Here is a 142322-nt window from a genome sequence, read left to right on the forward strand (position 1 = left end):
TGTTACACATGAGGCCACATTTTGTATTATCCTATTTATAAGAACCCAGGGGGCTCAGTGATAAAGAATTTGCCGGCCAATGCAGGGAACACAGATTTGATCCCTGGATCAGGAAGATCCCCAGAAGAAGGAAATGGCAACCCACTCCAGTATTCTTCCTGGGAAATCCCATGGACGGAATGAGCCTGGTGGGCTACAGTTCATGGGGTCACAAAAAGTCAGACACAACATAGAGACTGAACGTGCCTGCATAGGAAATGTCCAGAACAGGCAAATCCACAGACCCAGAAAATAGATAAGTGGTTGCCCAGGGCTGGGCGGGGGCGGGAGAGGCTGGGAGGATTGGGGAGGTGATCACTAGAGGGTGTCTTCCTGAGATGATGAAAGTATTCTAAAGAGGACTGTGGTGACAGTTGTACAATTCTGTGCTTATACTAAAAATGATTGAATTTTGCATTCTAAATGGGTGAATTGTATGGCATATGAATTGTATCCCACATAAAGCTGTTGTGACAAAAAGAGAAAAGAAACTGAAGTGGGCCAGCAGCTATGGACTGTCCAGCTGTCACCAAGGCTGACCTGGAGCCCTCCTACTTCTTGGATCTGCCGCCGTGTTCTTATTCTATGCGGACACCTGGACCCTACCAGTTAAATTCTCCTTCTATCGCTCCAGAGAGTCAATCATGATGCCCAACTGCAAGGGCGCTTCCTCGTGGTGGTAAGGGAGGCCCGAGCCACCAGAAGCAGATCAAAGTCTGAGCAGAGTTGCTGCCAGGGACTCAGGTGTTGCACAACTGTATAAATGAGTGATGGGAGTTTTCAGCATTCAGCTTGGCTAGGAACACAGATTTACATGTCAGCATGTCTCATCTTGAATTGACATGAAGTTTTGTCAGTTGCTGCCATTCTTGGCATGGGTCTCATTCATTCCATTTGGAGCCATGTGGTCTGGATCTCAGAGAACTGAAATGGCTGTGATGGCTTTCCAAGATTGTTGTTTTTGTTCAGACACTAAGCCGTTTCTGAGTCATTGTGACCCCATGGACTGGAGTACACCAGGCTCTTCTGTCCTCTACCAAACCTGGAGTTTGCTCAAACTCGTGTCTATTAAGTCAGTGATGCCATCCAACCATCTGTCCTCTCTCGCCCCCTTCTCCTGCCGTCAATCTTTCCCAGCATCAAAGTCCTTTCCAATGAGGCAGCTCTTTGAATCAGGTGGCCAAAATATTGGAGCTTCAGTTTTGGCATCCATCCTTCCAACGAATGGATGATTGAAATCAATCCCTTAAGAACTGATTTCCTTAAGGATTGACTGGTTTGAGAAGTCCAAGGGACTCTCAAGAGTCTTCTCCAGCAGCACAGTTCAAAAGCATCATTTCTTTGCACTCAGCCTTCTTTATGGTCCAACTCTCACATCCATACATGACTACTGGAAAAACCATAGCTTTGACTAACCAGATCTTTTTCAGCAAAGTAATGTCTCTGCTTTTTAATAAACTGTCTAGTGTTGTCATAGCTTTTCTTTCAAGGAGCAAGCGTCTTTGAATTTCACAGCTGCAGGCATTGTCCACAGTGATTTTGGAGCCCAAGAAAATAAAATCTGTCACTGCTTCCACTTTTCCTCCATCTATTTGCCATGAAGTGATGGGACCAGATGCCATGATCTTCATTTTTTGAATGTTGGACTTTAAGCCAGCTTTTTCACTCTCTTCTTTCGCTTTCAACAAGAGGCTCTTTAGTTCTTCTTAGCTTTCTGCCATTAGAGTGCCTTTCAGAAGATAGTTCCCAGGATCACCACCCAAACCAACTATTTGCACGCTGATCCTCACCTTGGAGTTTGTTATGAGGAAAGTGAAATTCAGGCTTTGATGCAAATTCTCCTTACATCAGTCAGGCAGTTCAGTCAGTTCAGTCGCTCAGTCGTGTCTGATTCTCTGCAACCCCACAAACCACAGCACGCCAGGCCTCCCTGTCCATCACCAACTCCCAGAGTCCACCCAAAGCCATGTTCATCGAGTCGATGATGCTATCCAACCATCTCATCCTCTGTTGTCCCCTTCTCCTCCTGCCCTCAATCCTTCCCAGCATTAGGGTCTTTTCCAACGAGTCAGCTCTTCACATCAGGTGGAATACTATGGTCAATTACATTCATTTATTTGGAAACTGAATAAGGGTGTGTTATATATTGACTATGCCAAAGCTTTTGACTGTGTGGATCTCAATAAACTGTAGAAAATTCTGAAAGAGATGGGAATACCAGACCACCTGACCTGCCTCTTGAGAAACTTATATGCAGGTCAGGAAGCAACAGTTAGAACTGGATATGGAACAACAGACTGGTTCCAAATAAGAAAGGGAGTACATCAAGGCTGTATATTGTCACCCTGCTTATTTAACTTTTATGCAGAGTACATCATGAGAAATGCTGGGCTGGATGAAGCACAAGCTGGAATCAAGATTACTGGGAGAAATATCAATAACCTCATATATGCAGATGACACCACCCTTATGGCAGAAAGTGAAGAGGAACTAAAGGGCCCCTTGATGAAAGTGAAAGAGGAGAGTGAAAAAGTTGGCTTAAAGCTCAACATCCAGAAAACGAAGATCATGGCATCTGGTCCCATCACTTCATGGCAAATAGATGGGGAAACAGTGGAAACAGTGTCACACTTTATTTTTGGGGGGGGCTCCAAAATCACTGCAGATGGTGATTGCAGCCATGAAATGAAAAGACGCTTACTCCTTGGAAGGAAAGTTATGACCAACCTAGATAGCATATTGAAAAGCAGAGACATTACTTTGCCAACAAAGTCTGTCTAGTCAAGGCTATGGTTTTTCCAGTGGTCATGTATGGATGTGAGAGTTGGACTGTGAAGAAAGCTGAGCACCGAAGAATTGATGCTTTTGAACTGTGGTGTTGGAGAAGACTCTTGAGATTCCCTGGGACTGCAAGGAGATCCAACCAGTCCATCCTAAAGGAGATCAGTCCTGGGTGTTCTTTGGAAGGACTGATGCTAAAGCTGAAACTCCAGTACTTTGGCCACCTCATGAGAAGAGTTGACTCATTGGAAAAGACTCTGATGCTGGGAGGGATTGGGGACAGGAGGAGAAGGGGACGACCCAGGATGAGATGGCTGGATGGCATTATGGAGTCGATGGACATGAGTTTGAGTGAACTCCAGGAGTTGGTGATGGACAGGGAGGCCTGGTGTGCTGCGATTCATGGGGTTGCAAATGGTTGGACATGACTGAGCAATAGAACTGAACTGAACTGAACTGATGTCCGTTTAATTGAAAATGGATAAGGGCGCATCATGTTTTAGAATGAGAAAATATTATTCTAGGAGTAATGCTCTGTGATCCATTTCATTCCATCACAACGAGTCCAAATTATCCATCATGATCTTTAGGTAACAACAAAACATCTGGAGCTAGGATTTTCTGACATTTAGAAACTTGCTTCTAAATTAATTTGTCCTACAAAATCGATGCTTAGCTGCCAACTGCCATCCTACTCTGATTAAGCGTGAAGGGGAGGAGGGAATTCAGCCCAGTGGTGTGTATCTGGGGCGAGGTGACTGTCCTAATGAGCCTGGAATCGCACTGCGGAGGAACCATCTGGTCAGCTGGGCCTGAAGGGGACGTCAGTCCTGATCTTCCTGCCATGAATTACACCCAGCTGGTGTCTTCCCTCAATTTCACCCAGCTGGTATCTCCTGCAGGGTGAGATCTGAAACAGATGAAAACACGGTGGGAGCTTTGGGTGTTGGGGAACAGGTGGCTGCCAGCATGTTGAATCCATATGTGATAGGCCTCAGAGACTTTTAATTGACAGCAGTGGTGAATCACAAAGGTAGATGCTTTGCTATGACTGGAACCAGAGTCAAGGATGGGCAGAGACTGCAGTCCTCGTCGACCTTCCTTCTGGCACTGCTGGCTGTGGGGTAGTTGCAGCCAAAGGCAGAAGGAAGCTCAGCTTCTGGGGGTGCCCTCATTCATTATGCGTCTGCTGCTGCAGTAGTTCAGGGGTGCAGGCTTGCCTGGCTAGCCCTGGTGGTGGCAGGTGGGTCCTGCTGGCCCCTTGAAGCTGCCTATGATGCCTGAGGCTGAGGAGGGGATCCCTCCATGAGGGGTCCTAGGTGGGCTGCGTGAGGCGGTGGTGGGGCTGGGGACACAGGTTCTAAAAGGTGATATCCTATTTCAGAGCGTCTGTTTAACCCTTTGTTAGGGCTCTTGTGCCCTGTCCCCCTCTAGGACAGAGTCCCTCCTTCAGGGGCTCCTTACCTCTCCATCTAAGGAGTCAGGAGACCAGGGCAAAGACTGACACATGCTTGAGACCTCAAACCTCGCGGTCTCTTGGGCGGAATGAGAGAGCCATCGGACACCTGTCGTGCTGAGCACAGGGTACACAGGGCCAAGTGTTGTCACCTTGGTGGCTAGTTTAATACCATCACCCGTATTTGTGAGAGCACTAACATGACAACTTAAACCACTTTACAGTTTTACAAAGCCTTCTGCCTCCATGGTTTCATTTGATGCTGACAAGGACTTGAGGGCCAGGTACGAACCTCCTCCTCATTTTACCCACGAGGAAGCAGAGACTCAGGGAAGCAAGCTGCAGCCAAGTAGGTGGTAACTGATGAAGCTGGACCCTGTGGGAACTTGGAGCCTCAAGACCTGGCTCTGGTTCTGTTTGGGGACAATGGCTCTTCTCGGGACAACTGGGCACTTGCAGGAGGGTAGGTGCCCTGGCCAGGCCCACAGTTCCCTCCGTGAGCTCTTGTCCTGCCCCTAAGAACCAAGAACATCATTTGTCAGATGGCCAGCAAGGGCCATGTGTTGCCTTGGAATCCATTTGGCTAAGGCTCAAACATATTAAGTCCCATATAATTAATTCCTTTTGTCAAGGACTCCCAGTCCACCTTTTGTATCCTGTTCCATTCCCCACCCTACCCAGTCTGCCTCAGCCTGGGGTTTTTTCTGGGCATCTGGTTCCAGTCTCGGCTTGCCCCACATGCCCCTGGGTTGTGGTTTTGATTCCTGGAATAGACTTCTTCAAGATCTTGCAGGCCCCTGCATGGGAGGTATCCATGAAGAAATGGACAAAATTCCATCATCACACAGATTCTGTGTACCTGCTGTGGCTTGAACGTTTGAGTCCCCCACCCCTCAAGTTCACATGTTGAAATCTTAATGCCTGATGTAATGATGGTCTTGGAAGGTGGGGACTTGGATAATTGATTAGGTCATGAGGGTAAAGTCCTCATAAGCAGGATCAGGGCCCTTATAAAAGAGACCCCAGAGAGCTCCCGGCCCCTTCTTCCATGAGAGGACCCAGCAAGAAGGCACCGTCTGTGAACCAGGAAGAGACTCTCAGCAGATACCGAACCTCCCACAGCCTTGATCTTGGACTTCCAGCCTCCAGAAGCATGAGAAATGAATGAATGCTGTATCTTAGCTGCCTGGTCTCAGGCATTTTCAGTTGCCTGAACTAAGAAGTTATCTATTTATATTGTATATATTTTCAGCCTGGGCCACTTCTTGGTGGGAGGGAGAAGACATTAATTTCACAGGTTGACAGTCTATTGCATGAAGCAGTGCTATTTTCTTATTTCCCTCTTTCTGATGGTGCGGAGTTCCTCTTGGGTACGGGGCTTGACATTTGTATAAACACATCTGAGCCCAGCCATTCTCTGGCTCAGCCACCAGCTTTCACTGCCATCAAGAGCTGTCGTCCCCAGCATTGGCCCCACCCAGCACCTCTGGTTCCGTTCAGTTCTGGTCTCGTCTTGTCAGCCAGGTGACCACGGGGCAGGAGGGAGCAGACCCCTCTTCTGTCCACTTTGGGTAGTCACCAGGCTTCCCCGGGGCTTCTGAGGTTTGGCCTTGCTTGATTCAGCATTTGTGAGTGCACAGGCCCCCTGTGGGCAGGGGCAGTGAGAGGGGACTGTGGACAGAGTGAAGAAAATGCCCTGGAAGCAGATGCCTTGACCTTGACTCCTCAGTCCTCCAGGTCCTGGGACTGGCCAGTCAGTCACTTGCCAACTGCACTTAGACTCTTAGCTAAATCTCATGCGGGAGATTCCATCTAAATGGTGTAGGTATGTGTTTGTGTCTCTGTGTGCAGTATTACTATGCATTTTCCACCTTAAGACTTTCAAAGGGCTTTCCTGGTGGTCCAGAGGTTAAGAATCTACCTGCCAATGTAGGGGATTCAGGTTCGACCCCTGGTGGGAGAACTAAGAGCCCATGGTCCCCAGGGTGACTAAGGTCTCACACTGCAACTGCTGAGCCCTCACAGCAAAATTAAAAAAAAAAAAAAAAGATTTTCAAGACCCAGGGATCTGAAAGTGAAAGTGAAAGTGAAGTCGCTCAGTCGTGTCTGACTCTTTGTGACCCCGTGGACTATAGCCCACCAGGCGTCTCCGTCCATGGGATTCTCCAGACAAGAATACTGGAGTGGGGTGCCATCTGAAGCACCCTTGTTTTCACTATCCTTTGCCTCCCCAAGCCTCACCCTCCTGCCCCCCACCTCCCCACCCCTCACCCCACCCCCTCCACCTTCCTTGGTCAATTCCCCTTCCCTTCCTGCTTGTTTCAGGGCAACTAGGTCCCTGTGGTCCCTGGAATCTGCCAATGAGGGCTGGCATCTGTCAGGGTGCAGGATGTACCTTATAGGAGCACAGACCCGAACAGGTAGAAGAATGGAGAATTCAAATCTGCTCTTTCGGTGCTGAACATGGAATTCAAAGGCAGGCAGGTCTTCTCATCACTGGAATCCATGGCAGAGAGGGGCGCACAATAAAATAATGATTTGTTGGAAGGCAGTCTTTTTTCCAGTGGTTCTGCATTTCTGTGTGTGACCTGGGCTGAGGTTAGCTCCTATCTATCCTCAAACATCCCTGAAAGGAGGCATGAAAGTGTAGGGAGGCAAAGGTGGGGCAGGATGTGGCCTTGGAGATGCAGGGCAGAGCGAGCTGATGGGGGAGAGTCCTTCCCCTAGATGTGAGTGAGTGAGTGTAGGAACCGCTGGTTTTCATGCAAATCAGAGTGGCCCTGTTGACAAGGCAGGCAGGGAAGTTAAAGGGTAAATAAGTTAGAAGACAACAAATAGAATCAGAAGTATGTGCCTTCTATGTACAACTTAACTGCATTTAGGGAATGTTGCCCTCCTTTGCCCTAGCTTCCAAAGGGCTTCCCAGGTGGCTCCATTATTACAGTCACCTGTTAGGTGACTTTAGGGTGTGGGGACCTTTCATTCCTCCGTGACTGCAGTCTCCACCACCACCTTTGCCTAAACAGCTGAAAGGCCAGCCGCCCAGCATGTCTGGAAGCCTTAGCAGGTTCCTGCTGGCTCCCCTGGACCGAGCCTGACTCCTGCCCAGCATCCACCCCACCCTCCTAGCAGGTATAGGAAGGGGGGGCTCCAGGAGAAGACGCTGCCTCCTCGATTCAGCATGATTTTAGGACAAGGGTCATCATCCATGACTCATCCTCTCCCCGTGTCCCAAAATGCAGAAGAAAAAGTCGGGCCATTTCAGTAGACTCTAGCACAAGGAAGGGTCAGGGCATCGTGGCTTTTACATTTTGTTTTTAAAACAATAAGGCAGGATTTAGACATTGGCAACTGACTATTCTATGTTTGGTTGAAACAGGATGGAATCTTTGACAGCACCATTTACTCAAAACCTGGCTCAGTGGGAAAAAAAGATTTTGGCTCCTTGGAGGCTGTGCTGGGGGAGGGGAGGGGGGAATTCCAGGAAACCAAAATTGGGTTTCAGCATCTCTAGTCCAAACATTTGGGGAGCCGTTGGTTTCCATGTCTGTTGGGGAACAGGGTGACCTCATCCTGATGCATGTGGCCTGACCTTGCTGCTGCAAAAGGGGCTGTGTGTTGGGGAGAAGTGATTGCCGTTTCTTATCTATAGGGAAAGGTACCCACTGTGCATATCAGAAGTTAGAAGTTGTAAGTAAAGCAATAGCAAGCTGTCACTCCAGGCCTTCAGAACTTCAGTGTGGCCAAAAGGAATTTATTTTAAGATTCTGATGTCATAACCTCGGCAGTTTATTTTCTGAGCAATGCGCCTTGTCTTGGAGACACGGACACCTCACTACAGCGTTAGGTCATTACCACAGCCCCCAGATGAAAGCCAGGTATGAGGTCACTGGCTGGCTGCTACTGAGTCCACATTTACAACCGAGGTGTGGACCACTTAGTGGGGCAGCCGCCATCTCCGATGCTTTATTGCTTTTACTGATTCTAGCTGATACTTTTTGGCACACGAGGTGCTGGGCTGTGAGGAGGTGAGGTCCAGGGGAACAGAGCTGTACAAACACAGGGAGGTAGTAGATGCTTCTGTCCTGTGGGAGTGCAGGAAAATATCCGATTATTTCCTTTCCTCCACAGTAACAAGGTCTTTCTACTTAGAAATGTCTCTTAATATTAGTCTTCCCTGTTGGCTCAGATGGCAAGGAATCTGCCTGCAATGGAGGAGACCTGTGTTCCATCCTTGGGTTGGGAAGAACCCCTGGAGAAGGAAATGGCAACCCACTCTAGTATTCTTGCCTGGAGAATCCCATGGACAGAGGAGCCTGGGAGGCTACACAGTCCATGGGGTCGCAAAGAATGGACATGACTGAGCGACTATCGCTCAACAAGGCAGGGGAGGATCAGGTTCTCTGGAGACTTGCTTGCATCCAACTGACCTCTTTTGTAACTGTCTGCTAGTTGCTTGTCTGATGCCAGGGACAGGTCAGCCGGAAGTGGTGGGAATTTCTGCTGCAACTTTGGCATTTACACCTGTAGCTGAATTCATTGCTCGTGAGTGGACGTCCTTGATTAAAACTCCATCACCTTTCTTTTTTCTTTTTTCCCAATAGCAAGCATCCTCTAAATGAGCTGCTACTCAAAAACTGATGTGCCCATGAGTGATCTGGAGGGTTTATGAAATGGCAGCTTCTGATGTAGTGGGTGTGAGGCCAGCCTGGGTCAGTGTAGACTAACTGTGATGCTGCTGCCAATGGTCTGGGGACCACACTTTGAGTAGCCGAACCCAAAACTGCCTTGGGCCCCAGGAGACTTCTAGACTGCTTCTAATGTGGTTTCCTCCATAGCACCTGAGGTCCACAGTCCTGACAGGTAAGTGAACAGACTGAGTCTCCGTGGCCCAGCTGATGGCACAAATGTGGACGGACAGTGAGTTCCTGTTGGCGAGAAGCAAGGGAAAAACAGACTTACCTGTCAGTTGGGAAGGCGTGGATGGGAGACCTGAGGTCGGGAGGAGAGAAAGCCATGGGGCCTGAGACTCAGAAGGCAGAGGGGCTGTTGCATAGAGGGCGGAGGTCAGCAGGGCCCATCCTGGAAAGGAGGAGAGAGGACAGATGGTGTAGGGGAACTGAGCAGGACCTGGACACCCTCAAAGAGACCTCAGGGGACCCCGGAAGTGGGCAGCCAGGGGCTCACCTGTCAGAACACCACGTGCAGCCAGTGATGGCTTCAGCCCAGAACCCAAGTGGGAACTTGCACTGGCCTCACTGTCCCGGGACCCTCTGCTCCCAAGGTGCGTGGTCTGCATGTCCCCACTCATCATGGTTACAAAGCCCAGCAGACAGCAGCCCATGAGACCTTATTGCAGGCTTTTGACTCTATTGTTGCTGTTGTTCACTTGCTAACTTGTGTCTGACTCTTTGCGACCCCATGGACTGCAGCACACCAGGCCTTCCTTTACCATTTCCCAGAGTTTGCTCAAACTCATGCTCATCGAGTTGGTGATGTCATCCAACTCTCTCATCCTCTTTTACTCCCTTCTCCTCCTGCCTTCAATTTTTCCCAGCATCAGGGTCTTTTCCAATGAGTTGGCTCTTCATATCAGATGACAAGAGTATAGGAGCTTCAGATTCAGCATAACTGCCCTTGAAAGCCTTCATGCCTATAGACGCCAAGCAGGTGTCTCGACTTGTAGGAGTCTTCAGGGTAGATGGCCTGGACAAGTACTGCCCAATGAGAGACTACCTTTCTATGTTCCCAGATAGGGGCTCACCCAAGGGCTCAAGGGGTCAAGGTAGTGTGCTGCCATTTTGATGATTTAAAAATTTCTCATTGTGATATATAATTTCAGCCTTAGAAAAAAGTTGCAAGAATAGGACAAAAAATTCCTGTATTTTCAACTGATTTACGAGCTGGTGGAATTTTGCTCCACTCTCTCTCTCTCTAGTTTAATTTCTATGTGTATATCTTTCTAAAATATTTATATAGCATAATCTCTCCCATAACTTCATGGGAAATGGATGGGGAAACAGTGGAAACAGTGTCAGACTATTTTTTGGGGGCTCCAAAATCACTGCAGATGGTGATTGCAGCCATGAAATTAAAAGACGCTTCCTCCTTGAAAGGAAAGTTATGTCCAACCTAGATAGCATATTCAAAACCAGAGACATTACTTTGCCAACAAAGGTCCATCTAGTCAAGGCTATGGTTTTTCCAGTGGTCATGTATGGGTGTGAGAGTTGGACTGTGAAGAAAGCTGAGTGCTGAAGAATTGATGCTTTTGAACTGTGGTGTTGGAGAAGATTCTTGAGAGTCCCTGGGACTGCAAGGAGATCCAACCAGTCCATTTTAAAGGAGATCAGTCCTGGGTGTTCATTGGAAGGAATGATGCTGAAGCTGAAACTCCAATACTTTGGCCACCTCATGCGAAGAGTTGACTCATTGGAAAAGACCCTGATGCTGGGAGGGATTGAGGGCAGGAGGAGAAGGGGACAACAGAGGATGAGATGGCTGGATGGCATCATGGACTCGATGGATGTGAGTCTGAGTGAACTCCGGGAGTTGGTGATGGACAGGGAGGCCTGGTGTGCTGCGATTCATGGGGTCGCAAAGAGTCAGACACGACTGAGCAACTGAACTGAACTGAGCATAATCTGTCTATGTCTGTATCTTTTCATGTATATAGTATAATCTCCATCTGCACATGGATATCTTTTCTTAGATATTTATAGTATAATCTGTCTCTCTATATATTTCCTTTTATATATACATATAGAATAGTCTGTTTATGTATATACTTTTCATATATATATAGTATAATCTGTTACATATATATATATATGGCAGAAAGTGAAAAAGAACTAAAGAGCCTCTTGAGGATGGTGAAAGAAAAGAGTGAAAAAGTGCAAAAGCTGGCTTAAAATTCAACATTCAAGAAAATGAAGATCATGGCATCTGGTCACATCACTTCATGGCAAATAGATGGGGAAACAATGGAGACAGTGATGGATTTTCTTTTCTTGGGCTCCAAAATCACTGTGGACAGTGACCACAGCCATGAAATTAGAAGATGCTTGCCTCTTGGAAGGAAAGCTGTGACAAACCTAGACACCATACTAAAAAGTAAAGAATAACTTTGCTGACAAAGGTCTGTGTAGTCAAAGCTATGGTTTTTCCAGTAGGCATGTACTGACGTGAGAGTTGGACCATAAAGAAGGCAGAGAGGTGAAGAACTGATGCCTTTGAACTGTAGTGGAGAAGACTCTTGAGAGTCCCTTGAACTGCAAGGAGGTCAAACCAGTCAATCCTAAAGGAAATCAGTCCTGAATATTCATTGGAAGGATGGATGATGAAGCTGAAGCTCCAATACTTTGGCCACCCCATGTGAAGAGCTGACTCATTGGAAAAGACCCTGATGCTGGGAAAAAATAAAGGCAAAAGGGGAAGAGGTGGCAGAGGATGAGATGGTTGGATGGCATCGCCGACTCAATGGACATGAGTTTGAGCAAACTTTGGAAGACAGAGAAGCTTGGTGTGCTGCAGTCTATGGGATCACTAAGAGTCAGACACGACTTAGCAACTGAAGAAGCAAAAAATATAGAATATAACCTTTATGCTATGCTATATACATATACGTATATGAGTATATATAGCATAAACTCTATGCTATGGTCTGAATGTTTTTTTGTCCTCCCGAAATTCTTATGTTGAAATTTAATTGCCAATGTGATGGTCTTAGGAGGTGGGGCCTTTGGGAGGTAATGAGGTCATGAGGCTGGAGCCCTCATGAATGGGATCAGCGCTTTATAGGAAGAGGTCCCACAGAGGTTCCTCACTCTCTACCATGTGAGAATACAATGAAAAAATGTCCCCTACAAACCAGAAAGTTGGTCCTCATCAGACACTGAATCTGCTGGAGTCTTAATCTGGACTTTCCAAGCCTCCAGAACTGTGAGATATAAATGTCTATGGTTTATAAGTCACCCACCTAGTTTCTGGTGGCTCAGACACCTGCCTGGGATGAAGAAGACTCAGGCTTGCATCAGGAAGATCCCCTGGAGAAGGAAATGGCAACCCACTCCAGTATGCTTGCCTGGAGAATCCCATGGACAGAGGAGCCTGACAAGCTACAGTCCATGGGGTCTCAAAAGAACTAGACACCACTGAGCAACTAACACTTTCACTTTTTCAACTAAGTCTAGGTATTCTGTTTTAGTAGCCTGGATGGACTAAGAAATTTTGTCTAAACATGTATCTTTTCATATATATATTGTAATCTTTATGTATATGTCTTTTCATATGTACATAGAACATCTGTTTCATCTGTGTTTTCATCTGTGTGTTTGTACCAAAGACATCCTTTTATATCACCGTAGTACATTTGTTAAAATCAGGAGACAACATTGTTACATTCTAGTCTCTCATCTGTCATCCATATTCAAAGGTAATGTCTTTTTTTATGTTAAAACATGTAAATCTGGTTAATAGCATGATTATCTGATACCGATCAGTTACCACTTCCACCATCAATGCAATAGAGCAAATTAAAATGATGGTGGCTTGTTCCTGTGAACAGGATGACTTTAAGTGAAACAACTTTGCTGTGACCTCTTCCTGGTGGGTCAAAGCTGCTGGTTGGCTGGTCCCTTATTATCCTCACAAGTTCCCTCACCAGGACGAGTATGGGAGGTACTTTTGCCTGATTCTATTCCTTTGAAAAGGTTTAGAGAGTTTGACAAACATTCAGATAATTGAGTGTTCCTGAGATTACTTCTTTTGGAAAATAGAGGGATCCTTTCTGCAGGAAAGATATTGTCACTGGTGATGAGTGGAAGTAAAGAAGTGTTACAAATGAGCCAAACATTTTTGTAGCATAGAAAATACAAAATTACAGAACAGAATAGAGTCACAGATGTAGAAAGCAGACTTATGGTTTCTAAGGGGGAAGGTGGAGAGGAATAAATTGGGAGATTGGGATGAACATATACACACTATTACATATGAAATCGATAACTTATAAGGACCTATTGGGGCTTCCCTGGTAGCTCAGGTAGTTAAGAATCTTCCTGCAATGCAGGAGACCAAGGTTCAGTCTCTGGGTTGGGAAGATGCCTGGGAGAAGGGAATGACAACCCACTCTAGTATTCTTGCCTGGGAAATCCCATTGGCAGAGGAGCCTGGCAGGCTATAGTCCATGGGGGTCACAGAGAGTCGAACTTGACTTAGTGACTAAACCTCCACCGAGGACCTGCTGTGTAGCACAGGTAAATCTACTCAGTCCTCTGGAATCACCTATATGGGATAAGAATCTGAAAAAGAGTGGATATATGTAAATATATGGCTGATTCACCTTGCTGTACACCTGAAACTAATACAACATTTTAAATTGACTACACTTCGGTAGAAATTAATAAACATATTGCTGTTGTTTAGTCACTAAGTAGAGTCTGACTCTTTTGTGACCTCATAGATTGTAGTCCACCAGGCTCCTCTGTCCATGAATACTGGAATGGGTTGCCATATTCTTCTTCAGGGGATCTTTCCAACCCAGGGATTGAATCCACATCTCTGCACTGGCAGGCAGAATCTTTAACACTGAGCCACTGGGGAAGCCCAGTTAAAAAATAAATATGCCCTTTACAACTACTTTTTTGGGGTCCAGAATCCTTTTCAGAATCACGTGTTACTTTTAGTTTTATGATCATAATGGTATAGAGGAAAAATATCTTCACTTTCTTTGGTAAAGGAAAATGCAAAATTAGAGTCAATGGTATAAATATTGCTTTATTTAAAGGCTTGGAATCCACAAATTCTTTCTTTAGATCAGCAAAAATCTAAAACAATCAACCTGGGCAAACCTCCAGTGACTGACACTGGGGAGCAGGGGTATAAGGCCCTATTTCAGGTGTGCTTATGGTGCATGCCGTCCTGACCCCGGCCTGGCCTGGGTCTGGGAGGTAGTGCCTAGTTCTCTGCCCTTGAACCTGGTTTGAGACTCTGCTCTTGTGTAAAAAGGCAGATTTCTGACCCCATTCTTCCATCATGAGGTTGATTACAAAGTTCTCCCTAGCCATGAAGGAATGAAAGCTCCCCAGCTAAGTTTAAGCCACAAGTCAGCCATCTTCCCAAAAAGTGAAAGTGAAAAAGTCACTCAGTCGTATCTGATTCTTTGCGACCCCATCAACTATATCGTCCATGGAATTCTCCAGGCCAGACTATTGGAGTGGGTAGCCTATCCCTTCTCCAGTGGATATCCCCGACCCAGGAATTGAACCGGGGTCTCCTTCACTGCAGGTGGACTCTTTACTAGCTGAGCCATCAGGAAAGCCCATAAATGAATAATAATTCTTTGTCCAGAGTGATGTCGGTCACGCCAACCTCAAAGTCCTGTCCCTCTGTGGGGTGACTTTATCACCGAGGTCCTGAGTGGCTTAAGGGACAAGAGAGGTGACAGTGAGATGGTTCTTGGCCACACTCTTCCAGCCCTAAGCCAGGGCAGGACAGAGATCGGAGTCTCTGAGAGGCTGGGACCTCTTGCATTCCAGCCTCCAGCAGGAGAGACTGTGAAGTACCACCTGCAAAATTAAGGTGTGTTTTTAGCCTGTCTTTTATCTTAAAAAAAAAAAAGCAACCAAACATTTGTAATGTTTATTAAATGTTTTACCTAACAGCAAAATGTCCAGGATGCTTCATGGGTGAACAGAGGATACCTACAAGGTAACTAAACCTGGCTCAAATCATACACTGGATTTCTCCATGTGGGGTTTTGAGGTGGTCTCACCTTCCTAACTGTGCTTTGATAGTGGTAGCAAAAAAAATTCCCATGACACCTGTCCTCTATTGCAGGTGAGGAAGCAGGGCCTCACAGCGTGCAGGAAGTTTGTCCAAGGTGACCCAGTTAGTGTAGGGCAGAGCCAGGCTGTTTCAGAGGCTAACATTTTCAGAGGTCACCAGTACCTCAGAGGTCATCACCTGCAGTATCATCATTTTTGAGGCCACCAGTTCAGAGGTCATCATCCCAGATGTGGCCAGGGTACGGCCTGGTGCCAGAGGTTGTGGAGATGCTGTGTGAGCCAGAAGCAGTCATCTGGCAGGTGCGCTTGGGCACGGCCTCTGCACCTGGCCGGCCGCGCCTCAGCCCTGATCTGCCAGGCGTGTCCTGCTGTGCTCCCTTTGATGATCAACAGCCAAGAGATCCCCAAAGGCCGCTCCCATGCATCTGCTCTTCTGCCCAAAGCGCCCAGTTCCCTGTTGAGGCAGGATGGGGGTGGAATCAGACGGTCTGAGTCTGAACCCTTGTTTTCTGTCTGGAAAGGATCACACTAGCATGTCTCCTGTCCACTCTCTCAGCTGTTTTAAGGAATCCACGCACACGAAAGGGACAAGCCTGTGGGCTGCATCTTAACAGCATGATCAGATACACAGAAGGAACCTGGCCAGGCTTTTGCAATTGCTGTCTATACACCTTTTGAGGGATTAGGGCTTTTGGGAACCAGTATTTTTTTTTTCCCAAATTTGTAAAAAATTTATTTTTAATTGGGAGAAAATTGCTTTACAATATTGTATTGGCTTCTGCCATACAACAACACGAATCAGCTATAAGTATACATATATCCTTTCCCCGGAAGCCAGCTTTTTAATCCTAAGCATTTTATTATGAAAATGTTCAGACATACAGAAAGGTTGGCACACATTGTGACAGTGAGCACTGTAGATTCTACAATTAACACGCGCTCCACTCACCTTCTCACATCTCTAGTATCTATTTCCCTCCATCCTTCAGACTGTGCTGTCTTGTTTTTGATACAAAGTGACTTGCAGATATGAAAGCGCTGCACCCTGAATACTTCACTGTGGGTAACATTAGAGTCCAACATTTGTTTAGAGCTTTTCATTTTTAAAAAATAAAATTTAGGTACATTGATATGCACACGTTACATGTACAGTCACTGAATCTTGATGAATTGTCAGCATTAGCGGCTCCCGAGGATGTCTCTGGCCTCTGAATGTCCTTGCATGATCCAAGTTCACACTGTTGTTCTGCTGCTGTGCTCTCTTCCCAAAGCTCCCTCCCACTCACTGGACAAACCCACTTTCCCCTTTAGGGACTTTCCTGTGAATCAGTGTCTAAGACTGTTGCCCCGGGCAAGGGCTCAGCCTGTCCCGGCAGCATGAGGCCAGCCTGCAATCCTCCAGCTCTTAGGACCATACATGGTCTTCAGTCTTCTTGAATACTCCCAGTGTCGGGGAGCTCATTACCACCCTTGGCAGCCATCTACCCTGATCTAAACACGAGAAGGAGAATTCCATGGACAGATGAGCCTGCTGGGCTATAGTCCATGGGGTTACAAAGAGTTGGACACAACTGATCGACTAACACTTTCACTTTGGGTCTCCCTAGGTGGCACTATTGGTAAAGAGCCCGCCTGCTAAGGCAGTATACATGAGAAATGTGGGTTCAATCCCTGGGTTGGGAAGATCCCCTAAAAGGAGGGCATGGCAACCCACTCCAGTATTCTTGCCTGGGAAATCCCATGGACAGAGAAGCCTGGAGGGCTACAGTCCATGGGGTTGCAGAGAGTTGGACAAGACTGAAGCGATTTAGCACACACACAAGCATGAGAAACCTCTTCCTGAGCTAAGCCGAAACCCACCTGGGGATAACCTCCAGCCATCATTTCTTGTCTTATTTTTTGGCTTTCGACCAAATAAATATGTGCTGCTTCTCCATGACAGATGTCCAAATATTTGACATCGGCCACTAGGCCTGCTTTTGATCTTTTCTGAGAGAGCTATTTGCATATGTAGGCACCATACCTATTCTGCCCTCTCCTGACCCTCTTCTAGCGAGCCCAGATTCCATCAATCTTTTCTCCTCTGGCATAGGCATCAATTAACTAGAAGTTGACCCTGTGCTTCCAGGAAGATCTGGATTCCAGCTGGTGTTGGCAGAGGGGGGTACAGACCAGGACTGGGTGTCCAGAGTGAAGTGGGGTCAGTGTGGCAGGCTGCGGAAGGTGGGCCTAGCCTGGCTGTGCCCTTGCCCCACACCATGTGACTGGAGTGGAATGAGTTGGGGGGGCAGGTGTTGTGAGCCTGGGCCAGCAGGAAGGTGCTGAGACTCAGGAATGGGTGGAAGACCCCCAAGAAAGGGTAGAGTGAGACTTAGAACCTGCCTCCCAGCCCTGCCCTGGGCATTGTGGAGCCAGCCTGACACAGATGAATGACTTGAAACTCAGCTGGGTAGGACATCTCCTTACTTGGGACCTTCTGTGCGGGGAACACAGGGCACAGGGCACAGGGCACAGGGGCTGACACCACAGGGAAGGGGCCTCTCCTGGTGTCCCCCCACCCTTCGCCTCTGGGGTGTTGGGTCTCATCCTCCCCACAGAGATGAGGCCCGAAGGCAAAGTCACAGGTGGACCTCTGCTGGAAATCCAAGCACATGATGCCAAATCCAAGGCCAGGCCTGGACTCAGTAGCCCAGGGCAGTGGGGGCGGCACCGGGGGCACAGAGTAACCATGCGGGAAGGTGGTCCTGACCCCCAGGGAACAGCCGTCTCTCTGGGAGCTTCTCCCTCTACCTGCCTCCTTCCCTCGCATCCAGTCTTCCTTCTTTCCTTCCATTCTTCTAAGAAAGTATCTCCAGGAGAATAAATTGGATGATCACAAGGCCTTTCTATTTCTATTTTATAAAAATTGAGAAAAGAATTCAAAATTATTGTGCATCCCTGGGTTTCAGCTCTGCAGGGCCCAAGGCAAGGTGTGGTTGACAGGTGGCCATGTCTCCGGTTTAAGCCCCTTTGGCCATGCAAGGCCGGACCTAGCCCAGTTGGTCCTGCCTCTGCCGCACCACCCCCCACTCCACGCCCCCACCCCTTGGCCCTTGGGCGCTTAGTGACTACAACGTTTTTCCCTTGGCTCATTGGCTGGGGGAGAGGAGATTCCTCAGCCTAGAAGCAGAGTCCGAGCTCAGTTTCAGAATTCCTCGCTCTATCCTTTCTTCCACCCCTGCCTGCTCGACAGTTTCCTTGTCTAATTTTCTCAAAATAGTTTGGGAAATCCTGAGGGCAAACCGCTTAAAAACTTTGCACTAGTTCTGTGTCCAGAGGCCTTAGTAACTGTGTGCAAACATATCTCAGCAGGAGAGCCAGCCCCTTCCTGTGGTTTTCCTCGGAGCGAGCATTAACACATGCTTCTACCTAAAGACGTCTGTGGATGCCCCGGCAAAGACTCAGGGGTGGGACCCGCCTGAGACCTGTGGGTTGCTCTAATCCCTTTCCATTGTAATAATGTCCTGGGGCTGTTGCAACATATTACCACAATGTCTGTGGCTTAAAACAACGGAAATTTATCATCCGGAATTGTGGAGGCTGTCCACAGGGCCGTGCTCCCTCAGCCAGCTCCTGGGATGAATGAACCACTGCCTCTTCTGACTCTTGCTGTGTCCCCGACCGTGGTGTCTGTCCTTCTGTCCTGGGCCTGGAGATGGATCACTGCAGTCTCTGCTCCCCTGGATGTCCTCTTAGAAGGACAGGCTCATTCCATTCAGGGCCCACCCAGATCCAGGGTGATCTCACTCTCTGTCTTTACCTTAATTACATCTGCAAAGGCCCTACTTCTAAGAGTCACATTCTGAGGTTCTGAGTGGACACCATTTTTTGGGGGGTGAGAAGGGCTGGATAGCATCACCGACTCAATGGACATGAATTTGAGCAAACCCTGCGAGACTGTAGAGGACAGAGGAGCCTGGCATGCTGCAGTCCTAGGGTCACAAAGAGTCGGCGTGACTTAGTGACTGAACAATAGCAATGGGCAGTTCAGCCCACCACATTTAACACCCTAGTCATCTTTTCCTTCTCAGATGCACTTTCTTTCTTCTTTCTTCTTCTAATCAAAATTCTTTTTGTTTTTCAAATTTAATTTTTTTGGAGTATAGCTGCTTTACAGTGTTGTGTTAGTTTCTGTACTGCAAAGTGAATCAGTCGCATATACACACACATCCCCTCTTTTTTTTGGATTTCCTTCCTGTTTGGGTCACCCCAGGGCGCTGAGTAGGGTCAGGTGCCCTTTCTTTTTCCTTCCAGTGCTGCTGAGATCTGCAAGACGGTTGCCCCCAAACAGTGCATGTATCATTTCTCCAAAACTCTTCAGCAAATTCCCTGGGTGTTGTTCTGGAAATGCTGCATGCCCTGTTTCCTTCTGGGATGGAAAACTGCTCTCCACGGCCCCGCCAGTCAGTGAGACATTCCAGTCCAGTCTTTCCATTTGGGCTTTCTCATCTGTCTGCCTTTTATTTACATAAGCCCCGAACCACCGAACGCTGCGTGGTAAACACTCACTCATTTACTCTGCAAATGCTGGGCTTGGAATCCCAGGCCCTCCCTCCCCTGGGGAAGCCTCAGCAAAGCACTGGGACGCCAGGGGACTTTCTTCACATACTTTGAGGTTTTCTGAAAGGGTATGTTTTTCCTAACATCACTTCCAATGTATTTCTTAACCAAAAAAAAAAATCTCCTAAGCTTCAGAAAATGGAAAAGCGTTTACTCATCTCATCTGGAAGGAAGCTCACAGTTTTAAGAACCCATTACCAAACCCTCAGGTGATTGTGATGGCCTGGCTGTGCAGCCCCTCAGAAGGCACTGTTCAGCAGAGATTTCTGTGTTATACCGGGCATCTCTTCCAGGTTCAAATACTGGCCAAGATTTCCCAGAGGGTCTTCCTTGTCCTGTGGTGTGATACTCTTTTTGAGTCTTTTCTTGGTTAATGATTTGTAATGTGGTCCTGTTTAGAAGTACCTAGATTGTCACCCTGGTTATTTAACTTCTATGCAGAGAACATCACGCAAAATGCCGGGGTGGATGAATCCCAAGCTAAGATCAAGATTGCCGGGAGAAATAGCAACAACCTCAGATGTGCAGATGGTACCACTCTGGTGGTAGAAAGCAAAGAGGAACTAAAGAGCCTCTTGGTGAGGGTGAGAGTGAAAAAGCTGGTTTGAAATTCAACATTCAAAAAATTAAGATGGTGGCATCCAGTTCCATCACTTCATGGGAAATAGAAGAGTGGAAGCAGTGACAGATTTTGTTTTCTTGGGCTCCAAAATCACTACAGATTGTGATTACAACCATGAAATTAAAAGATGCTTGCTCCTTGGAAGAAAAGCTATGACAAATCTAGATAGGATATTAAAAAGCAGAGACATTACTTTGCCGACAATGGTCCATAAAGTCAAAGCTATGGTTTTTCCAGTAGTCATGTATGGATGTGAGAGTTGGACCATAAAGAAGGTTGAGAATCAAAGAATTGATGCCTTGGAATTGTGGTACTGGAGAAGACTCCTGAGAGTCCCTTGGACTACAAAGAGATCAAACCAGTCAACCCTAAAGGAAATCAACCCTGAATGTTCATTGGAGGGACTGATGCTGAAGCTAAAGCTCCAATAGTTTGGCCACCTGGTGCAAAGAGCCTACTCAATGGAAAAGACCCTGATGCTGGGAAAGACTGAAGGCAAAAGTAGAAGAGGATAATAGAGGATGAGTTAGTTAGATAGCATCACTGACTCAATGGACGTGAGTTTGAGCAAACTCCGAGAGATAGTGGAGGACCAAGAAACCTCACATACTACTGTCCATAGGGGTCACAAGGAGTTGGGCATAAGTTAGTGACTGCATATTAAATTTCAATTAATATAAAATTTAGATGTATTTCCAAGACCACATGCACTATTGGGCATCAGTTTCTCTCCTGGGAATGTCTTCATTTCACTCTTAGATACCTTCTTCAGGAAGATGAAGAAAGCTGCCGAAAATTACGTTTCCCCATTTTCAGTCTCCAAGGGGAAAGGAGGCGCAACGGGTCTGAGCCCTGATCACAAGAAGGAAGCATTTTCCCGAAGGTCTGAACACCAGTGTGGTCTTGGTTACTTGGGGATGCAAGTCTGTGGTTCTGTTAGGGTATGTTTACCCCAAAACAAGGTGCCCCCAGGGCAGAGTGTGGGGGAAGCCAGCCACGGGACCTCTCTTCCATGTGCTTGTCTTGGTGATCCTCTAATGTGCATGTGGGCCGACCCAAAGCCATTCATGTAATAAGCACTTACTGAGCACCTCCTGTATGCCAGGCACTGGGCTAGGTACCAGGCGGCAGTGGCCTTAGCCATGATTCCTCCTGTTGGGTTGCCCATCATCCATCAGGGGAAGACACATTTATTGCCATGGCTACAGGTGGCCAAGGGGTCAAAAACATCAGAAGGAAAATAGATGGGAGAGGGAAAGGACAGGAGGTCGAAAGGAGGAATTAGCATTTGAGCAGGTGCTGATCAGACCCATATTTGTTTCCTTGTTGGGCCAACCCTGATCTGATGGGCCTGGGGTCCTTCCTGAGCATCGGCCCCTTAGGCTGAGCTCTAACTGTGATGCCTGACCTTGGCTTCCGATCCCAGGCTGACTTGGACCTTCGACCATTTCCTCCTGCGCAGGTTTGCCTCTGTCTGTGCCCTGGTCCTGTGGTCTGTTCAGGGGCCCTCCTGGTCTTGAGATGACCCTGAGCACTGTCCTTCTGGGGTCAGGAGTTTCTGGCTCTGCCACCCCAGTGGATCTCCCTGAAGCTGGCTGGCTCACCCCTGCCCTGGTTCACTGTCTGTGGTACCTATGCGTCCGTGATCCATGCTGTGGGTCGGCCCACAACTGACATGGCCCCGGCTGAGTGCCCCTCAACCCCACCCCACGAGTGAGAGCAGCTCCCCCAGCACCGCCAGCTTCCGTGGGGTCCCTTGCTGCCTGTCTATCTGCCCCTGACCACCAGCGGTGAGGAGTCTACATGTCCAGTGGGTCCCACACATGGACATGACATTGCACAGCCTTTTCCTGCACAAGGTCATCTCATGGTCACTCTTGTTCTCTGTCTTCACGAGGGGGGAGCCAGGATGCCAGCCTTGATGAAGCAATGGTCACATGTAAGGGTCTCCAGCTCATTGGACCACCCGTGAGGAGGTGCACTGTCCCTGTCTGCAGACAAGGCTGTGCCCAGGTGCCTTCCAAGGCTTCTCAGAAAGCCATGAGGACCGGGCGATGGAGCCGGATCCTTGAGGCCAAAGGCCCAGGACAGGCTCCTCATCCTCTTCTGCCCAGTGGCCCGTGGGCCCTTCTCGCTCTGTATCCTGCTCCCTGGAGCTGAGCTCCTATTCACCCCCAGCTGAAGTCACCCCCTTGGGAAGTGAGCCTTGCCCTGCTCTGTAATCTCAGACGTGGAGGCTGGAGGCATGGAGGTGGGGCTCCTGGATGTGACCTGTGGGGGTGGATGCGGTGGGGTGGGGGAGCCCCAGCGGCCTCGGCAGGTTCAATAGCACCAGGTTTTCCTTGTCACAGCGGTCTGGACACTGCATTCCAGGGCTTAACAGCCCTCATTATCTGACCCACATACCTCCTGCTGAAACTAACCTCGACCTCCTGTGACTCGGCCCTGAGTGACCTGGAGGCCGCGTCACACACCTTGTGGAGGCTGGCACCTTGCTCCCGGGTGGAGGTGACCCAGCGATGCGTTCCCTGGCTCTCTGCCTCGGTGCCCACTTCAAGAGAGGCTCGGCTCTCAGATGCCGTGTTGTTCTCAGCTGTTGCTGGAAGGATACCATTTTGTGAGGGCTGGGGCCGTGTCTGGCCCCTCTGAGCCTCGGGGCCGTCTCCTTCATCAGTTCCTTGGAGGAGCTGAGCTCCTGGCCCCAGGCCTTTGCAGCCAGTGCCTCCCCATCCAAGTCCAGCTTTCACCCTAGGTCAGAAATAGTTGTGAAATATTCACTTCAGTTTTAGGCTTCTCCAGCTTCTTGAAGAGTCTTCTCTGTGCTTCTTGGCGCAGCGGTAAAGAACCCACCTGCCAATGCAGGAGACATGAGATTTGGGTTTGATCCCTGTGTTGGGAAGATACCTTGGAGAAGGAAATGGCAACCCACTCCAGTGTTCTTGCCTGGAGAATCCCATGGACAGAGGAGCCTGGTGGGCTACAGTCCATGGGGTTGCAAAGAGTCGGACACGACTTGGGGGCTAAGCAACAACAAAGTCCACTCTGTAATAGATTTCTAGGGCCACCATAACAAGCACCACAAACTGGGGGTCTTAAAACTATAGAAATGTGTTCTTTCATAGCCCAGAGCTGGAAATCCAAACCTGAGGTGCTGGCAGGGCTGTGTCCCCTTGGCGGTGGTGGGCAGTCCCCAGCACCCTTTGGCTGGCAGCTGACCCCACCTCTGGCTCTGTCATCTCCCGGCTTCTGTAAGTCTGTATCTAAACTTCCTTCTTGGGAGGAAAAGAAGCTCATTGGATTTAGGGTCCACCCTAAGCCAAGACAACCTCACTGTAACTAAATTACAGCTGCAGAGACCTTATTTCCCATATACTGGGGGTATGGCTTGAATATATCTTTTCAGGAGGGGGATATGATTTAACCCACAGCAGCCCAGACTGTTGAGTCCCCAGGTGGCCCCAGAATGCATTCAGCGATGTCTATGGGATGAATAGACAGACAGGGAGCTGACTGCAAACATGTTAGGGATGAGAAGGTTGGACATCTCGGAGGAGTCTGATGCATGCTAGTGAGCTCTCTGTCTTCTCCTTTCTTATACCTTTGATTCTTTCTGACTTGAATCCTCTGTGTCAAGGTTTCCCTTCTCCCTCGTTTCTCACTTCCCATTTCCTGCCCCTCCTCAGAGCTGTTTCAGAATGAAGCTATCAGAGCTGGGTGTGCCCATGGTGGAGGAACAGAGAAGGCGCTTTCTCCTGGGCTCTGGCCCACATCCGTCCATCCCCAGCAGCTTCTCCTGTCACCTTGGAAAAGAGAGCGCCCTAGGCTGTGATGTGGACCCCCTTGCTCCCTCGGAGGCCAGGCAGCACCTTCCATGCCTCCTGTTTCCACTTGTCTGCCGGCAAAATCCCACCCAGGGTGCCTCAAGAGCCCAGCTCAGGCTGTGATCTTGGGAACTTGCTCTGCCACCAGGAGGCACGGGCCTTATCTCTGACCCAATCTCAGAAAACCTGCAAGATCCACAGTGCTGAGTGGTCACTGTCATTAACACTGCTGCTAGCACTTAGACGGCGGGGGCCACAGACTGTATGACTCCAACAATACACACTAATTTTCTCACATTTCCGGAGGCTGGACGTCCACCATCAGGGGCCAGCAGGGTAGGTGGGCCTTGCTGGTGAGGACTCCTCTTAGCTTGCAGACAGGTGCCTTCTTGCTGGGTCCTCACGCGGCTGAGAGAGAAAGAGAGAGAGAGAGGGTTCTGGAGTTTCCTCTGATAAGGGCACGAATCCTATCAGATCAGGCCCCACTCTTTGGACCTCATTTGTGGAAGAAAAGCTATGACAAACCTCAGTTCTGTTCAGTTCAGTTCAGTCACTCAGTTGTGTCCGACTCTTTGCGACCCCATGAACCGCAGCACACCAGGCCTCCCTGTCCATCACCAACTCCCAGAGTCTACCCAAACCCATGTCCATCGAGCTGGCAATGTCATCCAACCATTTCATCCTCTGTTATCCCCTTCTCTTCCTGCCCTCAGTCTCTCCCAGCATCAAGGTCTTTTCCAATGAGTCAGCTCTTCACGTGAGGTGACCAAAGTACTGGAGTTTAAGCTTCAACATCAGTCCTTCCGATGAACACCCAGGACTGATCTCCTTTAGGATGGACTGTTTGGACTTCCTTGCAGTCCAAGGGACTCTCAAGAGTCTTCTCCAACACCACAGTTCAAAAGCATCAATTCTTCAGTCCTCAGCTTTCTTTATAGTCCAACTTTCACATCCACACATGACTACTGGAAAAACCATAGCCTTGACTAGATGGACCTTTGTTGGCAAAGTAATGTCTCTGCTCTTTAATATGCTGTCTAATTTGGTCATAACTTTTCTTCCGAGGAGTAAGCGTCTTTTTATTTCATGGCTGAAGTCTCAATCTTCAGTGATTTTGGAGTCCCCCACCCACCCACCCCCCGCCGCCAAATAAAGTCTGCCACTGTTTCTCCATCTATTTACCATGAAGTGATGGGACCAGATGCCATGATCTTTGCTTTCTGAATGTTGAGCTTTAAGCCAACTTTTTCACTCTCCTCTTTCACTTTCATCAAGGGGCTCTTTAGTTCCTCTTCACTTTCTGCCATAAGGGTGGTGTCATCTGCATATCTGAGATTATTGATGTTTCTCCCAGCAATCTTGATTCCAGCTTGAGCTTCATGCAGCCCAGTGTTTCTCATGATGTACTCTGCATATAAGTTAAATAAGCAGGGTGACAATATACAGCCTTGACGTACTCCTTTTCCTATATGGAACCAGTCTGTTGTTCCATATCCAGTTCTAACTGTTGCTTCCTGACCTGCATACAGATTTCTTAAGAGACAGGTCAGGTGGCTTGGTATTCCCATCTCTTTCAGAATTTTCCGTGGTTAATTGTGATCCACACAGTCGAAGTCTTTGGCATAGTCAATAAAGCAGAAATAGATGTTTTTCTGGAACTCTCTTGCTTTTTTGATGATCCAGCAGCTGTTGGCAATTTGATCTCTGGTTCCTCTGCCTTTTCTAAAACCAGCTTGAACATCTGGAAGTTCACGGTTTACGTATTGTTGATGCCTGGCTTGGAGAATTTTGAGCATTACTTTACTAGCGTGTCAGATGAGTGCAGTTGTGTGGAGTTTGAGCATTCTTTGGCATTGCCTTTCTTAGGGGTTGGAATGAAAATTGATGTTTTCCAGTCCTGTGGCCACTGCTGACTTTTCACAGCATATTAAAAAGCAGAGACATCCCTCTGCTGACAAAGGTCATTATAGTCAAAGCTATGGATCATATAGTTAGAGTAATGTACAGATGTGAGTGTTGGACCATAAAGAAGGCTGAGTGCTGAGGAACTGGTGCTGTTGATCTGCAATCCTGGAGAAGACTCTTGAGAGTCCCTTGTACTGCAAAGAGATCAAACCAGTCAATCTTAAAGGAAATCAACCCTGAATATTCACTGGAAGGACTGATGCTGAAGTTGAAGCTCTAATACTTTGGCCACCTGATGCAAAGAGCTGACTCATTGGAAAAGACCCTGATGCTGGGAAAGATTGAGGGCAGGAGGAGAAGGGGACGACAGAGGATGAGATGGTTGGATGGTATCACGGACTCAATGGAGATGAGTTTGAGTAACCTCTGAGAGATAATGAAGGACAGGGAAGCCTGGCATGCTGCAGTCCATGGGGTTGCAAAGAATTGGACACGACTTAGTGACTGAACAAGCACAAACCTTAATTAATCCCTTACTCTGAATATAGCCACAATGGAATGCAAGATTCCATCTATGAATTTTGAGGAGACGAACATTCAGTCTACAACGTACTTGCCAACTTTTTCAACACAAATCTATTTTCTTGTGAAGCACACAAGGAATGCTGCCCGGTACTACTGGCTGAAGCCATGACTGGCACAGAGACAGAGCTGGGCTCTGGGCTGGGGCCCTGGCACCCAGTGCTGGGTGCTGGGTGTTCTGGCACCACCGCTGGCTCTGCTAAGGCCCCAGTGTTGACCCCCAGGACTATACAGAGGGATAAAGGCTCAGGACAAAACAGCACTCACTGTAAACCACCTACTGTGGGCAGTATGAGAAACAATGTGAGAATCTCTAAGTGAGAGTGAGTGAAGGTTTGCAGAGAAGCCAGGCAGGGCTAATGCCAAGCGTGAGCAGCTGAGGGTGGGCCACTGGTAAGTCGCCTCTGCAGGGGAATCACCCAGACGTGGTTGAGACAACACAGCCAAACCTCAAGCACACCTCCCCCCGCCAGAGGATGGAAAAGGTGCTTTCCTAGTGGGACGAAGCTGTTATAGACCCATTCAGTCAAAGGGAGGGACCTTCCTGGGCATGGCTAACAGTGCAGGGCCGTGGGCTGGGCGGTGAATGGGAAATGCCCCGGGCGGTGACTTCTCAGTCATCTCTGGAGACACCTCCTGAAGGCCTTCTCCCGGCTCTGCAGGCTGCAGAAAGCCCCCCACACCTGGAAGCCATGGAAACCGGCTGGGTTATTTTAGGTTGATGCCTACGCTGCCTGAAAGGATGAATGTACAAGTTGCCTCCAGACCCCATGATCTTCAAATGTTTCTCACTGTTCAATACAATAAACTCTGCTGGAAGTGGGGCCGATCTGTGGAGTGAAGAGGGGAGGTGGGCAGAGGGCAGGGGTGATGGGAAGGGTACCACCACCGTCGGGGGCCCAACGAAACATGGCTGAGACTACACGTCTGGCCATTGCGGTGCATGAGTGTCCTGCGGGTGACAGTAATGCAGCCTGGCAGGCAGGGCCCCCTGAAATAACGGAGCTTCAATCTCTGACCATCCTGGAGGCCGGAAGGCTGAAACCAAGGTGTCAGCGGTATGGGTCCTTCTCAAGGCTCCTTCCTCACCTCTTCCAGTTTCTGGTGTCCCTCAGCTGCGGACGCATCACTCCTGTCTCTGTCTTGGTTACATATGCAAGACTCTATTTCCAGATAAAGGCATGTTCACAGAGACCAGGAGTTGGGACCTGGACATATCTTTTGGGAGGGCTGATGTTCAGCGGGGACACGGGGGCACCTTGTCCCAGGGCATCTCACTTCTGTCTCTTCGTTGGCAAACTGCCCTGGGTCTGGATTGGACAAGGGGTTGTCCACCTTGCTGTCTCCCTGAAACCACCCCCCTCAAAATGCCTTAAAGGGAGAGGATCCTTAATCAATGAGGTCCCACTGCACAGCACAGGGAACTCTGCTCAGTGTTATGTGGGAGCCAGGATGGGAGGGGAGTCTGGGGGAGAATGGACACATGTATACGTATGGCTGAGTCCCCTCACTGTCTACATCATTAACTGGCTACACTCCAGTATGAAATAAAATGTTTTAAAAAAGGGAAAGAAGTAACTGCTCCTCTCCGAGAGGTTCTAAGCCATTTCCTGGGCTGGGGATGGGGAGAGGGAACTGATGTTTCTTAACAAGATTCCCAGTAGTTGACAAATTCATCCTGGTTTTCATGGGACTTTCCTGGGGTTTGTAGTGAAAGTCCCACACCCTGAGAAATGCCTCAGCCTTGGCAAACCAGGAAGGCTTGTCACCCCATCCTTAGGGCAGGCAGCAGTGAAAACCTCCAGCTTGACATCCTGGGGTGGGCCTCTGGCCGGGAGAAGGGGCAGTGAGGCAGCCACCAGGAGTGTCACCCCACCTACCACTGGCTTGCCCCAGAGATGGCTTTGCCCAGAGCAGGTGGTGTAGCCTCCAGGCACCACAGGTAGAGTTGGATGTCCATCCAGAGGCAGCGCAGCCAGAGCAGAGCTTGCCTTGGGTATGGGCCCCTGTTCCCAGGCCACCCTTCTGCACCTCACTTCCTTGTATCTTGGCCCCTTCTGTGCGTCTGTCTCTGTGTGTGTGTCTCTCTGTGTCTGAGTGTTTGTGTGTCTGTGTGTGTGTCTCTCTGTGTGTGCCTGTGTGTTTCTCTGCGTGTGTCTCTTTGTGTGTCTGTGTGTCTCTGTGTGTCTTTCTGTATATCTGTATGTCTCTGTGTGTGTGCCTGTATGTTTATGTGTGTCTCTGTGTGTGTGTGCGTCTCTGTGTGTGTGTCTGTATGTTTGTGTGTCTGTGTGTGTGTCTGTATGTTTGTGTGTGTGTCTCTGTGTCTGTGTGTGTCTCTGTGTGTCTGTGTGTGTGATTGTGTGTTTGTGTTTCTGCATGTGTGCCTGTATGTTTGTGTGTGTCTCTGTGTCTGTGTGTCTCTGTGTATCTGTGTGACTGTGTGTTTGTTTGTCTGTGTGTGTGTCTCTGTGTGTGTGTCTCTGTGTCTGTGTGTGTCTCTGTGTGTCTGTGTGTGTGACTGTGTGTTTGTGTTTCTGCGTGTGTGCCTGTATGTGTGTGTGTGTCTCTGTGTCTGTGTGTGTCTCTGTGTATCTGTGTGACTGTGTGTCTGTTTGTCTGTGTGTGTGTCTCTGTGTGTGTGACTGTGTGTTTGTGTTTCTGTGTGTGTGCCTGTATGTTTGTGTGTGTCTGTGTGTGTGTCTGTATGTTTGTGTGTGTGTCTCTGTGTCTGTGTGTGTCTCTGTGTGTCTGTGTGTGTGACTGTGTGTTTGTGTTTCTGCGTGTGTGCCTGTATGTGTGTGTGTGTCTCTGTGTCTGTGTGTGTCTCTGTGTGTCTGTGTGTGTGACTGTGTGTTTGTGTTTCTGCGTGTGTGCCTGTATGTGTGTGTGTGTCTCTGTGTCTGTGTGTGTCTCTGTGTGTCTGTGTGTGTGACTGTGTGTTTGTGTTTCTGCGTGTGTGCCTGTATGTTTGTGTGTCTGTGTGTGTGTCTGTATGTTTGTGTGTCTCTGTGTCTGTGTGTGTCTCTGTGTGTCTGTGTGTGTGACTATGTGTTTGTGTTTCTGCGTGTGTGCCTGTATGTTTGTGTGTCTGTGTGTGTGTCTGTATGTTTGTGTGTCTCTGTGTCTGTGTGTGTCTCTGTGTGTCTGTGTGTGTGACTGTGTGTTTGTGTTTCTGCGTGTGTGCCTGTATGTTTGTGTGTCTGTGTGTGTGTCTGTATGTTTGTGTGTCTCTGTGTCTGTGTGTGTCTCTGTGTGTCTGTGTGTGTGACTATGTGTTTGTGTTTCTGCGTGTGTGCCTGTATGTTTGTGTGTCTGTGTGTGTGTCTGTATGTTTGTGTGTGTGTCTCTGTGTCTGTGTGTGTCTCTGTGTGTCTGTGTGTGTGACTGTGTGTTTGTGTTTCTGCGTGTGTGCCTGTATGTGTGTGTGTGTCTCTGTGTCTGTGTGTGTCTCTGTGTGTCTGTGTGTGTGACTGTGTGTTTGTGTTTCTGCGTGTGTGCCTGTATGTTTGTGTGTCTGTGTGTGTGTCTGTATGTTTGTGTGTCTCTGTGTCTGTGTGTGTCTCTGTGTGTCTGTGTGTGTGACTGTGTGTTTGTGTTTCTGCGTGTGTGCCTGTATGTTTGTGTGTCTGTGTGTGTGTCTGTATGTTTGTGTGTCTCTGTGTCTGTGTGTGTCTCTGTGTGTCTGTGTGTGTGACTATGTGTTTGTGTTTCTGCGTGTGTGCCTGTATGTTTGTGTGTCTGTGTGTGTGTCTGTATGTTTGTGTGTCTCTGTGTCTGTGTGTGTCTCTGTGTGTCTGTGTGTGTGACTGTGTGTTTGTGTTTCTGCGTGTGTGCCTGTATGTTTGTGTGTCTGTGTGTGTGTCTGTATGTTTGTGTGTCTCTGTGTCTGTGTGTGTCTCTGTGTGTCTGTGTGTGTGACTATGTGTTTGTGTTTCTGCGTGTGTGCCTGTATGTTTGTGTGTCTGTGTGTGTGTCTGTATGTTTGTGTGTGTGTCTCTGTGTCTGTGTGTGTCTCTGTGTGTCTGTGTGTGTGACTGTGTGTTTGTGTTTCTGCGTGTGTGCCTGTATGTGTGTGTGTGTCTCTGTGTCTGTGTGTGTCTCTGTGTATCTGTGTGACTGTGTGTCTGTTTGTCTGTGTGTGTGTCTCTGTGTGTGTGCCTGTATGTTTGTGTGTGTGTCTCTGTGTTTGTGTGTCTGTCTGTGTGTCTATGTGTTTGTGGTGGAGGAGAGATGAGTGTGTGGGGAGGGACCATCAGAGCAACCACACTGAAAATGAGGATGCTCTGAGAACCCTCCAGAAGAGATGTCAGCCGCCATGGGGCAGGCTGATGTGGTTTTGCCATCTGGTTGCAGGGAGGACCAGAACCCCCGTGAGTGATGGCTCCAGAGTGGAGGTCAACTTTGATGCGCGTCGAGAGGAATTTTCTGGCAGAACCACTCTCCATGGGAGGGGCTGCTCCACACAGGGCTGTGTCCTCAGGGTTGGTGGGTGTGCTCAAGCTTCTGTGTGCTCCTGTGGGACTTCAGCCCCTGGGGCCCCTGTAGAGCCTGAGAAGTTTGGGGTGAGGCTGGGGGCTCCTGCGCTTCCAGCAAGCTCATCCACATGATTCTGATGTGGAGGTCCTCACTGTGCCCTGGGAACCATGGCTCTAAGTGATCAGGGTGGCAGAGAGTGGCCTGGACTGGGGCAGGTGCTGAGCCAGGATCCCAGGAGGTCTTTGAAATCTGACGTTTTCCCATCTTAATGAAGCTTCTCTTCAGCTCTCCGTCCATCAGGGCTGGTGTCCAATGGACTTTGTCCATTCAGGACTGCGTCCGTCATGGCTAGTGTCCCTGGAAATGACCCTTTAGAGATGGGGACGCCTCCCCATCTCCAGCACCAACCTCACCAATGGACAACAAGCAGAGCTGTCTCCAGACCCCACCCTATCCCCAGGTCCCACGTGCAGCTCTCACCCTCAGTCCCCACCTCTGCCACCCAGGCCTCTTCTGTGCATCCTGCCCCTACCAGGGTCAGATGGTGCAGGAGGGCACCTGGTACCCCATGGCCTGACCTGCCCGCCCTTCCTGGTGGACAGCTGTCACTTGGGCTGCGTGTGGAGCAGGATTCTAGGAAGGAGGCTGTGAGTAAAGCCGCCCGTGCGCTCCCCGCCCCAGATGACTTCTGGAGCCCATAATGGCCCTGCACACGCACGCGCACATGATGCCCCATCCCGGGTCGACACGTATGCACTCTGGCCTGCAGGGTAACGGCAGGTGTGATTCTGTAGTGGAGTCAGCGGCACCTCGCATTAGGGCCGCAGAACTTGGAAGCAGGGACGAGAAAGGCCTCTGGAGGTCTCCTAACTCAACCCCTCCTCCTCCAGAAGGCTCAGCCCAGGCGCTTTCACCGGTGGCAGCGGGCACCGCTCCGTCCTTGAAGATGAGTGTTGCAAGGTCAGGGAACTCACCCTCATCCTGTGTGTTTGTATGTGTGTGAGAGAGTGCAAGGGTGTGTGTCTGCACATACAGGCACACATATGAGCTTGTGAGTGTGCAAGCATGCTTGTGCAGTGTACCTGTGAGCATTGTGAGACTGCACACATACCCGTGTGTGTGCCAGCATGCGTGTGTGCTCACAGACACACACACATGTGGGTGTGAATGTGGACATGTGTGGGTGAGCCTGCTTGTGTGACACTGAGTATGTGTGAGTGTGTCATAGGTGACTGTGTGAACGTGCCTACATGTGTGGATACCTGTGGTGTGAGTGTGAACGAGCGTGTGTGCAGGTCCTTGGATCCAGCCTGCACCCTGCTGGCTTCCCCTAGTCCCCTAGTTCTTGGACACGGCATCGGCAGGATGCTGGACTTTAAACACTAGGAGGGGCACCTGGGGGCCCTTTGCTGGTTACGTTGGTGGCCAGATGCACCCAGATGTGACATGCTGGAGGGCCATCCCTCGCGCTGCTGGTTACAGGGCATGGTTCTTTTTCCTCAACGTGTTTACAGGGGAAAGTCAAATGTGGGAAATCCCTGTGGTATCAGGCAGAAAAGCACACAGGAGGGAAACATCTTGCTGTAGATGAACCAGAAACCCACAGCCTACACGCTTACCCTGCCTGTGCCTGGAGGATGCAAATGCAGGGTGAGAGAGGACAGAGCTGGACCAGGCTGCTGAGATTGAGGGATTTTTTAATCCCATGGTTTTGATATGAAGAGAAAGCATACTGTGACAATATTTCATGGACAATTTCTAGTTAGCAGGAAGTGCTCAGCAGACAAAATGTCTTGATTTTGCTGCCCTCTCTTGAGTCTGAGGCTGGGTTCTCTCCTGGTTGAACTGTGTCCAGACAGGGGTGGAGTGTGAAGAACGTGGGCTTCAGAACTGAATCCCATTTGCCGAGGGCCTCTTGGACCCTCAGTCTCTTTATTTGTACAGGAAGATAAGGGACCTACTTCATAGCGTGGTTCTGAAGATGAGAAAAAGTGGTGCCCGAGGCCAATTTCCAGTTTCAAAATACAAGATTATCTTTGATTCCACCTCATCTTTTGGAGAAGTGCTCATATCTTATAGCATCTAAAGTTCTAAGGGGTGATAGAATACTGGAATACAGATTCAACTCATATTTTAAATGTTCGTATTTAGCTTCATTATAATACTTTTCCTATCGGTAGCTCAGCTGGTAAAGAATCTGCATGCAGCTCTGAAGATCCAGGTTCAATCCCTGGGTCAGGAAGATCCCCTGGAGAAGGGAATGGCAACCCACTCCAGTACTTTTGCCTGGAGAATCCCATGGAGAGAGGACCCTGGCAGTCCATGGGATTGCAAAGAGTCGGGCATGCCTGAGCTACTAACACACATACACATATTTATTCTGTCAGTGCTAATTGAACTTTATTCTCTTAAATGTTCTATTACAACTTTAGCGTGCATCCTTTTATTGACACTTTTTTTTTTAATCCTCTGTTAGAGCAGCAGGATTTGTGAGTTAGTCCTGGAGTACTGTTTTTCTATAAAGGGTACTGGCTCCCAGGAGACTCGCTCTGAGCCCCTTAACTGCACAATTATTTCCAGTTTTTTTTCTCTCGTCCTGGCATCTGTGATCTAGTCATTAACCATGCAAACAAGCAGTTAATCATCTCAGGGGTTAATCTCTGGAGAATTAAAGATGTAGTCATGTTCTTTGGGAATTAGGCCAGAAGGGTCCTCCTGGCACAACTGTTTTGTATGCTGAGCACAAGGGAATTCTACATCTGAACCATGGATCTGAGCTGGATCTTTATTACCCTATTTGAAAGTTTTCTCAGTAGAACCAATGTATAGAATCTTTGTATAATGTTCACAGTTGTGCCTAGTTTAATATTAAAAATTTTACCATGCAACGAAAGATGACCCAATAGAGGAATAAGAAGATGGCATAATGGCACCCCACTCCAGTACTCTTGCCTGGAAAATCCCATGGACGGAGGAGCCTGGTAGGCTGCAGTCCATGGGGTCGCTGAGCGACTTCACTTTGACTTTTCACATTTATGCATTGGAGAAGGAAATGGCAACCCACTCCAGTGTTCTTGCCTGGAGAATCCCAGGAACAGGGAAGCCTGGTGGGCTGCCGTCTATGGGGTCGCACAGAGTCAGACACGATTGAAGCGACTTAGCAGCAGCAGGAAGTATTCAATATGACATTTACAAATTCAGTTCACACAGCACATGATGGCTTCTGAAATAAAACAGAAATCAGCCATCATCCTCTCATCGTTCGTTGTTGTTCCGTCTCTCAGCCATGTCTGACTCTTTGTGACCCCACGAACGGCAGCACACCAGACTTCTCTGTCCCTCACTATCTCCCAGTTTGCTCAAACTCATGTCCATTAAGTCGATGATGCCATCCAACCTTCTCATTCTCTCTTGCCCCCTTCTCCTCCCACCCTCATTCTTTCCCAGCACCAGGGTATTTTCCAGTGAGTTGTCTCTTTGCATCGGGTGGCCAAAGTATTGGAGCTTCAGCTTCAGCATCAGTCCTTCCAATGGATATTCAGGGTTGATTTCTTTTAGGATTGACTAGTTTGATCTCCTTACAGTCCAAAGGACTCTCAAGAGTCTTCTCCAGCACCACAGTTTGAAAGCATCAGTTCATCCTTACCATGTTTTATTCCTCTGGCCCTTCCTGGGCCGGGGCCACTTTTATAGAATCATGGAGTTGTTATTTTTTTTGGAGACAGAACTATTTGAGGTTCTGCTTTGATGTCACAAGATGAGAAGCTGTTTCCACGCTGCCAAGTGTCCTCCTGGGGTGCATGTCTGGGCAATGTTACATTCAAATGCTCTCTACTAACTTACTAACCCCCTTCATCCCCAAGGCTCACTTCCACACCCTGCAGCTTTAAATTCTGGCAAGTGATGAACAGCTCTGAGAACGCAGCTTCATGGCCCTCAGACCCAGCTTCAGGCAGGGATCACTGGGTCACAGGGGTAGGTTTATGGCTTTTGATCTATTCGTCCAATTGTGCGAAGGATGCTCTCTGAATCTGATGTACCACTTTGATTTGCTGCTGTTTTCTCCTGCCAGTTCGCTACGATAAGGTAAGAGAATACTTTGGACTTGACGGAGGGAGTCAGATTCGGGTCTGAAATGTGTTTTCTGCGTAACAACGAGATGGGACCCTGAGATGTAGTCTGGCAGGTGGGTACTTACCTTTCCTGAGAGATGCCATCTGCCTGGATGGAGAATGGGCCATGACACAAAGGTGCCCCGGGGGACACGGCCACAGCGGTGGCTGGTGTTTACGAGCAGGCATAAGGGACTGCTCCCAGCAAGCACACGGTCTGAAGCCACTGCCACAGTCGGTGGTGCAGGGGAGAGACGGGCCCTCTCTCTGGGTCCAGGCAGCCCAGGCCCCTTCGTGCTGCCACTCAGGAGAGACCCAGAGTCACCACCACGGCCCAGCCATGCTCAGAACCCTTGGGCTGGGCCTGCTGGCCCTGGTCATCATCATGAACCCGAGCCAGGCCAGCAGCTTCACAGGTGAGGGGTCTGGGCTCCGTGTGGGTGATGCTGGAGGGGCAAGGGCTCCCAGGAGAGGGTCTCCTGAGGACAACAGCCCTGCCAAGAGTGGGGCAGCAAAGATGCACCTGCTGGGAGAGTCAGGGACGGCTCCTTTTCGGGCATACTTTCTGTAACCACAAAAGAGGTAACAGGAATGCTTCAGAATCAGCTAGGGCTCAGGGGGTTCAAGGGCCGGTTCTAAGTCATCAGGTCTGGGGTGGGACCCAGAACTCTGCATTTCTGCCAGTGGTACAGATGCTATAGGCCTGCCGAGAGTAGCACATGCCTGGAGACAGAGCATCGAAGTCTCAGGAGCCTTGGCCCATTAGTCTTCAATTTATAGATAAGGGGAGGGAGACCCAGAGTGGCCAGGGACTCACACAGGACCACACAGCTGGCCAAGGGCAAGATTTCCACCTGGACGACCCTGCCCTAGATCCTGACTCTGACCTCCTTTCCCCCACCAGGGAGGGGGGTTCAGGATGTGGGTCTTCCCACTCACCTGGGGCTTTGCCAACCCCATTTCCTCGACATTAGACGAGGGTGCTTGTGGCTCAGGGGGATGAGAAGGGCCAGGAGCACATCCAGGGTCTTTGAGAGGCACGTGTCAGCAGCCAAACACACTGGGATTCTCAAGCCCCAGATTTCAGAGCGCTGAGATTGCAAAGCTTTTCAGTCATTTTCTCCTGCACATCCATCTTATTCTGTTGGGAATTCAAACAGAGCCCTTCTGTTCCTGTTCTCAGTTTCGGTTTTGAACTGGTTTAAAATTTCTTCACAAATAGGCAGAATTTTGTTATTTCTTTTTTTATGAACTGTGATTTTGTAAGAAAACATGGTATTTCCTCCGGAATGAGTAATGTGCACATCATTCAGGTCAGTGGCAGGACGATGCGAATGTCGGGAAGCCAGAGGAGATCTCAGAGGGTGTTTCATGCACGTGAGGACTTGGGTGGTGGCAGCTCAATGGTCCATCAGGGCTGCAGGTCTGTCTGCTCCCAGGTTCCACATACTGAGGCAACGGCCGTGATGTCATTCAATCCTCCTACAATCCCAGGCGCAGCTATGATTTTACAAGAGGCAAGACCAGGGCGCCGAGAGGACATGAAATGAGGTCAGAATCACACGGCTGGTATTTGTGGAGCTGGGGTGAGTGCTGACCTCAGCACCCACCAGAGCACTTAGATTTTCTCCCCCTGGGATTAGAACCCAGGAACCCCGCTTTTTGTGCTGCTGAAAGGATTCGTTGAACAGCAGAATATGCCCGGCGGTTTCTGCGGTGGGCTCTGGCAAGAAGCCAGGCCTGGGAGGACTTGGTGGCCTCCAGCACAATGTAGAAGACAAAACAAGGAGAGGCAAGTGAGGTTTGGAAGGTTTCTGTGTGTGTGTCTGTGTTTGCTTGTGTCTGTTTGTGTGCCTGTGTGTGTGTGTGTCTGCTGTGTGTGTTTGTGTCTGTGTGCATGTGTGTCTCTGTGTTGTGTCTGTGTGTCTCTGTGTTTGTGTGTCTGTTTGTATCTGTGTCTGTGTGTTTGTGTGTGTCTCTGTGTGTGTGTATGTGTGTGTGTGCGTGTGTGTGTGCACATGCCTGTGTGCAGGAGGGCTCTGCTGAGGATCAGCTGGGACCTTGTCATGATCAGGCCCGGAGGCTTTCTGGAGGCAGAGGAGTAATCTTCATCAGTGGTTGCATCTTGCCTTCAGTTCAGATGAAAAACAAGGTCTAGGTCGGCCTCACCGACTTCTCCACGCAGGAAGCTTTGTCCTGTTCACCCCATTGCTCCATGGAGACCCTGCTCACTGCACATCTTCTCCAGCCCCCTCAGTCACCTCTAAGCTCTGGCCTTGGAAGCCGCCTGCTCCTGCCTCACCCTACCCAGCCAGGGGCCTCCTGGTCCCTCCCAAGGCTTCCTGGGACCCGGTCTCTGTGGGTGCAGGTTGTGTCCACCCCCAGAGGCCTGGCCATTCCCAGGGAGGCCACCATGTGGCTTGGGAGTAGACTCGCTCTGGGGTGGTGGGATTCAGCACCTGACTCTGTCCGGAAGAAGGCTGCAGGCTCTCCCACCAGCCTGAGCATGAGGGCTGGCTTGGCCTCATTTCTTTTGGGGTCACCAACCCCCAAGCCTCGCTTTCTGCATGTTTGTGGGCACCCATGGGCTTCCCAGGTGGCACTAGTGGTAATGAGTCTGCCTGCCAATGCAGGAGATGTAAGACATGTGGGCTCAGTTCCTGGATCAGGAAGATCCTCTCGAGGAAGGCATAGCAACCCACTCCAGTATTCTTGCCTGGAGAATCCCATGGACAGAGGAGCTGGCGGGCTACAGTCCATGGGGTCGCAAAGAGTCAGACACGACTGAAGCGACTTAGCACGTGCGCACTTGAGCACATAGAGGACAAAGGTGGGAGTCTCCAGGGGTGTTGTCCTGGCGTGGGGATGAAGGTGATTTCTGATGTCCCCCTGTGAGCTCTGCCCCAGAAATCCAACTTCTCCCTGAAGGTTTACACTATAACATAGAGCCCCTATCCAGTGGATATACAGTCTCATAGAGATTAGAGCTCTATATGAGGTTGAGTATATGAAGACCTAAGATATATTCAAGTCATTCATTCGTCCTTCACTGACAGCCCATGAGTGCAGCGAGTCTCACACTAGCCTCAAATGTGGAGGGCACCCCATGGTCCCCGTGTCAGCCCTGGGGTCTGTCTTGGCAAAGCACCACAGACTGGGGGCCTTGGTGGTGGTAGTTTGGTCACTGAGTTGTGTCTGACTCTTTGTGACCCCAAGGGCTGCAGCCTGCCAAGCTCCTCCGTCCATGGGATTTTCCAGTCAAGAATACTAGAATGGGTTGCCATTTCCTTCTCCAGGGAATCTTCCTGACCCAGGGATCGAACCCGGGTCTCCTGCATTACAGGCTGATTCTTTACCACTGAGCCTCCAGGGATTCCTGGGGGACTTAACAGTTGAGATTTATTTCCCCTCAATCTGGAGGCCAGAAGTTCAAGATCAAGGTGTGGGCATGGTGGATTCCTCCTGAGTCTGGGAGGGAGGGTCTGTCCCAGACACACGTCTCCCCAGCTTCCAGGGGCTTGGGTCTGCTTGGGATTTGAGTGACCTTGGCCTGTAGGAGCAACAATCTGATCTCTGCCTCACCTTACATCTTATCTCCCTGGGTGCATTCCTGTCTCTGTGTCTATTTCCCCTCTCATAAGGACACTGGTCATGTTGCATTAGAGGCCACTTTGCTCCAGTATAAACTCATCTCAACCAGTTGTGTCTGCAGAAGCCCTACTTCCAAGTAAGGCCACATTTTGAGGTCCTGGGCCTTAGAACTGCAGTGTGTGAATTTGGGGTGGGACACACTTTAGCCTGGATGCAAAGAGCTGACTCATTGGAAAAGGCCCTGATGCTGGGAAAGGTTGAGGGCAGGAGACGGGGACGACAAAGGACAAGATGGTTAAATAGCTTCACTGAATCAACGGACATGAATCTGAGCAAACTCTGGGAGATAGTGAAGGGCAGGGAAGTCTGCGTGCTGCAGTCCATGGGATCGCAAAGAGTTGGCTATGACTGAGCGACTGAACAACAGCTGCCATCCTTCAGCCCATAATAACGGTCCTTGCCCCATGAGGCAGGAGAGGCTCTCTGGGCAGATAGAACACCCCAGGACCCCAGGTGAGCTGGTCCATGACATTGAGACACAGGGCTGGTGAGAGCAGGTACCACAGGGTCTCGAGAACCAAGTAATGATGCTGACTAAGGCCATGGGCATCTGTGCCCAGGAGCCAAGCTCCAGGTGAAAGACATTCAGGGCCAGATAAGGCAACCTGGATGTTTCATGGCAGGCGCCGTGCCCTCATCTCCTGCTGATGATAGCAATAGTCAGATTGCACTTGACCATCCATGCACGTCTCACATGAGCTTGACATGTGTGTTTATATTTCATCTTATTCTGGTGTCACTGCCAGTGTGCCCAGCACATGTGGGGCTGGTGTATTCATCGAGGGAACTGCTGCGTATTCATGTTGCATGTGACAACAACCCTTACTGTGGAGATGAGAGGTGTGCGCAGTCTCTCTGGCCGGGAGAGTCTGAGGACACGCAGCAGAGCCCAGGACGTGAGCCCCAGATGCTTGGTTCCTCTGTATCCCTCCTTTCAATGTAGAGTCAGCACTGCTGGGAGGAGGAGCAAGGGTCAGGCTGGGAGGCGTCTTCATCTTGCAGAGGAGGATTGCGCAGCACAGGGGTCATGCTTTATCCCTTGAGTCTCCATGTCTGCGTTGCCTTCTCAGATACAGGCCAGTGGGCAGATGCCCTGGGGTCTGCCCTGTGCAGGGGTTTTGTTTCACCTGCTCTTGCAGAAGCGGGGGGCTTGCAGAAGGACCCTTTATATAGTTTGATCCTAGCATTTGCTTCTCTTGTTTCTCCATCCTCTTCCCTCCCTTCTAGAAAAAGGCCTCTCTCTGCTGGGCTTCCGGCTGTGCAACTACAGCGTGACCCAGAGCATGCAGAGTGTGAAGGCTATGCAGATGTCCCGCCTGACCCAAGTTCCCTGCGGCGGCTGGATCCCCTGGCGGCGCTGCCCGAAGACCGTCTACCAGACCCGGTACCTGGCGGTGGAGGTTCCGGAGCCCAGGAATGTGACCGACTGCTGTGAGGGCTACGAGCAGCTGGGCCTCTACTGTGTCCTGCGTGAGTCCTGTCCAGTCTTGGGATAGCCACTGTTCACACCCTTAGCCCCGAACTGACTAGATCCTTCCAGAACGCTGCTTCTCGGCCTCCCATGTGCAGCTGGGTCATTCAGAGGGCTGGCCCAAGTGCAGGGCACTGGCCTCAGCCCAAGGTTTCACATCCAGTGGGTCAGGCGTGGAGTACGCGTTCTCACGGGTGCTGATGCTGCTGGCATGAGGCCCCACTTTGAGAACCTGTCGTGGGTGTTGGCTCTCAGACATGGCTGCACATTAAAGTCCTCAGAGTTTTAAAAATGCCGATGGCTGGCTCTCTTCTCAGAGGCTGCAATGGATTCCATCTAGGCAGAGCTTGGGTGCTGAGATCTTTTTTTTAAGGCTCCAATTCTTGTGCTTTCCGGGTGGCACTAATGGTAAACAACCCACCTGCCAATGCAGGAGACACAATAGACCCGGGTTCGATCCCTGGGTCGGGAAGATCCCCTGGAGGAGGAAACGGTAACCCACTCCAGTATTCTTGCCTGGAGAGTCCCAAGGACAGAGGAACCTGGTAGGCTACAGTCGGTGGGATCACAGAGTCAGACGTGACTTAGCGCTTAACAGGCACAAACATGCACCAGGAATTCTAACCGGCGGCTAAGTTTGAGAACCAGCATTTGTATCTCCTCTATGTTGGCAGCCAGGTTTTTCATTCAACAGACTGAAATCCGTATCTGAACTCCAATCTGTAAGAGATGGAAAGGGGCCCCTAACTGTCCAGAAGCCTCCAGGTCCTCTTATCCTTTCTGTGTGATTTAAAGATGCTTGGGGTGGTGACCAGCACTGGTGTGGCTGGTCCAGGCCATGTCTGAGATTGAGGGGACCATGCTGTGTGGGGGTTTGGGGCTCAGCCTCTCGGCCCAGAGGGAACTTCCCAGAAGACTTCTTCCAGGGCGAGGGTGCAGGCGGGTGCATGTGTGAATGTGGGGGAGGTGTGATCGTTACTTTGAGTCAGTTCCAGAGCTAAGATGGGTTTCTGAGCAGTCAGGAGGTCGCCCTGTCCTCACACCCGTGATGGAGGGGAAGCGAGAAGGGTGGGGCTCCGTGGGTGGCCATGGGGCACCCTGAGACATGAGGGCCACCACCTCCAAAAGCAGAAAGTGCCAGCTTGGGAGGGTGCAAGGAGGGTTCCACATGCGCCATCGCCAGGGCCGGAGGCCAGGACAGGCAGCAGGCTAGGTGTGGACTCCATACCCCCAACCCCGGGGGCTATAAGATGTAGAGTCAGGAATCAGCCAGACCCTGCAGATGGTTGCGTGGGTGGAACACAGGGTCCTTCTGAGGTTGCCCTCCCTCAGGCCCCCAGAGCCCGCGGAGGTCGGGAGAGCTGACGTCTGCACCAACCCTGCTCAGAGGCCAGACTCAGAGACGACCGGACAGCTCAGAGTGAGCAGGTCCGAGGAGCGAACCTCCCCCTGGAATTTTCAAATGACACCACTGCCACCACCAGCAAAGCCAGGAAGGGTCGGGGGCGTCAGGTCTGGAGCTGTGCGGCTGCTGTGCGTTCATGCTGGTTCCGTAAAGGGAAATTTGTGGGCGTTGATGGGGGGCGCTGTCCCTTGGTGCTGGGTTCGAGGAGTCTCTTCCTGCACTGACTGTGGGACCCCTCTCCACTCTCCCTGTCTCTAAGGGCCGCATGTACAAAGGGTGGTGCCCCTGCCTTGGGAGCACCCTGTTCCTGGGGAGGTGTGCCAGGTTAGGGAGGCCTTGGATGGGGCTCACGGCACTTGGCTTGGAGCATCAGATTCTGGTTGATGGAGGGGCTACCCTGCCCTGCCCACCTTCACCTATGGAGGCCACACTTCCCACCTGCTGGCGGTCGTGGGGCTGATGAGGTCACAAGCCCAGAAGGCCAGAGGCATCCTCGGCCCCACCCAGCCCCAGCGGTCACCTTTCTCTGCACTCTGCTGCCCTGCAGCGCCGACAAGCGAATTCTCCCAGATAGAAGGCAGGGAGGCACCTGCCGCACATGTTTCTTCTCAGCAGACCAGCCTCTTGGGGACTCAGCCACACTTTTAAAGTGTGAGCGCCTTTAAATAGAAACTCACCAGGCAGGAGAGGCCCAGAACATTCTAACTAGAGTCCTGTGGGCAGATCTGCTCTGGGAACTACAGACGGTGGGGTGACTGATGTTTGAGGTGGGGACCAGGTGGAGGCGCTGGGAGTGACGGAAGGAGCATTCACCCAGAAGGCCCCCCAAGCCCCACAAAGGGGGCTGAAATGGGGTGGGGGGGTCCACAATCCTCCCGGACCTTAGAAGGGTCACTCTAGAAGCAATATGGAGAGAACCCAGTCAGCAGCCCCAAAGGATGGAGAAGAGAGAGGAAAAGGGGGCTCGACTGAGGGCATCCTATAACGTTCAGTGGAGATTTCTGGTCATTACTGGACAGGAGCTGATGGGGAGGCAGACCGGGGAAGGCGAGTGCCTTAACCAAGACGGGTCAGACTCGGGCCTGAGTCTCCCTGACCCCCGTCGGGCTCAGTGTGTGGTGTTGGGCCCAGAGCCCATTGGGAAAGTCCTGGTTTGGTGTCTAGACCCTGCTGGGCACCGCAGCTGCTGAGGGGGCTGGTGTGTGAGTGCAGAGCTGGGGTGGGGGCCTGCAGCGCTCATTCGCTATGGCTTGTGAGGCCCCCGGTGAGCATTTGATTCCCCCCACCTCCAAGCTCAGGGGCACCACGTGGGCAGCTGGAAAGTACCCGGTCAGAAGAGTTTACACCATGGGTACCAGCAGCTCAATTCTCTCCATGCCTGCCTGGCTTCTCTGATCAAAGCCTGAATGTTGGACCAAAGTTGGCTCTGTGATGCCTCCTGACAGCCTGGCTGTTTGGAACCGGAAGTGAGAAGTCTCTGGAAGTGATGCACTGAGGCCTGTGCTGGGGCTGACCGTCAGGGAACCAGGCAGAGGCCAGCCCCCGAACGTGGTGGCCACAGGAGGAGCCAGGGTGTCTGGGAAAGGAGGAGGGCAGAAAGCAGCTCACCTGCGTGTGGGGCTTCTCACATCTCAGCAACCTCAGCTCAGAGGTCTCATCCTCAGCAGCACCAAAACCTCAGCCTTGCTCTCTTCTTTCTCCTCCCACTCAATAACAGCCAAGGACCTAAAAAAGGGAAGGGCATTATGAGAACACGGGGTATGTTTTTCAGTCTAGATGACCTTTTCAATTTTTTAAGTCCCACATTTTGAAAGCAATGATAAGCCATACATGGTTTTATTTAAATGTCTTCTTAAAATACAAAAAAGAATACACAAGCCATGGAGAAAATTTGGAAACAAAGAAGAGAGAGAGAGAAAAAAGGGAAATTTCCCATAATCACCCCCCTCCTTGCCCCACAAGAATAACTACTGTTAACATTTTCTTCTAGTTTCCTTCAGGGCAGACATTTTACAAAAGCATGGTCACCCTGTTGAAGACATGGTGTAGCACGCTTCACCCCTTGGCAATTTATCTGGAACATCTTCTGTGTCAATGGATCGCATTCTCCAGCATGATTTAATGCCCACAAGGCATTACCTCATAGGGATGGATCAGCACTAAGCAATCTCCTACCGCTTAACATCTCGTGGTTTCCAATTGTTTTTCGTTATAAATAATGCTGCAATGAGTAATGTATGGTGCAAACACGGCTGCACACAAGTTGGAATATTGACCCAGGATGGATTCCTCAGAGGAGCACCAAGCATCACAGTGGACGCTAAATACCTGCAATTCATGGCTTGCCTCCTTCACACGACACACCTAGGACCCTGCAGGACTGGGAGCCTACCCCAAACTTCCCATCTCCTGGGCTGATGGCCAGGGTCCCTTTGAGGAAAGAGGATTCTGAGGCGGATTATAATCTGATTATTCCAGAGTGGATCAGATTTCCCAGCCCTGGAGAGTCCTCAGGGCTCAGATAGAAAGCTCTGCCTTATCTCATTGAAACGTGACTAACGTGGGATGGCCAGGTGCCAGGCAGTCCGGAGGCACTGCTTGTGTTGAGTTAGGGAAGGAGAAGCAGATTTTTAACTTTCTACCAAGTTGGAACTGTTGACCATTCTCTTGGGCTCTCCGTAGGCTGGCCAGCCCTAAGGGACAGAGAGAGACTACCAGCAGCCTTCAAATTAAGACAAACTGTAACTTGAAAGCACTTCTATTGTGAGCAAGCAACCATTCTGGGAAGTCAGTTTTTCTCCGTGTCCTATATTTTCCTTTCATTCAGATAAGCCTCTTGTTGCTCAGTCCCTCAGTCATGTCCAGCTCTTTGTGACCCCACGGACTGCAGCACACCAGGCCTCCATGTCCATCACCAACTCCCGGACTTTGCTCAAACTCACATCCATTGAGTCGACGATGCCATTCAACCATCTCATCCTTTGTCGTCCCCTTCTCTTCCTGCCCTCAATCTTTCCCAGCATCAGGGTCTTTTCCAATGAGTCTGCTCTTCGCCTCAGGTGGCCAAAGTATAGGAGTTTCAGCTTCAGCATCAGACCTTCCAATGAATATTCAGGGTTGATTTCCTTTAGGATTGACTGGTTTGATTGCCTGCTGTCCAAGGGACTGTCAAGAGTCTTCTTCAGCACCACAGGTCAAAAGCTTCCATTCTTTGGTGCTCATCCTTCTTGGTTTAGAATAGTTTTAGATTTCCAGACAAAGATTTGTAAAGACAGTAAAGAAAGTCCCTCGCCTCCTCTCCCAGAGTCCCTAATGTTAGCTCTGACATTTCCAGGGTGCATGTACCAGCAAGTACCAACCCTGGAACAGGGTGACTTACTGTTAGCTCTACTCCATGCTTTATTTGGATTTCCGTTCCCCCCGTAACATCACTTTTCTGTCCCAGGAGCTCAGGTTATTAATACATTTAGATTCATGTATCAAATATCTTCAGTGCTGAGGTGGTCGGTTTTTATGATGGGCGAGAAAGCACAGAGCTCTGGATCCCTGGTTGGTGGCCCTCCAGGGATTCCTGCATTTCCATCCCAGCCCTGCCTCTCAGGCTGCCCTGCACGTCTGTTCTTCACGCCCCCAAAACCCTCCCTGTGCAGCCGCTTCTCCAGGACTTCAGACATCGGACTAGCCACCAAGACAACTAGGAAGTGAGGAAGGAGCCAAGGGCAGCGTGGTGAGAATACTCCTGAGAGTGACCGCCAAGCCCAGACTCAGCTTCCACAAGGAGAGAGCTGATGGGGACCCTCTCTGCATGTGTTTCAGCAGCTAAATCTTCTTCTCCTTGGCCGATGCAGCCGCCCTGGTGATGTGTTCCCAGCAGGAGGGGCCATCCCCTTTTTTCTGTCTGTGGAGCATCCTGCAGAGAGCCCAGGGGACCCCAGAGGACCACCGTCAGTACTCAGCACTTCCCTTCCACCAGGCGAGCCCACAAGTCCCCCCAGGGGCGGGTCCTCCCCAGCTCTGTAGGTGTCCTTCCAGAGCGTGGGTGTCACGCCTCCTCTGACTTTCCAGGGGTTTGAGGGGCCTGGAGCTGTGCTTCTGAATGTCATGTGGGACACAGAGCCTTATGTAGATCTGGGCGGGAGCCGGATGGGTTTGAGTGACATTCATGCTGGCATGGAGCACTTATCCCAGGGTGGGTAGCCGGACCTCATGCAGGCCCTTTCTCAGATGCTGGTGCTGGAGTCTCACCTTCCTTGTACTTTTCTCCCTGCTGCTCTTAGCCTCCTGGAGCTCAGGGCTGTGAAGCCTTTGGTGTCCTGTGCTGCCCTCAGCTCCATCCACTGCTGGGCTTGCACAGACCCACAGATTCTCCCGGGGGTCAGTCCTGCTGCCCCAGTGCCTAGATACTGAGTGTCTTGTAGCATTGGCTCATACCTGGCCACCTGCCTCCAGCCAGCTTCCCCCAGGTTCCCGCTCTATCCATCCTCTGTGCTTTTCTATCCCGGAATATGGGCACCCTGGCTCCTGGCTAGATCCCCTAGGAGACTGCAGATTCTTAGATAGTTCCTGCCTTTCTTAGATCTCTAAAAGCCCTTTTCTTTAAAAGCCCACTCATGACTCCCCCAGACCCCTGGCTAAGGGTCAGGGCACCGGTTCCCCCGAGTCTCACATGGTGGCTCCAGTCACATCTGGCCGCACGCCCCACCTCACCCCCCCATCATTTTCACTTCCTGTGGGCTCTTGCCTGCACATCTGCATCGTCTGCCTGGAGCTGTATCACTCCAGGCAGAGCACATTGTGAGTGGTGGCCCTGCCCTTGCCTGCATGTCTGCATCATCTGTCCAGAGCTGTATCACTCCAGGCAGAGCACATTGTGAGCGGTGGCCCTGGGGACGTGCAGCCCACAGCCCTGCCGCCTGACCTTGGTGGACCTCCCGGGAATTGACCAGGGGAGGGCACAGCCCACGCTGCCCACATTTCCATGTGCAGGTTCTGAAGGCATGCCAAGCTTCCCATCTGCACACCCAAACCCTGGCTGTGCCTGAGCCTGTTCTTCCTGCAGCTTCTCCCAGGAATGGGGCCAAGTGGATGACCAGGCCTGAAGCCTTCCCGAAGCTTCTCCTTCTTTCACATCCTGTCCTGTCTGTCAGTACGTCCTGCAGACAGTAGCAGCTGCATATTCCCAGGATCGGAGGCTTCCCTCTGTCTCCACCCATCACCCTGGTCCAGCCTGCACCATTTCTCACCTGGACCATCACAATGGTCTCTCAGACAGGCCCTTGCCTCCCCGGCAGCCGGGACACAGCTCAGACTGCCCTTGTGGAGGTCAGCGAAGCAGGCTAGGGGAGGGAAGGAGCAGAGGATGGGATGATTTCACGGCGTTGGCTGAGGGGTGGAAAGGTGGTTTGTCGAACAGCAGGTACTGGAGGCTCTACATATGGTGTGCGGCAGCTCCAGTCCCCGAGAGCCACCTGAGGTCCTGGAAGATGGGGACACAGAATAACGTGAGATGGGGTCAGAATAACATGAGAATCTGGGCAGGGCAGCCACAGTGTCCCCTTCATTGCAGGACTGCCCTGACCCTCCAGGCCCCCTGTCACAACACCAGAGGGTTTTCCGTGACCCAGCCCACCTGCTCACCCACTATGCCATCAGCAGGCCCGCTCCTCATGCTTGCCCTTACCCCTCACTCTGCACACTGCTGCCCCTGCCCAGGCATAAAGGCTGATGGTTCGCAGGCTCCCCTACCTCCCTGGCCCTACAGACGCTCATCTTCAGTGCCGTCTTCTCGGCCCACCTGCTCCTGGGCCCTGCCTTCCTCTCTGCAGTGCTCATCTGCTCGAACTCCCATAGTTCTGTTTGTACACTGGCCCCCATCCACTGGACTCTAAGTATCCTGAAGGCAGAGAGAGACTTTGCCTCTGGCCTTCTGCTGAGTCCTGGGCACCTTGTGCTGAGCCTGGCACAGAGTAAGTGCTCAGTAAATACTGGATGAGTGAGTGAGCTGTTAAGATGCAAAGTAGCAAAGGGGACTCTCAGGGGGTGGTGGAGGCCCCCTGTACATGGACTCCTAAGGCCAAGAGAAAGGACACCCAGGCCTCCAGCCAAAGTTGCCCTCCTCCTAGAAAAGTCGGTTGGGCTACATTACAGTCAGAGCAAATGGTCTTAATGGCTGCTCTGCAGGGCATGGCGAGGCCCTTGGCAGGTTGCTCTGCATGGCTCGGAGCCGCAGACGGATCCCTCTGCCCAGAGGCATCCAGATGCAGCACCAAATGGCCCACTGGGATTCTACAGCCAACACCACTCATCACTCATCACCTCATCACCTGTCCCCCCAGCCCTGAACCGGTCTCAGGAGTTTGCATCCAGACCTGGGAGCTGCCCGGTGGTGGGGCTGGAAGCGTCCGCCTTGCCGTGCACCCTGGACGCTGACTGTCCTGGTCTTCAGAAGTGCTGCCCCTCATCAGGGGGCCACCGCTGCTCAGCCCCCACAGCCCCAGGTAGGGCAGGGGCCTGATCTGGGAGGAGCGGGGAGTGGGTTTCCAGAAGCAGCAGCCTGGGTTTTACGGGGAGCCTACAGCCTGTGTCTGGCCTGTTTCACTCATCAATATCCGGCCACTGACCTCTGGGGGGAACGTGTGCTCACAGATGCCCAAAGTGGGGAGGACGTTCCCGGAAGAGCAGGGGCCCCAGTTTCCCCACATTGCCAGGGGAAGCCGTTGGGGCCCCGTGAGTTTGCTGGGAGCTGAGCTGTGTCAGAGCTGGGCTGTGTCAGGCTGTCAGCTGGTGCAGCCCCATGGGGGCCCCCCTGTCTGGCAGGTCCGTGGCCTGGTTCTCAGTGCAGGCCCCTAGGAGAAGGCGTTCGTCAAGGTTCAGAGCTAGGGAAACATATGATTGTATACGTTTTATGTAGGCTTCCCAAGTGGCACTAGGAGGTAAAGAATCTGCCAGCCAATGAAGGAGCCACAGGAGACTCGGGTTCAATCCCTGGTTTGGGAAGATCCACTGGAAGGAAATGGGAAGCCACTCTAGTATTCTTGTTTGGGAAACCCCATGAACAGAGGAGCCTGGTGGGCTATGGTCCATGGAAACAGTCGGAATAACTGAGCATGCACGCATCATAGTATATATGGTGCAATATATGTTGTAATTCATTATTTATTGGTATGGCACATAACCTAGCATCAGTTCAGTTCAGTCGCTCAGTCGTGTCCGATTCTTTGCAACCCTATGAATCACAGCACGCCAGGCCTCCCTGTCCATCAACAACTCCTGGAGTTCACTCAGACTCACATCCATCGAGTCAGTGATGCCATCCAGCCATCTCATCCTCTGTCGTCCCCTTCTCCTCCTGCCCCCAGTCCCTCCCAGCATCAGAGTCTTTCCCAATGAGTCAACTCTTCTCATGAGGTGGCCAAAGTACTGGAGTTTCAGCTTTAGCATCATTCCTTCCAAAGAAATCCCAGGGTTGATCACCTTCAGAATGGACTGATTGGATCTCCTTGCAGTCCAAGGGACTCTCAAGAGTCTTCTCCAGTACCGCAGTTCAAAAGCATCAATTCTTTGGCGCTCAGCTTTCTTCACAGTCCAACTCTCGCATCCATACATGACCATAGGGAAAACCATAGCCTTGACTAGACGGACCTTTGTTGGCAAAGTAATGTCTCTGCTTTTCAATATGTTATAGTATAAAGTAATAGTATATATAATTAACTGTATTATACTACAGGGCTTCCCTGGTAGTTCAGCTGGTAAAAAAATCTGGCTGCAATGCAAGAGACCCCAGTTTGATTCCTGGGTTGGGAAGATTCTCTGGAGAAGGGATAGACTACCCACTCCAGTATTCTTGGGCTTCCCTGTGGCCCAGCTGGTAAAAAATCTGCCTGCAGTGTGAGAGACCTGGGTCCAATCCCTGGGTTGGGAAGATCCCCTGGAGATGGGAAAGGCTACCCACATCAGTATTTTGACCTGGAGAATTCCATGGACCGTATAGTCCATGGGGTATTACATTACATATATATATATACTATAAATAATATATACAGTATTTTCTAGTATCAAAGTGAAGTTAAAGTGTTAGTCTCTCAGTTGTGTCTGACTCTTTGTGATCCCATGGACTGTTATCTGCTGGGCTACCTTGTCAATGGGATTGTCCAGGCAAGAATACAAGAGGGGTTGCCATTCCCTGCTCCGAGGATCTTCCTGACCCAGGATTGAACTCAGGTCTCCTGCATTGCAGGCAGATACTTTGCCACCTGAGCTACCAGGGAAGCCCAGCTAGTATCCATTGTATATAATAATATATTATACAGTACACATAGGATTATCTGTAATATGAGAGGAGCGGGGACTGGAGGTGTGGGACTGTGCCATACCGCCCCAGTGACCTCTGGTGGCCCCACCCTGTCCTGGGCCTGTAGCTCACCCATGTTCCCTCCTGCAGCTCCAGAGAGCAACCGGGAGGGTTGCTGGTACAACGTGACCGTTGTGGTGAAGATGGACTTCAAGGAGCTCCAGCAGGTGGACCCACGGCTTCTGGATCACATGAGGCTTTTGCACTCCATGGTAGGTGCTGGGGAGGAAGGGGCTCCACGAGGGACCCTAAGTGACAGCCTTTGAACCAAACGTGAGATCTTCCTTAAAAATGGTTTGAAAGAGGTATGATTTTCATGCAACAAAATGTACTCTTGCAAGCATGCAGTTTGGCATGTTTTGAGGTACTCAGTATACAAGCCCTGCACCCTCATGGCGTGGAGCAGGGAACCCTGCCTCTCTCCAGGGTCTGTTGCTTAAACACAAGGGTGCTGGGTGCAGTCAACCCAGGCCCTGGAGCTGTGCCCTCGAGTACCTGCCTTAGGGATCCCAAGTTCTTGCTCCCAGTTGAGGGAGTATCTCAGAAGTTTGGAAGGTGCTGGATGGGGCCTCTAGGTAGGGCTCCACCCCCTCAGCACCATCCATGATTGGGACTGGACGGGTCTTTGCTGTGGGGCTGCCTGTCCCATAGGATTTTGCAGCAGTCCTGGCTCTAAGCACAAAACATGCACAGCTGTGACAACAAAAACTGTCTCCAGGCGTAGCCACAGGTCCCCTGAGGGGTAACACTGGCCCCCTGGGGGGCCCCAGCCTAGATACAGCTCCAACTTTCTGGCGCCTCAGCAACGCCTCCAACCAGCAGGATATCTTCACCTGCTGGATGTCCCCCACGCCCCCCACCCAGGTCCTAGGAACCCAGCTGGCAGGGGCAGGCACTGCTTGTCACCCACTGTGAGGAGCCTGCCCTATATGGTGGTCTGACCTCAGGCGAATGACCCACACAATCCCCCACATGCTCTGAAGGGCCCTGTGCCTGGTGAAATGCTCGGCCATTGCCTCTTGAAATGCTTGATGATTCGTGAACAAGGGGCTGCACGTTTTCCTTGTGCACTGGGCTCCACACGGTGTGGCTGGTCCCGCCTGAGCATCAGGCCCCACAGATGTGTCTCATGTGCCGTGACATCAGACCCAGAGTTGGCTGGGGTGAGCCCAGTTTACAGAGGGCACACTCCCTCCCCTTGCTCTGGGCTGTGCAGTAGCTGGTTTGAGAGGTATTCTCAGTCATCACCTTGATCCAGAAGTGTCCTTAACTGGAAGTGCCCCCACTGGAAGAGATTTCTGTCTCTCCTTAGCTTGTTACGGAGTTTGGGATCCACAGTAGGCCAGTAGGAACATGGCCAGTCTGCAGCCAGATTGCCTGGATTCAAATCCCAGCACTGTCACTCATCAGCTGTGTGACCCTGGGCAAGTTACTTAACCTCTCTGTGCCTTAGAGTCTGTTAAACAGAAATAATCATAATCCTACCTGAGACAATGGCTGTGAGGCTGAGACAGTCCATGTAAAGAGCTTACGATGATGCTGATCTGGGTAGGTTCTGAGCTGCTGCGGTTGCTGGGTTTTGTATGTCACTCTCTCCTGTCACCCTTTATCTCTTCGTATGTGCAGGCTTTGTTCCTCCCTGCTGGAGGAGCCTGTCCACACGGGCTCCTGACTGTAGCAAATGTTAGGCACTTTGACTAAGGGGTTTGCAAGAGGCCAGTGTTGGCTTTCTGCTCTGCCGACCAATGTGAAGGGTTTCAAACCTGCTGAGGAGGGTACAGGCTTTGGTGCCCCTGCCCCAAACACCTTCTGGTTCCCTAGGGAGACTCGGGAGCTTCTTGGCAAAGCCTACTTCAGTGAGGCTCTCCTGGTGGTCATGCTGCTTTGCCTGGCTTCCCAAGGCAAGTAGTACCTTGAGATGTCAAGATACTAGACTGGAGCAAAAGGAAGTCAAGTGGAATAAGAAAAGGGATCATTAAACGTTAGAAAATATCAGACGTGACTTGACACCTAATTCCAGACCTGATTCTCTGCTGTCAGCTGCAAGGGGTCGGGGGTCCCGCACTAACCCGTGTCTCTTTTCTGGGCTGCAGTGGCAGAGCACACAGGCAGGGGTACGTGTCAGACCTCTCTTTGGCTTCTCCCTGTGTCTTCACACCATTCCCTCCTGCCAGTGTCTGTTTGTGTCCAAATTCCTTGGTAGAAGGACGCTAGTCACATTGGAGCAAGGCCCATCCTAATGAGCTCATCTTAATAATTACATCTGCATCAGCCTTGTCTCCAAATGAGGTCACCTTCTGAGGTGCTAGGACTCCAATGTGGGGATTGTTTTTTGGTAGGGGGAACACGATTCAGCCCCAAAGTATTTATAATCTGGTTTGCAGGACTTTTATTGGAATGAAGGCAGAAGTAAAAATATTGTAGAGAATTCTCTTTTTTGCACAGTAGAATAGTGCGTGTGTGTGTGTACCGTGTACGTGTATAGCTTGTAACCTCTCTGGACCTCCATCCTCTCCCAGTCTACCTGAGGGGGTGCCCTTCTACCACCTGATGCTCTGACCCTGGTTTCACAGGTCACCAGTGCTCTGCAGCCACTGGACACCACTGTCCACCACCTGCACTCGTCCGGGGGGGACACCTCGACCACAGTGTCCTGGCTGCTGCTGGGCCTGCCAAGGCCAATGCCTATGGCCCGCGTCTCTGCAGTGCTGGACGGCATGGTGAAGCGCATCTATGAAGTGATCGATGTCCAAGTGCAAGGTGAGGCTCCCCTCGGTGGTCCCCTTGGCTCAGGGGCCACAGGACTGCTGGGAGAATCATCCAGTTGTCGGTGGGGGGTGTAGGGCGGACTCATCTCTGGCTCACCCCAGCTCAAGGTTTAAACTCTAGATGCCGAAGCCAAGACTTTGAGAACTGATTCTGTACCAGCATCGCCTTCCTCTCCCCTCGCCCGACCTTGTCCACCTCTCATGACGGGTTTCTCCTTCCATCCAGATAGAACTGGACGCTGAGTCTCAGAATACCCCTCAAGTAATCCATGTCATCTGTTCTTGGGGTCCCAAATTGCCCTCTAGTCTCTTTCCCACCCTTGCCAAGAACATCCTTGTATCTAGAAGGCTCTTTTTTAAGATTTCCTTTGGACATGCTACATGGTGTGTGGGATCTTACTTCCCTGACCAGGAATTGAACCTGAGTCCTCTGCATTGGAAAGCAGATTCGTAACCACTGGCAAGTCCACCATCAGGCAAGTCCCCAAAGAGTCTTGAGCCAGAATTTACACAGAGCTGAATTTGGTGAAGTACACCAATGTGTTTCTGGAAGAAATTATCTGGTATTTGTGTGTGTGTATGTGTGTGTGTGTGTGTGTGTGTCTATGTCAGGGGTCAGCAAACTTTCTGAAAAAGGTCAGATAGTAAATTTTTTTTTGGCTGTGGGTCTCATGGGCTATTTCAGCTGCTTAGCTTTGCCATGTGGCATGAAAGAAGCTGTGGCCAGTCCATGAGCAGATGGGTGGACTTCAGTAGAAGGTTCTTTTGAGCTACAGGAGGCAGCTGAAGATTGCTGTGCCCCTGGGAGGGTGACCGCTCTTGTGAGACAGCTCATTCCAGGACGCTGAAGGTCACACACCAAGAGGCCAGAGTCTGCAGCCTGGGGAAAGCTCTTTTGCTCCTGTTGTTGTTTAGTCACTAAGTCGTGTCTGACTCTTTGAGGGCCCATGGACTGTAGCCCACCAGACTCCTCCGTCCATGGGATTTCCCAGGCAAGAATCCTGGACTGGTTTGCCATTTCCGTCTCCAGGGGGTCTTTCCGACCCAGGGATGGACCCCACATCTCCTGCACTGGCAGACGAATTCCTTACCACTGAGCCACCTGGGAAGCCTGGGGGAAAGCTCTAATGATGGCATTTAATTATCTTCAAATTCCACAAATGTTCTTGAAAACCAGAGTGAGCAGTGCCTATAAGCCAAGCACTTGTCTTGTCTGTTCTGCCAGGTTTGCATGGGGGGACCCTGAGAACTCCCCTGTAGGTGAACAAGGAGGGATTGTGTTTCGATCACTTGCATCTCATGGGGGAGGGCATAGGAGAGCATCCATTATGGGTACAGCTTGAATTGGGTGGTTTGGGAGAAGAAGGGGTAAGGATGTGGGGCTTGTTCTAGCTTGGATGCTGTCCCAAAGCAGAGGCAATTCTGTGATTGGGATCTCAACAAATCTTACCCACAGGAAGGGGCAGCCAGCATGAAGATGTGCGAGGCTTGGTGAAGAATGAATAGCCTATCACTGTGGCCAAGAAAGGGGGTTGGTATTTAGTGGACGATGCTGGTCTTTTTCCGTATGGCTTAGATAAATGGTCTTGCCTTGTGTCACTCTGTCCTGGTCATGGAGAAGCCTGGTTGCCTGTTCTGAGCTGTGCTCCCACCAGATAGGGGAGGACCAGGCCCCTTCTGCACAGCAGGGGCTGCTCTGCCCTCTTTCCCCATCCACACACTGCTGTCCACAGGGCTGATGCTTGGGGAGGATGCCCGACCCCATGAAATCAGACTCAACACAGCCCCAGGGTGATTCGCTCAGGCCACAACCATGCACTGAGCTGTGGGCTGGCTGCTCCGGTGGAGGAGACTATGGCCAATGAGGCCTCTGGGGCAGGGCGTCAAGAGGGCCCCCAAGACCGCAGCCTCACCCACTTCCTCAGCTCGTGTGACACACGTCTCGAGGTTGACGGGGATGGCTCCGATGAGCGTCCTCACCTGTTCTCCTTCTCCGTAGATGTGAATGAATGTTCCTATGGTGAACTCAACACCTGCTCAGGGAGGGAACTGTGCCTGAACGTGGAGGGCTCACACCAGTGTGTGGGTTACCTGAAGTCCCCCGGCTCGTCTCCCCCGGGGCTGGACGGCATGTGTGCAGGTGAGCGACTGGGCTTTCCAGGTGGGGAAGAAGGGCTTTAAGAAATCTTAAAGACCGCAAGACCCTCTCTTCTGCAAAGAGGGAAAGACTGGCTTACAGAAGAGAAGGCTCACTTAGTTCTTTTGAGCGTTCTCGACCTCATAGCTGGATATTCTTTTCTTTTTATTAATTGTAGTGATTTACCACATTGTGTTAGTTTCAGGTGTATAGCAAAGTGATTCAGTTATATATGTGTGTGTGTGTTTATATGATTTTTCAGATTGCCTTATAAGTATTACAAAATATTGAGTAGAGTTCCCTGTGAAAAGAGTGGCCTATTCTTATCCTCTCTGAGTTAACAAATGTTTGTTTATGTGCCATTCACCATGCTGCTGCTGCTGCTAAGTCAATTCAGTCATGTCTGACTCTGTGCGACCCCATAGACGGCAGCCCACCAGGCTCCATGTCCCTGGGATTCTCCAGGCAAGAACGCTGGAGTGGGTTGCCATTTCCTTCTCCATTGCGTGCAAGTGAAAAGTGAAAGTGAAGTCGCTCAGTTGTGTCTGACTCTTTGCGACCCCATGGACTGCAGCCCACCAGGCTTCTCTGTCCATGGGGTTTTCCAGGCAAGAGTACTGGAGTGAGGTGCCATTGCCTTCTTCAATTCACCATGCTAGATGCTGGTAAACATTTATGAATATGGTGGGACAGAGACATGAACAGGTCATAATCTTTGCTCTCGGGGAACTCAGTAGAGAACATGCCAGATACTCGACTGGCTGGTATGTAAACAGGATGCCAGTATAATTTATTGTTTAAACTGGGACTCTTTAAGAGTGAAGGCGGTATGATTACTACTGACACTGGGTCCCCAGGAGTAACCTGGACTCTCCATGGGTTGCTGTGGGCAACTGCACACCAGTTCCAGTTCAGTTCAGTCACTCAGTCGTGTCCGACTCTTTGCGACCCCATGAATCGCAGCATGCCAGGCCTCCCTGTTCATCATCATCTCCCGGAGCTCACTCAGACTCACGTCCATCAAGTCCATGATGCCATCCAGCCATCTCATCCTCTGTCGTCCTCTTCTCCTCCTGCCCTCAATCCCTCCCAGCATCAGAGTCTCTTCCAATGAGTCAACTCTTCTCATGAGGTGGCCAAAGTACTGGAGTTTCAGCTTTAGCATCATTCCTTCCAAAGAAATCCCAGGGTCGATCTCCTTCAGAATGGACTGGTTGGATCTCCTTGCAGTCCCAGGGACTCTCAAGAGTCTTCTCCAACGCCACAGCTCAAAAGCATCAATTCTTCGGCACTCAGCCTTCTTCACAGTCCAACTCTCACATCCATACATGACCACAGGAAAAACCATAGCCTTGACTAGACAGACCTTAGTCGGCAAAGTAATGTCTCTGCTTTTGAATATGCTGTCTAGGTTGGCCATAACTTTTCTTCCAAGGAGTAAGCGTCTTTTAATTTCATGGCTGCAATCACCATCTGCAGTGATTTTGGAGCCCAGAAAAATAAAGTCTGACACTGTTTCCACTGTTTCCCCATCTATTTCCCATGAAGTGATGGGACCGGATGCCATGATCTTCGTTTTCTGAATGTTGAGCTTTAAGCCAACTTTTTCACTCTCCTCTTTCACTTTCATCAAGAGGCTTTTTAGTTCCTCTTCACTTTCTGCCCTAAGGGTGGTGTCATCTGCATATCTGAGGTGATTGATATTTCTCCCGGCAATCTTGATTCCAGCTTGTGTTTCTTCCAGTCCAGCATTTCTCATGATGTACTATGCATATAAGTTAAATAAGCAGGGTGACAACATTTAGCCTTGACATACTCCTTTTCCTATATGGAACCAGTCTGTTGTTCCCCGTCCAGTTCTAACTGTTGCTTCCTGACCTGCATACAGATTTCTCAAGAGGCAGGTATGGTGGTCTGGTATTCCCATCTCTTTCAGAATTTTCCACAGTATATTGTGATCCACACAGCCAAAGGCTTTGGCATAGTCAATAAAGCAGAAATAGATGTTTTTCTGGAACTCTCTTGCTTTTTCCATGATCCAGCAGGTGTTGGCAATTTGATCTCTGGTTCCTCTGCCTTTTCTAAAACCAGCTTGAACATCAGGGAGTTCATGGTTCACATATTGCCGAAGCCTGGCTTGGAGAATTTTGAGCAATACTTTACTAGCATGTGAGATGAGTGCAATTGTGCGGTAGTTTGAACATTATTTGGCATTGCCTTTCTTTGGAATTGGAATGAAAACTGACCTTTTCCAGTCCTGTGGCCACTGCTGAGTTTTCCAAATTTGCTGGCATATTGAGTGCACCACTTTCACAACATCATTTTTCAGGATTTGAAACAGCTCAACTGGAATTCCATCACCTCCACTAGCTTTGTTTATAGTGATGCTTTCTAAGGCCCACTTGACTTCACATTCTAAGATGTCTGGTTCTAGATTAGTGACCACATCATCATGACTATCTGGGTCATGAAGATCTTTTTTGTACAGTTCTTCCATGTATTCTTGCCACCTCTTCTGAATATCTTCTGCTTCTGTTAGGTCCATACTGTTTCTGTCCTTTATCGAGCCCATCTTTGCATGAAATGTTCCCTTGGTATCTCTAATTTTCTTGAAGAGATCTCTAGTCTTTCCCATTCTGTTGTTTTCCTCTATTTCTTTGCATTGATTGCTGAAGAAGGCTTTCTTATCTCTTCTTGCTATTCTTTGGAACTCTGCATTTAGATGCCTATATCTTTCCTTTTCTCCTTTGCTTTTCGCCTCTCTTTTCTTCACAGCTATTTGTAAGGCCTCCCCAGACAGCCATTTTGCTTTTTTGCATTTCTTTCCCATGGGGATTGTCTTGATCCCTGTCTCCTGCACAATGTCATGAACTTCATTCCGTAGTTCATCAGGCACTTTTTCTATCAGATCTAGGCCCTTAAATCTATTTCTCACTTCCACTGTATAATCACAAGGGATTTGATTTAGGTCATACCTGAATGGTCTAGCGGTTTTCCCTACTTTCTTCAATTTGAGTCTGAATTTGGCAATAAGGAGTTCATGATCTGAGCCACAGTCAGCTCCTGGTCTTGTTTTTGTTGGCTGTATAGAGCTTCTCCATCTTTGGCTGCAAAGAATATAATCAATCTGATTTCGGTGTTGACCATCTGGTGATGTCCATGTGTAGAGTCTTCTCTTGTGTTGTTGGACGAGGGTGTTTGCTATGACCAGTGCATTTTCTTGGCAAAACTCTATTAGTCTTTGCCCTGCTTCATTCCGCATTCCAAGGCCAAATTTACCTGTTACTCCAGGTGTTTCTTGACTTCCTACCTTTGCATTCCAGTCCCCTATAATGAAAAGGACATCTCTTTTGGGTGTTAGTTCTAAAAGGTCTTGTAGGTCTTCATAAAAAGAAGTACTTGGATGCAATCTCTAAAATCTCAAAAATGACAGAATGATCTCTTTTCATCTCCAAGGCAAACCATTCAATATCACAGTCATCCAAGTCTATGCCCCAACCAGTAATGCTGAAGAGGCTGAAGTTGAACAGTTTTATAAAGTCCTTCAAGACCTTTTAGAACTAACACGCCAGTTTAAACTGGTTAAAAAAGCAGTTGAAAGCAACCAACTGGACGGCAAACGGAAGTGCCGAGTGCCGGTGGACACACCTGAAAGGAAGTCCTACTGTGTGTGGGTCTGGCCAGGGGGCCATCTCTTGTGGAAGCCAGGTGTGAACAAGCTGCTGCTGTATGTGACTGGCCCCTGTAAGAAATCACTGTATTTCGCAAAGAGCTGAGTCTAGGAGGTGAAAGCCAGCAAGGAGAGACGGAGTCAAGGAATATTTTAGAGACTGAAGCTTTGGCACTTACTGATTAATGAAATGTAGAAGAGGAAAAGAGGAACAGGGCAGCGTGTCCTGGTGTAACCGCGAATAGACGGCAAATGAACTAGGAAGGCTGGGGTTATTATAATCATGTTTGACAGTTTAGACTGAGATGGAGATGAAAGCAGGTGGAGATGCCAGGTGCTGACTGTGTTGGATCATTGGGGCTGGAGCTCAGAGCAGGGCCTGGGATGCAGTAAAACTGGGTCGTCCATGCGCAAGTGGCATTTGAACTCTGGGCTGGTTGGGAGAAGGGAAGGAACCCTGTATTTAAACATCTTCCCACGTGGCGCAGTGGTAAGGAACCTGCCTGCTAATACAGAAGACATAGGTTTGATCGCTGAGTTGGGAAAATCCCCTGGAGGAGGAAATGGCAACCCACTCCAGTATTCTTGCCTGGAGAATCCCAGGGACAGAGGAGCCTGGTGAGCTACAGTCCCTGGGGTCACAAAGAGTCAGATGCTGAGTGACTAAACGACACCAGGAGGAGGGGCTTGCAGAAGTGAAGTGAGGTGGAAAGAAAAGCAGGAAAGATGATGCCCAGAAGTCAAGAATGGGTGATGCTTTACAGACATTTACCAAGAAGGGGCTCAGAGAGATCGAGCAGAGTTTGGAGGAGATACGGGCTTCCAGTTCAGTTCAGTCACTCAGTCGTGTCTGACTCTTTGAGCTTCCAGGAGGGTCTTATTTAAAGACAGTGATGCCAAAACATATCTGTGTGCACTGCAAGAGGCACACTGATTCTCACAGCTTCAAATGGTGGGTTGGAGATGAACAGGTAGAGGGTTCAGCTGGCACCGACAGGGCGCTGAGGGTCAGGGGCACATCCATTCACTTACCGGATGCATGGTAAAGAGCACCTATTCTATGCCAGTCACTGACTGCTCTAGCTGGGTTCCTCAGAGTCCGAGATTCCCTGGTTCCCTTGGAACTCATGTTTCAGTGGGGAAGATGAAAAAGCTGTGGGCAAATATAATACAAATTATGGGGCGACAGTTCTGCCATGGAGGAAAATGATGTAGGGAAGAGATGGGCAGGTGCGCTGTCTCAGGTGGAGGGGCCGGGGCTGCCCCTGGGGTGGGCTGAGCTTTGAGTGTGAGGGGGTCCTGAGACCGACAAGGGACAAGGAGGAGGTGGTGGGCTGAGCCATGATCCCCAAATGACCGCTCCCTAGCCCAGTACCTGTGAGTAGGACATCTCACACCATGGGGCGGGCGGCGGGCTCTGCAGGTGGGATTAGGCTGAGAACCTTGACACGGAGGTGACCTGGATAATCTGGGTGGGTCCAATGTAATCAGAGACTCCTCAGGACAGAGAGGCTGAGGGTCAGAGCCAGAGAGAGCAAATATGATGAGGGAGGCAGAGAGAGGAGAGGAGCCGCCTCGCTGGCCTCGGAGGCGGGACGGGACCACCAGCCTCAGCGTGTGTGTCCCTCCAGGCACTAGGGCAGAAAGAGATGGTTCTCGCTGGAGCCTCCGGAAGGATTGCAGCCACACCTCCATGTTAGACTCCCGGCCTCCAGGGCTGTGAGAGCACATTCCTCTAGTCTTCAGCCTCTGAATGAAAGTTCTTTACGGCATGGGCTTTACTTTCACCACCAGACGCATCCGCAACCTGGCATCGTTTCCACTTTGGTGCACCCCTTCTCTCTTTCTGGGGCCGTTTCTCCATTCTTCCCCAGTGGCATATTGGACACCTACCAGCCTGGGGGCTCATCTTCTGATGTCATACCTTTTTGCCTCTACATACTGTTTATGGGGTCTCAAGGCAAGAATGCTGGAGTGGTTTGCCATTCCCTTCTCCACGTTTTGTCAAACTCTCCACCATGACCCGTCCGTCTTGGGTGGCCCTACACGGCTTAGCTCATAGTTTCATCGAGCTACACAAGGCTGCGATCCATGTGGTCATTTTGGTTAGTTTTCTGGATTGTGGTTTTGATTCTGGAGACTGTGGGATTGTCGGTCTTGTTTGTTCTATCTGCCCTCTGATGGATAAGAGGCTTGTGTGCACTTCCTAATGGGAGAGACTGGCTGTGGGGGAAAACTGGGTCCTGCTCTGGTGGGCAAAGCCATTCTCAGTAAATCTTTGATTTTCCGCTGAATGAGTGGGGCTGCGCTCCCTCCCTGTTAGTTGTTTGGTTGCCCTGAGACAACTCAGTCCTGGGGTCTACAAACTCTATGATCGGGCTAATGGTGACTTCCACGAGGGCTTATGCAAACACACATCTCCCAGGGCTGCTGCTGGCAGTGCCCCGTCAGCAGGTCACTGCTGACTTACGCGTCCACAGGAGACCCTCAAAGAGCCAGATAAAACTTCGCGACTGGACAACCACAACAAAGTGAAAGTGTTAGTCCCTCAGTCGTGTCTGGCTCTACGCCCCCATGGACTGTAGCCCGCCAGGCTCCTCTGTCCATGGGATTCTCCAGGCAAGAATACTGGAGTGGTTTGCCATTTCCTTCTCCTGGGGATCTTCCCAACCCAGGAATCAAACCTGGGTTTCCTGCATTGCAGGCAGATTCTTTACTGTCTGAGTCACCAGGGAAACCCAAAGTGTGTGGTAATTCTTCCCAGCAGCCACAGGAAACTAATGCAAGGAATCAGGGCCCAGCAGCATGGAATTCAAGAACAAGGAGGCCGGTGGGGGTGGAGCCAGGCAGGAGGGTTGGGGACAGGAGGCAGAGCCAGGTAGGGCCCACATGGTGTAGACACGGCAAGACCACGGGAAATTGTAACGTTTTACTCTAGAAAATTGTAGACAAGTATACACACAGAGAGAAGAGTATAACAGATAATCTGATGATACTCGGAGGACCCTGGTTTCATATCCCCTCGTCCATCCACCCCCTCCTCCCCCATCCCCATTATACTGAAGTCTCCTTCCTCAAACCACTTCACCTGTTACTACATCAGAATGAATTCCTAGGAGAGAAGAATGAGATTTTTAAAACACTTAAAAGAAATAAAGCAATAATTCCTTAATATCATTGAACAGTGTGTTGAAATTTCTAGTGGTCTCACCTAGTGATCTCATTTTCATAATTTTCCAGTTTGAGTTACAATTTAAACCAGGTCTACCCATTAGTAGGCTTCAAGTTTGATCCCTGATTGGGGAGATTCTCCTAGAAGAGGAAATGGCAACCCACTCCTGTATTCTTGCCTGAAAAATTCCACAACAGAGGAGCCTGGCGGTCTAGAGTCCATCCCCACAAAACAGTTGGACCCAACTGAGCACACAAGCTTGCATGCTCACCCATTAGTAATGGGATCTCTCATGTCATTTTTTACACTAGAAGTTTCCCCCTCCATCTCTGTTTCCTTGTAGTTGCTGGAGGATCCTGCTCCCTTAGCCCGGCAGAGTTTCCCACTGACTGGGGTCTGCCAGTTTGCATCCCTGGGGCTCCCCATCACCATGACCCCTGCTGGAATTTCCGTAAACTGCAGCTGGTTCTGGGGCAGGCCTTTTTGGTGGTGCCCAGGCCTGCTTTGTATCAGGTGAAGTTAATGAGTGCTTACAAGTGCATTGAATATGTAGGGTGGCAGAGCAAACCTGCTCTACCGAGACACAACCGTCAAAATCTTACAACCCCGACTGGGTGACAGAGCTGTCCCTTCCCACCTGTTGGATTCAGAACGGGCTGCACTCAGCAGCTTGTGGGCCCTGCCCCTCACTCTGAAGCCCTCACCAACAGCTCTGGAGTGGTTTAAGGACACCCCCAGCGCCCTCGCTCTTCAGGGGATGGGGTACGTATGCTGCACCCTGTTCTGGACTTTCCTGAAGGGTCCCACTCTGCTCGCTGCCTGAATGACATACACCTCACTTGCTTCCTCCTGTGACCACATTATGCCCCAATGTCCCCAACAAACCGCGGGCTGTGGCATCCCTGTCTCCGGGCCAGCTCCCCAGAGAACTCACACTAAGTAGCAATGCAAACCCATCTTCACTCATTTATCAAACCTTGACACCTGGCTGTGGGGGCGAGGAGCAGGGGGGCCACTAAGACGGGCGGCATGGTCCTGCGATGTGAGACCTCCTGGGATGTGTGTGCGCACCAAAGTCACAACGAAAGGAAATGTGAGGTTTTAGACAGAGGTCAGTGAAGATAAGGATTTTTTTTCTCACCTGAATTTTGGACCTGAGTGCTATCGAACCAAACTTGGGTCCATTTGCTCCTGTGTAACAAAGCCAGTCTACTGATGCCCGTCATGGTGAAGGTCATGAGCCTGCTGGGCAGGGGACTGTGAAGGCTGAATCCCATCAGTCATCAGAGTCATGCAGGGGCCTGTGGATAAGCCCCAGATACCAAGGATGGAGGAGCAGAGCCCCATGTGAAGAACCAGCTCACGGCCCCCGCCCCGCACCTTGGGAGTGAACAAAGGAAACTGTTCCTTGTTCTTGCCCCACCCCACACCCCACCCCCACTGCAGCAGGGGCCCCTATAGAGCCTCGCCTGAATTTCTACTATTAAAGAGGCCAAGAACCCTGGTCAGTAGCAGGGGGACAGAAGAGGATGCTGTTGGGTAGGTCTGATGGCCTTAGTATCTCCTCTCAAGCAGTTCAGCAGAAATGCGGGTACACCTGATTCAATCTGGCCTCCAGAACTTCCTCTTATCATTCTGGGATCTGACCTATTACTTTAATAACATGCTAACAGCAGTGGAAGGATAAGTCACCCCTAGTCTTAGCATCCCAGCAAATTACTTTTATTTTCCCCTGTTTCCTTCCAGGTTTTTTTTTTCACCTTATTTAAATTCTGCTACATATGCGATTTTATATCTGGCTTCTTTACTTCCCATTATGTCGTATAAAGATTTCTGAGAAGCAACCTGGTCTTTGTGATTACGATTTTCAATGGTTGAGTAACAGTGGTATGCTACAGCAGTGATACAATGCGCTTAGCTATTTCCCTCAGGGGCGGCTTTTAGGTCACCTCCAACATTCTGCTCTGAAGACTAGAACATTCTTGCTAATGTTGTGAAGTGGTTATGGAGAATATTGTTACAATTGAGTTTGAATTAATAATTTAATCCACATGTTCTTTCCCTTTGAAGGGAGGGGTTGGCTATTCCTAAAGTCTCTGGGTTTTTTTAAACTTTTTATTTTATATTGGAGTATCTGGTGGCTCAGACTATAAAGAATCTGTCTGCAATGCAGGAGAGCTGGGTTAAATCCTTGGGTCAGGAAGATCCCTTGGAGAAGGGAATGGCTACCGACTCCAGTATTTTTGCCTGGAGAATTCCATGGACAGAGGAACCCGACAGGCTACAGTCCATGGGATCACAAAGAGTTGGATACCACTGAGCAACTTTCATACTCATAGCTGATTAACAATGTTGCAGTAGTGGACAGTGAAGGGACTCAGCCATGCATATACATGTATCCATTCTTTCCCAAACTTCCCTCCCATCCAGGCTGCCTCATAATATAGAGCAGGGTTCCATGTCCTATACAGTAGGTCCTTGTTGGTTATTCATTTTAAACAAAGCAGTATACTCGTGACCATCCCAAACTCCCTAACTTCCTTACCCCACCTTCTTACCCACCTGACAACTCTAAATAAGTTCTTTCTCTAAGTATATGAGTCTGTTTCTGTTTGCTAAGTTCAGTTCAGTCACTCAGTCGTGTCCGACTCTGCGACCCCATGAACTGCAGCATGCCAGGCCTCCCTGTCCACCACAAACTCCCGGAGTTCACCCAAACTCATGTCCATTGAGTTGGTGATGCCATCCAACCATCTCATCCTCTGTTGTCCCCTTCTCCTGCCTTCAATCTTCCCAACATCAGGGTCTTTTCAAATGAGTCAGCTCTTCACATTAGGTGGCCAAAGTATTGGAGTTTCAGCTTCAACATCAGTCCTTCCAATGAATACCTAGTACTGATTTCCTTGAGGATGGACTGATTGGATCTCCTTGCAGTCCAAGGGACTCTCAAGAGTCTTCTCCAGTACCATAGTTCAAAAGCATCAATTCTTTGATGCTCAGCTTTCTTTATAGTCCAACTCTCACATCCATACATGACTACCGGAAAAACCATAACCTTGACTAGACGGACCTTTGTTGGCAAAATAATGTCTCTGCTTTTTAATATGCTGTCTAGGTTGGTCGTTGCTGTCTAGGTTGGTCATAACTTTCCTTCCAAGGAGTAAGTATCTTTTAATTTCATCACCATCTGTTTTGTAAATAAGTTCATTGGTATCCTCTCTTTTTGGATTCCGCATACAAGGAATGTCACACAACACTTCTTTCTCTAGGTCCATCCATGTTTCTGCAAACAACATTATTTCATTTCTTAATGACGGAGTAATATTCTGGTGTGTGTGTGTGTGTGTGTGTGTATGTGTGTGTGTGTATGTGTGTGTGTATGTGTGTGTGTGTGTACAGACCACATTGTCTTTTTCTCTTTTAAAAAAGCACCTGCCAGCTCCACTTCTGCAACAAAACACTCCTCTCTTGTGCCCTGGGGCTTTGTCTGGTTAGAACCTGCGCCTCTTCTGTGCACAAATGCACCTACGAGCTTTTCACGGAACCCCTACAGACCATCCCAGATCACCTGGACTGGCCCCCGATGAGCATGAAGAATGCTCAGTGGCTTCAGTCATGTCCGACTCTTCGTGGCCCTATAGACTGCAGCTCACCAGGCTGCTCTGTCCATGGGATTCTCCAGGCAAGAATACTGGAGTGGAAGCCATGCTCTCCTCCAGGGGATCTTTCCAGCCAGGGGTTGTATCCGAGTCTCTTATGTCTCCTGCATTGGCAGGAGATTCTTTAAATCCTGAAGGAAATCAACCCTGAGTATTTATTGGAAAGATTGAAGCTGAAGCTCCAACATTTTGGCCACCTGATGTGAAGAGGTGACTGATGGGAAAAGACCCTGATGCTGGGAAAGATTGAAGGCAAAAGGAGAAGGGGGTGACAGAGGATGAGATGGTTAGAAAGCTTCACTGACTCAATGGACATGATTTTGAGCAAACTCTGGAAGATGGTGAAGGACAGGGAGGCCTGGTGTGCTGTAGTCCATGGGGGTCACAGAGTCAGACACGGCTGAGAGACTCAACGACAACAAGTGCCACCTGGGGATGACCCATGAACATAGAAGGTTGGAATAGTCATCTGCTCAGGCATCTGCAAAAACATCAGGCCCCATTTACAGAGAGAAATACTGCCAAACTGCTATGCTGCTGCATTGTAAGTTTCCCTCAAGATAAAGGGCCGCCTGACAGCTGAACATAAATAAACAGAGAAAGCACACCGCCCCAGATTCACTTCCAACAGGGCAGGAAAGACATAGCTAGTGTCTCCAGATCAGAAATTTAGAGTGAATTCCAATTGTATATGGCTAAGGGAAACAGCACATGTTTTAAATTTAGAAGCTAATATAATAAATGAGCTATCTGCTGGAACGAGTTAGAGGTACAAATCCATGGAAAATACAGCACAAATCTCAGATGCTTTTCTTGTGAAATTAGTCACCCAATTAATGACACACGGGGCAGCTGGATTCTTGCACAAAACAAAAACTGTGAGAGATATTGCCCAGTTTGCACTTAATGTTCCAGGAACGTGTTCTGCATTTAGGATGGATGGAACTGGATTCAAGGGTCATCCTAACTCCCTTCAAAATGGTCCTTTCCCAGCTGGGGCCTGATGATGGTGTGCCTCTTGGTAAATAACTGTTCTGGGTCTTTTTGACAATTGAAGGCTCAACACCTTGGCTCTAGTCCTCAGTGTTTACAAGGTTCAGGGGTCCAGCTGAGAGGTCCAGGGGTTAGAGAGGAGCGGAGCCTGACACGGGAGATGTGGGAGAGGCCATGGCATGGGCATCAACCTTCCTGCCCCTCCAGACATGGGTCAGGGCTGCCTGGAAAAAACAAGGGCTGAGATCCATGGACACAGAGAATCTAACGTGCTTCACTGAGATCAACGTCGACTTCTGAATTCAGGTTCACAGCTGTAGCCTGAGGAGGGCCACAGGGCAGGGGTACCCTGGGGTCACTCACAGTCGAGATTCGACTGATTTATTTTCTGGGACCACATTTTAAAAGGAGGGGGCATTGCCAAGACGGGGGCAGCGACAGAAAGTGTCCTGGCCGATGAACTGAAATCCAAGTCAGAGGGAAGGTGGCAGGGTCAGAAATGACAGATTATTTCCAGCTTATAGTATCTCAAGGTCTGTCCTATAGAAGAGGGAGGGAGTAGCCTTAGCATGTCAGAAGTTGGCTGGTTTTGCAGCAGCATGGAGAACTTTCCAACCAGCTGTGCTGTCTCGCCAACAGCTGCCTTGAGAACTACTTAGACTGGGGCGGTGGATTCATTTTCTGGGGCTGCTATCATGAAGCACCACAAACCTAGGGGTTTAAAGCAACAGAGATTCGTTCTCCCACAGTTCTGAAGGGCAGAAACCTGTCATCCTTGTCCCTGGGTCCAGGTCGAGGTGCTGGCAGGGCAGGTCTACTTCGGAGGCTCTAGGGACACCCCTGCTTTGTACGTCCCTCTTTCCGGGGGAGCATGAAGTCCTTGGCTTGTGGCCACATCACTCCCACCTCCGAGGCCGACACAGCATCTTCAGTTCCTCTGCTCCTTCTTCACGTGCTCTCCTCTGTGTGTGCGCCCACTCTCCTGTCTTGTGATTGCACCGAGGGCCCACCCAGATAATCCGGGGCCATCTCTTCTCAAGACCCTTAACTTCATCACCCCTGAAAAGACTCCTTTTCCAAATAAGGTCACATTTGCAGGTTCTAGGGATCAGGAGCTGCTGTCTTTGGAGGTCAGTCTGTTCCTGGTGATGGGATCATTTAGGAGTACAGCACAGGGCAGGGGGCAGCTTTGTCATTAGTTATTAGGTAGCTTTGCCACTTACTTTCTCCTTGATCTTTCTAGGCCTCAGTTTTGTCCTCTGTAAAATGGGATCATAGTAGTACCTGGTATTGTTGGCAAGGCTGTGCGGTATGACATGTCCTGTGCCACAGCACTCAGCCACTGGCATCTCTAAGTGTGTTGCTGATAGCGTGGCCAGCAGTGTGATGGAGGGGGTGCTCCCAAACTTGGCGTCCCCTCTGCTGATACGATGCCAGCCACACTGGCTTGCACATCCCACTCATGTGTCTGGTATTGCTGTGGACATTAACTCATCTTTATTTCCGTCACTGCCTGGAGGCACAGTAGGTACTCAAGAAACATCAAACCATATGAAATTGCCACTGCAGTTGGTCAAACACAGCGGAATCTGGACAGTGGCAAATGTCTCCATTGGAGAAAGCTACACCTCACCATCTGGGAGATGGTGAGGGACAGGGTTCTTGCCTGGAGAATCCCAGCGATGGGGGAGCCTCGTGGGCTGCCGTCTATGGGGTTGCACAGAGTTGGACACGACTGAGCAACTTAGCAGCAGCCGCAACAGAGGGACAGAGAGGCCTGGCATGCTGCAGTCCATGGGGCCGCAGAGTTGGACATGCCTGGGTGACTGAGCAACAACAAAACAAATGAGGTAGGATGGTCTGCAGGGGGGATTTATGTCTGTGGATGAGAGGGCCATGTACCCACAGCATCTTCACTGTGGGAACCATGGATAGACAGCAGCTTCTGAGGGTTGACAGTCATCGAAATGGCCATTGATGGCTCCTTAGCCCAGTGACCCAGGGACCCATGGTATCTTAATTTAAACAGTGAAGATGGGAATTTCTCTGGTGGTCCAGTGCTTAAGACTTTGCACTTTCTGCAGGGGTCATGAATTCAATCCCTGGGTCAATCCCTAAGACTCCGAAGGCTACACAGCAAGGCCAGAAAAAAAAAAAAAATTTCTTAAAAAAAACCCCACCAGTGAATGTGTCTCCAGCCAGCCTGATACTGTCAGCCCCTGGGAGTTCTCTCCAAGAACTAGGGGCCACTTTCCGTTTTAATTTCCCTCAGCCCTGGAGACACTGTCTGTAGCACGTGCTTGTAAAGGGCCACACACAAGCCCTTAACATGGATTTGTTGGCAGTTCCATGTCCAGTGATGCCTGAATGATAGCCAGGAAGTGGGATCGGAGCCTGATGAGGGCTGGCTGCTGCCGCCCAGGCCTCGCGTCTCATTCTCAGCCCCACTGTCCTGCTTGGTGGGTGTTGAGTTGCCACCTGTGGGACTGAAAACGCATTTGGTGTCGTGTGGTGTAACCACGTGAATCAGATCATGCAGCGCTTTTACAGCTTTTTAGGAAAGTTGTAGCTTTTCCTTACTCTTTCAGTGAGACACGTTCCCAGGGACAGACCTAAAAGCTCTTTGGTTGTTAGACCTGCAGCAGGTGACCATCTTGATTCAGGGTCCCAGTGGGTGGGGACGTGGGAATGAGACCTGTGGTCTCAGGGTCTGAGCTGTTGGCCAGTCTTCAGCTGAAACAAAAGATGGTGTTGTAAAGAATGAAAACTGTTTGTTTGACAAAGGCACAGAAAAACACTGGATGATTCAGTGAAAGGACTGACGTGTACAGGCTCCCTCCTCCTGCAAGGAGAGGTCTCCGGAAGCTGCAGGAATTTAGATGGAGGGAAGCTGGGCTCACATGTCTCTCCAGCATCCACTAGTTTATACCCTCTGCTTTGAGGAGACTTGCAAGGGCTTCTGATGGGAAGCACAGTCACTGGGCACTGCCATTTCTAAAGGGCAGCTCAGGGAGGACACACAGGGCCGGGCTGCAGGGCAAGGGAGGGACTCCGATCCGATTCTGAGCCTCTTGGCAGCCAGGGCAAAAAGGGAGATGGTTGACTTGTGCCAGTGATACTTTTTGCTAAAAGGAAACGTACACCTTTGTCTGAAAAGACATTTTTTCATAATATTTGAAAACATATATCCTATGAATCCTTATAAGAAGGGCTTTGGAAACAACGCATATTTTAATTCTTTATTCTCTAGTATGGTTTTACAAAAGATTTTTTTAAATTGCCTTCTTGCTTGTTTCTTATTGAACTCGAATTCTGCTGTAAAAGTGATGGTGCCTAGATGTTCAGCCACCCTACTTTTTGTATAATTCATGTTGCCCAGTTGCTTGCTGTAAAGCCAGAATTTTTCTCGCACAAAAGGGATTTAATTCCATGTGAGCATTAAAATATATTTTGGTTGTTATATTCAAGTGTTGCTCTTTAAAACATGAATTTCGATATGAGAACACAGAGCACCTCAGCCTGACTCTGTCTGGTCTTGCTTCCCTACCAGGCCATTGTTTTGGGGATGAATTAGCCAAGCAGAAGTCCAAAGGCAAGTGATGAAGTGTTTGTGAATCAGAAGAGCGGGGCCCTTTGATTTTGTGTTGAGATAAACGTAGCACAGAAAGCTCACACCATGTGTTAACCTGCTCAGGCCGCCATGACACACTTCACGAACTGGGAGCTTAAACAGCAGTCAGGCTTTTCTGGTGGCTCAGTGATAAAGAATCCGCCTGCCAATGCAGGAGACGCAGGAGACGTGGGTTCGGTCTCCGTGTGGGAAGATCTCCTGGAGGAGGGCATGGCGACCCACTCCAGTATTCTTGCCTGGAGAATCCCATGGACAGAGGAGCCATACAATCCACGGGATCACAAAGAGTCAGACATGACTGAAGCATCTTTCCTTGTACCTGTTGACCATCTGTACTTCTTCTTTGGAAAAATGTCTATTCAGATCTTCCGTCCATTTATAAATTGGAGTATTATTTTTTCTTGCTGTTGAGTTGCATGATTTTATATATATTTCGGATTTTAGCCCCTGGTCATTGAATAATTTGCAGATATCTTCCCCCAGACTGTAGGTTACCTTTTCATTTTGTGGCTGGTTTCCTTTGCCGGGGAGCAGCTTCTCAGTTTGATGTTGGTTCACTTGTTGACTTTCGCTTCTTTTGCTTCCCTGTGATGTTTTCTGCATCTTTCTTGTTCTACCCTTTTGTAGATTACCCTCCCATCAGAGACCTCATGATCTTCAATGTCACCAGCAGCAGCTTTCAAGTGTCCTGGAGCTTAAACTCCACCCAGAACCACACTTTCTGGGTGCAGGTTTACCAGGGCGAAGAGTTGTTCAGGAGTGCCAGCACCTCTGGAACGAGTCTGGAGGTGGCCGGGCTGCAGGCTGGAGTGAGGTATGGGGTGAAGACCAGCTACCAGGCATGCAGGGCCCACATCACTGCCATGGTTGCTGCCAGGACCGGTAAGGCCACATCCAAATCCTCATCCCCTGTGAGTGTCTCAGTCTAGTCCAGTTCTGTTGGCCCTAGTGATTCAAATCACTGTGCTTCCCGTGAGCAGAGCAGGGGCAGTCACTGGCCGGACCCCACCCCTCCTGGGAGGGGGACAGTGGGCGCGCTCCATGTCCTGGAGCAGTGCCATGGCACTCCTTGCCTGCACAGGCTCCCTCGCTCCCCAGCACCTCATCCTGACTGAGGGCTCTCCTGAGGGGGTGAGGAGGGCTCTATGGAGACCTCATCATTCTGGGGTTTAAGGGATGCATAAAGCGGTCAGATAGAGAGAGGTCCCAAGTGACCTAGAGCTGAAGAGACATTCCCCCCCAACAAAAACACAACATATTCATGAATTAGGGATTCCAGTCTCCATGTGACTCTGACTGGTGGCTGACACTGGCCACCTCACCTCTGCCTGCTCTCAGTGGAGCTGGGTTCTAGAGACTTCTGTCAGATTTGGCCCCCCGGGGTGGGGAGTTCCCTCCTAGGCTGGCCCCTGGCAACAGGACAAGGAAGTGTGCATGGGGACAGTGGGCTCTGAGATGTTCTGGGACCAGAGAAGAGGGGAGCCCCAGCCTAGGGGTTCTGAGCAGACAAAGCGCATAAATCCCTGCATGAAAGACCCTGTGAGGAAAGGGTGGGGGGAGGGATATACTGGGAGCTTGGGATCAACATGTACACACTACTATATTTAAAATGGATAACCAATAAGGACCTTCTGCAGAGCATAGGGAACTCTGCTCAATATTATGTAACAACCTAAATGCCGCCATAATTTGAGAAAGAGTAGATACATGTATAGGCATAACTGAACCACTTTGCTCTGTACCTGAAACTAACATAACATTGTTAATCAACTTTACTACAATATAAAACTTTTTTTAAAAAGGTAAAAAGAAAAAGAGCCTCTGGGGGTCAGTTTCACGCACAGGGATAATGCCCGTGACTGAATGAGTGAGGTATGAAAGGAGCAGCGTTACACCCTTTATGAACCAATTCAAGGCTGCCCCACGCGAAATCGTCAAAGCACACAGCACAGGTCCCTACCCAGAGGGCCCCTGGAGCCCTAGCCATGCAAAAAATGTAAGCCCTTGACTTTGCACAAGCCTCCAATTTCCAAACTGGTGCCGTCTTCTCTTCTTGTTTTATTTTCAAATTGTTCCATGAAGAAAATGGGGGGGGGCACTCGCTTCCCTTTGAGGAGACAGGGATGGGCGGGGCTCATCCCTGTGGGTCATCCTGGGGGTGGCCCAGCCCTTCTGAGTCCCTGCTGGCTTCTGTCTTCCGCCCTCTGCCCTCTACCTGCCTCCAGCTTGCCTCAGACATGACCATTTATGGAGCCAACACTCCAGTGCAAATTCATTTCTGCTAGGACCTGTAGTAGGAACACGTAACTACCCCCCACTCCTACTGACTCTGTGCCCCCTACCCTCTCTTCCAATGCAGGATAGATAATTTGGAAGATTCCAGAAGACTCCTGATTATCAGCTTATTCATTCCCCAGCTGATTCTCTTTCCTTCTCTATATTGCAAAAATGCCTTCTATTTGCAGAGCCTTTTTTTTTTTTTTAAAAAGAAGCTTGATTGGCTTTAGAGGTCTTATCTAATTAATTTGACACTGGTACAAGCCTGCAACGTTGGAGGCAGTGGAGATTATTGTAGCAATGGAGACCCAGGGCCTCATGGTGAATCCGGGTTCCCCAAGCACTGGGTGATACTGACTACTTGGGAGGCTCTGTGATGTGGGCAGGGCTGGGGCTCGGGAATCCTGGGCCTCAAGGTTCATTTGTTTCCCTTGCTGAGGTGGGAGAAGGTTCAGAGGAGCCTTGGTCTAGAAATGGGCACTATTTAACCTTGGGGACATTTCTGGGGCTGTGTCTGTGCAGCGGTGATAAATTCTGCCCTTGCTGGCTAGTGGAGAGGGCCAGGGGGGGAAAGAAGTGTGAGTGGCCTGTAGGTCATTAGAGCTGCTGCAGCATCTGCTGTGGGTGTGGGCTTCATTTTTGATCATGAAAGAGACGTACGTAAACTCCCACATCCCACCTTGATGCTTCCAGCTTCGCTTATGTCCACAGGAAAGGAAACTTTCCTTGTAGGGTGACCAACCCTATCATATTGCCCTGGAGTGGGCCCTGGAGAGGTGGGAATTTTATTATGGGAAAGCCAGAAACTCCTGGGCAAATCAGGATGAACTGGTCACCTGAGAGGATGGGACATGCACTTGTGATCCAGGCCAAGGAAAGCAGCGGCCACACCTTGTGAAGAATTGCTGGAGGGAGGGGTCTTCATAGCCTATGTGGCTGGTTGACCAGTTCCCGCTGCTATGGACTATGTGACATTTATACCTCATTCCCCTGCTCTGGCTCTAAAGGCGTGTGCTTGCGTCTGAGTTTCCATATGCCAGTGTAGACGTATCATATTCCTTGTGTTGGTTTCTCCTAGTGTGGCCACCAACCTGAGACTCATGCCTCAATCTGTTTTCTAAAGCCTCCCCCTCCAAAGAGTAAGGGACATTGGAAAATGTTAACAGAAAAGCTCACGGATTTCAGCTAACTCACATTATTGTCTGTCTCAGATGCCCGAGTGTTTGAAGTCACGGTCAGGATCCTAAACCGCAGTGTGACGGAGGGGCTGCTGGACCGCGGGAGCCCTGAGTTCCAGGACTTCTCCCAGCAACTGATGCATGAGGTAAAGCCTGGGAGAGGGGCTTCCGAGGGTCTGAGCCAGAAACCCAATGGGAGGTCAGTGCGGGTGTGGGACGGGCACCAGTCACCAGGGCTGGGGAGGGGGCAGTCTCAAATCCCATGGTAATTACTCAAAATACCCTTTTTATGGATAACTTACCTAGATTTGGGGCCAAAGCATCTTGGATTCAAATGGGCTGGACCACTTGATGGCTTAGCTGGGTTTTCTGTTGAACTTTCCATCTGGGGTTCTGGGGCTACTGCCCTCCTGCTTAGGGGCAGCTTCACTGAAGAAGTATTTACCAGGGATCACAGCATCCATCCCTCCCTGGGGTTGAGGGGAGTCACCAGCACAAGGCCTGGGAGAACAGGGCCAGTAGCAACTACCATCTATCCTCATAAGCTGAGTAGGAGAAAAGAACAAAATGCTGAACTGTCAGAAACTATGGAAGGTCTAGGATTTCTCCCTGCCTGCAAGCTAGTAAGTTAGACTATTGGATGGACGCTGGCAGAGGACACGAGATGCCTGGATCAGAGATAAGGACTTCATTGCTCACGGCAGAGCAGGCAGCATGAGCATCAGATGGGTGCCAGGTCCCCTGCTGGCCCCCAAGTCCCGAGCGGGTGACACAGAGGGAACCCAGTTCCCTCTGCATGTGGTTGACGCACACGCAGGACCTCTGACCGCTGCTGATGATCCCCATGCAAACCTGCCTGAACCTTGCAGAAAGAGACCTTATCGTATTTTTTTAAAAATATTTGTTGCTATTGCTCAGTTGCTGAGTCGTGTCCAGCTCTTTGCAACCCCATAAACTGCAGCAAGCCAAGCTTCCCTGTCTTTCATCATCTCCCACAGTTTGCTCAGACTCATGTCCATCCAGTCAATGATGCCATCCAACCACCTCATCCTCTGTCACTCCCTTCTCCTCCTGCCCTCAATCTTTCCCATCATCAGGGTCTTTTCCAATGAATAGGCTTGCCGCATCAGATGGCCAAAGTATTGGAGCTTCAGCTTCAGAATCAGTCCTTTCAATGAATATATCTGCTTTTATTTTTTTATTTTTATGTCTACTTTGCTGTGACATGTGGCTTGTAGTTCCCTGATCAGGGATCGCACACAGGCCCCCTACATTGGGAGCCTGGAGTCTTAGCCACTGGACCACCAGGGAGCTCCCAAGAGACGTTATCTTTGCGACATCAGACAGTGAATAGATCTGCCCTTGCTCTGGATCGGGCCATCCTCTCTCTCTCCCAAGGCGTTCATCGCACACGTGTCTTGGAAAGATATTCTGGAGCAAGAAAGAAGTTCTTCAAGCTCCACTTGCAGGATGTGTGGAAATGGGACACCCTGAAGGGGGGTTGCCTCTCTACGTTCACCTGTGGGGGCAGGGGTCAGTTTTTGACCTTTCTTGGAGAAGTCTTCCTGCTTTTTAGCAGTGATTGGCCTGGGGGGGGGGCAGGAGTGGTGGGGAGAGGTTGGGGTCTCCTTGCTCCGGCACAGGCTGCTCTGAGCAGCTGTTTGTGCCTGCGTTTCCTGAGGATACAGCCTAGGGAGAGGGGACAGTGCCAAACAGCCAGGTGATTGCTCCTCTTGGTCATTCCACCAGTCTGCCAGTCAACCCAGCTCTCTGTTTGCCTCTCACACACATGTCAACCTTCACTCTGGTTTCCGGGGCACAGGGAGTGGGCCGTGCATCTAGGGCTACAGGATGGGGAGTTGACTGTCTTGGTCTCAGCATCCTCAGAAAGACTGATGAGGCCCGGCCCACTCTCCCAGGGCTCCGGTCATCTGGGGGGTGACACTGTTGCCCCAAGAGGTGGGTGAGTGGGAGCCTCCTCTTGGTCATGAAGGGGACCCGTGGATTCTGTGCACCATCCATGTGCCACTCCGGGGGCCCCAGTGAGCAGTGAAGACCTTGATGGAAAAGTCCACTCCATCCAAGCATCTGTCACCTCTCCCGGGCCAGGTCACCGCCTCCTTGCCGCCAGCCGTTTCTGACTTGTACCAAAGAGGGAAGCTGAGGCTGCAGGTCGTGTCTCTCCAGACTGGAAGCGTGGTGGTGAAGCTCAGGCTGACTGTGTGGGACCCTGAGTTCCCAGTGGGCGTGTCCACGCTGGCCCCCCTGCTCCCGGCTCTGTGGGCGAGCACCGTGTTCCAGGTTGACCAGCAGGGGACACACGTGCAAGGTGGGTCCCCCTCCCCACACCCTGGGCATGCCACCCTCATGCCCTTGAGTCTAGGCTGCATCAGTTCTGGTCAACATTCACTTTATTCCAAAAGGTAGATGGTGGTGGTGGTAAATCACTTTAGTCGTGTCTGACTCTTTGGGACCCTAAGGGCAAAGCTCACCAGGCTGTTCAGCTCATGGGATTCTCCAGGCGAGAATACTGGAGTGGTTTGCCATGCCCTTCCAGGGGATCTTCCCCACCCAGGGACAGAACCTGGGTCTCTTGTGTCTCCTGCAGTGGCAGGTGGGTTTTTAATCACTAGCGCCACCTGGGAAGCCCAAAAGGTAGATAAAGTAAATGAAATGTGAGTCCTTATTCTGTGTTCCTCCTTGGGAACTGGGGCCTGGGGCCAGGCCCCCCAAACCATGGAGCCCACGTGCATCCCACACCTCCTGTTTCTGACAGGAGAAGTGACCTGTGGGGCCTGGAGACACTCACTCCCTTGGATGGAGCCTCTCATCTTCAGTGGGCCCGGAACCCAGGGCAGAACCAGGCTGGAGGAATCACAAGGGGCACAAGAGCGGAAGCTTCCTGGGTCTGAGTGGGGGCCCAGTGCCAGCTGGCCGCTGTGTGACTCGCCAGCATGGGGGGCTATGTCATTAACCCAAACACCTGTAATTTGACTTGGTGATGCAGGAAGTCACAGATCAGGAAAGAGGGGGAGATAGAGAAATAGACAGTGGGGGGAGGGCGGGGGCAGGGGCAGTGAGAGATGGGGGAGCAGGGGGGTCAGAGTCAGGGATAAGACAGAGACGGAGAAACCGAGAGACAGAGAGAGAGATGCAGGGGATCCAGGGTGGCCTGGGTGGGGAGAGACAGGGACTTGGAGAGACAGAGCTACAGAGATGACAGAGACAGTGAGCTGTCACGTCAGGAAGGTTTTGCTGTCCACTTGGGGATGCAGTTCCCTCACATGTGAGGGCACCACAGTCTCTACATCAAAAAGCCTGTGTGCGGCTCAGTCTGGGCATGGCTGACCCCTCAGTGGAGTGGGTGCTGCCAGCTCCTGTGAGCTCAGTCCCTTCCGGCTTGCTGTCTCAACCTCCCCCAACCCAAGAAGGCAGGGAAAGTGCCGCTGGAGTGTCACACCTGGAGCACACTGCCTGCTTAGCCTGCCATCTCTTTGTCACTCACCCCCACGGGAATGGACATGGTGGCGGCCCTCTCTAACATGATGAACTCTGCCTGCCTGGGCTCAGAGGCCAAGTGCTGGGCAGACGCCAGGCAGCCTGTGTGTAGATCCCCCAGGGCCCACCTGAGGCAGATCTGCACCGTCTTTGGAAGATCCAGCCCTCCTCGAGGTGCCTCCCAGCCATACCTCCCAGCACCAAGGCTTAGGTTACTCCATATCCTTGTCAAGTGAGGCTGTGGGTTGAATGGTGATCCTGCAAGATAAGAGAACACAGAACTTCAGATGTGACTGTATTTGGAAGAAGAGTTTTTGCAGATGACCAAGTCCCAGCAGCGTGGCCGTCATATTGTTATCACCTCATGTCTTCCCTGAGGCCTGTTCCCCCCAAGACACTGGGTGGCTGCATGCCCTGGTCTTCCTCTGGGGTGGTGTACATGTGCAGGGAGGCCCAGTATTAAGCAGCACCCTGGTTCTCAGATCCTGTCCACTCTACCCAGTGAGGGAGGCTGGCTGTGGTGGAATCCCAGCTCTGATGCTGGCTCGCCATGGGCCACTGTACAAGGGACTTTGCCTCCTGGGCCTCAGTGTACTCATCTGGGAGATGGGAAGGCGAGGACACATCCCACCTCGTGGGTAAACGAGGGAGTGCTGAGGGGGATGGGGGGCAGTTAGCGGGTGCCCGGCACACGTCTGACAGCATCACCCAACACGTCTGGGCAATGCTGCTCTAGGACCTACTTCCGTACTTTGGAAGCATTCTCGGGCCTGGATGGTCCCCCATCAGTCCTCCCCACTCCTCCTTCCCCTTGTTCCCCTTGTCTCTCCAGCCTTTGCCCCCCACCCCTTCCTAAAACTCTGCTCAGAAAGGGCTGTGCTGCTCACCTGCTCCAAGTGCAGACGACCCACTGGGCCTCCACGTGTGTCCACGTGGCCCCTTCATGCCATCATGCTGTGTGCAGACCTCGGCCCAGCAAGGCCCTGACGGTGGCACCGTTCAGTGTGAGGGGTCGCCTGGGTCACCGCAGTGCCCGGGCAGCAACGCCTCCTCCTGTGAGCTCAGGACAGGCCCAGCCACGCTCCCCAAAACTTCCCATTGGCCACGGGCTCCTGACAGCCTCGCAGATGCAGGCGCCCTTCCTGTCACCCCTGCGGGCAGTGGGAGAAGGCGTGGGCAGGGCAGCCTGGCCCCGGACTCTCACCATCCCCCTGACCTGCTGATGGGGCTCTTTCTCCACCATCGGTGGCGCTGCCTTTGGCACCAGCTGCCGTTAGAACCCAGTTCTCTGTGCCTACCTGCCTCCTTGAATGAGACTCTGATGCCCACCTCCAGGAAGGGCTGAGGGCTCTGGCCAGGCAGGCTTCACCCCCAAAGGCCACCTGGGCCTCCAAGACAGCTGGGAGCCTCCCAAGGAGCCTGCGTTTTCAGGGATGGGGTGGCTTGTCCTTGGGCCTCCCTGCCGCATTCCTGAGGGTTACGTGGGGAGTTGCAGCTCTCCCATGGCCTCCCCCTCCTCTAGTCAGGGGGCCACACCCTTGTCCCAGCTTCCTGCCGGCAGGAGCAGAGCGCAGGCCCCATAGGGGATCCTGTCTGCATCCTCGTCTGGTGGTCCAGGAGGCACGAAGGCTGCTCGGCAGCTCCCACGGCTCACAGGCCTGAAGCCGAGACCTGCACGGCCCCAGGCTTTGGTACAAGACAGAGTTGCTTCGGCTTGCTCCTGAGCCCTGTGCTGGCTGAGTGAGCAGGGAACCACCTCCCCACGATAACCTCCGAAGCTCTGCGGATTGAACTCAGGTCTCAGTGGGGCCTCCACTCTCCTCGTGGTCGTCTGCCCCAGCTGGCCTGGCTCTGGCCCTGGCCTGAACCATCAGCACCTTTGAGCCACTGCAGGCTAGAGGCTGGGCAGCACTCCAGGGGATCTGGGCCAGCGGGGAGCCCAGGGTCGGCATGTAACTGTTGCATCAGCTGATGAGTCTGCTGGTCTTCCGTGAAGATCAGATGAAGCAAAACTGAAAACCAGAAAACAGGCCTCTGAGCACCCGGCTGCAGAGCTTTTTCTGCACAAAACTGAACCTTTTCTGCCTTATTTTCACTCAAAGCCCGGCCAAGTCCAGGCTCCTCAGGTACCCGGAGCCTGGCCAGGGAACCTGCTCTGCAGCTCTTGGGGAACCTATGCAGAGGGCTGGTGACCATCCCTCATGGGGACCCTCAGCCCCCTCAAGGTACCCAGCTTCCTCTGATGACAGAGGGTGACTCTGCTCAGAGCCACTTGTTTTCTTGGAGTGGGGGTGGGACAGGCAGTCACCCACAGAGCCAGACCTGAAGGATGGATTTCCAGGGCTGGGGGAAGACTGCTCCCTCACCTGGCTCCTCCCAGGAGATAGAGCTTGAGTATTTTATTTTTGTTTACTTTTAAATTGGAGTATAGTTGATTCACAATGTTGTGTTAGTTTCCAGTGTACAGCAAAGTGAATTAGTTTTACATATACATTTGTTGTTCTTCAGTAGCTAAGTCGTGTCCAACTTTTGCGACCTCTCTTGGCCAGGCTTCCCTGTCTTTACTCTTTCCCAGAGTTTGCTCAAACCCATGTCCATTGAGTCGGTGACGCCATCCAACCATCTTATCCTCTGTCGTCCCCTTCTCCTCCTGCCCTCAATCTTTCCCAGCATCAGGGGCTTTTCTAATGGATTGGCTCTTCACATCAGGTGACCAAAGTATTGGAGCTTCACCTTCGGCATCAGTCCTTCTAATGAGATTCAGGGTTGATTTCCTTTAGGACTGACTGGTTTGATCTTACTGTCCAAGGGACTCTCAAGAGTCTTTTCCAGCACTATAGTTCAAAAGGATCAAGTCTTCGTGGCTCAGCCTTCTTTTTTTTTTTAAATTTTTATTTTTGTGGCTCAGCCTTCTTTATGGTCCAACTATTACATCTGTACCTGACTACTGGGAAAACTGCTGGAAATACATATACATAGATTGCACAGATTTCTCTGTGCAATACGGTAGGTCCTTATTAGTTATCTATTTTATTACACAGTAGGGTGTGTACTGCGCATGTCAATCCCAGTCTATCCCTTTCCTCTTTCCCCTTGTAACCAAAAGGTGGTTTTCTACATTTGCGACCCTCTCTCTGTTTTGTGAATAAGTTCATTTGCACCCCCCTTTTTTTTTCAGGTTTTCCATATAAGTGACATATGTTTGTCTTTTTTCCTTAAGGTTTTATCCTGCTATCTCTCCTTGTAGCACCTTATTGATCAGTCATGAGTCAACATGCCCAAAGCTATCAGATTCTTTCCTCCAGCAGGGCCACACGTGGGGCTGGGGGTGACCAGGGGGCCCGGAAGAAGGGAGGGGAGGGGGTGGCAGGAGAAGGAGGCGGGTGGGATGCTCCTGATGAGTTTTCCCTAAAGCTGGCCCTGGCTGAGAAAGGATGGGAGGATTTGTGGGGATTTACAGGGCTGGGGGCAGTGGGTATTTACAGGGCTCACTTAACAGCCTACTTTGCCCAGACCAGAAGGTTCAGGGCTTCTGGTGGCTCGAGGCCTTTGAGTCTCTCTTGGCCATTTCCCAGACCCGGAGAGGAGGTGTGCAAGGGCCGCCCTGGGTCTCAGAAGGTTCATGCTGTAGTGACTGGACACCTCCTGGCTCGTTATTTTCCTGTTTCTTTCTTGAGACACTAAATATTAAGGGATGCTGGCACATCAGAGAGAAGAGACAGCCCCTTGGGAGCAAAGAACAAACAAGATAGGACTATATTCACACCTGTGGCTGCTGGTGGCGGTGGTTTGGTGGTTTAGTCACCAAGTCGTGTCTGACTTTTGTGACCCCATGGACTGTAGCCCACCAGGTTCCTCTGTCCATGGGATGTTCCAGGCAAGAATACTGGAGTGGATTGCCCTTTCCTTCTCCAGGGGATCTTCCCAACCCAGGAAACGAACCCGGGTCTCCTGAATTGCAGGCAGATTCTTTACCAACTGAGCTATGAGGGAAGCCCGTGAGCGCTAGTACCCCCAAAGGAACCGACGTTGCCTAGTCTCTGCCTCCAGATCAGACAGCAGTGGAGGCAGGCAGACACTCCTTTCAGGTGGTCCTTGGTTCAGATGGAAGCTTCTGGGAGGGCTCTGTGCAGGGTCCCCATCCCTATACCAGGGGCTGGATTCCCGGGCCTCACTGATGCCCTGCCCCAGCCCTCTGTGCGTTCGCTGAAAAGACGGTCACAGAGAACTCGATGCCACGACTATCCTGTTCTCTGAGCAGCCTCTGCTGTGTTCTTACCACATGGCCATGTTCACTCACGTCCTTGCTCCCTCCCGCCCGCAGACTGGGACGAGTGTGCAGACAGCCTGGAGCATGACTGCTCGCCCGCGGCCCAGTGCATCAACCTCGAGGGCTCCTACACCTGCCGCTGCCGGACAGCCAGGGACGCCTACCCCTCCAGACCGGGCCGGGTCTGCCGCGGTGCGCACCTTCCCCACCCCCAGCTCTGGGCTGAGCCCCCGCCCTGAGGGCCTGGGCTGGAGCAGGGCCGACCTCCATCCAGCAGGGTGGGAACAGTGCCTGGGGCCCACCATACTGTTAGGGACCCATAAGAATGATTCAATTCCTTTTAAAACCAAAAGAAAAAATTAATATAGTAATCAGTTCAGTTCAGTTCAGTCACTCAGTCGTGTCCAACTCTTTGCGACCCCATGAATCGCAGCACGCCAGGCCTCCCTGTTCATCACCATCTCCCGGAGTTCACTCAGACTCACGTGCATCGAGTCCGTGATGCCATCCAGCCATCTCATCCTCGGTCGTCCCCTTCTCCTCCTGCCCCCAATCCCTCCCAGCATCAGAGTCTTTTCCAATGAGTCATCTCTTCACATGAGGTGGCCAAAGTTTCAGCTTTAGCATCATTCCTTCCAAAGAAATCCCAGGGTTGACCTCCTTCAGAATGGACTGGTTGGATCTCCTTGCAGTCCAAGGGACTCTCAAGAGTCTTCTCCAACACCACAGTTCAAAAGCATCAATTCTTCACTGCTCAGCTTTCTTTAGAGTCCAACTCTCACATCCATACATGACCACAGGAAAAACCACAGCCTTGACTAGATGGACCTTAGTCGCCAAAGCAATGTCTCTGCTTTTGAATATACTATCTAGGTTGGTCATAACTTTTCTTCCAAGGAGTAAGCGTCTTTTAATTTCATGGCTGCAGTCACCATCTGCAGTGAGTTTGGAGCCCCAAAAAAATAAAGTCTGACACTGTTTCCACTTTTTCCCCATCTATTTCCCATGAAGTGATGGGACCGGATGCCATGATCTTCGTTTTCTGAATGTTGAGCTTTAAGCCAACTTTTTCACTCTCCTCTTTCACTTTCATCAAGAGGCTTTTTAGCTCCTCTTCACTTTCTGCCCTACGGGTGGTGTCATCTGCATATCTGAGGTGATTGATATTTCTCCCGGCAATCTTGATTCCAGCTTGTGTTTCTTCCAGTCCAGCATTTCTCAGGATGTCCTCTGCATAGAAGTTAAATAAGCAGGGTGACAATATACAGCCTTGACGTCCTCCTTTTCCTGTTTGGAACCAGTCTGTTGTTCCACGTCCGGTTCTAACTGCTGCTTCCTGACCTGCAGACAGGTTTCTCAAGAGGCAGGTCAGGTGGTCTGGTATCCCCATCTCTTTCAGGATTTCCCACAGCTTAGACATCAACTATGAACCTAGCCTTCACACCAAGGCGGTTTTCAGACTGTCTGCTCGCTCACTTGCTCTTGGCTGTGCTGGCTCTCTGGGCCGTGCACACGGTTTGCAATGCACCAGCTTCTCACTGTGGTGGCTTCTCTTGTTTCAGAGCATGGGCTCTGGGGCGCTCGGGCTCAGTCGTTGCAGCCGTCTGGGCTCTAGAGCACTGGCTCAGCAGTTTCGGTGCACGGGCTCAGCTGCTCTGTGGCACGTGGGAACTTCCCGGATCAGGGATCGAACTTGTATCTCCTGCATTGGCAGGCGGATTCTTTTCCACTGAGCCACCAGGGAAGCCCCTGGACCAATACAGTTTTGAAGTATGATTTTAAATTATTTATTTGAATGAAAAGGCCTGAGAAGGTCCTGATGAAACCCCTGGAGGGAGAGGATGACCCTTTCCTGGGTGGCCCAGATCTTGAGAGGGGTAGGAGCCCAGGTAAGCATGGAGAAGGCCTTGAGGTGAGGGCTCTGAGCCCCATTCTAGGCACATCTTGGCCCCAAGATTCTGGGGATAGGGTGCAGTTCTGACCAGCTGGTTGGGGATACCTGGAGTGCTGAGCTAAGCCGCAGGAGGAGGTCATGTACAGATTTGCAGTGCTGTGATTGACTAGCAATGTCTGTTTTCGGGGCAGGTGGGCAATGGAGATGCTCAGCCACCTGTCTGCTCTGCCATCCCTGCTAAAGCCTTCTGGCTGGAAGCAGCAGCAGAGAATTTTTCCCTAGGGAACAAGCCTCTAGTCCTTACATACTATGTGTACTGTCCTGCTTCTTGAGAACCACACAGTCACTCCCCTCCCATCCTTTTTCTTACACGTGTAATGCCCAGCAGGCTGGTAAGAGGGACCAGCACCAACCCCCACACTGAGCACACATTTGGGGGAAATTGTCCCAGTTTCTCAAGGGCCAGATGCACCCATCTGAGGCCTGTAGGAACCAAGCCCTGCATTTATGTTTTGGTTCTGCAGTCACTGGGTGGACCACTTACTCATGGTAGGGGCATCGTTACTGGTCAAATGAAGAAGCCCCCTGGCCTTTGAAGAGAGCTCCTGGGAAACCAAAACCATGGGTCCTGTTAAACACTCTGAATCACCCACTGGGACAGCCTGTGTCCCCCTTGAGTTCCCCGGGGGGTGGCGGGGGGGGGGTGGCGGGGCGCGCTTGGTCAGGGTAGACCAGACGCCCTGTCTGAGCCTGGCTGTGTCTTGGCAGGTGACATGGAGAGTCCCACGGATGTGCCGTCTCCAGTGTCAGAGGTCACAGCCTCAGCTCCCAGCACAGAAACAACATCCTTCAGTCTGGAGACCCCTGCCTTGTCTACTGGCCCTGGACACCTATGGAGCACCCCTGCAGCAGGCCAGGCCTGGACCCTAGGGCTCCCACCCAGAAGAGGAGTCAGCAGCTTGGGCAGCCACAGTGGTAACAGCACTGGGCATGGCATGGAGAAGGCCAGCATGGCCCCAGGCCTGGGGACCAGCCAGTGGACGGCCAGCAGGGTGGCCTTCTCCCCCAGGGTTCCTGGGCCAACCCACAGCTCCTCTCTTGGGGCCACGGACAGCCTGCCAGACGCCCCTGGACAGTCACCCCCTAACTCTACTGTGGAGCTGCCCTTCTGGCCCACTCCTGCCCCGGATCCCACAGGCCACATCGAGTGGCACTCCAGCCTCCCTGTGAGGGACACACCCCCAGCACCTCTGGATCCCACGTGGGCGCAGAACTTGGACCCCGGGCCCTTCAGCTCCCCAGACCAGCCCTTGGCCCCCACGCCTGCATCTCTGAAGACCCCGGCCTGCGGTGAGTGGCAGGGAGAGTGCGTCCTGGGGCTGTGTGGAGCCATGTGGTGTGTGAGCTCCCGTAAGCAAAGGCTCACACAGTCCAGGGCCATCAGCAGCACCGGGCGGGGCCCTCATTTTATGCTGTGTAGACCCACTGCAGTACACCCAGTCCCCGAGAGGCCAGCCCCCAGTCTAGTAAGGGTGAGAACTCGGTGTCCCCTCTTTCTCTCCAGCCCTGTCCTCCCCTTCCTGCTTCCCTGTTGGCCAACAGCAGGAGCAGGAAATTGAGCAGGTGTCGCATTAAGGGCCCTGAGCACGGGGGCGCTTCCCCCCTGTAGTGTTGGGCCCCAACCTTTCTGCACCTCTCCAACAGTACTGCACCCCTCATCCAGGTACAGCCCCGAGCAGTGCTGCACCCGCAAGCCCGTTGCAGTCCCCAGCAGTTCTGTATTCCCGCAACCCGCAGCCACACCGCCCCCAGCAGCTCCATATCACCCACTACCTGCGGAGGTTTGGCCATCATCTATAGTCCAGGGTGATACCCCAGGAGCCAGGTGGCCACTCTGAGAAGGAAACAGGCCTGGCGATGCGGCTCCCATGGAAGGAGATAGCCCTGGCACCCTTGTGTGAGTTCCCCAAGCCAGTCCGACCCTGGACTGCGTCCACGTGGAACCCACTGTCAGCTGTGGCTCCATTGATGCATGTCTGCTGCCCAAGGCTGGATTCCAGACTAAACTCTTAAGCCTGCATAAACAGCCCCAAGCCACCTGCAGGAATGGTCTGTGACTAGCAATGGCCACCTGGCTGATTCCTTGGGAAGTCTGCCTGGGGGTTGAGGAGGGGGACCCCTGGAGGAGCCGCCCAGAACCTCCTCAAGAAAACTTTGTTTCTGGAGGTCCTGGGACCTCAGGGTGAACACAGAGCCAACCTGAGGGCAGGGAAGCCATGCCCGGGAGCCCAGGGCTCGGGGGACAACCCAGCGACCCTGTACCCGAGCGTGCAGCTGGAGGCAAGTGGACTTGATGTCCCCTGAGGATGCTCGTGTCCCCGCATGGTGGGGTGAAGCTTATCCTTCCTGTTACTGGGAACACTGGATTGGTTTTAATCAGGGGCATTTATTTTCCACTTCTCAGCTCCCGTCCCTATCGGAAGGGTCACTGTCTCCAATGTGACCAGCACAGGCTTTCATGTGGCCTGGGTGGCAGATCCCACCCTGCACCCCACTTTCCAGCTCAGCCTGGTTTCTGCTCGGAGCTCCACCGTGCACCTGCAGACCCAGAAAGCAAGCCTGATGGTGTCAGGCCTGGAGCCCGGCGTCCTGTACCTGGTGGAGATCGTGGCCAGAGCATGTGGGCAAGACAGTGCCAAAGCCCAGCTGAAAGTGAAGACAGGTAAGAGGCTCTAGAAACAATGTCACCATGGGTTCTTAAAGGGAGGAGAAAAAGTAGGAAAGAAGTTTTCAATGGGTGAAGGCTTAAAACAGCTGCATTTGTGTATGGATGTTGGCTTTCCGTTCTTCTCAGTGTAGGAACACCTGGCTCGCTTCTTCCTCAGCTGGGGTTCAAAGGCCATATGTGAGGGGGCTTATTTCAGGGACAAAGGAATGAATGAGTGAAGTCGCTCAGTCACGTCCGACTCTTTGGGACTCCATGGACTGTGGCTCCTCTGTCCATGGAATTTTCCTGGCAAGGATACTGGAATGGGTTGCCATTTCCTTCTCCAGGGGATCTTCCCGACCCAGGAATCAAACCCAGGTTTCATGCACTGCAGGCAGACTGTGTACCATCTGAGCCACCAAGGAAGCCCCGTTTCAGGGACAGGTGGTGGGCAAAGAGGCTGCTTTGCACGATGTCCAGACTCTGCAGAGGCTGCAGGCCCTCGATCACCTGTGTCCTCACGGGTACGTGGCAGGGAAATGGATACCGTGCTGTGCTGGGTGCTCAGTCGTGTCCGACTCTGCGACTCCGTGGACTGTAGCCCACCAGGCTCTTCTGTCTATGGGATTTTCCCGGCAAGAACACTGGAGTGGGTAGTCATGCCCTTCTCCAGGGGACCTTCCTGGCCCAGGGTCTCTTTCATTTCCTGCATCAGCAGACAGGTTCTTCACCCACTAGAGCTACTGCGGCACTAGTGCAGTGCTCGTTATGCGATTTCCCTGACCTCTCTCATTCCCAGTGGACGTGGCCTTCAGGAAAGATGATGATGGATAGATCTGTGAGTGTGCCCCACCCTGAGCCTCGGGCTGCAGAGTAAAAGAGAGCGGAGTAGAATTAAGCAAGTCAAATGTATTAATAGACTCTGATAAGGTGGAGCTGATTTTTTTTTTTCGGTGGGGGCGGGGGCTGGGTCTTCTTTGTGGTGCTCATGTTCTGTACAAGTTTGTGGGAGCTTGTGGCTCACGAGGGTGTCTCAAGTTGCAGAGTGTGGGCTCAGTAGGTACAGCACGCTGGTTAGTTGCCCCAAGGCATGTGAAATCTTAGTTCCCCAACCAGGGATCAAACCTGAGTCCCCTGTGTTAGAAGGAGGATTCTTAACCACTAACACTAACCTGTGTTAGTTCCTTGTGTAAGAGGGAGGATTCTTAACCACTGGGCCACCAGGGCAGTCCCAAGGTGAAGGTGATTCTTATCGATAGGTATATATTCTGAAAATATTCCTCCTTTCTCCTCATTAGCATTTGTCATCCACATATTTTCTTGAATATCTAACTTGCCTGAGCAGCCAAGGGCAGCCCTGGTGTTGCAGATTAGTTATCAAATCTTGGGCAGCCATCCAAGAATCGGTAACAGTCATCTCCAAGGTGGGACATCTTGGGTGATACCTAAGACGTCCCATTAGGGTGCAGTCAGAAATGTCTAGAATTTTGCTTACATGCTTTAAAGCAGGACTTCACTGTGGACTGGGATTTAGAGAGGAGGCGGTGGGTGAGGGTGCTAAGTGCAAATTCTCGGTGAGCTGGAGGAGGGGAGGTCACTGCTGGTGGGACGAGTCCAAGGTGCAAGGGCTGATCTGGTTTTGTGGCTCCAGAAAGGCCTCTGTCTGTTTCCAGGCTTTGTCCCACTGTCCTCTGGACCCAAGGGGCTGTATCTATACATACCGGGTGCTGTTCCTTCTTTACAGAGTGCAAACCAGCCTCCCTTTGATGTTCTTCCTGACTGATGGGAAAATACTACTATTAAGACAGAGATGATAACCTGTTATCTGACACTTACCATGGTAAACATGTTTATTCTCCACCCTGCAGCGGCTCAGAAGCTCAGTGGGAAAGTCAGAATAGTGAACGTCAGGTACTTAGAATCCTTCAGCAACACCAGCAGTGAGCAGTCCCAGGCCTTCCTAGAGCTCTTCTTGAGGACGGTAAGTTGGTGGAATTGGTCCTTATTTTCTCCCGGGATGTGAAGGAGGGAGGTGGTAGCATCCTGAACAGCCAATGGGGATTCAGGCTTGACTGAGGAGGGCCACAGACTCCTCAGTTTCGGAGGAAGCTGGGGCATCCAGCTCTGCTGAAGGGCCTGCGTGTTCCGATACGTCATTAAATAGACACACCAGCTGGTGAGGGACACATCTTTTCCTCTGCTTCACGTTGTTTTCAGTTCAGTCTCTATTGATGTGGGACCCTGTGGAGAAGAAAGCCTCCCCTGTGCCTTAAAAAGGAAAAGCATTTACAAATTGAGATCTATTTCACGCACCATAAAACTCACTCTTTTAAAGTGCGGGATCCAGCGATTTAGACAGTTTGCAAAATTGAACAGCCATCACCACCATCTAATTCCAGAACGTTTTCATCCTCTGAGAAAGAAACCAGTTTAGCTCTTCATCTCCCCTTCTCTCTGCCCCTGGGACCAGATGTGTGCTTTCCGTCTCTATGGATTTGCCTGTTCTGGATATTTCACAGAAACGGAATCATACAATACATGACTTTTGTGTCTGGCTTATTTTACTGGGTATAATATCTTCAAGGTTCATCCCTGTTGTACCAATATCAGAGCTTCATTCCTTTTTATGGCCGGGTAATAGTCCTCTGTAAAGACAGACTACATTCTGTTTATCCATCATCCACTGATGAACATTTGGGTTGCTTCCGCTTTTTGGCTTTTAGGAATAATGCTGCTGTAATTCCAGCCTTAAAAAATTCTTTTCCTTTCTCTTTGTTGCAGTACACTCTGCAACCCCTTTGGCATTTTTTCATCCCAAAGAATGTATATTGTTAGAATTTATTTAGAGTAGCAATATGTTCTTTTTGCTGGTGGTTAGGTTACCCTTTGAATAGAGAATGCACTAGTTGAGATCTTGTTTGCATAGAGCAGGAGTCCCCACCCACCAGGATCTAATGCCTGGAGATCTGAGATGGAGCTGGAGTAGTAATAAATAGATAGCGAGCACGATAAATGTAATGTGCTTGAATCATCCCAAACCGTCTCCCCTGGGTCTGTGGAACATTTGTCTCCCACAAAACCGGTCCCTGGTGCCAAAAAGGTTGGAGACCGCTGGCATAGAGGACATCTGAGATATTTTAGCTTTTCCTTGCTCTGGGAGTTTAAGATGCAGAGCTGAAAGAGCTCGGCAGCGCCACCTATTGGTGGAGTCGTAGCAGGACGAAGCCTCAGCAATGCTGGTGGCTGCAATGCTGGTGGCTCTGCAATGGTTGGTGATTCTTTCCAACCCCATCAGCGTTACTGATAAAACAGGCATACTGCCTCCAGGAACCGTCCCATTGGTGATCTTTGGGGTCTGGGATCCTGCTTTATTTATCTTGAGGTCCCCAGCTCCTGGCCCAGTGTGTGGATGGATTCAAGAGCTGTTGATGGTCTGATTCACGTGTGTATCACCAGCTTCCTTGGGTTAAACGATAGTTGCACATCATGAGTTGGACCATATAGAAGGCTGAGAGCCAAAGAATTGATGCTTTCAAACTGTGGTGCTGGAGAAGACTCTTGAGGGTCCCTTGGACTGCAAGGAGATCAAACCAGTCAATCTTAAACAATATCAACCCTGAATATTCCTTGGAGGACTGATGCTGAAGTTGAAGCTCTACTACTTTAGCCACCTGATGCAAAGAGTCAACTCATTGGAAAAGACCCTGATGCTGGGAAAGATTGAAGGCAAAAGGAGAAGAAAACGGCAGAGGATGTTGAGATAGCATCACTGACTCGACAGACACGAATTTGAACAAACTTCAGGAGATAGTGAAGGACGGGGGAGCCTGGTGTGCCCTAGTCCATGGGGTTGCAGAGTCAGAGACAACTTAGTGACTGAAAACGGACTATAGCCCGGCCACCAGGCTCCTCCGCCCATAGGATTCTCTTGGCAAGCATACTGGCGTGGGTTGGCATGCCCTCCTGCAGGGGATCTTGCTGAACCAGGAACTGAGCCTATGTCTCCTGCATTGACAGGCGGATTCCTTACCACTGAGCCACGTGGGAGGCCACTAACGACAACACATATCACATTAAGCAACAGTCACTGAGATCAGATCACACGGCTCTAGTGGCCTCATGAGACAGCTTCATTACCACTCAAGTTCCTTGATTAACGTTTCTTTTTAAAAGCATTTCATATTTTTGCCTATTTTGGGGGACAGTTTGCTATCTGGAATTTCTGGATAGCAAATAACTGCAACTTAACACCTGCATAGGACATTAGGACCCATTTTGGGATGTCATGGGATAATGTGTTGCTTTCTCCTTTGTCATTTCCTAGCAAAGGGCTTGGAGCTTTGCTTTGAGACTGGCTTGTAATGCAGACAAGAGTAACTTTAACCCAAGGCTCTGACAGAGCCGTCTTTGGAAATCCCAGAGAGAAAGAAAGAGAGACAGAGAGAAGACCAGCTCTTCCAGCGACAATGGGGGCAGCCACGTGACTGCAGGCGGCTTTGGGGTCTCCTGAGCATCCACAGTCTCTTGTGGGTGATATGCTCACACTGGCTGTCCCAAGGCTGGGAATCCACAAGCCTGTGCCTGAACCTCATGCAGTTTAGACGCAGATGAGGTATTCTTATGAGGGCAAACCATGGTGGTGGGCTTTTCCATGGCAGATTTGCACTATATGGACCACTCAAAGCTCATCATATGATGAGGTTAGTTTTCTAGGCATTTAGGCCATGATAGGTTAGAATGGAATAATATAGTTATTATTACATAGAGTTCTGTCCAAACTGATAGAATAATAAGCAAAGCTTATAAGGGCAGGGCTCTTGAGAGTCCCTTGGACAATAAGGAGATCCAATTAGTCAATCCTAAAGGAAATCAGTCCTGAATCTTCATTGGAAGGACTGATGATGAAGCTCCAATACTTAGGTCACCTGATGCTAAGAGCTGCCTCACTGGAAAAGAACCTGATGCTGGGAAAGATTGGAAGCAGGAGAAGAAGGGGATGACAGAGGATGAGATGGTTGGATGGTCCCACGAACTCAATGGACATGAGTTTGAGTAAGCTCCAGAAGATAGTGAAGGACAGGGAAGCCTGGTGTGCTGCAGTCCATGGGGTCATGAACAGTCGGACACGACTGAGCAACTGAACAGCAACAATAGCTGGGATGCTCAAGGGAAGCGGACTTCGGAAAGGCAGGCAGCGAAAAAGAAAGGGGAATGTCCTGCAGCGTGAGAATCACAAGGACTGTTCTGGAGCAAACCAAGCAGGGGACATGGGGTCCCTCCCTTTGACCACTCATTCAGCCATCCCCCACCCCCACGGCTCTGAGCCAAGAGTGATCAGCAGATCCTAACTGCCCTCGTGAGCCCCCTACCAGGTTACAAGCCCCATAGGGTGGGGCTTTGGCACTCAGCCCCGTGTTGACCAGCTGGTCGGTGGGGAGGACAGGGCTCATCGTCTCAGACTCCACTGGTATTTGTGCTGGGCCTGGGGACCAGGCCAGAGCTGACCCGTGGCTTTGACGCCTTTCCCAAGGCCAGCCCTGCTGCTGGCCACAGTCCCCAGAGGAACCACTTTAGAACAAGTACCCTGTCTCCTCACAGCGGGCAGCTCTTCTCACCGGCCCTGTTTCTCTAAAGGTGCGGAATTCCTTGCCAGCCTTCATGCTTCAGCACCTGGACACAGGTGGGGTGCGCATAGAAGTGACCCGCATCTCCAACGGCAGCGTCGTGGTGGAGTTCACCTTGCTGGTCATCACAGACATGGATGTCTGGGAGGTGTCTGCTGCATTCCTGACCGCCTTTCAGAACACCTCTCTGCTGGAGGTGGTCAGGGGCGACACCTTCATAGGAGGTAAGTGAAGGCCAGGCCCCGACGGAGACTCACTCTCCAAAGGAGGCAGTGAAATCCCCCCACTGGCTTCATTTCTGAAAGATGGGCCTCCTTGTAAGGGCTTCCCTGCATGGGATGAAAATGGAAACCTATAGGACCCTTGTCTCTCTAATTGGTACTATGGTGTTTTTGAGAAGGTGTAACGGCTGAAGACATCTTCTGGTGAACCTGCCAGGTCGCCCGGGGACACTGCCTCCCTTCTGCGCCCCGCTCCTTCCTCCTCTGCTGCTCTTCAGCGGGCTGGACAGAGGGCAGACAGGCCCCTCTCTGCATCCAGACTTCCTCCCCAGCACAGTTGCCAAGAGATCCTAGGAAGAATAATTGAAGACAAAAGCAGGGAGTAGAGGCCGTTTAGAGTCTCTTTTCATATTATATTGGTCAGCTCAAGCTGTCATTAAAAAAAAAAAAAAAGAAAAACCATGGATGGAGTGACTTAAACAATCGACATTTATTGTCTCACAATTCTAGACACTGGATGCCAGCTGATTTTGGTGAGGGCCCTCTCCTGACATGTAGGGGCCACCCTGCAGCTGTGTCCTTGAGGGGCCTTTCCTCTCTGTGTGTAGAGAGAGGGCTCTGGTGTCTCTTATATAAGGCCATCAGTCCTAATCAGATCAGCACCCCTCTCTTATGATCTCAACTAACCTTAATTATCTTCTGAAGGGCCCATCTAGAATTGCAGTCCTACTGGGTGTCAAGGCTTCAACATATAGATTTTGAGGGCACACAATTCCATCCTTAGCACGTATCAGGCCCAAGAATACATGATAAAAGGCTTAGAGTTACATGTATGGGTAAAATCAAAGACCATGTAGATGAACATTTTTCTGATTTTTGGAAAGAAAAGGGTTAAGCCTATGCAGAAAAAGACTGGAATAGCTACCTCTACAAAAAATTCAAGCTCTCATATCAAACAAAATAGTCACCACCACTATAAAACAAGCAACAGACCAAAAAGTAGTTTCAATAATCTGGTGAAGAGTTATATCCCAAATACAGAGTGATCACTTGCATTGGTAATAAAATACTAAGAACGCAGTAGACCCAGGTACAAAAGACCCAAATAGATGGTATGTGAAAGATGAAACACCAAGATGGAAGGCTTTGCCAAGCCCTTTGAGTTTTTATCCGTTTTCTTTAGTAAAGCTGCATTATTGCTAGTAAGATGAGTAACTGAGTGTCGAGATGAGAGCAGGTGGGTGGCGGGGTCCCTCTGCCTGAGACCAGGGTGGGGGTGGGGTCCTCCTTGTCTCCTGGTCTCTAGGGAGCTGACGGGATGCTGCTGTGCCCCTCCCCACCCCAGCATCCCCGGGTCCAGGAATCCTCCTTCCAGAACAATCTTAGCAGACTGTCTGCCACCTGCTCCCACCCCAACCCCGTAGAAATTCAAGGTGCCACCCTGCTCTTGAGCCCTCCAGAACTGGTCATCTTTGCTGTCACTTGATAATTTTAACTTTACTCCCCAAGATGCACCTTCCTCATCAAGCTGCTGTGAACCACAGCACAGCTGCGATTCTCAGGTCCCCACGAGAGTTTCCCGTCTTGCTTTCCGCATACTGCAGATTTTGATGAGTGTGCAAGCCGGGAGGATGACTGTGCCCCGGGCTCTGCCTGCCGCAACACGCTGGGCTCCTTCACCTGCAGCTGCGAGGGAGGCGCTCCTGACCTCCTAGTGGAATTTTCTGGAAGACCCTGCGAAGGTAATATTATCAGGATCCTTTGTCTGGAATACCATCAGATAGTCTGTTCTTTTAAGGACACTCATCCCCAAAGTGCGTCTTTTCTAAATAAGGTCAACATATTTGTAAGTCCTGGGCAAGTTTCCGGAGTGTGCGTGTGCATGTGTGTGCCACACATGTGCAAGTGTAGATACATATGTGTGTACTTGTGCATGGGTGTGCCTGTGTGTGCACGTGTATATGTTCTGGTACCTCCCCGTCCTTCCACATGCCTCCAGGCTTCTGGAGGCACTTCATCTCCTAAGTGCTTCTTCTGATGCCCGTGATGAGAAAACACACACAACCACTCAGGTGTGTCCTCTCAGATGCTAAAAGATGATCTTTCAAAACCCAAGTCTGTGTGACAAATGACGCACGGAAATCTTTCCGCTCAGCCCCACTGTCCATGTAGCACTTCTTTCACTAAATGGGACCTTTGTGGGTTCACTGTTAACCCTGAGATGACCCCTGCCCTCTAGGGATCTGTGGGCAAGTGGAGGAGACAGACGTTTATAGGAGTGAACGCGATGCCTCAGGGGATGCGAGATGTGGGCTACCTGAGGTAGAAGCAGGAGGCCCAGAGGACACTAAGTTGCTTCAGTCCCATGGGTGTGGTCAGGGTGTGGTCAGGAAAGAGGTGTCTTAGCACCAGTCTTAAAGGGTGGCTCAGTTGTCTGGGAGAAGGCAATGGCACCCCACTCCAGTACTCTTGCCTGGAAAATCCCATGGACGGAGGAGCCTGGTAGGCTGCAGTTCATGGGGTCGCTTAGAGTCGGAAACCACTGAGTGACTTCACTTTCACTTTTCACTTTCATGCTTTGGAGAAGGAAATAGCAACCCACTCCAGTGTTCTTGCCTGGAGAATCCCAGGGACGGGGGAGCCTGGTGGGCTGCTGTCTATGGGGTCGCACAGAGTCGGACACGACTGAACCGACTTAGCAGCAGCAGCAGCAGTCGTCATCTGGTAGAGGGGGCTGCTGCGGGGCGGGGTGTGGTGGTGGGTGCAGCAGTGAGAACAGAGCTGTTGAGGGTGGGCAGGGTCCAGGCACACCACCTGGGCTGGCGGCAGCCAGTGCCTGCAGGAGGTGTGTGGGAGAGCCGGAGCAGGCTGCTCAGCGAGGCCAGATGCAGCCAGCTGAGAAGGCTGTGAGCACTGGGAACAGGGATTTGGGCTGCCGCCTGCGGCCGGGCAGCTGGTGAGCGCCTCGAGATGGGATGGCAGGGGTTGAGGGGCAGGTGGTGAAGCTGGGCTGTGGCAGAGGCCCCGGGAGGGCTGAGCGTGTCCTGGGTCTGCCCTCAGACGATGGGGGATGTTCTTACAGAGCCTCGTGCTCTCCCAGAGGTTGAAACTGAGCATGCTTCGAGGGGAGCGGGAAGCCGAGCAGGAGTGAGGAATCTGAGGATCCAGAGTAAACTTCACTAACCCGTTTTACTTACTTATTTACTTTATTTTTGGCTGCACTGGGTCTTTGGTACTGCGCGTGGGTTTCTATAGTTACAGCGAGCAGGGGCTACTCTCTAGTTGAGGCACAAGGTCTTAGTTGCTCTGTGGCATGCAGGATCTTCCCTGCACCAGGGATTGAACCTGTGTCCCCTGCATTGGCAGACAGATTCTTAACCACTGGACCACCATAAAGGTCTTCCATAACCCATTTCACAGAGACGACTCAGGGGCCCCCGGGGGTGATGGCTGGTCCCAAGTCCATGGGCTCATCACATGCCCAACATCAGCCTGGGAGGGCAGAGGGCCCTACAGTTCCCCGGCCATGGCAGCAAAAGTGAGCCAGGGCATGCCCAGCTGCGTGGGCTGGTGGGAACATGCAACACGCGTGTGTGTGCAGCCGTGCTGGCATGCGTAGCCTCATCATGCGTGGCTGCAGGCTGCGAGTGCTTCCCATCTGCTGTCCACCTTCTGCCCACAGCCTCCTGCCCTGTGCCACCCAGCTGGCCAGGCTCCCGTGGCTGACCCTAAACACAGACCCACCCACTCTGTGCTTCTGTCCACCCTCCCGCCCTGTGCCACCCGTCTGGCCAGGCTCCCGTGGCTGACCCTAAACACAGACCCACTCTATGCTCCTGTCTCCTCCTGTCTTACAGGTGACTCTCCTGGCAACACAACCCAGGCCCCTGGCCCAGAACAGCCCCCAACCCCAACGGGAGCTGAAGCTGCCTCTGTGCAAGGTGCCCGCCCTGCCGCTCAGGGCCTCTCCCCACGGCTGAACCTGACTGGGGCAGTCAGGGTGCTCTGTGAGACCGAGAAGGTGGCTATTGTCATCCAGAGGCGCTTTCTGCAGCAGGAGGGCATCCCCGAGTCCTCGCTCTACCTGGGGCAGCCGTCCTGCAACATCAGCGACCGAAACAGCACACACGTGACCCTGGCAGCCGCGTGGAGCGAGTGCGGGACCGCCCTGCAGAGCGTGAGGCTGGGGAGAAGGCTCCGGGCATCTGATCTCGGGGTGGGGAGGGTCAGCGTCTGGCCTGGGGGACTGGGAAGACGCTGCACTCCGGAGTCTCTGACTCTGAGTGCAGAACAGAGCCAGGGGTCAGAACAGGGTGGAGTTCTCATCGGGCAACAGGTGTGAAGTCAGTGTTTATAAAATCCTCCCGGTGATTTGGATGCACGGGCCAGAAGGATAGGTAGTGAAGGAGAAGAAGGGGCAGGAAAGCCGGGAGCCTGTGTGTACATGTATGTTCACGTGTGTTTGTGTATGAGGAGGTGTCTGTGTTCATGTGTGTTTGTGTATGAGAACGTGTCCGTGTGCACGTGTGTCAGCGGTTGTGTGTGAAGTGGCAGGAAAGCTGGGAGCCTGCGTGTGCATGTGTGTGTGTATGACAGTGTGTCAGTGTTCATGTGTGTTGGGGGGGATGTTTGTGAAGAATGTATGAATAATTGTGTGTGCGTGCATTGGTGGGGGTTACCTGGCTGGAGGGCCATCCAAAATCATATTTGAGGGTCTTTCCTCTGCGGTGCAGTGTGGGGAGTGGGCTTGTCCTGGCCAGAAGGCATTTACATCTCACGTGCAGAGAGGGACTCTTGGCCTCCCCCAGCCACCGACTGCTGGGGTGGCTCTGGGCCAGCTCCCAGGCCCCCCTCCGCATCTCTGGTTTGCAGCATCCCCATATGGCGGGCTGACGGCTCCAGGTCCCGAGTCTCTGAAGGCTGTCTCTAAGCCACGGTCACACTCCTGCTTCCGCCCATCCCCCCATCCCCGCTCCCCGCATTTGGCCCCTGAGCACGAGGGCTCTGCTTTCAGGGCCACACCAGGCAGTAGCAATGCATTCTGTGGGTTCAGCCAGCGCCGGGACTTGGGGAGAAGAAGCAGCCCCGAGCAGATTGTCCTTGGAGAAACGTTTGGTCCTGGCATGGAGTGGGGGCCATCACCCAGTAAAGCTGGGTGGGGCCAGCCCAGCACTCAGCCCAGCACCTGGCTTGTGCCCCAGGGTGGGGAGAGGCCTCTGCAGGGAGCCTGTACAAGGAGGCTGAAATGGTCCCAAGGGATGTATGGAGGGGACCATGCCTGTGGCCGAGGACAAGTGCTGGTGGCCGATGAGGGAGGCCAGGAATTTACATGATAGATGGTATCTAAGTGGCTCTGGCCAGTGGGAAAGGCTGGGCTCTGGGCGGGAGCGCCGCACCAAGGGGAAGGGTCCCCTTTTGGAGGTAGGCTGGGGAGGGTCTCACAGGGGGTCGGCCATGGCCCTGGGGGAGGGTAGTCCTTATCAGGGAAACTGCTGGGTTAACTGCGCTGCTGGGTGGGGAGGGCCCTGAGGGTCTTTGGCTTCATTTCCTAGAACAGGGGTAGGGAGGGTGCTGGGACCTGCTGGCTGGGTATTTAGCTCCCTCATCAGCGCCAGGCTGGGTATTATTAGAAAGAAAGAAAGTGAAGTCGTTCAGTCATTTCTGACTCTTTGCGACCCCATGGACTGTAGCCTATAGGCTCCTCCGTCATGGAATTTTCCAGGCGAGAGTACTAGAGTGGGTTGCCATTTCCTTCTCCAGGGGATCTTTCTGACCCAGGGATCGAACCCAGGCCTCCTGCATTGCAGACGCTTTACCCTCTGAGCCGGAAGCCCCTGGGTATTATTATCCATGTGTAATCAATGGGACCTGGAAGCTCACCAAGGTTTAAGGGGTAGGGCAAGGTCGAGGTTGCCTGGCCTCCGAGGACCCTGTAGCCTCTGTGACTCTGCCACTCCAAGGGTCTCAGTGGCACAGGGTGGGACCCTCAGAGGCTCTGGCTGGAGCCCTGGGTGAGCTCCCTCATGGGGAGGGGGAGCCTGGGCACAGGCTGGCCTGAGCTTGCTGATGACCCCAAGTCTAGGGTACAGGGAGATGGCATCTCGGGCTGAAAGGGTCAGAATCAGTGTCGTGCTAAGCAGGAGGCCCGGACATGACCCAGGGCCTGAGTAGGATGGGCTGGGGAAGGGGAGGTTGGAGACGTGGTGCAACACAGCTCAGAGTGCCAGCCCGCCTCGATGCCAGACCCTGGGCCAAGGGCAGGCCAGGCAGCTGGAGGTCAGCGGGGACCTGTGGGCCTGGCTGCCTTGGGGGGTCTCAGACCCACAGACAGGGCCCCTGGGTTGAAGGACCAGTTAGAATGCTTCTGGTGACCACAGCCTTTCTCAGCTCCCCTCCGACCCTCTAACCAGTACAACCAGAAAACAACCAGGGTTCCGGTTCTCTTTCTTAAAGATCCCTAAGACTCTCACATGCAGGTGGGCGCACAGAGAGGGGAGGCAAAGATGCTGCCGCGGTTCTCGGGGCCACTTTGGTGCGGGGCTTGTAGAACCAGGGAAAGATACCAGAAGTAAGATGCTCCTGCCTGTGGTGCTCAGGCGGGAGGAGCCCTGGGCTGCCCTGTCAGGAGTCGTCGCCGCCCACACGACTGGAGGGCAGACAGGGGGCCCGGAGACAAGGAGAAGGCTGCAGTTATCAGCTCTCCTGCTTGCTTGTTTTTCTGAGCTGGACAAACACCTGGTTGAGCAATTAAATTCAGTAAGACTCGGAGCCCATTCAGAACAAAAGGAAATGTATATCTTATGAGTCATATCCAAGCCCTGGAAGCCACAGGAGCTCTTAAGTGTTTTGAAATTTGTCAAAAACGAAGATTCTCCCCAAGGCTTCCTTATACAAATACAGCAGAGTATACGCTATAAGTGGGTTCTGCCTCCTTTTATTTTTGGTTAAATTTTATTGACTTCCTAGTTTTTAATAAAAGTGAAATTTAGGGTCTCAGTTCTGAGTTTGATTCACTCTATACAGATGATTTAGATCTGGCTAGGAAGAGATAGGGCTTCTTTGGTGTCTCAATGGTAAAGAAGCCGCTTGCCAATGCAGGAGATAGAACACGTGGATTTGATCCCTGGGTCAGGAAGATCCTCTGGAGGAGGAAATGGCAACCCGCTCCAGTGTTCTTGCCTGGAAAATCCCCTGGACAGAGGAGACTGGCAGGCTACAGTCCATGGCGTCTCAAAGAGTGATCACAACTGAGTGATCGAACACAGCACAGCCTTGGAAGAGATAGAAATGAGCCCACGCCCCAAAGATTTCCTGGAGTACCGAATCATCTTCATAATTTGTGTAAAATTCGTACAACGACGGAAGGAGACTGCCCAGGTTTTCTGAGGCAGTTTTCAAAGTGAGTCAAGGCGCATGACATCCACCGCTGGGAGGGCACGTGTTCCAGATTCGTTGTCTTTAATAAAGCCCATCCAAGATGTGACTTCCTGGCTTTGTAAAACCAGATGTGCTCCATGAGATTCTGTTAATGAACTGAAAAAACACGGAACTTGCAAACATCATGCAGATCATTCAAATACGTGGAAAGATGAGCATGAGTGCGTGCTTCATAGATCAATTGTGTCTGACTCTTTGTGACCCTATGGGCTGTAGCCCTCCAGTCTCCTCTGTCCATGGAATTGGCCAGGCTAGAATACTGGAGTGGGTTACCATTTCCTTTTCCAGGGGATCTTCCTAACCCAGGGATTGAACCCACATCTACTGTGTCTCCTGCATTGGCAGGAGGATTCTTTACCACAGCTCCACTTGGGAAGCCTGGAGATATGAACACAAGCACTTTATTTTAAAAAGCAATCATAGGAGATAGGTGTAAATTCAAAGATGTTTAAATGTTTTCATTTTGAATCGTTCACTTAAGAACCTGTGTGACTTTGTTCCTAGACGCTAATGCTTCTGGAGTCTCTACCAAGGAAAATGAACCCTAAAAATTATGATGACTTTCACTCTAATTTCAGTGTTTGTATAATAACCTAGAGAGATCAATACTATCCAAGAGTATTGGTTCCCTTTGGAGAACCACTCTTTGGAGAGCCACTCTTTGTTCTCTGTGTCTATAACTATTTCTATTTTGTTGCATTTGTTCATTTGTTTTGTATTTTAGATTCCACATACAAGGGATAACATATAGTATTTGCCTTTTTCTGTCGGACTGATTTCCTTTAGCATGATACCCTCTAGGTCCATGCATGTTGTTGCAAATGGTGAAATTCCATTCTTATTTTTATGGCTCGGAAGTATTCCATTATGTATATCGTTGTTCAGTCGTCCTGTCACGACTGACTCTTTGCGATCCCTGTCCCTCTGCCTTCCTGTCCCTCACCATCTCCCAGAGTTTGCCCAAGTTCGTGTCCGTTGCATCAGTGATGCCATCCAGCCATCTCATCCTCTGATGCCCTCTTCTCCTCCTGCCCTCAATCTTTCCCAGCGTCAGGGACTTTTCCAATTAGTTGGCTGTTCGAATCAGGTGATCAAAATACTGGCGCTTCAGCTTCAGCATCAGTCTTTCTAACGAGTTTGGAGGATTGATTTCCTTTAAGGTTGACTGGTTGGATCTCTTGCTGTCCAAGGGACTCATAGAAGTATTCTCCAGCCCCACAGTTTGAAGGCATCAATTTATTGGCACTCTGCCTTCTCTACAGTCTAGCTCTCACAGTACGTGACCACTGGGGAGACTATAACCTTGACCATGTGGACCTTTGTCAGCAGAGTAATGACTGCTTTTCAACACACTGTCTAGGTTTGTCATAGCTTTCCTGCTAGGAAGCAATCATCTTCTGATTTCACGTTTGCAGTCACCATCTGCAGTGATTTCAGAGCCCAAGAAGAGGAAATCTGTCACTGCTTCCACCTTTTCCCTTTCTATTTGCCATGAAGTGATGGGGCTGGCTGCCATGATCTTAGTTTTTTGTGTTTTTTTTTTTTAAATATTTAGTTTTAGGCCAGCTTTTTCACTCTCCTCCTTCACTTTCATCAAGAGGTTCTTTAGTTCCTCTTTGCTTTCTGCCGTTGAAGTGGTATCATCTGCATATCTGAGGTTGCTGATGTTTCTCCCGCCTGTCTTGATTCCAGCTTATAACTCATCCAGCCCAGCATTTCTCATGACGTGCTCAGCATATAGATTAAATAAACAGGGTGACAACAGACAGCCCTGTGGTACTCCTTTCTCAATCCTGAACCAGTCAGTTGTTCCATACAAGGCTCTAACTGTTGCTTTTTGACCCATATACAGGTTTATCAGAAGACAGCTAAGATGGTATGGTATTTCCATCTCTTTAAGAGCTTTCCACAGTTTGTTATGATCCACAAAGTCAAAGGCTTTAGTGTAGTTGATGAAACAGAGATAGATGTTTTTCTGGAATTCCCTTGCTTTCGCTATGATCCAGAGAAAGTTGGCAATTCAATCTCTGGTTCCTCTGCCTTTTTTAAAACTCATTTGTACATCTTGAAGTACTTCCCTGGTAGCTCAGATGGTAAAGCGTCTGCCTACAATGCAGGAGACCTGGGTTCGATCCCTGAGTTGGGAAGATCCCCTGGAGAAGGAAATGGCAACCCACTTCAGTATTCTTGCCTGGAGAATTCCATGGACTGAGGAGCCTGGTAGGCTACAGTCCATGGGATCACAGAGTCGGACACGACTGAGCGACTTCACTCACTCAGTCAAAGTACTTGATTCGCATAATGCTGAAGACTAGCATGCAAGTTCTTAGGCACAACCTTATTAGCATGGGAGATGAATGCAATTGTCTAATGCTCAGCGCATTCTTTAGCACTACCCTTCTTGAGAATTGGGATGAGGATTGACCTTTTCCAGTCCTGTGGCCATTACTACTGGGTCTTCCAGATTTGCTGACTTATTGAGTGTAACATTTTGATAGCATCATCTTTTAGGGTTATTCAGGTCCTGCGCCCGTTTTTAAATTGGGTTTGTATTTTTTGATGTTGAGTTGTGTGAGCTCTTTTTATGTCTTAGATATTAACCCTTTATCAGATGTGTGGTGGGTTAGTTGCTAAGTTTTGTCTGATTCTTGCAATCCCACGGACTGCAGCCCACCAGACTCCTCTGTCCATGGGATTTTCCAGGCAAGAATACTGGAATGGGTTGCCATTTCCTTCTCCAGGGGATCTTCCTGACCCAGGATTTGAACCTGGGTCTCCTGCATTATGGGTGGATTCTTTGCCAACTGAGCCACCATGTGTCCTTTGCAAATATCTTCTCCCATTCAGTAGGTTGCCTGGTTTTGTTGATACTTTCGTTCATTATGTAAGTTTTCAGTTTATGTAGTCCCATTTGTTTACTGTTGCTTTTGTTTCCATTTCCTGAGAAGACATATCAAAAAATACTAACAAGACTTATTTCAAAGAGCATATTGCCTATGTTTTCTTCCACACGTTTTATGGTTTCAGATTTAACATTTAAGTCTGTATCCATTTTGAACTTTTTTTTTTTTTGCATGGCATGAGAGTAAACCAGTTTGATTCTTTGGCATGTAGCTGTCTAGTTTTCCCAAAACCATTTTTTGGAAAAGTTGACTTATCCTCATTGTATATTCTCATAGATTAATTTCCCAAGTAAGTGTAGGTTAACTCCTAGGCTCTCTACTCTGTTCCGTAGATCTATGTGTCAGTGTAGGTGCCAATACCATGCTATTTTAATGACTGTAGCTTTGTAGTAGAGTCTAAAGTCAGGAAGTATGATACTTCCAGTGTTTTTTCTTCTTTCTAAGGATTGTTTTGGTTGCTTGGGGTCTTTATGTTTCCATACAAATTTTAGATTTTTTTGTTCTAGTTCTGTGAAAGATGCCATTGGTTATTTTGATAAGGATTGCCTTGAGTCTGTAGATTGCCCTGGTAGAATGGTCATGTTAGCAATATTAATTCTTCCAGTCCATGCCCACAGCGTATCTGTCCATCTGTCTGTGTTGGCTCCAGTTGCTTTCATCAGTGTCTTACAGTTTTCTGAGTACAAGTCGTTTACCTCCTTATTTAAATTTATTCCTAGGTTTTTAATTTTATTTTTTGATGTAATTGTAAATGAGATTGTTTTCTCTTTCTGATAGCTTATTAGTTAGTTTGATAGCTCCTGTTAGTGTACAGAAATGCAGCAGATTTCTATATACTAATTATGTTTCTGCAACTTTACTGATTTCATTGATGAGGTTTTTTTTGTGATGTCTTTAGGATTTTGGGGCTTCACTGATAGATCAGTTGGTAAAGAATCTATCTGCAATACAGGAAATGCTGGTTCAATTCCTGGATTGGGAAGATCTCCTGGAGAAGGGCTATTCTACCCACTCCAGTGTTCTTGAACTTCCTTTGTGGCTCAGCTGGTAAAGAATCCACTTGCAATGTGGGAGACCTGGGTTTGATCCCTGGGTTGGGAAGATCCCCTGGAGAAGGGAAAGGCTACCCACTCCAGTATTCTGGCCATAGTCCATAGGGTCACAAAGAGTCAGGCATGAGTGACTTTCACTTTAGGATTTTCTATGTATAGCATCATGTCATCTGCAAAGAGTGACAGTTTTACTTCTTTCTTTCTAATTTGGATTCCTTCTTATTTTTCCTTGTCTGATTGCTGTGACTAGGACTTCAATACTAAGTTGAATAAAAGTGGTGACAGTGAGCATTCTTGTTTTGCTGCTGCTCTTAGAGGAAATGCTTTCAGCTTTCAGTGTGATGTTAAAGAGCTGAAGATTCTTTGATACGAACAACTTTGCCAGTTTGTCCAGGTCTGTTTAATGTGCACACAAGTAAAACATACTCATTCTATAATTTATTATAAAACAGCAAGTAAGGAGTAGATGCAGTAGCTGTAGAAGAAAAGATAATTCAAAATGTCCTTCTGTTCAGGAACTCCCTGATCATCAGAGAGCAGACAGTTCCCTTCCTACTCCTCTAAGCTTTGTCCTGCAGATGAAGTTTTGTTTTCAGACCCACTCAAGTCAAGGCTTAATTGTCCATTGGGTTTCTCGTCAGTTAGAGGCACAGTCACATTAGTATTGGTAATCTCAGAATCTCTATTTTCAGCAGATACTCTACTGGCAGCCTTATCAGGATTAGGCCATTTGTCATATGGCTCATACTCTGCTTTGCTCTGTCGTCCTTCAAGCTGTCCAATAACATTTACTTTACTTGGCTGTGTATTTCCACCAATTCTAATTCCAACTTCTTCATTGGCATAATTTTCAGCCACGCCTCTTGTTTCCTCTTCACGCAAAATGCCCCTTGTCTAGTTCTAAACTGTTAAGGTTGGTGACTTTAACAGCAGCAGAACAAGGCCCACCGCTGGCCGTGATGCACAGTAAGCATTACAAGCACAGGTCACCCAGGCTGTTCTTGGTTGGTCCTGGGCTCTGTCCTTCTGGTGATACTTTTGAAGGTGTCAATAAGGGGTATTGATCTTGGGAAAGCCACTACCATGACAATCAAACTCCAAGCCACTAGCAAGTAAAGCAACTCAAACAGATAATTAAAACTTCAGGCATTTTGTCAAACAAAAGACTTTGGCTTCAGTATAACAATGGCAGGACTTCCCTCGTGGCTCAGACTGTAAAGCATCTGTCTACAATGCAGGAGACCCGGGTTTGAGCCCTGGGTTGGGAAGATCTCCTGGAGAAGGAAATGGCAATCCACTCCAGTACTATTGCCTGGAAAATCTCATGGACAGAGGAGCCTGGTAGGCTACAGTCTATGGGGTCACAAAGAGTCGGACACGACTGAGTGACTTCACTTTTCATAATGATGGCAATTTTCACAGAAATTCTTAATCTCCTCCTACAATGCTCTCTCCACTGAATCAAATGATGAAGCTGCCCATCTCAAGGTTCTCATCTCTGCTTTTGATTCTGGAGAAATTTCAGAACTCTCTTTGATGTTGGCAAGCCCATCTCCTTGTATTAGTTGGTACACAACTGTCTGAAAACCTCTTTTTTTTCTGCTAAACATTCACATTCTGAGCAGCCAGTCCTTAATGCCAGCTGACCTTGGGGTCATTTCCCTAGCATGAAACCGATTTGCTCTGCACTTCTGTTTATGGGCTTAACCTCGTTAATACTAACAGGCATCACAATGTTCCCTGGGGACTCGTGTCCTCAGGCGTAAACTGCGTTATCACCTCACATCCCCCAGTCCTCTTGCAGATCACATTCATTTTCGTTAGGTTGCCCTCTGGATCTTTGGTTCTGTGCAAAATTCTCTGCAAAATTACAATGCAGTTTTCTGAGTCGCGGACTTTGATTTATTTTAACTCGATTTCTTAGGTGAGGGCTCTGCACTCTCATGTTCAGAAATGCCCTTGAGGATTATTTGGGCAGGAGCCTGATCTGCTGTTTAGGGTATCTGATCTAGTTTGTCTCTGGCTCTCTTTTAATGCAGAAAGGGAGCACAGGAAATAGGCTAAATCAGGTGTCCCAATGTTATCTTTTGCAGTTTATACTGGGGAAAAGTTGTCAGCGTTTTCACACTTGGAGGGGGTAAACTTTAAACAGCCCCTGCACCCAGAGCCGTGATCCGCAGCCACGGTGGGGGCTGACCGGGGCCCGGGAGCTCACTCACTCCCCGTTTGTTCTCAGAACATGACCACTACGGTGGTGAGGACCACGCTGAGGAACGACATGTCCCCAGAGGGCATCATCCACCACATGAAGATTGAAAGCCCCATCCACTGCACCTTCCAGAATGACCTCCTGACCTCATCCGGCTACACGCCCGAGTGGGGGTGAGTGCAAAGGTCTCTCCCCTATTCCCCGGGGCTCATACTGCTCCCAGTGCCTTCACCTGGGGGCTTCTTTAGGGTTTCAGTCACTTGAAGACCCTTCTGAAAGACTGAACATACAAGTGGATACTGGCCAGGAACTGATTAACTGCCAGTTTCCCTAGACTTGTCCCCTTTTCGGGTTTGAACCAACCAGAGACAGTCAGGTCTGCTCCCCTAGCCAGTCACATAGGATGTCATCAGGGCACACCTGAGCTCCCCTGTCCCCTGTGACACTCACCCCTCCTCTGCCTGCCTTCAGGTCTCCACCAAGCTCTAGTGACCGGGGCTGCTCCCAGCTCCAGCCAGCTTAGGGAAAAAAATAGCCTTTCTCTGCTTGTTCTCACTGGATGGTCTTCTTTTATGTCCACCCTTCTTTGGAGTTGCATTTTGGGGAGGAATGGGAACAAGTGGGTCAAAGAAGCAACCCCTGCAAACATTCTGCCTTGCAGGGTTTACACCATCATTGAGGACCTCCACGGCGCTGGAAGTTTCGTCACTGAAATGCAGTTATTTATTGAAGACTCTCCGATTCCTCAAAATTACAGTGTGTCTGCCAGTGATGATGTCAAGATCGAAGTAGGGCTCTATAAACAGAAAAGCAACCTGAAGGTGGTCCTGACTGAATGCTGGGCCACGCCATCCAGCAATGCCAGGGACCCGATCATGTTTGGTTTCATTAACAACAGGTGAGGGCTCAGGGGCCACTGGGCACCTGCCCCTTGCTGTGTAGTCTGAGTTTGCTGTTGTTGCTCAGCCATGTCTGACTCCTTGCAACCCCATGAACTGCAGCACACCAGGGTCCTCTGTCCTTCACTGTCTTCCGGAGTTTGGTCAAACTCATGTCCACTGAGTCAGTGATGCCATCCAACCATCTCATCCTCTGTTGTCCCTTCTCCTCCTGCCCTCAGTCTTTCCTAGCATCAAAGTCTTTTCCACTGAGTCCACTCCTCACATCAGGTGGCCAAAGTATTGCAACTTCAGTTTCAGCATCAGTCCTTCCAATGAATATTCAGGGTTGATTTTCTTTAGGGTTGACTGGTTTGATCTCCTTGCAGTCAAAAGGACTTCCAAGAGAATTCCCAGATACACGTGGATGCAGACCTGGGTTTAGGCAGTGCCCTCAGGATACCTTCCTGTTGGGAACTGGAGACCTAGCCATCCTTGCCTACTTGGAGACTTGCGGGCATGCTCCAGCTGCACTCAGGTGCGACGTAAGGAAACTCATCTGGCAACAAGGACAGGAGTGCCAGTGTGGAACTAATGAATCACCTTCTCTCTCCCCAGCTGCCCCATCCCCAATACACACACGAACGTGATCGAGAACGGCAATTCCAACAAGGCCCGGTTTAAGCTGAAAATCTTTTCCTTCATCAACAACTCCATAGTCTATTTGCACTGCAAACTCCGTATCTGTATGGAATCCCCCGGAGCCACATGCAAAATAGTAGGTGTTTTGCTATTCTAAACCTCTGGACTCACGCTCAGCATATGAGGAGGGAGGCTCCAGGATCAGAAGCCCGGGGTTTGGGCAGCTCTGGGAACCGACTTCATGGAGAGGGTTCTGGGCCCCACAGAACTGTCTTTTAAAAGGCATGAAATGAGGTCTTGATGGTGGACAGGCTTGGGTGGAAGACTGATGTCGCTGGGTGATTCACTGGAGCCCTTCCTGGGGCCATACCCTTCCACTGGCCGTCACATCAGACCTTCCTTCTCATAGTGCCATAGTGCCTCTCTTCAAGGTGATCGAACACATATTTAGGTGTAAAAATGTTTTAATTTGGAATTCTTGTTAGCAAGTCGACGGAATGCTATTGAATCTTAGCCATTATCCTGTTTAATTTTTTTTTTTCTTTCCCGTTCAGCATTTATGCTGGGATTATGAATAACTTTACATTCTCATTTCCTCAGACCTTTGAAACTGAGATGCGCTTTGTGTTCCCGGGTTGGAGAGTTATTCTTTGTTCACAGATGAGTAGGTGCAGTGACTGTTACATGTCGCCTGTGGCGAAGGATAGCGTTGAGGGCTCTGCTGGTCTCTGGGTCAGCCACTACCTGTTTGTCTTTCCTTTGGGGGACACGCTTGTTCCTATGCTCTTCATGGAAGCTGGGTGGTTTCCAGGGTGATCAGCGGCAGGGCTGATCGTCTGAATGCACAGGAGAAGCCCAGCGACTCCTGGGTTTGTTGTTACTTTTTCTCAAACAGAAGATCTTCTGGAACAACAGGAGGAGAGGAGCACAGTGCTTGCCTGTGGAGGGACCCTGACCCTTATTATGTATTTATTTGGCTGCACTGGGTCTTAATTGTGGCACACGGCATCTTTAGCTGTGGCATGTGAACTCTTAGTTGGGGCATGTGGGATCTAGTTTCCTGATCAGGGATCAAACCCGGGCACCCTGCATTGGGAGCATGGAACAGTCTTAGTCACTGGCCCACCAGGGAGGTTCCAGCACTAAGGATGTTAATGGTCATGACAGCGTGGGTAAGGAGCTGCCAGTTCTCGAATTCTGTACAATATGGGCTGCTCATATTTCTTTCCAACTTCCTTTGGGACAGGCGTTGTATTATCTTCCCAGGGCTGCTGTAGCAAAGTGTGTGCATGCATACGAGCGTGCCAAATTGCTTCAATTGTGTCCAACTCTTTGCGACTCTATGGACTCTAGCCTGCCAGGCTCCTCTGTCCATGGGATTTCCCAGGCAAGAATACTGGAGTGAGTTGCCATACCCTCCTCCGGGGGAATCCTCCCAACCCAGGGATCGAATCCACATCTTTTGCATCTCTTGCATTGGCAGAAGGGTGCTTTACCATTAACACCACCTGGGAAGCCCTGCTGTAACAAAGTACCATAGGCTTAAATAGCAGAAATCTCTCCTTGCACAGCTCTTGAAGCTGGAAGCCCAAGATCGAGGTGTCGGCCAGGTTATTCCTCCTGAGGCTGTGGGGAGACTCTGTTGAGGTCTGGCTCTCTGCCTGGTTGGTGCCACGTTCTCCCTATGTCTTCACACATCTTCCCTCTGTACATGCCTGTGTCCGTGTGCAAATGCCCCCTGTTTACAAGGACACAATCACACTGGGTTGGAGTCCACCCTAACGGCCTCATCTTACCTGGGTCCTCTGCAAAGACTTTGCTTCCACCTAGGGTCACATCCACAGGTACTGGGGTTAGGACTGTAACATCTTTGGGGGCGGAGCACAGTGCACTCCGTCACAGGGGTATAGCAAGTAGACTCTATGTCACTGAAACTTTTTGTAAGGCAAAGGCATTAAGAGGAGCAGGTGTCTGCAGCAGGCTGTGAAGAACACAAAGGCGACTCTGAGATGAGGCCAGAGCTAGTAACTGGAGACAGCTCAGGGGGCTACATCTCGCTTCCTCCAACCTGCCTGCTGCCTAGTCCTCCCCTCATCCCACTGGGTATGCAGCCTGGCACAGTCCAGGTGATCTGGCCTCCTCAACATCCCTCCCCCCTCATTGAACTCATCCATTGGGACTTGACGTTTCTAGCAGGAAAGAGCGTGTGCGAATCAGTGTACTATCCCTGAGAGTGGGTACCTTTCTCATAACCATTGTTCGACTAATGCGAACACTTTTTTCCTATGCAAACAACAGAACTGTGATGACTTTCGGTCACTGAGAAGCAGCGAGGCATCCGTGATGCACCAGATGTCCTGGGGACCCCTGATTCGGTCTGAAGGTGAGCAGGTGACACGGGCTAGACAACTAAACCTGGGTATGGATTCAGAAACTGCTAGCTGTCCCCAAATATCTGTTCTTCCCTCCTTCAATGGTAATAGAACCCTCAGTTTTCAGGGGACAGGTGGCTGCCAGGAAAAACTATAGTTCCCAGCCAACCTCGCAGCAAGAGTGGCTACATGAGTGAACTCTGGTTAATAAGACGCAAAGTGAAGTGAAGTCGCTCAGTCGTGTCTGACTCTTTGTGATCCCATGGACTCGGTCCATGGAATTCTCCAGGCAAGAATACTGGAGTGGGTTACCATTTTCTTCTCTAGGGGATCTTCCTGGCCCAGGGATCGAACCCAGGTCTCCTGCATTGCAGGCAGACGCTTTACCGTCTGAGCTACCAGGGAAGCCCCAATAAGATACAAAAGGGAGTGTCAAATGCCCTCCTTCTAAACACCTGGTATGCACCCGGCTGCCTGAAATACAGGGGAGGCGGCTGCAGCCAGCCACCACCTGGGGTCATGAGGACCATCCAGACAGGAGCTGGAAGGAACTGGTGCCCCAGGACACCCTGGAGCAAAGCTGCAGCGACAGGCTTGAGCTCTGTCCTCCCATTTTTATGCCAAAAAGAAAGAAACTTCCATTTTCTTTGTACCGCTATTTTGGGGTTTTCTCTTTCTTGCATCTAAACCTAATCCTAGTTGATTTTCCCTTTTTATTCTGTTTCTTCCTAATCTGGATGGCCTTCTTTGTCTCTCTATTTTCTTGTTCAAGAACTTCTGGGTTCTGGAGGCAGGGTGTAAACCAGGACAGGAGTCCTGACCAGAGCTTGGGAGGGAAGGCTTTTGGCCAGTGATATTCAGCTGCTGGTTCTCATCCAGAACATTTCAGAGATTTAAAAGATCACAGGACCCCAGCCAGGCCCCAGGCCTGTCCACTCAGGGTCTCCCAAGCTGGACTCCAGGCCCTGGCGTTTGCATTGGTCCTCAGGCGATCACTGGCCTGGGTCCTGGGACAATGCTTTTCCTGCCCTCTTCATTGTCTTAAATTGCCGAGAGCTGGTTGATCTGGGGCTCTAATATGAAAGAGAACATATATGTGAATTACATTCACTAAGAACCATAAACTGAGTGGTTAAAATAACAGAAAATACTCTTGAAATCTGGAGACACAAATCCAAGATCACATAATGGGTGGGGCTGACTCCTTCCAAAGTCTCTGAGGGCCTCCGTTCCAGGCCTGGCTCCCAGCCTCTGCAGGTCATGCTGGATGACCTGGCTGTGGCCGCCTCCCTCCAGCCTCTGCCTCTGGCATCACGTGGCTTCTCCTGAGCACCTCTGTCTTCTTAAGGGGACACTGGTCATTGAATTAGGGGCCTCTCCACTTCAGTATAACTTCTTAATTAATGACATCTGCAAGGACCATATTTCTGAATAAGGTCACATTCTGAGGCACTGGGGGTTCAAACCCAACACATATTTTTTGGAGGATTATACTTCAACATGTAACACTGTTTGCTGGCCTTTTAAAGGAAGAATCCACCCAGGCAATCCCTGAATCTGTGCTGCCAACAGATCACCTATCAGCATTATACTTTTTGCACTTAATTTTTGGAAATCATCCATCGCCATTTGCTTTTCCAGAGAACATAATTTCTTAGTCACTACAGCTTTGTGTGTGTGTGTGTGTGTAAGAAGAAGCTGAGAAAGTTTGAGGTTAATGTCCTATAGGCTCCTGAAATGAATCAGTGGGAACGGTCTAAGACAACTGTGGAGGAGGCTCAGAAGTGAGAAGCCTGGGGGTCCCTGGATGGTGGCTGAGCTTAGCCTCTGGAAGGGGACTGAGCTCTAGCTTCCCAGCTCCTGGGTTTTTGCACACCTCCATCACTACCCCTCACTGAGACTGTCCCCGTCACAGGGGCAGTGACAGGTCAGTGTCTTTGCAGAAGGAGTGGTCATGTACATCACAGCATGATGTCACCACCACCCTGTGCATGGGTGCTCACACTTCTGGGGGAAGACCCATGTCTTCTAAGTGTCTCATCCATCAGGGCTGACCTGTGGATGTTATGTTTAAGGAGACATTCCCACTGATGGTGCGGGTCACGTTGCAGCACAGGCTCCCTCTCTATTTGTAAGCATCTCTCCTGAACCAGGAACCATTCCTGGACCCTGATAACCAGGGGACAGTGCTGGCCTGTGGACTCCACTTAGAGCAGCTCTGAGTCTGTGGCTGGTTAAGAGCACTTGACTGTAGGGAACAGAAACCCAGCTGGAGAGGCAGCAACCAAGCAGGTTCCCTTGTCTCTGGAGCTGGCAGTCTGGGGCTGCAGCTAGACTCCGTGGGGCCAACCATGGGGGGAACTTCTGCTTTTTTCTGCAGGATCCTCAAGGGGGATCCTCCCCCCTTATGGTCACAAGTTGGCCCCTGACATGAGATACAGGAGGAGGGGGGAGTCTCCGTGGTACCATCCACTGGAGGCTGGATTTCAGGGCCAGCTGTGAATGAGTTGTTAGGAAGCTGGTGACCCAGAGTCCTGGGGCCTCAGGTTCCTTAGAAGCTTGCAGGTGCTCCAGCAATCATTCCCAGTATCCTCATCCCAGTGTGGCCCTCCCTCTGGAGGATGGGGTTGCCTGGTTTCCAGCTGACCCATCATACAGGCTGTCTGAAGGGAGCCTCTTCTAAGCCATAGGTGACCACTTTGCTGCACATGCCTGAGCTGTAACTGGGGTGCCCAGAGCAGCAGGCACTTCAGGCCATAGCCCCAGAAATGGGAAACGGGGTCTCAAGTGTCCCTTGTTCCCCAGGAAGGCTTTCATACCCAGACCTTTCTGATAAGCTCCTGTGATAAGATTGAGACAAAATTTACCTAATATAAAGTTAACTTTTAAAATAAACTATTGGGTAGAATTTAGCACATTCACAGTGTGGTACGACCATTACCTTTCTCTAGTTCCAAAACATATTCATCCCCCAATGCAGTTCCAAGCCCACAGAGAGTGAACCTCAGCCCCACCCCCACCCCTGAAACCCTGAGGTCGGCTTTCTGACTCCAGTTTCCCTAAACACAGGATCACATGACTACCTGTGGTCTTCAGCAACCGTGCCTGTCACTCAGCGGAGTGGATGTTTTCAAGACTCCTCTGTGTCCCACGTAGCGTGTGGCAGAACCTCCTCCCTTTCATGGCTGAACGCCATTCCTCTGGGTGATGGCCACATTTGTTTGCTCATTCAGAGCTTTTGATGGATTTGGGTCTGTTTCCTCTTTCCGCTGCTGTGAACCTGCATAGATGAGTATTTGCATCCCTGTTTTCAGCAGTTTTGGGTCCAGACTCCATGTGCTTTCTTGCCCCTGAGTCTGGGGAAGGTCAGCTCCCCGGTGCTGAGTTGCATGTGGGTACAGGCAACGTATCCCTGTGCCGAGTCCACTGAGCTCCCTGCCCCCACCTGCACTGCCAGTGGCTCCCATGTGGCCTCCTCTTCTTGGCCAGTGACCATCCGGAGGATGAGCAGGAGGAGCTGTCCCCTCTGCTGTGCTCTCCTGGGCTTGAGGCACCTGCCCTGGCACCTCTGGGAGCCGGCGGGTTAATGGGCACACTGAGCAGCTGCCGTGGGAGAGCCTGCTCCATCATGGGCTCTGACCTGAATCCTCTCTCTAGGGGCGATGCTGGGGCCCAGTCGGGACCTGGCCCCGCTGCTGTGGGTGGACCTCCCACCTGCACCGTCTCACCCCTGTAGGTGTTACCCAGTCAGGGCTCGCTCCATTCGCTGCATGATAGGCCAATAAATCTGAGAGACAAGGGGTTAAGATAAGCAACTTTATTCAGGCAGCCCACTGACCAAGAAGATGGCAGGCTTGTTTCTCAAAATAACCATCTTGTTGGGGTCTGGGTGCCAGGTTCCTTTATAGAGTCAGAAAGAAAGAAGCAGGGAGGAACTAAAGTCAAAAGGCAGAACAGAGAGGGAGAGGCAGTGGGGAAGTAAAGTGAAAGGGTCTGCAGTCTTGCAAAACATCTCCATGGGAATAGCCAACCTTTGGAAGGGGTATGCTAATCACTTCTACTCACAGGTGGGTCAGTTCAGTTGCTCAGTCGTGTCCTACTCTTTGTTAGCACGCCAGGCTTCCCTGTCCATTACCAGCTCCTGGAGGTTGCTCAAACTCATGTCCATCGAGTCAGTGATGCATTCCAACCATCTCATCCTCTGTCGTCCCTTTCTTCTCCTGACTTCAATCTTTCCCAGCATCAGGGTCTTTTCCAGTGAGTCAGTTCTTCAGATCAGGTGGCTAAAGCATTGGAGCTTCAGCTTCAACATCAGTCCTTCCAATGAATATTCAGAACCAATTTCCTTTAGGATTGACTGGTTGGATCTCCTTGCAGTCCAAGGGACTCTCAAGAGTCTTCTCCAACACCACAGTTCAAAAGCATTAATTCTTCGGCGCTTAGCTTTCTTCACAGTCCAACTCTCACATTCATACACAACTACTGGAAAAACCATAGCCTTGACTAGACGGACCTTTGTGGGCAAAGCAATGCCTCTGCTTTTTAATACACTGTTTAGGTTTGTCATAGCTTTTCTTCCAAGGAACAAGTGTCTTTTAATTTCATGGCTGCAGTCACCATCTGCAGTGAGCCAGCCACCGCCCCCCCCACCAAATTAAGTCTCACTGTTTCCATTGATTCCCCATCTATTTGCTATGACGTGATGGGACCAGATGCCATGATCTTCATTTTCTGAATGTCGAATTGTAAGCAAGCTTTTTTACTCTCCTCTTTCAATTTTATAGAGAGGCTCTTTGTTCTTCCTCACTTTCTGCCATAAGGGTGGTGTCATCTGCGTATCTGAGGTTATTGATATTTCTCCTGGCAATCCTGACTCCAGCTTGTGCTTCATCCAGCCTGGCATTTCGCATGATGTACTCTGCATGTGGGTAGGGTCCGATTATCTGTGAGCTGAGCAAAGGCACTCTAGCTGACAGACATGCAGAGGGACAGAGTCCTCTGAGGCTGACCATTGTGTATGATTGTAATAACAGTCAAAAGCAATGAAAAGCAAGTTAAAGAAACAGTTCCAACATGGAGTCAGAACTGGCTTCTTTTGTGCAACACAGGGTCACCTCCTGCGGCAGGGCCGGGCCTGGGAGCCGGCTACCTGGTCCTCATCGTGGGGGCCGCCTGTGCCTTGGTGGCGGGGGCTGCTGCCCTCCTTGTCTGGCACTACCAGAGAATGACTGGAAAATACGACTTCAAAGCCCGGTCCGACAACTTCAGCTACCAGGCGTTCCACGAGTAAGGAGCCCGGCTGCCCTGCAGGTGGGTGCCAAGCGAGACCCTCTGACGTGCGAGTCCTGCCTTCACCACTGATGGCGACCACACAGCATATCCGGGGGTTTTGGCTGTGGGTAGATTTGTGGGTGTTGGTGTCTCATGCCTGCAATACTGTGTGATTTTTTAAATAGAAATATATATTTGGTCTTCATCCACTGTTCCTGATACACGTGTGTGTTCTCGGTCGCTAAGTCACGTCTGACTCTTTTGTGACCCCATGGACTGTAGCCCCCCAGGCTCCTCTGTCCATGGGATTCTCCAGGCAAGAATACTGGAGTGGGTTGCCATGCCCTCCTCCAGGGGATCTTCCCGACCCAGGGATCAAACCCACGTCCCTTATATCTTCTGTGTTGGCAAGCAGGTTGTTTACCACCAGTGCCACCTGGGAAGCTCAACTTCAGCTCAACTTTCCTCTAACATTAAAGACAACAGCTGCCTTGGCCGGGTACCTTCTCGTCCGGTTTGGGACCCATGAGGTGTGGTCATGCAGACCCTTCCACTTACTGACCCTGCTCCATACTGTCCTCGTTGGGGGTACTGCGGGGGCTAGCCCATGTCCCCTTCTTCCATCCCCATGCTTAGCCTGTCATTCTCTCGAGATAACAGACCTTCAGCACAATTCAGTTCTACAGTGTGGTAGACCCGAGATTCATTCTTTAAATGAAGACAGTGGGCTCAGAGAGCTCAGGTCAATCACCCCGGTCGGTTACACAGCAGAGCCTGGGTTACTTCTCCATGAGGCAGCGTCTCCTTCTGGTTGACTTTGTTGTGACCAGAGAAATTGTCCCCTGCTCCAGGAGCTGATCCTGGAGACACTGGGAACGTGACGTCTCGCCTGATCTCACCTGTTCTCAGCCCCCACCAACCTGAGAGCCCTTGTCACTCCAGGCCCTGGAGCCCTAACATCCCCCCATGGGAAGGACTGGGCCCGGGCCATCACCACCCCACACAGAATCACAAGGAAATTTCAGTTTCTTACTTCAGATATAAAATAAGAATGGCAACAAGGAGGCCAGTACTTGTCCTGGGGGATTTCCAAAGAAATCTGGTGAGTTGAGTTGACCAGGGAGGCCAGCCCCTCCTCAAAATTAAAACACAGAGGGAAAATTTGCCCCTGGCCTTTTCTTAAGCTCCTGGGACTCCTGTCTTCCAAAGTATATAAGGAAGAAACTTATAACTAGTTCTCAAGTTCTTGCAAAAATCTGCTCTTTGGAAAACATCAAGCAAACATCCCCGAGGTTGACACTTGGCACAGCCCCATTGGGCGATGAGCCCTGTGTCCGGGTGGGTGGCCCACAAATTGTGCAAAGGCACAGAGTCCCCAGGGCGTGGCCGTCTGGCTCAGGTGTGTGCGCCGGTCACGCCTGCTTGCCTACCAGAGGGAGTGGGCCTCACCCGAGACCATGTTCCCATACCTCCTGGGAGTCTCTGCCCTTTTATTGGGCCCGGCCTGGCCCTATTCAGCAAGCACAGATGTCGTGTCCTCAGGATTGGCAGAAACTCTCCCCTCCTCACCCTCCCGGGGTTTCCAGCATAAACCTTGCCTTTCCTGGCACAGACTGACCCAGATGATCTTCCTGACACAGGTAGCTGTGATCAGGTTCCAAAGTCTTCACTCGAGGCTTGATGAGAGCCTGTTTTGTCCTACATCCAGGCTTCGATGAGCCCCAGAGTTGGAGAACACACAGACTCTGCCTGCCCCCAGGAGGCCCGTCCTCCATGTGGGTCCCAGACAAGCAGCAGCGCCAGGAGGGTGAGAGGAGCTGGTGGAGAAGCATGCAGGAACCCGGACGCCAGGAGCCCCAGACACAGGGATTTTCAAAGCGAGCTCCAACACAGCTCTGCCATCACCCAGTCACCGCCACCACCCAGAGCTCCCAGCCCTGTTACCACTGCAAGTGGGCCAAGCCCCCGTCTTGGCTTTGCTCATTGTTGACCTCTACCACCTACTACCCACCCATCCATCTTTGTGCCCCTCTGTTAAATACATAATATTTCACTTTCTCAAAAATATTTGACATCACACTTGAAATCCTATTTTTAAAACTAGGTCAGTCATAAAAAAATACTGCTAATGTGATTTTTAGTAGACACATCTACCCTTTGACTTCAGTCCTGCATCATTACCAAGATGTTGTTTCTATTTACACAACAGTGACTCAAAAAGCACTCTATTAATATGAAAATTTTTATAGCAAGTAGGAAAATATTATATATATGTATATATATCTCCCTATTTTATACTTTTCCAAGCATTTTCACAGATACTAAAATAAATAATTTACCTGGGGGTGAGGCACTATTTACCCATTGCATAATGGTTAACCATAAAATGAATGGGTGAGTTATTTACGTAAGTTTACAAAATGAGCTCATGAGGAAATAGGTCTAGAAACTAAGTTTTAGTTTAGAATTTTCTTCATCGCACCGTGCTAAGTGATAACGCTTCTTACTTTACTTGAAGTACATGGAATTGTATTTGATACCTAACACCTGAGAGTATAGTGTTTTTCCTTGATGAAGTTAGAACATGGTCTTAGTTTTTAATTCATAGAGTTAATTTTATTGAATGTTTTTAATTCATAGGATTAATTTTATTGAGTGTAACTAACACGGGACAGTAGGGAAATATATTTTGATTTATTGAAAATCTCAGAGTCATGATAGAATTACAATATGTGATACATGGATAATAATTCTGAGCGAATGGAATAAATTGCTACAACACTGCAAGAGGCCCGTGCTGGCTGCTCTGTCTGTTTTCATCCACCTCACAAGCTCACTCAGCATCCGCAAGTGCTGTGTTTCAAGGACACCAGGGGCCCATCTCTGGCTCTTCCTGAGCTGTGTCCACTTGTTCTGACATCAGCTCAGGATCTCTCACGAACCTTTCTGGAGGAAGAGACAGTTAGTGTTCAGTAAGCCCAGACTTGAGACCTGTGACTGTGTGGCTGTGTGGATCTTAGGTGAAGTGGTTGATGTGGATTTTAGAACTCCATCTTTAAAACTTCATCCACAGTGTTCATGTAATCTCAGCAACCGCTGTGTCCATTCACTAGTGTTTTCTGTAATAATGAAACTTTGGTCACCCCCTCTTTTTCCTTCCTCTGCCCTAGTCCCTTCTTCGACAAATATTTCCTGAGCGTATACTATGCACCAGGGCCTGAGCTCAGAGCTGGAGATCGTGAGAGGCAGGCTTGGTTCTGCCCTCAAAGGGCACATGGTCTTGTTGGGGAGAGACACTCAAAACTGATGAAGGGGTCATGACAAGTACTGAGAGGGGCAAGAACGTGTGTGTCGTGAGGTGCACTGACCTGGTCCACCCATCCACCCATCCACTCATCCACCCATCCACCATTCTCCTCTGCCCATCCACCCAACCACCATTCTCCTCTCTGCCCATCCACCCAACCACTCATCACCCATCCCTCACCCCCTCCCTCCAACCTTCCTTCCTCCCATTCATCCATCCATCCAACCAGCAAAGATCGTTGAGTTCCTGTTCTTATGCTGACATTGTATGCGTGCATGCTAAGTCACTTTAGTCGTGTCTGACTCTGAGACCCCATGGACAGTAACCCGCTAAACTCCTTTGTCCATGGGATTCTCCAGGCAAGAATACTGGAGTGGGTTGCCATGCCCTCCTCCAGGGGATCTTCCTGACCCAGATATGGAACCTGTGTCTCTTAAGCCTCCTACTCTTACCACTAGCGCTACTGGGAAGCCGTATACTGGCATTCGGAAGGCAGAGTGAAGTAGAGTCCATGTCCCCAGAAACTCAACATCCAGCTAAAGAAAAGCCCCTATGAATCCTATGTGCAGTAAAGTCAGGGAAGTCAAGGAGAGAGGGAGGGAGCCAGAATTATGCATGTGTGCGCCTGTGTGCTCACATTACTTCTCCAAGAGAGTCTGGGGTGCTGCTGGGTAAAGGTAGGCTCAGGATGCATGTTGCTTGTCGTTTAATCCCTCTGATCAAAAACTCTGCTGGCATGGCTCAGGAACTGAATTCAAAGCACTGTGACACAGAAGGAGGAAGGGCAGGATCCAGGGAGGCCCTGGACGTCTGTAGAGGTTGTTCACTGCTTTTCAATGGAGAGGTCACCCTCAGAGTTGTGCAAGGCACACTCTGTGAGGCCAGACGTGGGAACCTCGGAGACCCTCCAGAAGACCCCTCCCGGGACAGAGTGGGCTGCCCTGCCTATCTGGGGCGGGGATTGTATGACACATCCATGAAAGTGAAAGTTGCTCAGTCGTGTCCAACTCTTTGCGACTTCATGGACTCTACAGTCCGTGGAATTCTCCAGGCCAGAATGCTGGAATGGGTAGCCTTTCCCTTCTCCAGGGGATCTTCCCAACCCAGGGATCGAACCCAGGTCTCCTGCATTGCAGGCGGATGCTTTACCAGCTGAGCCACAAGAGAAGCCTGTGCACACACCTTGTAGATATTAATTATACACCTTCTCACTTTAAAATGGAGAAAGTGGGGGAAATGGAGTCGTGATGCAACTTTCCTAAACAGCTAGTAAGTGGAAACACTGGAACTGAAACCAGGCCTGCCTGCTTGTAAAGTTCTGTAATCCTCTCTGCTAGGGGGCAGTCTGATGAAAATCAGGGATCTGATGGAGGCGGAGACTCACCGCATCCGCCCGGTACCCTCCGGCCCAAGCTGCGCTACCCTTAAGCCACCACGAGATGGCGCCGCAGACCAGGAAGGGAGACCCGTTTCTCTGTAGCCGCCAGCGCCCTACTTCTCTGGTTTGAACCTTTCGCCCTGTTTGAGGTTCTTGGCTGCGAAGGAAGGAAATCTGAAATCATCCCACAGAGCTTTGGGGTCTCAGGGGCACGTGTCTGCTGGGGCTGGGCTCAGACAACCGCCCTGGTGGTGAGGAAAAAATTAATCAATAGTCACTCTAAGAACGAAATGAAAATTTTTATTCTAGCCAACCTGAGGATTATCACCCAGGAGATGTCTTGCAGTAGCTCCCAGGAATGTTCCAAAGAGGGGGAGGGTTAGTATACGTGTGGTTTGGGGGAGGGGGTGTGCAGTCGAGCAAACACCTTAGTGGAAGGCTGCCCCTGTCACCAGGAACAGCATCTGGTTTGGGTACTTTCCTGAGTATGGAAAGATGCAAGAATCCAGGATCATACAAAAATTCTCCTGAAAATCTCTGACTGTCTGACGGCCGGTCTTCCCCAGGCACAGAGGGCCTCATCCTGATCTTCACCTTGTAGGTCAGGAAATGCAGAGCTTGCTGACTTGATTCTCGTGGAACTGGAGGGAGGGCAGTGTTCCTGTTTACAGTGCCTTCCCCTTTGATCTTAATTTCAACCAACGTTTGCAGGCATTTCATGAGCAGCTTGTTCCAAGGCCCTAAGAATGCTCACTCCTGGGTCAGATGCGGGCTTGACAGGCTGCCCCATGCACTGTTCTTGGACAAGGCCCTGAAGACAGGGGCCCAAAGCTTCTGGGCCGCCTGTCCTACTGGTCTGTGCTGGCCCAGGAAATGGGTCCCTCTTGTTGCTTCTTTCTACGACTAATTACACGATTACAATCATTTTTCTAATAGGACTACATATTTGGTCAGTCATTCCAGGTCACCTAGTTGTTCTTGGGACTTCCCTGATGGCTTGGTGGTAAAGAATCCACCTGGAATGCAAGAGGTGCAGCAGATGTGGGTTCCATCCCTGAGTCGGGAGGATCCCTGGGTTGGCAAGATACCCACTTCAGTACTCCGGCCTGGGAAATCCAGGGGCAGAGGAGCCTGGTGGGTTACAGTTCATTCGGTTGTCAAGTTGGACAAGAATGAGCAACTGAGCACACAGATGTTATGAATTTTACCTGAGGCTCCGTCACACACTTGGTAATGCAAGAAACAATTATCTTGTAAAATAGACGGGATACAAGTAACACAGCAAGTAATGTTAGTTAACAAGGTCATAAGTAGGTATTTAGGGATTCCCAGGTGGCTCAGTGGTAAAGAATCCACTTGCCAAAGCTGGAGACATGGATTTGATCCCTGGGTTGGGAAGAGCCCCTGGGGGAGGAGATGGCAACCCACTCCAGTATTCTTGCTGGGAAAATCCCAAGGACAGAGGAGCCTGGAGGGCTACAGTCCATGGGGTTGTGAAATACACACAAAGTATTTCAGCTGAGAACTTCCGTGAAGTGCAGCCCTGCACTCAGCAGGTCATCTCAGCAGTCTGTTCCAGTGGCTACCTTTAAGGGGAATGATATATTGGCATTTGACATCCAGTTCATGAAGACGTCTGCGCGTACACGGTGAGTGCAGGGTCATTGTGACCCCTCACAGGATTGAGAAAGGAAAACTGTCTTCTAAGGAGTTATGGGGTTGGTGTCAGGGGAAGAAAAATTGATGTTTAGGGTTGAGCAGGAATTTCTGCTCTAGGGAGGTCTGGTTAAGACACAATGTACACCGGAGGGAGGGGAGGCGGCGGCGGGGGGGCGGGGAAAGCAGGCCCAATAGCAGAGGAAAAGGCTTATATTCAAAGTTTCCTTGTTTTGCCTTAAGATGTGAGTTTTTACTTCAGCCCCGGTCTTTCAAGGTGGGCAGAGCCAGTGCCTTCATAGCAGGGGACTTAGAGGCGCCGCCTGGGCGGCTGTGGGGCTGGCTCTGCGTGGACTCTGCCTTCCTGCCTGGACTTCCCGAGGGAGGGGCTCCTTCCTTCTCACCCCTCTTTGTTTCTGGGAGGAAAAGGGCAGCCACGGCAGGAAACGGTGTCTCTGTGCAGTAAAACATGAGGTAAACTTCCCTGGACCGGCACTGGTGTGTCGGGGCCACAGCGGGACTGCCAGCAGCGGGAGCTGGCATGGGGAGGCGAGCCCTAGAACCGGGCAGGCGCAGGCTAAGCGTCCCCAGCCTCACGTGGGCGCGGGCCCCTGGGGCGCATCTTGAATACTCTCTGCGGTTGTCCTGAGTCTTGGACACGTCTCTTCCCAGGGACACAGAATGAAGGTCAGGGTGGCAGCGTGGCCAGGCCTGGGATGGAGACCCAGTCCACCACCCGCTCAAGTGGCTGAGGGGTCCCGTCTGTGTCCAGGGTCCCCGGTAACCCAGTCACCACGGGGAGCCCTGGAGGAGGAGAGCAGCTCAGGGAGGGATTGGCTGTGGAGCCTGGGCTGAGCATGAACGGGCCACCTCAGTGCTCGCGTCGTCCAGGAGGTCGCGTCACCGAGGAGCCCGGAGAGGCCTCCATCCCTGCTGTGGCCCTGCGCTCAGGAGACACTTCCACCCCTGGACCGGGCTTCACACTCCTTCGGGGAGGGGGCTGGCTGGCCCAGCCTCAGGAGCGCGGCCTTCCTGGGAGCTGGTCGATTTCTGTCCCGAGGACCGGCCTCTCTCAGGTTTAGTTCCCCCTTTCGCCGAGATGGAACCGCAGCCATCGTTTGCCTGGTGTCCCCACCCCAGCACCCCACATGTCACCCCAATCCAATTTCTAACCTGAGCCGCCCTCTCCAGAGGCCTGGTCCCCATAACAGAGGTCCGGCTCACCAGACGTCCCGTGGTGACGTCCCGTCTATTTCCCAGCTGCTGCTGCTGCTAAGTCACTTGAGTCGTGTCCGACTCTGTGCGACCCCATAGACGGCAGCCCATCAGGCTCCCCCGTCCCTGGGATTCTCCAGGCAAGAACACTGGAGTGGGTTGCCATTTCCTTCTCCAGTGCATGCAAGTGAAAAGTGAAAGTGAAGTCGCTCAGCTGTGTCCAACTCTTAGCGACCCCATGGACTGCAGCCCACCAGGCTCCTCTGTCCATGAGATTTTCCAGGCAAGAGTACTGGAGTGGGGTGCCATTGCCTTCTCCACTCTTTCCCAGCAAACCTCTTGTAACTCTTGAGTTTCACCAGGTCTGGCCATGTACTGCCTTAGGGGTGGACAGACTGGACCCCGCCTGCCCCAGGAGCCCCTGGACACCTCGGTCATGGACAGAAGTGCTACCACTAAGCTGATCCTGGAGCCCTGCCCGGAGCAGTGGATGGGGACTCCGCGTGGGCAGCCCAGTGCCCAGGTGCCCTGCTTTTCAGATCAGCGAAGATCCATCACCCGCTTCCCATCCACACCCAGAAGGGGGCAGGTGCTGGGTGGGCAACTGCCCCCACGCCTGCTGGGTCGCCTCTACCGGGCCCCTCCCTTACCTGCGGGCCTGCAGCCAGGCCCACTCCTGTGGCTGGGGAGGGATGGGACGCAGCACAGGATCCAGGTTGCTGCCCTGGCTTGTTCATCACTGGAGGCTTCCCGCCTCTAGTCCTCGGGACATCTGGGTACCACTCCTGCCAGCTGCTGACCAAGTTCTGGGGCTCTGATGCCCCGGGAGGCTGCTAGGTGCAGAAAACACCTTCATGGCGACTGAAAATTTAATATGTCATTTCTGAGGTTGATTTTTAAAAGACAGTTCATTTTCTTTAATTAAATTCAACTTGTGAATCTTCTAAATTTATTTTGCATGCATCTGGGGACTTCTACCAGTCACTTTGAAGGGGACCTTGGAGTCTGATGAAAAGTGACAGGAACTGTCATGACCAATCCTGTTAACTAAATTCCCTTGAGCATTTAAAACTGTATTTACAAATTTGATTTCTTTGGTTTTCCTTCTAAGGAGCTTCTGCTGTATGACCCATGGTTTTGCCATACATCGACATGAATCCACCCCGGGTGTACTTGTGTTTCCCATCCTGAACCCCCTTCTGGAGCAGGGCATTTTAAACTAGACTCAGCTCTTCTATTCCTTGTTGTTCAGTACTCAGTTGTGTCCAACTCTGCAAGCCCATGGACTGCAGCACAGCAGGCTTCCCTATCCTTCACCATCTTCGGGAGTTTGCTCAAACTCTTGTCCGTTGAGTCGGTGATGCCATCCAACCATCCCATCCTCTGTCGTCCCCTTCACTTGCCCTCAGTCTTTCCCAGCATCAAGTGTTTTTCTAATGAGCTGGCTCTTCATATCAGGTGGCTAGAGTATTGAAGCTTCAGCATCAGTCCTTCCAATGAATATTCAGAGTTGATTTCCTTTAGGATGGACGGGTTGGATCTCCTTGCAGTCCAAGGGACTCTCAAGAGTCTTTTCCAACACCACAGTTCAAAAGCATCAATTCTTTGGTGCTCAGCCTTTCTTGTGGTCCAACTCTCCATACATGACTACTGAAAAAACCATAGCTTTGACTATACAGACCTTTGTTGGCAAAATGATCTCTCTGCTTTTTCACAGTTTAGGTTGGTTATAGCTTTTCTTTCAAGGAGCAAGTGTCTTTTAATTTCATGGCTGCAGTCACTGTCCATAGTGATTTTGGAGTCCAAGGAAATAAAGTCTCTCTTTGTTTCCATTTCTTCCTCATCTATTTGCCATGAAGTGGTGGGACTGGAAGCCATGATCTTTTTTTAATGTTGAACAGTAAGCCAGTTTTTAGCTATTCTATAGGATAAACTAAAAACTGGCTTACTGTAAGCCAGTTTTTAGCTATTCTATGGGATAAACTGGGCTTCCCTGGTGGCTCAGAGGTTAAAGTGTCTGCCTGGAAAGCAGGAGACCTGGGTTTGATCTCTGGGTTGGGAAGACCCCCTGGAGAAGGAAATGGCAACCCACTCCAGTACTCTTGCCTGGAGAATCCCATGGAGGGAGGAGCCTGGTAGGCTACAGTCCATGGGGTCGCAAAGAGTCGGACACGACTGAGCGACTTCAGTTTCTTTCACTTGTGGGATAAACTAGAGAAAAAAAATCTGTGTTGTGGGAGCCTCTAACGTGCCTCATTCTCTTAAATATTGTAGATTTTAAAGCAAATATACAGACTCTTCCTGAACGTAACAGGAAAGAATTAATACAATGGGTTTGGTTTATTTTATCATCTGCCTGTGATTCTAAACTTCCCTAGAGTTAAAAGAGGCTTCTCCACTTCAGAAACGATTTTACCACTCTAAGCAAGTTATCTTGTCACAGTGGGAGAGGGTTGGGTCTGGACTTGAGACCAGCGACTATGACATTCCAGATGTGTCTATCAGGCCACTGATGAGACCTCTGGTGAGAGTCACCCTGACGCCTGCTGAAGTGTCTCCCAGGCATCTGTCTCCCGGGCTGAGCCCTTGAGTTCCCCCAGATCATTTCCCATCCGCCCCTCTGACTAGTCTTCAGTCATCTCCCAGTGGCCCCATCAGTGACCAGATTCAGCTCTCTGTGGCTGAGTAACCTGGCAGGGGGTGATGGCTGCCAGTCCCGCTGATCAGAGTTCCAGGCTGGGACTCTGCCTCTGACCTGGGCATGGGCACTCTTTCCAGTGCTCACACTGACAGGACCTCAGGTTTCACACAGATCTTACAGTTTCATCCACCCTTTGAGGCAGGAACCCAGTTCCACATTCTTCAGGTGGGGAAACTGAGCCCAGAGGGAGGAAGGAACTTGCCTGAGGCCCAGGGTGGTGGCGGGGCCAGGCTTCCGAGTGGCTGACCACCGTGCGTGGCTTCAGTGTAGGAGCCCCATCTTGGGAGCAAGACCCCGATTTGTAATCAGGATGGGCACCACGCTGTTCTGACTGTCCTAGAACCCGTGAAGAGAGGCCCAGTGCCTTGGCCTGGGCTTTGTGCTACAGACGAGGGCTGGGCCATGTCAGCGGGATCTCAAGTCTTAGAAGCACCGAAGGAGGAGGTGATGTCATTTCCTCCCCTTCATAACTGCCCACCCCTCCTCCTGTCATGAGAATGTGAGAAGGCCCCATAAAGGGCAGGAACCATCTTGATCTTATTTTGATGGAGGCTCCAGTCAGGGATGGGCTTCCCTGGTGGTTTAGCTGGTAAAGAATCCGCCTGCAATGCAGGAGACCCCGCTTTGATTCCTGGGTTGGGAAGATCTCCTGGAGAAGGGATAGGCCACCCACTCCAGTATTCTTGGGATTCCCTGGTAGCTCAGTCTACGGTAAAGAAATCTGTCTGCAATGCGGGAGACCTGGGTTCGATCCCTGGGTTGGGAAGATTCCCAGGAGGAGGGCATGGCAACCAGCTCCAGTATTCTTGCCTGGACAGTCCCATGGACAGAGGAGCCTGGCAGGCTACAGCCCATAGGGTCACAAAGAGCTGGACACAACTGAGTGACTAAGCACAGTGCAACCAGCCAGGGACATCGTTGCAGAGAAGGGCGTGCTGGGGTTCCCAAGACCACCTTTCGGTTTGATGACCCTCTAGAGAGACTCAAGGCACAGAAGTTACAGTTTATCACCCCATGGGCTGTAGCTGGCCTGGCTCCCCTGTCCGTGGACTGCTCCGGTCAAGAATACTGAAGTGGGTTCAGTTCAGTCACTCAGTCGTGTCCGACTCTTTGCAACCCCATGAACTGCAGCACACCAGGCCTCCCTGTCCATCACCAACTCCCAGAGTCCACCCAAACCCATGTCTATTGAGTCGGTGATGCCATCCAACCATCTCACCCTCTGTCGTCCCCTTCTCCTGCCCTCAATCTTTCCCAGCATCAGGGTCTTTTCAAATGAGTCAGCTCTTAGCATCAGGTAGCCAAAGGATTGGAGTTTCAGCTTCAACGTCAGTCCTACCAATGAACACCCAGGACTGATCTCCTTTAGGATGGACTGGCTGGATCTGTTTGCAGTCCAAGGGACTCTCAAGAGTCAACACCACAGTTCAAAAGCATCAATTCTGCGCTCAGCTTTCTTTATAGTCCAGCTCTCACATCCATACATGATCCCTTGACTAGACGGATCTTTGTGGACAAAGTAATATCTCTGCTTTTTAATATGCTGTCTAGGTGGTCATAACTTTCCTTGGAGTAAGCGTCTTTTAATTTCATGGCTGTAGCCATTCCCTTCTCCAGGGGATATTCCTGACCCAGGGACTAAACCCAGGTCTCCCACATTGCAGGCAGATTCTTCAGCATCTGAGTCACCAGGGAAGCCGGTATTACAGTGAGAGGATGCAAATGAGGATCAGCAAGAGAGAGGACACACAAGAGGAGCCCAGGGGAGAGCAGGCTGAGCTCATGATGTCCTGTCTTGTGGACGATGCTAAGCTCTGACAATGGCATGTGATGACCCATGTGGGTCACTGCCAACCAGGGCAGCTCACAGGCCTCTGTGTCCAGAGTTTTACTGGTCAGTTGTGTAGGCGTGGAGCACCTACACTGGTGACCTGAACTACTCAGACCCCAGCCCCTTCCCCCGCCAGGCCAGACTGAGGTGCTCAGCCCACAGCTCCCTCATCACTCACAGCATAAGCAGGAATACCAAGCAGGGCCTGGGTCCCTGGGTGCACACACAGCCTCATCAGGTGGACATCCCTCAGTTTAGTTCAGTTCAGTCGCTCAGTCACATCCAACTCTTTGCAACCCCACAGACTGCAGCATGCCTGGCTTCCCTGTCCATCACCAACTCCCTGAACTTGCTCAGACTCATGTCCATTAAGTCGATGATGCCATCCAACCATCTCATCCTCTGTCGTCCCCTTCTCCTGCCTTCAACCTTTCTCAGCATTGGAGTCTTTTCCAAGGAGTCAGTTCACATCAGGTGGCCGAAGTATTGGAACTTCAGCTTCAGCATCAGTCCCTCCAATGAATATTCAGGGTTGATTTCCTTTAGGATTGACTGGTTGGATCTCCTTGCAGTCCAAGGGACTCTCAAGAGTCTTCTCCAACACCACAGTTCAAAAGCATCAATTCTTTGGCACTCAGCTTTCTTTGTGGTCCAACTCTCAAATCCATACATAACTGCTGGGAAAACCATAGCTTTGACTATGGACCTTCCTAGGACCCTGCTGGAACTGGAATGTGTGGGATTCAACACCCTAGCCCCACTGAGCCTCTCCTGCACAGGGGCGGTAGGGGGGTGGGTGCAGAAGGGGGTTGCTGTCAGAAGTCATCGAGGGCCCCTCTGAGAGCCGAATCTGGCTAAAGAGATGCCCAGGCTGCCAGGAGACTGGCCCCTCTCTGCCCCAGCTCTGATTTCCTTACAGAGCAGAGAGGTCACCCCATGACCCAGGCAGAGCTGGGCTAAGGGGGTGGGGGCGGCCTCAGCTCAAAGCCCCAGACCTGGCCATGTGTAACAGCCAGCACTAGGGGGATGGGGTGATCAGAGTACCCAGGGGAAGACATTCCCTCCGTCATTTTGGGCAGCACTGTATTTTACACATCTCTCCAAGTGTTTATAAATATGTTTTAGAACGTTGTTGAAATTGCCATCGTCTCAGTGAAATACGCATGCTGGTAATCATGGGGACTGGGGTGTTTCAGCCCAGGGCAGAAACCACAGCAGGTGGACTCAAGGTTTAATGGTTATGCTGGGGTTTGATTCCAGGTGGAATCAATCAGATTGAAGATCTTCACAGTATTTTCCATCCTCCTGCAGAGCGTCTGTCCAGTTTCACAACCTTTGAAGCCCCGGGCCGGTCCCCTGAGGCCACAGGCAGGAGTTCCCCAGGCAGAAGTCCTGTCTACCTGGGGCCAGAGTCCTGCACACGGCCCAGCCAGGCTTCCTTCCCGGTGGCCCAATGCTGTTGGGTGTCTTTTTCACCAAGTTGTTGCCAGGAAGCCCAAGTATTGCAAAGCTGACCAGCTAACTCCAGCCTTCTCTCTGTGGATTTTGTGATTAAAGAAAAAAGAGAGGGAGAATGAGAAACAACGACAAAACCCCAAGGGACTAAGACACAGAGAAAAAAATATATAATTAGCATGCAGAATTTTCAGTGGAAAATTACCCCCAAATCGTCGACAAGTTCTCCACAGATTGTGGAGCCCTGAATATAACCACCTGGTACAAGTTACAACTAGCTCATCAAATCCACACCAGGTAAGGCGAGAGGACAGCCCTGCAGGGTGACTCGAGTTTGGGCGCCACGTCTATGCTAAGGTGTGATGCTAAGGTCTCTCCACCCTGTAACAGGAGATGGAGGCAACGTGGGGCAGAGAAGACAGGGGATAGGGAACAGGACAGAAGGCCAGCAGGGAGCACACCCCCAGGAAGCAAGGACTGTGATCCTGGGAGGAGACAGGGGCCTGGGCACGGCCAGCATCTGGTCTGAGTGTTCAGGTCTGGGCATGCGTGCATTCTTGGCATGAGCTTAGCTGGGGTTGGCAGCCTTAGAAGAAATGTTGTGTGAAAATGATCTCAGAATATTTGGGAAATGCAGACAGGACCCCACACCTCCTTCCCATGGCCTTGCCCTCCCCTTCCAGTGCAGTCCAGAAAGTTCTATGACCTCAAATGTGCTGTGGCCACGGCGGACAAGCTGAGGGAGGGCCAGCCTGCCGGGTGCTCACCATCAGCAACCCTTGGTGGTCCTTGGGGCCGGTGGGGGCACTGGCAGCCCCTCCCACTGTGAAGCCCTCGTACAGGCACCAGGAGGAGTGTGAGCTTGAACCAGAGCGCATGGCAGGAAGCCTGGCTGTGCTGGAGGTGGGCCAGTGGGCATGTGGCAGGAAGCGTTTCCTGAGAGTGGGTCTGGGGTGGCACACTGGTGGCACCTGTGCGGGGCTCCTTGGGGAAGGGTCCAGCAGTACGTGGAGACCCGGAGCAGGGCAGGAGGAGGGGGCTGGGAGGACAGGCAGAAGGGGAGCCTGGCGTCCCACAGCTCACCCCCAGCTCCCTACTTTGCTCTCAGTGTGCCCTGCTGCAGCAGCTCAATTCTGTGGATTTTTCTAGGCTCTGAAGCCTGTATTTTTTTTTTAATTGAAGTATAGTTGATTTACAGTGTTTTGCCAATCTCTGCTGCATAGCAAAGTGACTCAGTTTTACATACAGACATTCTTTTTTAAATATTCTTTTCCATTATGGTTTATCCCAGGAAATTGGACATAGTTCCTTTTGTGTTACAGGCTTCCCAAGTGACACAGCGGTGAAGAACTACCTGCCAATGCAAGAGACCCAGGTTTGATCCCTGGGTCGGGAAGATCCCCTGGAGGAGGAAATGGCAACCCATTCCAGGATTCTTGCCTGGGAAAGCCCAGGGACAGAGAAGCCTGGTGGGCTGTAGTCCACGTGGGTAGCAAAGAGTCAGACACGACTGAGCACTCATCCCCTGTGCATTACAGAGGGGCCTTGCTGCTTATCCATCCTATATGGAATAGTTTGCACCTCCCAGCCGCAAACTCTCAGTCTGTCCCTTCCTGTCCACGTCCGCCTTGGCCTGTATCTTTGAATCCAGAGGGACTCTGACTTGGCCCGGACTAGACAGTCTCCTCTGGCAGGTGGGAGGAACCTTGCAAACAGGAGCTGGTTGTCCTGGTTTCTGGTCTTTATCCCTCACTCTCAGCAGGTGCTTCTGAGATAGTGCGGTCTGCTGGCCCACGTCCTGGCCTCTGCCCACGCTTATACCTGCTCTGCCTCCAACACCTGCTCTCAGGTCAGACCACACGCAGGACTGGAGGTGGGCACCTCCATGTGAGCCCTGGGCATCCGGGATGTGGGCTCCAGAGGCTGGGGGGAGGGGCTGACACTCCCCCTCCCTACCCACCCCACCCATCCAGCTGTGGCAGAGAAAAGGGGCATTTTCTGCTTTGTTGATCCGTTTGAAGGGCGTGTCGCCCAGAGATGGCTTTTGCCCAAGACATTAAAGACAAAGGCAGGCAAACACATCAGCGGCCTCGCTGGCCAGGGGCCACACTGCGGTCAGGATTGGGGAGCTGCTGCAGCCACAGCTGTGGGAAACAATGCCAGCTGGAGGTCTGGCTTCCATCTGTGGCTGACTCTGGACCCAGCCTCCCAGAGAAACCGGCTTCATAAGGACTGGCCCCTTCCTGCCTCCAGTTTCTGCAGGCACGAAGATAATCGTGGCCCATGGGCACTCGGAGCTTCACCAGGCACTAAAACCTCTGCACTTGTGATCTTCTTTAGTCCTCATAACAACCCACCAAGATCAAGGCGGCTCTTCCGGGTCCTCTTTCAGGAGCTAAGTCCCGCCCAAGGCCCTGGTGGGTCAGCACAGACCCCCAGCTGCTCCCTCGCTGGGCTGTTCACAGGACTCAGAGAACAGGAGCTAGAAATATGGAAGGTGGTGCACTCCTGTCCTGTGGCTGAAACACACCAGGACAAACCTGGTGGTTTAAAACTACACAAATCGATCATCGTACATGTCAGGGCTTAAATCTCTGACGTGAGTCTCACTGGGCTCAAATCAGGGTGTGGACAGGCTGGCCCCTCTGGGATACTCCAGGGGAAGATTCATCTTTGCAACTCAAGGGATGCCTCAGTTCTTGGCTTGTGGCCCTTCCTCCATCTGCAGGGCCAGGACAGTAGGTCATGGCCTCCTCATGTCCCATCACTCTGAGCCTCTCTGCCGCCTCCCTCTGCCAGGTTTGTGGATCTGGTTGATTATTCTGGGCCCACCCTGATAATCCAGAATAAGCTCCCTATTTTAAGGCCTGCTGATTACCAACTTCAGTTCCATCTGCTCCCCTTAATCCTTCATGCGTATAAAATAATACATTAGCGAATTCCAGGATGGGGACCTGGAGAGGCATGGCAGGATCTGTGTCTCCACGGTCACCTTCCCCTCTGTCGCTTGGACTGGCTGCCCCCTCCAAGGTCCAGTCTCTACCTGCAGATTAGCTTTTGAGAGCTGAGTGTTACGAAACAGTTGTTATTAGAAGTGGATATAAATGCGCATATGAAATATATTAAAAAAACAGAGGTAACAAATGCTCAAAGCTCATCACTTCCTTAAGTCAGACAGAGGAGTTACATTGTATGACATCCCCTATATGTGGACTCGAAAAAGAAATGATGCAATTGAACAGAAAGAAACCCACAGACTTAGAGAATGAATTTATGGCTGTCTGGGGTGGGGGTGGGGGACAGGGAAGGGATAGTTAGGGAATTTGAGATAGACATGTACACACTGCTAGATTTAAAATGGATAACCAACAAGGACCTACTGTCTAGCACAGGGGACTCTGCTCAGTGTACTAGGGCAGCCTGGATGGGACGGGAGTTTGGGAGAGAATGGGTACATGTGTTTGTGTGGCTGAGTCCCTTTGCTGTCCACCTGAAATTATCACAACCTTGATAATTGGCTGTACCCCACTATAAAATAAAAAGTTTAAAGGAAAAAGACTCATCACTTCCTCATCCTTTTATTGCAGGTTGCTGTCATCTCTGCCTTTCCGGTTATTGGCCTCTGTTGCCTCTGAGGGGCAGAAGTCCTAGCTAATCCCTGGTTCCCTGCAGCCCCTCACTCCTGCACAACGCTCTTGACTCTGCCTTCAGGGACATCATGGCAGCAGCTTGAAACTGGCCACGGGGGCAGTGTTTACATCCCAGAATTCAGCAGAGGCTACAGATCAGGCTTGATATATTTTGCGTTGATGGTTTAGTCTTTAGAAAGTGCTGGAGAAAAGATTAGTAATGCAGATTGACCTAAAGGTAGGTTGTGTTTGTGACTATTACATTGTAAATAGCATAGAAAATTGTCCCATCAGAGCTGAACTGCAACTCCAAATTGGCTACAGATGCAAGATTTTGACAAGAAATGAGGACTCCTCTGGTGGTCCAGTGGTTAGGACACGATGCTTCCAATGCAGGGAGCAGGGATTTGATCCCTGATTGGGAAAGTTCTAAATGCCCTGTGGTCAAAATAAACTTATTAGAAAAAAAAAAAAAGCAAAAATCAACCAAAGCATTCCGAGTGAATCGTGGCCACAGGGACTTCATAACAAACAGTACTTTCTCCTTGGTTATTATGTGTAAATAGCATGCAGTACTTTCTTAATCTCAGGGAAATGGAGACTAAACTGACATCTGTATGCTCGCCCATGCTTCTCTCTGCAGACAGCTGGTTGTTAATCACTTACCAGCACATCCCCACCTACTCCTCCCCACTGCAGACTCTCCTGCCAATCCCACTGCTTCATGCCCTTGTCCTCTGAACCTCTTACACTTTCCAGAATCCTCAGTGTGGCATGACCCCTTCCCACTCTGCCTGTCCCATTGTCCAGCTGGCCCTGCAGGTACCACGCTGGAGCCACCTTCCTGGGAGCCTTCCTGGCCCTGGGTGGGGTGAAGTGCCCATCCTGGGTGCTCACTGCCCCCCACCCCTGGCCTCTCCCATCTCAGCTCACAGTCCCCCCCAGCCCCGACCTCCGACTCGGAACCCAGCCACTTCTCTCTCTGCCACTGGCCCTGGCTGTGCAGAGCCCCAAACCACCCCAACATAGCAAGTGCTGGACAAACATCCCTGGAAGGAGCTGGGACTGTTTTCAATGGATAAGGCCTTCAGGTCTCTCCCAGGACCCAGGAGGAAGCCCTGCTATTGACAGCTGTGGAGGGAGCCAGTTTCTAGCTTGTAAGGCTCTCCAGGGCATGTCAAGGGGATGAGAGAATGGCCCCCTGACCCATCCCCTTGAGTCTGGAGGGAGCCCCTCCCCTTCCGCCTGCACACCTAACATCCCCAACAAAGGGCTTCTGGATGCAAACCCACAGGGGTTGGGGATCTAGGGATCTAGGGACCTGTTGGGGGTCTAGACCAGATTAGTGGCCTCTTGGGGGATCCTGGGAGCTGAGATCCTGGGTCGGATGTGCTCAGAGGATCAGCAGGAGCAAAAGTGAGGTGGTTAATAAGGAAACAGCTCCCAGAGCCCCTGGTGAGACGGGGAGGCAGGGAGACTGTCTGGGTGGGGGGCTCTCCCCACTGCCCCACCTCCCTACTTGCCCACACCCACCAGGCACATGGTGGAGGCGCTGATGAAGGCTGCAGGCCTCACCTGCCTCACGTGTTTGTGTAGTTACTGGTGGGCAGGGTGATGGATGGAGTTGGGGGAGAGACCACATGGAATTCCAGGAGAGGTGCCAAGTCTGGTGGGGTGCCTTGGCTCTGCTGGCGGGCCCGGGCCTTCTTTATGTGCAGTTCCGCGTGGACGACTCTCAGGATCACTCATGTTGCAGATGGACTACTGAACGTTTGTCCCTGATGAACGTCAGCACCACAGTAGCCTCCCAGACACAGGCTGGGACAAACTACCACAGAGTACTCTCTGACCGTGATATTCAAACACGGGGTGCCATTTGCAAGCTCCTGGCCCTGCTTGAACTGTGGGCCTGCAACGTCCTCTGTGCTCGTCACTAACTGGGGGGCTCCTCTACTGTCCCCACCTGACCCCCAGGGGGACACACCCACCTGGGAAGGGCGGGGTGGGAGGGAAGGACCACTGGGTCCCTGAGGCCCCTCCCAGCCGTGGGCCTTCATGCTGTCTGTCTGTCCTGTCAGGATGCAGCCGTGAAATGCCAGCGGGCATCGAGGCAGGTGGTGAGTCAAGGAACCGATGAAGAGCAGGACACGCGGCCTCTTTCTGGACTTGGGAAGTGGCGGGAAAGCAGCTTTCCTCCAGGAAGGCCTGCTGACCTGGGGTAGACAGCAGGGAGAGATGGGAGACATGCAGATGAGGAGACGGCAGAAGGACAGGCCTCCAGGCGGATGGCTCCAGCGCTGCTGGCTGCAGGATTCCCTGAGATGCCCTCGTACGTCTCAGGGTATGGCCGAGTGCCTGTGGCCACAAGAGATATAAATACATTCTCTTACAGTGCGAAGAAGCTAAACTCAGGATGATAAGCAGTGGCAAGAAGGATGCTCCGAGCAGCTCCGACTGGGAACAGAGCCAGGTTTTACCATGACTGCAAACATAGTTAGAATCACTTCCAATCAGAGATGTGATGGGCTTGAGGCAGCAGCAGCTCACAGGCAAATGTTAACCGACTTGTTTGCTTATTCAGCAGGTTACACGCTCACACACACATGTACACACACATGTACACACACACACACACAAAGGTGCATGCTTGTGGCCACCCCCAGTGGCCGGGACACATCAGTTTACCTGCGACCCTGCTCACAAGGCTGCTCCTATTTGCATAAACAGTACCAAACATAGCCCCTTTGAGTTTTCAAAATACTTGTGGTCCTAATCTCCTCACACCAAGGTCTCAGGAGGAAGTTTCTATTTTTCTCCTTTGCTTTTCAGATGAGAAATTAAAGATTCAGGAGACCCCTGTGAGAAGGGGGCAGGGTAGGAAGAGGAGATGTGGGGAGGGGCAGGGAGGGAGGGCACAGAGAGGAGAGGGAAGAGGGGATGGGAGGGGGAAAGCAAGGGGAGGGCGAAAGGGGAGGGGCAGCGAGGAGGGGGAGCTCCCCGAAGGTGGCACCCTGCAAGTGGCCTTGAGCTGAGGTGGGTGGGTTCAGGAGGCTGGGTTAGATGGAGGGGCTGATAGGGGCCGGTCCCCAAACCTGCTTTGGTTCTGAGAAGCTGAGTATGTGGGGCTGAATGAATGAGGAATTGCCTAGCAGTTCACACTGCGAGGAGTCTGTGTGTGGGTGTCCCGTCCTCTTATATAAACAGGAAGCATACCCTACACAAGTTCAAGAGGACGATCACACACACCTTGGGTCATTAAATACAAGTGGAATCAGTTCAGTTCAGTTGTTCAGTCGTGTCCTACTCTGTGACCACATGGACTGCAGCACGCCAGGCCTCCCTGTTCATCACCAATTCCTGGAGTTTACTCAAACTCATGTCCATTGAGTCAGTAATGCCATCCAACCAATCTCATCCTCTGTCGTTCCCTTCTCTCGTCTTCAATCTTTCCCAGCATCAGGGTCTTTTCCAATGAGTCAGTTCTTCACATCAGGGGGCCAAAGTACTGGAGTTTCAGCTTCAACATCAGTCCTTCCAATGAACACCCAGGACTGATCTCCTTTAGGATGGACTGGTTGGATCTCCAAAGGACTCTCACGAGTCTTCTCCAACACCACAATTCAAAAGCATCCATTCTTTGGCACTCAGCTTTCTTTATAGTCCAACTCTCACATCCATACATGACCACTGGAAAAACCATAGCCTTGACTAGATGGATCTTTGTTGGCATAGTAATGTCTGCTTTTTAATATGCTATCTAGGCTGGTCACAACTTTCCTTCCAAGGAGTAAGCATCTTTTAATTTCATGGTTGCAATCACCAACTGCATTTTTTTGGAGCCCCCCAAAATAAAGTTTGCCACTATTTCCAGTGCTTCCCCATCTATTTCCCGTGAAGTGATGGGACCAGATGCCATGATCTTAGTTTTCTGAATGTTGAGCTTCAAGCTAACTTTTTTCACTCTCCTCTTTCACTTTCCTCAAGAGGCTCATTAGTTCTTCTTGACTTTCCGCCATAAGGGTGGTGTCATCTGCATATCTGAGGTTATTGATATTTCTCCTGGCAATATTGATTTCAGCTTGTGTTTCTTCCAGTCCAGCGTTTCTCATGATGTATTCTGCATATAAGTTAAATAAGCAGGGTGACAATATACAGTCTTGATGTACTCCTTTTCCTATTTGGAACCAGTCTGTTGTTCCATGTCCAGTTCTAACTGTTGCTTCCTGGCCTGCATACAGATTTCTCAATAGGCAGGTTAGGTGGTCTGGTATTCCCATCTCTTTCAGAATTTTCCACAGTTGATTGTGATCCACACAGTCAAAGGCTTTGGCATAGTCAATGAAGCAGAAATAGATGTTTTCCTGGAACTCTCTTGCTTTTTCTATGATCCAGCAGATGTTGGCAATTTGATCTCTGGTTCCTTGGCCTTTTCTAAAACCAGCTTGAACATCTGGAAGTCCATGATTCACACATTGTTGCAGCCTGGCTTGGAGAATTTTGAGGATTACTTTACTAGCATGTGAGATGAGTGCAACTGTGCGGTAGTTTGAGCATTCTTTGGCATTGCCTTTCTTTGGGATTGTAATGAAAACTGACCTTTTCCAGTCCTGTGGCCACTGTTGAGTTTTCCAAATTTGCTGGCATATTGAGTGCAGCACTTTCACAGCATCATCTTTCAGGATTTGAAATAGCTCAACTAGAATTCCATCACCTCCACTAGCTTTGTTCGTAGTGATGCTTCCTAAGGCCCACTTGACTTCACATTACAGGATGTCTGGCTCTAGGTGAGTGATCACACCATCGTGATTATCTGGGTCATGAAGATCCCTTTTGTACAGTTCTTCTGTGTATTCCTGCCACCTCTTCTTAATATTTTCTGCTTCTGTTAGGTCCCTACCATTTCTATGCTTTATCGAGCCCATCTTTGCATGAAATGTTCCTTTGGTATATCTAATTTTCTTGAAGAGATCTCTAGTCTTTCCCATTCTATTGTTTTCCTCTATTTCTTTGCACTGATCACTGAGGAAGGCTTTCTTTTCTCTCCTTGCTATTCTTTGGAATTCTGAGTTAAATGAGTATATCTTTCCTTTTCTCCTTTGCTTTTCACTTCTCTTCTTTTCACAGCTATTTGTAAGGCCTCCTCAGAGAGCCATTTTGCTTTTTTGCATTTCTTTTTCTTGGGGATAGACTTGATCCCTGTCTCCTGTATAATGTCATGAACCTCCATCCATAGTTCATCAGACACTCAGTCTGTCAGATCTAGTCCCTTAATCTATTTCTCACTTCCACTGTATAATCGTAAGGGATTTGATTTAGGTGATACCTGAATGGTCTAGCGGTTTTCCTTACTTTCTTCAATTTCAGTCTGAATTTGGCAATAAGGAGTTCATGATCTGAGCCACAGTCAGTTCCTGGTCCTATTTTTGCTGACTCTATAGAGCTTTTCCACCTTTGGCTGCAAAGAATATAATCTATTGATTTCGGTGTTGACCATCTGGTGATGTCCATGTGTAGAGTCTTCTCTTGTGTTGTTGGAAGAGGGTGTTTGCTATGACCAGTGCGTTCTCTTGGCAGAACTCTATTAGCCTTTGCCCTGCTTCATTCTGTACTCCAATGCCAAATTTGCCTGTTACTCCAGGTGTTTCTTGACTTCCTACTTTTGCATTCTAGTCCCCTATAATGAAAAGGACATCTTTTTTTGGGTGTTAGTTCTAAAAGGTCTTATAGGTCTGTTAGAAGTGGAATAAGCTCAACAATTAAAAATGCAATTCTGTGCCTTATCCAGGGGGCACTTTTAACCCAGAAGATAGGTGTGAAGACAGGTAGGTTATGTGAGGCCAAGTGGGTTTAAGTAGAAAAGCATTGAGCAAGACCAAGAAGGGCTCTTTTGATGAATCAGGAATGCGGTCCACAACCAACAAGTCCCAGGCATGAACACACAGGACAGGTTTCAACATGTATAGAGTAAGAATTACAGGAGATACCGTGACATACGCATAGGATCATAGTGCTAATAGCCGACTTAAGAAAATACATGCTGTGCATAATTTTTTACCCTTTTTTGGTATTTTGCCCAATATTTTACTATGAAAAAGTTCCAAACACACAGAAAAATTGAAAGAATTACGCATTGAACACTCATATACCCAGCCCTTAGATCAGGGGTCAGCCACCTGTGGTCCGTGGGCCCCACCTCAGCACTGCCTGTTTTTGTAGGACCTGTGAGCTAAGAATACCTGTCTTTATGTTCCTTTTTTAAAATTAATTTATCTATTTTAATTGGAGGATAATTAAAATTTTTTTTTGCTGTCTTTATATTCTTAAATGGTGAAAAAGCACTCAAAAGAAGAAAAATATCTTGTGACACACGAAAATCATGTGAAATTGAAATTTCAGCATCCCTAAATAAAGCTGTATGGAAACACAAGCTCAGGCATTTCTATGGTGGATCTCTTGCACCAATGAATGAGCTGAATGGATGGATCAGATAGTATTTAAAGTCTAAAGCATTTACTATTTGACCCTCTACAGAAAAAGTTTATCCACCCTTGCCCTATATCCTAAAGTTAATATTTTTCTATAATTGCTTTATCATACATCTGTCTATTCCTCCATCTGTTAATCCAGACTGTTTTGGAATCACCTTAACATTTTAGATAGCAACGTATTTCACGGTTTAAATGATTCAGTATGCATATCGTTAATTAGAGTTCATTACAGTAAGTTCCCAATGTATGAACAAGTTCCGGTCTGAGAGCATGTTCATAAGTCCAACAACATTAGCCTAGCTATCCAACTAGCACAGTCAACAAGATAGCACCGTGCCTGTGCTAAGTGGCTTCAGTTATGTCTGACTCTTTGTGCTCAGGCTCCTCTGTCCATGGGATTCTTTCTACTGGCCAAACTCTTGGACTTCTCTGCCCACTGAAGCCGAATACAAAAAAAAACAAAACAAAACAAACAAACATACAGGGACAGAGTTTGGAGGAAATAAAAAGGTGGCTTTGATAGCCGACAGAGATAGAAACACAGTAGGCTCACCCTTCAAGAACTGTGCCCCCCTTCCATGAGGAGTCTACGGGCATATATAAGGCAAGGATTTGCAGCCAGAAGTCAGTGATGAGGAACAAAGATGGTTGGAACTTGATTTCTTCCTCTTGCATTGGTTCAAAGACAGTCATAAACTGGCATCAGTAACCCAGTGATTGAGTCTGACAGTTCGGTTGCTCTGCAGCCTTCTTTCCTTCTTTCTGATATGTAACTACCAGGGGAAGGGTGTGGTAAGGATAAATACCAGACAGGGAATGTATTTAGCTTAGAATCAAAGGAAAAAAATGTGACATGTAGTTCCTGCAGAGTTAGGGGGCAGAAAAACAAACTTAGTTACAAACATGCAGAGTTAAGAGCAGTTAAAGCAAAAAATAAATAAATAAATAAAATAGGAATGTTCAGGCCTGCTCATTGTTCGATTTATCTTCTTTGTTCTCAGGGAAGGAAAAGAGAAAAACTCATTCCTCTTTTTTCTTTTTCACGGTAAAATTCTCCAGGCAAGAATACTGGAGTGGGTCGCCATGCCCTCCTCCAGGGGAACTTCCCAACTTAGGGATCAAACCCATGTCTCTTATGTTTCCTGCATTGGCAGGTGGTTCTTTACCACTAGTGCCACCTGGGAAGCACTATAGTACTGTACTATAATACATTTATAATACTTTTCACACAGATAATTATAAAAAAACACAAAAAATAAAGAAAACAGTTTTAATCTTAGAGTATAGTGCATTAGGTCCATCTAGTCAAAGCTATGATTTTTCGAGTAGTCGTGTATTGTTTTGAGAGTTGGACTATAAAGAAAGCTGAGCACCGAAGAATTGATGCCTTAGAACTGTGGTGCTGGAGAAGACTCGTGAGAGTCCCTTGGACTGCAAGGAGATCCAATCAGTCAATCCTAAAGGAAATCTGTCCTGGATATTCATTGGAAGGACTGATGCTGAAACTGAAGCTCCAATCCTTTAGCCACCTGATGTGAAGAGCTGACTCATTAGAAAAGACGCTGGTGCAGGGAAAGATAGAAGACAGGAGGAAAAGGGGATGACAGAGGATGAGATGGTGCGGTGGCATCCCTGGCTTGATGGACATGAGTTTGAGCAAGCTCTGGGAGTTGGTGAAGTACAAGGAAGCCTGGCGTGCTGCAGTTCAGTTTAGTTCAGTTCAGTTCAGTCGCTCAGTCGTGTCCGACTCTTTGTGACCCCATGAATCGCAGCACGCCAGGCCTCCCTGTCCATCACCAACTCCCGGAGTTCACTCAGACTCACGTCCATCAAGTCAGTGATGCCATCCAGCCATCTCATCCTCTGTCTTCCCCTTCTCCTCTTGCCCCCAGTCCCTCCCAGCATCAAAGTCTTTTCCAATGAGTCAACTCTTCACATGAGGTGGCCAGAGTACTGGAGTTTCAGCTTTAGCATCATTCCTTCCAAGGAAATCCCAGGGCTGATCTCCTTCAGAATGGGCTGGTTGGATCTCCTTGCAGTCCAAGGGACTCTCAAGAGTCTTCTCCAACACCACAGTTCAAAAGCATCCATTCTTCGGCGCTCAGCCTTCTTCACAGTCCAACTCTCACATCCATACATGACATCCATACAGGAAAAACCATAGCCTTGACTAGACGGAGCTTAGTCGGCAAATTAATGTCTCTGCTTTTGAATATGCTATCTAGGTTGGTCATAACTTTTCTTCCAAGGAGTAAGCGTCTTTTAATTTCATGGCTGCAATCACCATCTGCAGTGATTTTGGAGCCCCCCAAAATAAAGTCTGACCCTGTTTCCACTGTTTCCCCATCTATTTCCCATGAAGTGATGGGACCGGATGCCATGATCTTCATTTTCTGAATGTTGAGCTTTAAGCCAACTTTTTCACTCTCCACTTTCACTTTCATCAAGAGGCTTTTTAGTTCCTCTTCACTTTCTGCCATAAGGGTGGTGTCATCTGAATATCTGAGGTGATTGATATTTCTCCCAGCAATCTTGATTCCAGCTTGTGTTTCTTCCAGTCCAGCATTTCTCATGATGTACTCTGCATGTAAGTTAAATAAGCAGGGTGACAATGTACAGCCTTGACTTACTCCTTTTCCTATTTGGAACCAGTCTGTTGTTCCATGTCTAGTGATGCAGTTCATGGGGTCGCAAAGAGTCGAACATGACTGAGTGCCTGAACTGAACTGAGAGCACCTTGAAAAGTACAGTAGTCCAGTACAACAGCTGACACACAGGGGCTGGTATTGGGTGGACAGACAAGAAGAGTTACTGACTAGAGGAAGGAGAGGAGATTGGAGATGGTAGAACTGAAGGATCACTGGAGATAGGAGATGACGGACAAGCTACAGTGTTACTCATGCCAGACTTTGATGGGAAAGCATGTTCATGTCTTTGAAAGTTTGCAACTTGAAGGTGCTGGGGTCCAGCCTCGGTGGATCCAGAGTGATTTGAAGGGGAGACGGATAGGCGAGGAAAAAACTTATTTATTTACTAATATAAGATTAGATTAAGATGAAATAGTATAGTGGGAAAACTAAGTGGAGAAATGAGGCTGAATAACTTGGTTTACGTGGAAAGCCAATAAAGTTCCAGACAAGGAAATTGCACCATCTACGTTAAGCCACCGGCGTCCGTTTGAATATCGGAGAGTGCCCCGCCTTGGGCTCTCTCTCTTACGGATCTTAGAAGCCGGGACAAGTAAGTAAACATGGTGAGCCTCCACGCCCCAGATGGGAATTCAGCCAAAAAAGGGAGAAAAGAACGACATGGGGAAGCCCAGCATCGGTGCAAGACTCCAAAAACTATTTTTCAAAATCAGCTTATATACCCCAAGTTGTACATAATGGAATATGCAGAGTTATGCAGGGGCAGCAGTCCTGACCCTCATTGAGACAAGGCTTTCTTTTTGCATGCCCTCCGGTATACAAAAGGTCTCAGGTGGTTTACATTATCTTCTGGCCAAGAGGCTTGTTAACATTTTTATGGCTCTCTTTCTGGATAATTGTCTATCAACCAGAAAACTCCTTTTCCCTAGAAGTGTCTTTTCTTTTCTCTGCATTACCCTCAAAGTATTAAATAAAGTTACATTCCTGTAGAACAAAGGTGCAGTGGGTTATAACAAAGAAAGTACTTAACTCAAAGATCTAATGTTGCTAATACCAGGTCTACTACCTGTTTTTCTATATACCAACTATACCTAAAAATAAAAGATATGAAAATTTGGCAGCAAGTATTGGCTCAACAAATGAAACCTTTAATCAGTCCTATTCTAATGATTTTGACTCCTCGGAAGCCCCTACATTTCTAGGATGTTTTAAGCTTCCTGTGCCTCCTGCGGTCAGGAGGCCTCAAACAATCACACGCGCAGCTGTAGGAGTCCTGCAGGCAGGCTAAAAGGCCATCAGAGGGGTTTTTGAATTGACACACCCTTTCAAATGCAGAAGACTAAAGCCTTGAGATGACTTTTTCCAGAATGTGTCAGGAGAGTGGAAAAGTACAATACAATAAGGCAGGCATATTCTTATTTTTTGGGGGGTACATGCTCAGGAAATACCAGGGGGAAAACCTGAGATCTGACTCGACCTTGCACATCAGATCTC

General features: G+C 50.3%; 1 protein-coding gene and 1 long non-coding RNA gene across 3 annotated transcripts; both read left to right on the forward strand.

The window, feature by feature from the left end:
• The first annotated feature begins 35520 nt into the window (after positions 1 to 35520).
• Positions 35521 to 117307, forward strand: UMODL1 (uromodulin like 1). 2 transcript variants are annotated; one of them, XM_069581803.1, is made up of 24 exons: positions 35521 to 35596; positions 40059 to 40301; positions 48043 to 48204; positions 50148 to 50269; positions 52631 to 52817; positions 54825 to 54957; positions 66941 to 66948; positions 70715 to 70969; positions 73576 to 73688; positions 75652 to 75871; positions 81365 to 81502; positions 83973 to 84209; positions 84339 to 84554; positions 85669 to 85926; positions 87780 to 87892; positions 91546 to 91759; positions 93361 to 93498; positions 95614 to 95933; positions 105385 to 105530; positions 106019 to 106255; positions 106854 to 107013; positions 109176 to 109260; positions 114358 to 114559; positions 116229 to 117307. In XM_069581803.1, the coding sequence occupies exons 1-23, from the start codon at positions 35521 to 35523 to the stop codon at positions 114537 to 114539; spliced, it is 3963 nt and encodes a 1320-aa protein (XP_069437904.1). In that variant the 3' UTR covers positions 114540 to 114559; positions 116229 to 117307. The 2 variants fall into 2 exon arrangements, with proteins under 2 accessions (XP_069437904.1, XP_069437895.1); XM_069581794.1 differs by lacking the exon at positions 116229 to 117307 and having other exon boundaries at positions 114358 to 114737.
• A 3371-nt stretch (positions 117308 to 120678) lies between these two features.
• On the forward strand, positions 120679 to 131619 carry LOC138420372 (uncharacterized). The gene is made up of 3 exons (XR_011249250.1): positions 120679 to 120854; positions 127920 to 128360; positions 129386 to 131619. It is a non-coding gene; the product is annotated as an uncharacterized lncRNA (long non-coding RNA).
• Positions 131620 to 142322: the final 10703 nt, after the last annotated feature.

The sequence above is a fragment of the Ovis canadensis genome, chromosome 1, assembly GCF_042477335.2.
Source record: "Ovis canadensis isolate MfBH-ARS-UI-01 breed Bighorn chromosome 1, ARS-UI_OviCan_v2, whole genome shotgun sequence".
Lineage (NCBI taxonomy): Eukaryota > Metazoa > Chordata > Mammalia > Artiodactyla > Bovidae > Ovis > Ovis canadensis.

What these genes read in the sequence shown, in the direction of transcription:
- UMODL1 (XM_069581803.1), top strand. Translation starts at nt 35,521, where the DNA reads ATGCTCAGAACCCTTGGGCTGGGCCTGCTGGCCCTGGTCATCATCATG. An exon ending in TTCTGGAAGACCCTGCGAAG is followed by an intron (nt 93,499 to 95,613) that starts GTAATATTATCA and finishes CCTGTCTTACAG; the next exon opens with GTGACTCTCCTGGCAACACA. An exon ending in TTTGGTTTCATTAACAACAG is followed by an intron (nt 106,256 to 106,853) that starts GTGAGGGCTCAG and finishes CTCTCTCCCCAG; the next exon opens with CTGCCCCATCCCCAATACAC.